This window comes from Telopea speciosissima, chromosome 7, assembly GCF_018873765.1.
Source record: "Telopea speciosissima isolate NSW1024214 ecotype Mountain lineage chromosome 7, Tspe_v1, whole genome shotgun sequence".
NCBI lineage: Eukaryota > Viridiplantae > Streptophyta > Magnoliopsida > Proteales > Proteaceae > Telopea > Telopea speciosissima.
The window spans coordinates 4,217,052-4,344,143 of record NC_057922.1 but is presented as its reverse complement, the minus strand read 5'-3'; the positions used below and the strand labels follow the sequence as shown (position 1 = coordinate 4,344,143).

The following is a 127,092-nucleotide window of genomic DNA, read 5'->3' as shown; positions in this document are numbered from 1 at the left end:
TAAAAATAGTTTCTTAAAACTTTTATGAACAAAAGCATTTTACGGAATCAAATGGATTTCAACCAGGTTAGGTCAACATTTATCAAATCGAGTCAACCGGGTTGGCCAACGGGACACCCAAAGGGGTCCCGAGTCTAGCCAGATACGGGCTGCCAATATAATAGGCCCATAAAGCCCCTTCTTTTTATTTTTTTCAAAAGCATGATCCAAGCCCATAGCAATCATAATATTAAAGTTGATGGACTAACTTTTTGGTCTATCAACATTAACAGTCTCCAGTCTCCACCATTATTAGGGTTACAACAGGGTTGGGTCGGGCTGGGCCCAGGCCTGGCCTGACCTTGACTCAGTGCCTACAAAATCTGACCTTGGCCCTGATTCGGGGTTGGGCCAGGCTGACCATGTTTGGCTTTGATTATGGAAATGGGGGAAGAGAGATGTTTGGCCCTGATTCAGGCTCTTCATATTGATATATTTTATAACAAAATGTGTGTGACATTTAAAGTTTACAGATTTTATGGTATAACTTAAAACAAGGTCGAGTTGGGCCGGCTAGGCTTAGCCCAAGGCCTCAACCTTGACTCAAGGTAAAAAATTTCCAACCCTGACCTGCCCTTAGAGCCAGGGTATCTCAGCCTAGGCCCTATTCGGGCTCAGGGCTGCCAATATAATAGGCCCATAAGGCCCCTTCTTTTTTAAAAACAAGATCCAAGCCCATAGCAATCATAATATTAAAGTTGATACACCAACTTTATGGTCTATCAACATTAACAACCTCCATCATCATTATTGCTACGACAAGGTTGGGTTGGGCTGGGATTTAAAACCTGAGTCCCCTTAGCTGGGCCCAGGCCCAGGTTGAGCTGACCCTGACTTAGGGCCTGAAAAATCCAACCTTGGCCCTGAGTTAGGGTCGGGCTGAGATGACTGTGTTTGGCCTTGCTTATGGGAATGGGGGAAGAGAGATGCATGGGCTGGGTTGGATCGAGGAGAGAATTATTAATTTTAAATAAAATAACACTGTAATAAAATATATTATATCACTTATTATTTTCATATTGATAATTGATATATTTTATAACACAATGTGTGTGCCATTTAAAGTTTATATATTCTATAGTATAACTTAAAACAAGGTTGGGCTGGGCCCACTGGGCTTAGCCCGAGGCCACAACCCTGACCCAATGTAAAAAAATTCCAACCCTGACCCGCCCTTAGAGCCAAGGTATCTTAGCCTAGGTCCTATTTGGGCTGACAAAGCCAAACTTGCACCCATAGCCTACACCCTCAACTTCATCTTCTTTTTTTTATTTTTTATTATTTTTTATGGGTTTGTAGGTCATCGAAGAAGAGGGAAGCCTCGACGGCCATTGTTGTCCTAGGCAACATGGATCTTTATCCTCTTAGGTTCCCTGCTTGGTATAGTTCGTACGGTTCCTTTCATAGGGGGTGGAAATGACCCCCTTACCCCCTACCCGAACACACTGCTTAGGTGGGATCCACCCCTTCTTATTAGAGGCACTAGGGAACTGTACCAGGCAAAGCACCTGAGGAGATAATTTTCTGCGCAACATAGGCCAACAACAAAAGAGAGGAAACCAACAAGGGGGGGGGGGTCATGGGCCTAGTAGGACATCAGGTCTGGCAGCATCTTGGCCCTTGCACCGGGCCCCTGCCATCGATTAAATTTTACTTCGTATTGGAATCGACCGTGATCAATCCCGATTTCAATCGATCTGATTGCACCGTTTCACACTCAACCTTAGAAATTTTATTGTTTTTGAATCTACGGACTGATTCTAGGGTTCTTGAAGGCCAATTCGGATCCCAATATCTCCGATTCGGTATCGGATTCTGCATTTTAAACCTTGATATTTACTCAAAAGTCTTCTAATTCTTCTATTCTTAACTCTTTTTTTTTTTCTTCTGATTCCTCAGATAATATCTTTCACTTTTCCTTTAACCCTGATATTTTAAAACCGTAAATTATCTCTGATACCTTTCCCTCTCCTCCCGTATCATCTTCCGGCCCACGTTCGCGGTCCGCCCCTGCCCATCCATTTCACGTTCCCGGTCCCTACACCCTACCGGCCCACCCTGTCCATCTCTCTCTCTCTCTCTCTCTTATAATCTAGTCTGAGAGCCGAGATTCCCGCCATTCGGGATTTGGCCTATAAAAACGTATTAGTTCAAAAAATTTGGGTTTCACTTTTCAGCAATGAACGAACGAACGAACGAACTGAAATGAAGGTCTGAGAAGGAAGGAAAGTATGAGTCTATCAGATTCGGAGGAGTCCTCTCCAGAAGGAAGAAGTGGTGGATGTAATTCTGGTTCGGATACCGGCGAGGGATCTGGCAGTGACCATTTTCGCTCTGTTTCTCACTTTGCTGGTAATTTGTGCCTGCATCCCCAACCGAAGGCTGTGTCAACAAGCTAACGGTACTGTCCCCTTGCCTGCCTTTCTTCTCGTCGCCGCCCAACAATCTCTACTCCTCATTCCCTCATCTCTGTTGTTGCGATGACTTCTCTTCCGCCTTTAACACCACCGGCGCCGTCTGTTACTGTTACCTCCTCCGCCAATCTTTGCTCCTCGGCTTCCCTCTCAATACTGCGAGGTCTCTGTTCTTCTAAGAACTCCACTACTTCAACAACAACCACGGCATCTCTGGAACATCTCTGCGAAGGTAGGATTTTCGATTCCTTTCAAGTTCCAAGTTTAAACTCGATATTTTTCTTGGTTTTCCTACCTGGATTTGCATCTAGTTTTTGGCCTTCCTTTGCTTCTTTAATTTCTCGTTTTAGTTTTCACCAATTAGATTTCTGATTTCTAATGCGTATGGTTCTTCGTCTCCCTATGTAGTCGGAGAGATCTCACTCCAATCGCATAGCTTTATGTCTCAGTGTCCCTGTGTTTTGGTAAAATGCAAAATGATTTCTTATCGAGGTTGCAATACATTCAGGATTATCCGGTAAACCCAAAGCTACTGATAACGATCTAAAACGATAAACATCTCCAGAAGATATACTAACCCTAGCTGCAACCACTGTGCGCTTCCACATCCATGGTTCAGGTAACACAAGAAAAGGAGTAAGGAACACGACCATGCTTCTCAGAGGCAGGGTAAGGGATGGTGGCGGGCGGATGTGGGCTGAGGCCTGAGGACACGGGAGGAGAGGGGAAGGTACCAGGGGTAATTTAGGGTTTATAAATTAGCAGGGGAGAAGGAGAGGTGGAAGTTGTATCCCTTTTTTTTTTTGGGGGGGGGGGGGGGGGAGAGGGGAACTTGCTCTCAAATGCAAAGTCAACTAAAAGAGCATGCAATTTCTTCGAAAAAGTCTGCCTGATTGACTTTAAAGACTTAAAAGGAAGATTCATGATAGATTCATGATAGACTAACGAGTAGACTAACGAGTCTTTTACCTGAGGTCTTCTAAAATATTTTCATGGAAAAAAATCGACATATTTGTAGATAAGAACATTTGTAAGTGCATTCGTTTAAAGAAGACTAATTGCGATTTAAGCTTTTAGCTTTCTACTTCATTTTCTTGTTGTGACCAACAAAGAATGGCTGAAAGAATTTTTCTCGCTGGTGCAATAGAAATATTGAAGAAACTGAGCTCTTTCCCTGAGGAAGAGATCATTCTAATTTGGGGTATGAAAAAAGAGTTCAACAAACTTAAGGAGACCTTTCCCATGATCCAGGCGGTGTTGAGAGATGCGGAAATGAGGCAAGTGAAAGAAGAACCTATCAGGCTCTGGTTGAAAAGGCTTAAGGATGTAGCTTATGAAGTGGATGATGTACTGGATGAGTTTTCATTTGAAGCCATGCGAGGTAAAGTAGATATTCGAAATTCAAAGATGAAAAAGGTATACCACTTCTTCTCGCACAGAAACAAAATTGTATTTCGTTCCAGGATGGCTCATAAGATTAAGGACATCAACAAAAAGCTGGATAAGATTGAAAAGGACATGAAAATGCTCAATTTTAAGGTAGGGGATGTAAATGATCGTTTTGCAAATGATATAAATCGAGAAACTGATGCTAGCCTTGATAATTCACAGACTATTGGAAGGGAAAAAGAAAAATCAATGCTGATTGATATGTTAATTGGCTCCTGTAATGAAGAACTTTCAGTAATTCCTATAGTGGGAATTGGGGGTCTTGGCAAGACAACACTCGCAAAAATTGTCTACAACAATGAGTCTGTTGTAGCACATTTTCGTAAGAGGATGTGGATTTGTGTGTCAGATGATTTTAATGTCAAAAGGTTGGTAGGAGAAATGCTTGAATCTCTTACTGGAGAAAAGCCAAATTTATCAAACCTTGAAGCTATACAATGTAAGCTTGCTGCGAATTTACGAGGAAAAAGATTTCTTCTTGTATTAGATGATGTTTGGAATGGTGTCCGTGAAAAATGGGACGACTTGAGAGCTTCATTGGTAATTGGTGCCAAAGGAAGCAAAATTGTTTTGACAACACGTAAAGAAGAAGTTGCATTAATAATGGGGACACATCCACCTCAACATTTGGTAGGGCTATCAGAAAATGAAAGTTGGTCTTTATTCAGAAGAAGAGCATTTGGGAGTGGAGGAGCAACAGAGAATTCAAATATGGTGAGAATAGGAAAGGAACTTGTGGAAAAGTGTAAAGGTGTCCCCCTAGCAATAAAATCTCTAAGTGCCTTGATGCACTCTAAAAAGAATGAACATGAGTGGTTGTCAATCCAATATAGTGAAATATGGAATATATCAGAAGATGGAAATGGAATTTTATCAGTGCTAATATTGAGTTATGACCATTTGTCCTTACCATTGAAGCGATGTTTTGCTTATTGTTCCATGTTTCCGAAGGATTATAGAATTCAGAAAAAGACTTTGATCCAATTATGGATGGCTGAAGGTCTCCTTCAATCATCCAATGGTTGTAATAAATTGATGGAGGATATTGGTGATGAATATTTCAAGTCTCTGGTGTGCAATTCCTTCTTCCAAGATGTAGAGAGAGACAAATATGGAGAGGAAGTAGCATGTAAGATGCATGATCTTGTGCATGATCTTGCACAATTTATCATTGGAAATGAATGCATGATGGTGGAGGATTTTGATAAGGTAGAACCAAAACTGGAAACTCGCTACCTATCATTGGTTGGTTGCATAGAAACTACTCCAAAAAAATTTCATATCATGGAGAGAGTCTGTGCTCATCTCTGGTTGGGTAAAAATATTCGTGGTCATCATATTTCTGCCGATATGTTCCTGAACTTCAGGAGCTTGCCTGTACTAGATTTAAATGATGCCAGGATTAAAAGCTTGCCATCCACAATCGGTGAGCTGAAGCATTTGAGGTATCTTGACCTTTTGGGAAATAAGTTTGAAACATTACCTAAATCAGTTACTAATCTCTATAATTTGCAGACTTTGAAAGTATTACGTTGGTACAATTATTTGAGGTTGCCCAAAGGAGTAACAAAGATGATTAACTTGAGGCATCTAGAATTCGATGACAGAACATTGAGATTTCCCAGAGGTATAGGGCAGTTAACTAACCTCCAAACCTTATCTTTGTTTTTAGACACACAGGATTTTGAAGCTGCTGGTATTCAGGAGCTCAAGAATCTACAGCAACTGCGCGGTTTGAATTTATACAATCTGGAGATGGAGAAGAATGCAAAAAAGAATGCTACAGTGGCAAATTTAAAAGGAAAACCAAGACTTGGAGAATTGTGCTTGGAATGGAACTACCCGGAGAGTGATAATGATGTTTGTAAAACATTATTAGAAGATCTCCAACCTCATCCAAATTTAATTTCATTGCAGATACGGGGTTTCACAGGCTTGGTACTTCCTACTTGGATGGATGGAAGCTCATATCTATCATCCCTTCAGGATCTCCAGCTAGACGAATGCACCAACATCATGTCTTTCTATTTAGTAGGCTTGAGCTCTCTCCGTAGACTACAGATTGTTTCCTGCACGAATCTAAGATCTTTAGGACTGAAGGGACTCACTTCCTTGGAGGCCATTAGATTACAGGAATGTAAGAAGCTGATTTCCATAGGAGTTCCTAATAAGGAGGACGGCATGCCAGTCCTCATCAGCCTCAGGATACTAGAGATCAATTGCTGTTATAGTCTTGCTACTCTACCGGATGGGTTTTTCATCCTTCTTAGATCTCTAGAGACATTGCAGGTAAGCAATTGTTCAATTCTGAGGGCTCTGCCAGATAGCATAGGGAACCTCTCGTCCCTTCAAATGTTGATAATCGAGGGATGCGATAATTTGACATCTTTACCAGATGGAATGCAACACCTGAGGTTATTACAGACACTGAAGATCTTTGAGTGTCCATATCTTGTAGCATTACCATACAGTTTGGGAGATCTCTCATCTCTCCGAGAGTTAGACATATGTGACTGTCCAGGTCTCATAGCATTACCAGAGAGTCTGGGAAATCTCGTAGCACTTGAAAAGTTGAGGATATTTGATTGTCCGGGTCTTGAAGCATTACCAAAGGGCTTGGGAAACCTTTCGTCACTTCAAGTGCAGGGGTTGGATACAGGAGACAGTCAGGACCTGACTGTATTACCAAAGAATTTGGGAGATCTCACATCATCACTTAAGGAGTTGGAAATTTATAGATGCCCTAATCTGGCGTCTTTACCTGAAGGGATCCGTTGCTTGATGTCATTAAAGAAATTGTCCACTGTGAGATGCCATAATTCAATGTCCTTTCCTGATTGGATACAAGACCTCGTATCTTTACATACACTGCATATTGCAGGTTTTGAAAATCTTGGGGTACTGCCAGACGGTTTGAAGAACCTCTCCATACTTCGAGAGTTGCATATTGGGGAATGCCTTAATTTGATGTTCTTACCGGATTGGATACAAGAGTTTACATTGTTAAAGAAACTCCACATAGAAATGCTCGAAAATCTTAGGGCACTGCCGGAGGGCCTGGAATACCTCTCATCACTTGAAGACTTGTTCATCTCACACTGCAAGAGTTTGATGTCTTTACCGGAAGGGATACAAAACCTCAGATCGCTAAGGCGTTTGAATATAATCTATTGTCCTCAACTGGGTGAAAAATATAAGAGGGGTGAAGATGGGAATTGGCCTAAAAAAATTGCCCACATCCCTTATATCGGAATTGTTCCACTGACAGGCTGATCGAATATCCTATTCTCCAGGTCAGTCCTCTCATACACCATCCTATTCTTTCTTTTGAATTTTAATTTCGTTTTCCCTTCCTCATTTCCCTCGCATTATTGTCTAACTTACTCTTTCTTTTGTGGTTTTTTTTTTAAACCTGCCTGTGGAAGTCTCTCTCTCTCTCTATCTCTTTTCTTGTCTGTGGGAGTTGAAATAAAAGCTCTTGCAACAAGGATATTTGCAGTTGTTCATGGGGTGTGTCCCACATGGGACCTTGGTGGATTTTCTTTCCTTACCCAAAGTGTTTTTTTTTTCTGGGACAAAACCCAAAATGGTTTTGGGAATATGAACCTTGTTATTATTGTTTTTGGCTTTATTGTTCTTTCTCCTGTGTTTCCTAGTTCCTTTATTTGAATCAGTTAGCTCAACTTGATTTATATTCGAAAGTAATTGTGCCTAACATACCAATAATGGAATGTCATAATTTGTATCTACTCATTAGATTGGGCCTGGCAGACCTCTCATCACTTGAACTCTTTTGAATTTAGAGTGCAAGAACTCGATGTCTTACCGGAAGGGATGCAAAACTCCAAATTGCATCAGAGGATTGACTATCAGAGGCTGTCCTCAATTGAAGAAATGCTATCAGTGGCGTAAAGGCCGGGGTTGGCTTCAAATAATAGCACACATTCCTCATTTCCAGATTTATTGATGGACTGATATCTGATACCCTCCAGGTCTGTATTCTCATACTTCCACCTTTCTCTTGTTGGCCCATGGTGGCTTGGTGGGTTTTCTTCCTGCACTATGTGGTTTACATGGTGTCTTTGTTTAATTCAATTACTTAAATTGTTTTAATTACTGTTCATTTTATCTTAATGATTGGAAATGGACTGAGGCAAATAGAGGGCGAACCCTTGAAAGTGCTGAACAGGGTGTGGGTAGGATATCATAGGTTTATTATCCTTCCAAAGCAGGCTGGATGGTTTCATCAAAAAAAAAAAAAAAAAGAGCAGGCTGGATGGAGCTTATCCTGTGAATGGCCTTACATTTTATGCAAGTTGTACAATTGGTTGTGAGACTCATGTATACTATAATGGAGAACCTGTGAAGAAAACAAGAAAAAAGATGGGGTTATGTGTGTCTTTCCTGGTTGCTAGTTCAACAAAAGTTTGGTTTGGACCTAGTACTATTGCTACAAAGATGGCAAAGGCTGCTGCTTAAGACTTAATTCTCTACTCCGTTCTCAAATTCATTTCATGAGATGTATTTGGTTAATCATTGAGCAATGCAGAAACCATAAAGGAATGTTATCTCTACCCTGCTTTGATGCTATCAGGAACTAATTAAGCATTCATTAGAATATATTGTGGTTTTCCCGGAAAAAAAATAAAATTGAAGCCAAGTATATTGAATGTCTGTTCCTATTCTTTTACCCTCGTTTGCTCATTGGGTGAATTAAGGGCTTATGCCTCAATTTGAAGAATCCACTGTCCAGACCTCTAATGTAAACAAAATCATGCTTTCTGGCAGAGTTAGTTGCCTAAGATTGTTGCTTCGTATTAACAATCTAAATATGGTCGAAAGAAAAAATCTCTATTTGATGGGGCTTCTTCCCATACCTATGAATTCCATTGGACCCAGAAATGAAGAAGGTTGGATCTGGGAAGGAATTCTTAAAACCAGTAGCTTAGGGAGGCGGGTCTAGTGAGCTCTCGCTCTTTCCTATTCTCGTAGATCGAGAGGCTCGATTAGAAGGAATTGCTGGATCAATTTTGTGTTATAGTATATAAAAATAAAGTTTCTGAGTAACAAAGTACTCAAAATGTATTGTTCAACTGATCAATCAGAATTTTGGGCTATGGTCTTGACAAGATGTGGTCCTGTTGACTGGACAGTCTAGGGTAATGGTAGAGGGCAGCAGATGCACCTGTTTGAAAGTTTAGGAGAGGAGTGCTGTTCACTACAATCCCATTAAGCTGACTCAAGGGCCTTGCAGTTTTGGGCTTGTAATATTATGCGTACCATCTAGGTTTTTTGGTCTCTATCAATAGATAAATGGTTATACATAAAAACAAATTACAATATGATCCTATGTACATCTTTTAAAGTTTGAGGTTGGATTAGTAGTGTTTATAGACAAGGCATGTTGTATAATAGGGGAATCTACTCAAGTGAGTTGCAGTTTGTTGGTGCGTGTGGAAACACAAATTATGGATCCTATAGCAACTTCAGCTTTGGTGTCCAAACTGAAATGAAACATCGTTTTTATCGTACCTATTATGCCTCCTCTTATAATAATAGTATGGGTAAAGGCTGGGCACGCTGGAGCTGTGCCAGCCTGAGTCTGTCGCTCTCCCATCCTTAATGATTATGACCCCCCTGCTCTCCCCATCCCATCCTCTCCATTGGGCAGAGCCGCTAGCTCCAGGAAAGCCAGCGGCGTGCCCAACCCTCTCCCTAATAGTATTAACTATTAACGGCCTGCTGGATCATATGAATGGTTAGCAACAGCGATACATGTATAAGCTAATCAAAGCATGCATCTTGTGAGAACTACTATTTCATTCATTTGCTGGTGTTATCAGCTATGACTCGGAACTGATTCGATATGCTAGACCATCCATTCTGTAGTGATGTTTTTTAATATAATCTTTTTCCTTTTTCAGGTGAATGCCATGTCACGGCTTTTCAAATTGTGCTCATATAGTGGTTTGTCATTCCTGGTATATCTTGTTTGACCTGGCAGATTCAAAGCACACTCTATCACCAAATCCACAAAATGACTGGGAATGGTCGCATATGATCAAATTGTGGACAACTCAAAGTGAGAAGCCACTATATTAAGGTAATAAACATTTATTCATTCAATCTTTTAAATATAGTAATTTATGTTGTTTCTTTTATCACACTAGATACAATGAGCTGGATGATATTCAGTGTTTTGTATAATGCAGAATCCCATTCTTCATTTCTGCAATGCTAATATAAAAACTCAATCCAAGGCACCATAAACGTTACGCGAATTAGTTATGGCATATGGACTAGTGAAGTTCATCCATACTACAAGAATTTAAGGTAAAGTTTAGCTTCTGCCCACATTAGCTGCAGGTCTTTTCAATCTTATTAATTACATAGTTCTATCCAACTGATGTACTTTCCACAATCATAAACTATTTGAAATTGGCATTCTTTTTATTTCAAAATTTTAATTGTATAGAGAAGAATTGAGAGAATGTGTTGGCTTGTCAGAGTGATAGAGGCCTTCATTTATTTATAGTGAAAATGAGGAGTACAAATAAGGTATGCTAGCTAAGACTGAGTCACAATCCTTATGTAGTCATACAGATAGAATGAACCTAGACGAGTTACATAATAATCCCTATCTTCAACACTCCCCCTCAAGTTGGTGCGTAGATGTCTCTCATGCCCAACTTGGAAACAATAGGATGAAACGATTTAGTTGTCAATCCTTTAGTGAATACATCTGCCAATTGTTTCTCAGTAGTAACAAATGGAATGCAGATCAGACCCTCTTCAAGTTTCCCTTTAATGAAGTGCCGATCAATCTCAACATGTTTGGTCCTATCATGCTGAGCTGGATTATGAGCTATACTAATTACAGCTTTGTTGTCACAATAGAGCCTCATAGGTCCATCAGGTGTCATTCTTAGATCACTAAGAAGCATCTTTAGCCTAATGAATTCACATACTCTTTGTGCCAATGCTCGGTATTCTGTCTCTGCACTAGATCTGAAAACTATGGATTGTTTCTTGCTTTTCCATGTAACCAGATTTCCTCCATTAAAGGTACAGTATCCTGAAGTGGAGGCTGGTCATCAATGGAGCCTGCCCAGTCAATGTTAGTAAAGGATTCCAACTTCAAACTTCTATTATTTGAAAACAAGGTACCTTTTCTTGGTGCCGACTTTAACTATCGTAGAATCTTGTATAATACTTCAAGGTGAATAGTCTTTGGGTTATGTAGAAAGCGGCTAACAACGCCTACAACATAGGCAATATCAGGTCTAGAATGAGAAAGATAGATTAGTCTCCCTACAAGAAACTGATATCTCTCTTTATCTACAAATTCACCTCCTGTACTGCTAAGTTGATGCTTAATTTCAATAGGGGATTTTATAGGCTTACAACCAAGCATCCCTATTTCATCAAGAAGATCTAGGACATACATTCTTTGGGAAATGAAGATAACTTTGTTGGATCGGGCTACTTCAATCCCTAGAAAGTATTTGAGTTGTCCCAAGTCCTTAGTCTCAAATTCAGCTGCCAACTTAGCCTTTAATAGAAAGATTTCTGTCTCATCAACACCGGTAATCACTATATCATCAACATAGACAGTTAGAGCTATAACCTTGCCATCCTTTAGTTTAACAAACAAGATATGGCTAGCATGGCTTTGCTTGTATCCAAACTTTTGCATAGCTTTTTGAAACCTGCCAAACCAAACACGTGGTAACTGTTTCAGGCCATAGAGTGATTTCCTGAGTTTGTACAATTTGTCAACTGTATTGATGAGTCAAAACCGGGAGGGATGTCCATGTAAACTTCTTTGAGATCACCATTAAGAAATGCATTTTTTTTTACATTCAGTTGTTGAAAATCCCATCCAAGATTTGCAACACACGATAATAGATCTCGAACAGAATTCATCTTTGCACCAGGAGCAAAATGATCCTGATACTTTTGTCCAGACAAGTAATGCCACTGCACGTCTCACATCTTTTTCTCATCCCTAGATCAATTGATTCAAGTGCATCCAATCACATGTCCGGTGTTTTAGGTGTAGTTTCCTCCTTTCACGATTCTTCTTCCAGTGTTACTTTGGCTGATGGTTCGTTAGCAAAGGTCAATGGCATTGGGACTGTTCATCCCAATTCTTCTTTGTCTTTGTCTTCCTTTCGTTACCTACCAGAATTTCCTTTTATCCTCTTGTCTGTTAGTAAATTTACTAAAGCATACAATTGTTCATTGATCTATGAAAGAATGCTACATTCCACTCTAAGACCAAACACATTGAGGTCTAGTACCGTTGGATTCGATATGTCCTTGAAAGTTGGTTGATTAAGATCAACAGATTCATATTGATTGGAATCCACTAGATCTAATGAAAAAGTTAGTGCCAAAAGAGAAGCATGAACTATGCAGAGATTTTGGCAGGCATGGCTGCCATATGAGCCTCTAGTATGGGGAGTCCTCATGGGTTTGGAGGGGGATATTGTTAGGTGTTGGGCCATGTTGGGTCCAGCCCCATGTTTGTTGGGTTAAGCTCATGTGAAGTCAAGTGAACAAAAAAGTTAGCAAACACTACCTTGGTTTAGTGGTCTTTGTAGTTATACGAAGAGTCACTTTGGGGATAAGTAGTAGTAGGTTTTCTCAAGAGAGAAAAAGAGAAGAGAAAGAGGCAAGCTTGTTTGAGAAGCTAAGAAGAAGAGTTTCTTAGAGTTCTTGGAGAAGCAGTACATATTTTCTGCAGGAGGTTTACTTTTACGGATGGGGTCATTCTTAAAGCCGTTAACGTTATATCTCATGCTCTACATCAGCCAGGTAACCGAAGTTGCAATTTTGTGCTTATCGGTTGGGTTCTCCAAGCTTTGGGAGATATCTTTGGTGGCTTTTTGTTACACCCCCATCCCTGAACCATGGGAAATGCAACCGGAGTGTACAAATACGCTCCCCAACCACCAGAATCGCTGATGCAGTATCAAAGACTAACTCATCCACAACGACAAATTAATAGATAAAAGGAAAGTATTAATATAAATGTCATCAGAGTCGGCGGAACTACATTGTATCATAATGTTAAAAGAGTTTAAAGACGCCAGCACGACCTTTCCCATCAGGACCTATGTATTTTACCAATGGTTCATACAATTCATCTCTTATAACAGGAAAGCAAAACAATACACTAAGAACCAAAAAGTAACTGTATCAAAGTGTAACAAAAGACGGCGACAAGACCATAATCACTGTTCCCTCGGGGAACACACCTCACAGTAGCACTCCGGTCCATGCTCCACGATCTCCGGAGTCCACCAATCTTCATATCCAGCAGCGGGAGCCTCGTACTCCGTGCCAACCTGCTCGAATGTACCTGCAACATCTAAAAATATGTTTCCTCGAGGAGTGAGCTCCATTGAGCCCAATGAGTGGCTAAGCCACACAAGCAAGCACAAGTAGTAATGAATGAGGTTGACCGCAAGCCGCACATGATGGATGGATATCAAGGTGTCCCATACCACTGAGGTAAACCGTACATCACATACAGTTTACAATCATGCTACATGAATGTATGATGATGTATAGTTTCATTGTTATCCACCTAACAACACAACTAAGTCAGGTATAGTACTATAGCAACACCTAGGTAGCATCCCTGACATCGGTACCATAAATGGATGGTATACCGGCGATGACAAACCCGAGTTGCTCTGGAAGCCTACCGTACCGGTCTCCTCCAAGAGATGTACGCAAACCCTCGAGTCAAACCCCGTCCTGGCATTCAGCCCGAATGACGGTCGGCGTTCGAACTTCCCGGTGAGTTGTACCTCGAATAACGGTCAAGACTCGGGATTTGACCGACACCTAAACTCCTATCGGTAAGGGTCATAGTACTGGGTGTACATTTATCCTAGCCAGCATTCATTTATTGTATGAGTAAGGTACGCAGATGCATAAGCCAGAGGCCGAGTCCATAGATACCGAAATACGGTCGGCCGGCTATCCTCTCGCCCTTCTAGCCTATACATACACAAACAAGTACAGGATGTGATTACCGAAAGCGGTCGGCCGGTCACAACCCCGCTTCCACCTAATGCAGTAGACAACTCTAATGCAATTATAAGTACGGCAATCCCAAGCCCAGCACCCACCGGCACTTGGATCCCGTTTTCAAAACCTAACTCTACATGCCATGAGTTCAATCCACTGTATGGGAGTCTCAGGTCCAGCACCAATCGGCACCTGGATCCCATACCCAAATCCAATACCATTCGCACCACAGTGTCATAAGTAATAGAAATATCGCAAGACAAGAATGTAAAGTCCTATCAATCTCTATATACATACATCATCCTATGCCTTAACGACATACATATACTATAGCAAACATACATGAATGGCATTCACAAGACATGACACACAAACAATCCATAAATTAAGACGATTGCTTAACTCACTCACCTTGGTTCTCGATCTAGCTTTCAATATTGAGTTCCTCGAATTGGCGTTCAATACTAAGTACTCCGTCCCACACGCTAGTACGCCCTCGAGTCGGGTGAGTCAACCTAAAGAGGGTGCATAATGTGTGGTGAGGTTAGTGTATTAGGGTCATAAGAGGTGGGCCCCAAAAGAGTTCGTATAGGGCTGATACAGTGCCACCGGCAGAATGCTTCTGCCTGTCACTCCTGCCTGTCCTTAATAGTAGCTGACACTCCTAACAGGCACGAAGCTTGGGTTTTCCACAAGCAGGAAGCTTCTGCCTGTTGCTCATGCCTGTCTTTGATAGTAGCTGACAGGTATGAAGCCTGGGTTTTCCACAGGCAGGAAGCTTCAGCCTGTCGCTCATGCCTGTCCTTGACAGTAGCTGACAGGCACGAAGCCTGGGTTTTCCACAGCAGGAAGCTTTTGCCTGTCGCTCATGCCTGTCCTACTGTTATCACAAATCCAAGATTGGTTTTGGGTTCCATGGGTTTGGCCAAAAATGGCGTATACCGAGGGTGCTTTAGGGGCTTCTTGGCCATGAATATTACGCTATTAAAAGGGTAGGACTCCAACCCCATTAAATCTATAATCATTATGGTCTTGTAGGGTTTCTACTCACAACATGGAAAGGGTAAGTATATGGCAGGATACATGGAGTAAGACCTATATAAGGTTGATTATGTAACCAAAACCCCATTCATTATAGGAGCATTGACAATCATTAGAGAACCCCCCAACCCATTACCCTAACCTAGGGTTTACTCGTAGGGATTGGGACTTCAAAGGGAAGGAGGGGTTTGGGGTTATAGGGTTTTATTTATTCCCATAAGTTGTCATAAACACCTTCCATTGGTGGTTCCAACCTTGGTTGGTGAAGCCATTAATGGTAGGTTCTTTATAACCACTCAACAAGAAATTAATGGGGAAAAAAAAGAGAGATGTGGGGTTAGAGAGAGAAGGCTTACCAAGGGGTTGATGATGGTAGTTTGAGCTCCACTACCTCCTCCTTCTCCTTCCTTCTTCCTCTTCTTCCTTCTCCTTCTTTCTTCTTCTTCTTTCTTCTTCTTTCTTCTCCACTCCTCTCCACAATTTAGGGCTTCAAATGTGAGGTGAATAGTAGTTTGGCCCCTATTTACCTCACCTTGGCATTAGGTCATGTTTGGTTAGGTCTTAAATCTTTAGGTCTATTTGACTAGGGCTTGTTTGGTTTAGGACTAACCTTAGGTCCTAGTTTAAGTCATTGGGCCTCTTATTCTACTAGGCCCATAACCCAGGTTCTAGTTACAATAAGACAGTTCTAAAGTCCTAAGCCCAAGCCCAACTTAGTACTTATACATTAATGATTATACATAAGCATGGGTTGTGTGAATAGTGGCTTACTCCCAGTCATCGCTAAGTGGAAATGGGTGCTTCAAGTGCAGGCCTTGTGGGTCCCCAGAGTGAGAGAATTCCAAGAATGCACCTTCGTAGACGAACTTCCCTCTATCTCTGTCTATGAACCTATCCTCAACGACTTTCCTCGTGTCACGATCGACAATCTTGTGAGATGGCTTGAGTATCGTGGCCCATAACTCACAAGCATAATACGCTCCCCCTCCTACACACGAGGTTCAAACGGACCGAGAGGTTAGACCAAGTTTTAAACCAGGTTCTTGGGCATGGGTTTAACACTTTTAGAGGTGATTCAGTAACATCTTGTTGATGTGTGAGGTAACCTTGTAAAGTCTTCAAGTGCTGCTTGTTCTTTTTCAGTCTTGTTGTAATCTCAAGTTTTGGGCATAAACTTGAGAGGTGAACCGTTGTAATCCTTATTTGATTTTAGTGGATTGCTCTCGGAGTTGTCCCGTTGTTTTTCCCTTCACATTGAATGGTTTTCCACATTAAATTTGGTGTTTGATTGGCTTATGTTTGCTTCCACTATTGCATACAATTTCATGAACTGCTGCATTTTTTGACTTACACAAGTGGGAAGGTTTTCCACACCTCTTCCCAACAAATCTATCAATAAATTGTAATCTGGTTCCTTTCTAGGAGAGTTGAGTTTAGCATTGGCTGTATCTCATAAAGTTCAGTACACATTACAAACTATTCAGATATAAGGATAGGACATAATTGGTCTCTGAAGCTACATGTTAATGTAGACAGTGAATTTAATACTCAGATGGTTGAATGATTGACATTTCTCAGCTGGAGGATTATGATCAAGTTGAGACTCTGCAAGATTGTGGAGGATCCATATAATATTTATTACATCTGGGTTAGGTTTAATAGAGCAAATAGCTATATTTCTATGAATTCTAACCGTTTTTTTGTGTAGCCTGGATTAGGATAAAAAATTTAAACCTCTTTACAACTACACCACCACTATACTTGTCATCACCAATTTTCTTTCCTTTACTCTCTTTTCACATGTAAACACAGCTTTCGTAAATTCTACTCTAATGTTATTTACGTGCAAAGCTTTCGCTTTTAACACTCGAAAATTCAAAATGCTTCAGCAATATGTATGCAACAATCTTCTCAGGCTTCTTCTACCATCTTAGGAGCACATGTTGCCACGGCGTCTTTGACTGTGACGAAGATATTCTTATTGTCGATCAAGTCTGTAAACTTGGATGCATGAAGCTTTTCCATCACCTCCGGCCCAGGATTTGCTATGACAAACTAAAGAAGACATGGGAATAACATACTTTTAGTGTTTAGGAGTATATATCTCTTAGAAATAAGTAATGACAATTATTTGGAATAATATAATGAAGGATCATGAAAAATACAGTCGAGGTATAAAATGATTGATTTTTTGTCTTTCACAAATCCATTTGGTATGTTAAGAAATACAAAATTGATGTCAATTTACTAGAAATGGTTTCATAATTGGAGTATATTTCCAGGGAATATGGGCTCTCTCCCTCTCTCTAGATATTCTATATATTTTTTGGAAAATTTTCTGTGGGTTGGGGGGGGGGGGGGCACCCCCAGACACAGAGAGGGGCGAAATGACCGCACCGCCCCCATGGAAGGTGGAAATCCCACCTACCAAGATGCCAGCGCGTGCACTCTCATTGGCTGCCGTGCACGTGTGGCCCCTGCGCTCCCGCATATTTTTTTTAATCCTTTATAGACACTAAACTTTCTGTATGAAATTTTAAGAAGAAAACTTCTTTCTTTGATAAACGGAGAAAGTTTCTGTCATTTTCCTCCTTGGGCAAAACTTTAGAAAATACTCCAACTTATAATAGTCACAGCGTAACACATGTTTGGCAGAAACCAAGCATTGCAGCCATTTCCTGCAACAGGTAGAACCTGAAAAGGGAGGGTCTTTGGTATTGCACTGCCTCTTTTAACAGGTAGAACATGTCTTTGTAGTGTTACACTGTAAACCAGTTGTTTTTTTTTTTGGTGGGGGGGGGGGGGGAGAAGGGAGTTGGTAGTGGTGGTGGTGGGATAAAACACAATAGCATTATTTGTATGCTTACTTGAACATTTCTCTTCTGGAGACTCCTGTTTAGCTCTTCCAAGGAATGGATGCCACTAGTATCAATGTCGGTTATAGCTGACATATATACACCATATTACGAACATGAGTTTCAAAAGTACGTCTTCTGAACAAGAAATCTGATTAGGGAAAAAAAAATTGTGATTGCTTACGTGACATCTCAATTATCAAGAACTGGATTCTTGGTAGGTCTTTAGCCTTCAGTTGCTCGTCCTCATCTGTTAACCATCTCAAGATCCTGCAAGAAATTTGTTTTGATGAGTTTGTTCCTGACATCTTATTGTGCTTGTAAAAGCTGTGGGAAACTGGACTGTATCAAGAGATCTAGAACTACTGGTACCTAAAGACAAGGGTGGGTTCCCTTTAAAGGGTGACCTCTTCTGTTATAGGATAAAGGTAATACTCTAAACAGGAATTATTGGATGTGTGATAACCCTACTGGATATATCACCATCTTCCTTAGAATTATACATAGTGATTTAATTTACAAATTACAAATACAAGCTGAAGAAAGATACAGTATGAATTACTATTGTAGCAGAAAGCACTTACCTTTCCCTGACATAATTGGAATTGGAAAAGTATATTGCAGAATCAACTCTCACTATAAGTACACCGGGGACCTTGGTTGCCTCCGGATATTGTTGGATGTTCCTGTAGACTGTTGTTCTAGGGATATTTCCAAGTATTGCGGTCCGTGGCCTTGTGACTTGTAGGAGTATTTTGATAAAAGATATGCAAACCTACCACAAAGAACCATGGAGACACCTTTAAGTTGATGATACTAGAATGATGATGTCAAAATATGAGAAGTTATAAATCCAATTCCTTACTGCAATCAAGAGTCCAATCTCAACAGAGTCAAAAACTGTGCCAATAAATGCTCCGAGGCAAGCAAGGAAATCAAATTTATCTGTCTTCCATATGAGTACTGCAGCTTCAATGTCGATCAGGCTAACTACGGCCGAAATAATGATAGCAGAAATAACGGCATTTGGGGTATACGCAAAGACGGGTGTGATCAGTTCTAAAACTAATAAAACGATGATTGCCATCACAATGTTGGAGGCAGCAGTTTTGCAACCTGCCATGTAGTTCACAGCTGAGCGAGAAAAAGAACCTGCGAGTAAAGAAAAGCTCATTAATTCCAGTTAGAAATGTTTGGATTTTTTTATAGGACTTTGACTACAACTTTTAGGGAGTGAGGAAGTAAAAGGGGAGGGCTGTGGGCAGGGGGGGTGAAGTAGGTGTGCCTGAAGGCACAAGGTGAAGACAGAATAGTTGAACCCATGGCCTTTAGGGAGGCTGCGCTCTACTGGCAGAGTGGCAGGTACCAACCAACCATGCCAGCAATTGTCTTCTATAAAATGCAATAATTTGACTTCATAACATATTCATATCAACAATCCCTTGTTTTTTCTTGTTCTCCTAAAGATGTGTGTTTTATTGGTGGTTAAAAGTCATATTGTCATCTGATTGGCTATGGATATTGTTATGTCTAAACTCATGCATGTGCACAATATGTACATCCTTCATGCTTTCTAGTTATTGTAGAAGCCTGTCCTTAAAGTGGAATGAGAATAATTCTTTTAATACCTGTCGTTACGTAACAAGAAGTCACTGAACCAACAACATTCATCAGTCCTAATGACATCATTTCTTTGTTTCCATCGAGTTGATAGTCGTTGACTGATGCAAATGTTCTTCCAATTGCTATTGATTCCTAATAAACCCAAAGCATGTGTAGTTAGATACAGGAAATATTTAGACATTTAAATTTCTGGTGAATTTGACAGATGGGCATCATAATTGGCTTACCGTTAATGCTATCATACCAGCCACAACGCCAATCCTAATACCTGAAACTAGGTACGTCCCAGTGAAATATAGTTCATTTGCAGATGATGGATTGATACCTTTCTGTATGTTGCTCACCTGCATACATTACAAGACTTATCAGTTTCTGATATTACTATAGCCTTTTGTGTTGAAAATAAAATAAAAAAATTTTAAAGTTTATAACTTACGGTTTGAACACCATTTTGCTGTGCATGGGTAATGTACACAAAAAAGGTGGCTAAGACTAGAGAAGTAAATGGTGCAATTGCAGACACCCAGAAAAGCTTCTTATTCTTCTTTCCCTGTTTTTCTCTCATACCATAATGCAAGGGTCAGAGGACTTTAAACATCATGAAATCCTGGGTAAATAGAGGGTACATGAATGGACACTTACAATATACTTGGTAATTAGAAGGAAAATCAAGAATGATGCTCCAATGAGTATATTCTGCCAGCTCCACTGCAAAATATAATAGATGAGTTTAGTGATCAGTTGTATTAGAAATTATGTTTTACTTGAAGAATGAGAGGACTGCGAGATTGCCTACCCCATGAGGTGCTGCGCTAAATACTGAGCGCATAACAGACACAATGTCAGCCTGTGTTGTAAAATTTACTATGCCAAGAAAACCTTTAAGCTGTTGAAGACCAATTGTAATGGCAGCTCCACCCATAAACCCAATAATAGTGGCATGGGATAGGAAGTCAATCAAGAATCCCAATCTAGAGATAGGACAACAAAAACATTTCAGTACTGTACAATATCTTCAGTTGCAAAAGGCCAAAAAAAAAAAAAAAAAAAAACAAACAAACAAAATCAAGTGGTGCTAGAGGCAATAAATAAAGTCAATAGGAAATAAAATACATGTAATAAAATTCACAAACCTAAAAAACCCAAGTGCAGCTTGAGTAATTCCAGCAAAAAAAGTAGCTGTAAATGCCAGTCGAGTATACTCAGTGGCATTAATAACGGGATCAATCACATTCCGGAGCATGGAGCCCATCAAGAGAGACACCACAGCAACTGGTCCAATGGCTATATCTCTCGAAGTCCCCAGGAAGGCATAAACCAATGGTGGGACAAAGCCAGAGTCTGTAAAAATCCTCAAATCAGCACCCAAAAAAACCAAAAGAGCTAAATGAAATAATAAACCAAATTGATAAATCCATTAAAAGTGCAACAATCTAAAGCAACTTGTTACTCAACACCGCAAAAAACTTACAAAGCCCATATTTGGGAGAAAGATTTGCAAGCTTTGCGTATCCAATCCCCTGTTGTACAAGTCAAAACAATTGTTAGAATAATTTATATGTTGAAATAATTTGGTTCTTATCTTAATATTATTTCTTTACTGTCTATTAGCTACCTGTGGTATGGAGAGGCTAGCAATGGTGAGTCCGGCGATGAGATCTCCTTTGAACTTTATTAAATTGTAGTTTCTCCCCCACTCTAAAATTGGGAAAATATATTGGAGGCCTAACATAAACTTTTTTGATCGAGGTTGACCTTTGAATTGGCGTAAAGGGTCATCTGGAAAGAACATTTCCTTGGTAGTTTCTGCTATTTTCTTGAAGAGGTTCTGTCTGGTAGGTACTCCCACCTTGGGAACACGTGGCAAGTCCTCTGGGTAAATGCATGAGGAATGCAGGCGTGCAATATCGGTCTTTGTCTCAAACTCATCAATGGAAGAATGAGCCATTGGGAGCAGATACTATTGATGTAGTTTAACACAAATGGAAATTTTACCTGTACAACAGAATAATAAACTGTCATTGACTGGAATTTCGAAATGATATGATACTACTAAATGTCTTCATTTCAATAATGTACAACACTTAAAGAGATAGGCTTCCTTTTCAACAATCACATTATAGCTCTAAAACCAATTACCTTCATAGTTGAAAAGTTAAAGAGCCCATAGAACCATTTGTGTTTATGGGTGTTGATTTAAATTGGAATACCATATAATCCAAAAACTGGAAATATCTCATACAATCTACAAAAAAAGGGGGGGGGGGGGGGGGGGAGATTACTAACTTAGCAACATCATACCTTAGTTTGGCTGATAAGAAATTGTTTGTAAGCAGCTCTCACCTTAACAAAGTGGAAGGGAGCTAACTTAGATGACTACACACTAAGCTGTGTGGAGTCTTCTATCATATAAGGTCCAACAGAAGCTCTTATTTATAAGGGTTTCAATTGAAACTCAATGTCAAACTTCTTTAATGGCCAGTAAGGATGGCCCTAGATGATCACTTACATGCTGCATATAACACTTAGATTAGAATATTAAATTACGATATATAGCTAAACACAGTTGGGTTGGTATTATTGGGAGAAATGTAGCTGGGTTGGGTTGAGGGGAACTGCATTAACATTACACTTAACGAAAACAGCTGAATTATACAAAGTCAAATAATTCATGTAGGAGACTTAAGACTTTAGAGGAGGTGTTTCTTGATTTTTCCTTTGATTTGTTTGTCATCTTACATATTTTTCCTGACCAGATCTCAAAGAAAATACTTTATGGGTTCTTCCTGCCTCTGGTGGACATTTCATAGTGAAAATAAATTAGAAGAAACACTTTTGCCACCAGTTGGAGTTTTAGTAAGGAACTTAAATCTGAGCTTAACAAAAACATTTGAATTATACAAAGCCAAATGATTCATATATGAGGCTTACTCAGGGGAGGTGTTTTGGTGTTTTTTAATTTTTCCTTTGAACTGTTTATTATTTTAGATATTTTTCCTGGATAGTCAAAAAGAAATACATAATGGATTCTTCCAGCCCTGCCACCTGTTGGTTTTTAAAAGCATATGCAAACTAAGAATTCCATGAATCCTGTAATGCTTCATGGATATGGTTAATCTCATGAATATAATAATGGGGTTATTGCATTTTAATATTCTTCAAGAACAGTATCTATCATTGTTCCTATTTTGGATTTTATTTAATTATAGGAAATTGTTGTTCAGGAGGACTGCACAGATTGTTAGTTGAATTGTTTGATCTCCTTGGAAGATACCAATTTAATGCAGAAGGGCTTGGGGAAAGAAGCATTGCAAATAAATTCTAATAAAATAATGGATTTTAAATTCCATAAAATGTAATAGAAAAAGAAACTATCCCATGCCGATTATAAGAAAATCCCTTATGTTAAGTTTTTGTTTGTTTCAATTTAAAACAGGTAATTATTAAATTTATAAAAAATAATAATAATAATAAGATCTGGGTAGGCCATTTCGGCTATTGGATAAAGAAATTGTCTAGAATAGTCTGTCACATGTCAAATTTCAAAGCCTAATTCAGTCAAATACCTTTTTATATATTGATATGCATATTTGTGTATGGCTAAACGTCCATTAGTTCTCAAACCACTATTGTGAATTTTTCCAGTCTCACTTTTAAATTTAGATTTTTTCTTGTGGAAAATTGACATGCGAACGTTTTGATCTACGTACCTATAGAATTTTAGCACCATCTGAGTCACCACACGGCAGAACAAGGAGTCAACCTCAAGATTTTTTCCAGACTCACCCAAATTTTAGACTTTGCCTTTATTGACTGAGTTTTCCTTCAGCCTTTCCATTCACCAAAGGCTTCTCAATGGCTGCGAGAGGGGGAAATGGGTATTTTGAGAACATATTAAAACTCTATAGGGATTTTATGAACCTTAGGATGGTGTCTGAACCTTCATCATGCGATGAAGGAAAATTTTATCCTTGTCTTATGAGGAGTCAAGAGGGCAAAATATAAGCATCACAAGCATACATGACTTTCCTAAAGCATTACAAAACATCAAATCTCCTTATCTAGTTGGTTTACAAGGCACATATTTAATTCAATTCGAGGGTTAAAAATGAAATTTCATCTTGAATGTTAAAAAAAAATCATTTTAAATATTCCTTCCATTTTTTTCAACCGAAACAAGATACATGGGTAATTTGGAATGAGCAGAATAGGGTACACTCCATGAAACGAAGCCACTTGACCCACTTCCTCTCACCCCCGTCCTTTCTCAGCCAAACCCTGCCTCTTTTGTTCAACTTTGGTGGGCTAACTATCACATACTAAATCTTAAAGCAATGTTGAAGAAATAAAATATTTTTCTTAAAAACTTCATTTTACTTATGGGTATTTTATCTTGAAACTAATAGAGCTTGAATTCCATGAATTTTTCTTAGGTGACATATGCCCTGTGAAGTAATGTTTGAAACCTATCTAGAATAGAATGCATGTAAACAAGATTATTGGATTATTTCAGTGTTTGTATACAATTTGGATTCTATAGTTGGATTTCAAATTCAATAAAAGTAACATGAGATATGACCACAATTAAACATATAATGAATTTGATCTAGATTCTAGACCTGAGTTCAAAAACCTGCCTTCATTTACTAAGTCTTGGCACACTTTTTTTTAGTACTAACCCCATATCGGAGGCCAGCCAAGGACCCACAAGGGGCCAGCAAGAAGACCCACTGGGCCACACTTATTATTATACTACTATATTATTTCAATTGTTTCAAAAAGATTGGGGGTAGAAGGATTGAACTCTTGACCTTTCCTTGGACTTACGCTAAACCCAACTGTCTAGACGCCTAACATACTTGATCATCCAAGATGGAAACCCTCTTCCCCCATGTGTAGCGCGTTATAGATTCTATAGTCTACTTTGAATCTTTAGATTTCAGATTTAGTAACAAGTAAGCCTTACTTAGATATGACTGCAATTAAATATGGGTAGGGGATCTACGCGCTACTCGCATGCATTGTCATTTACTATGGCAAGCCAACATCCGTCGGGTACCTTATAATTCACATACAAGGGACCCACGTATTTAGGAAGGAGACTGTGAGAGAGAAATATACACACTTTCTACATTAAAATTATAAAACATTTGGTCTAGAATCTAGATTGCCTTCATCGACTAACTAGTTAGTGCTGACATACTTGCTTACTCAAGATTGAGGTCCCCCTTCAACCCCCCTCCCCCTCCCCATCGACCCTTTTATGGTAACTATCGACATACTTGTTTATTCAAGATTGAGTCCCTCTCCCCTCCCCCACCTTTTTATGGTAATTGTCAAGACACTTGCTTATCCAAATTAGGTATCCATCGTAACCTATTTATAAAATCAAATTCATGCAAACCAAAAATTGTTGGATTCCTAATTATTAATTTAGTGTATGTGTCGCAATTTTGATTCTATAGTCTACTTTGAAACTTGGATTTCAAATTAAGTAACTAGTTACTTTACTTCGATATGATTCTATATAAGGTTTCAAAACCTGCCTTCAACTACCAACTAGTAATTGCTGACATACTTGTTTATCCAAGATGGAAACTCTCTTACCAGTCCTTCCTCCCCATCCCCACTATTTTAGTAAGTGCTGACATATTTGCTTATGGAAGATGGAGATCATTCGAAACCAGTGTCTACAATCAGAGATACAAGTAAACAAAAATGTTGAATTCCCCGAACGTAGGTAATAATGAGCATTCAATTGAACATATAATATATTTGGTCAAGAGGGAGACTGTACTATCTCTCTTTCTTTTTTGTTTTTTTGGTGAAAACTCCTAACATATCACCATTAATCAGATCCCACAAATTAAGGAGGGAATATATTTTGGGGACCACAAGGAGAAACTGCCAACTCCCTTTCAATAAACCTAAAAAATTTTAGGGAGGTACGTGTAAATTTCCCTTGAAATATTTCGATTTTTATTTGAGCTTTTGAAATGAGCCAAACGTCGTTGACTCCAAAGACTGAATAGGAGTGAGCCCCTAACTTCTTGAAGGGCAACCTACCTACATCTAAAAGTGACTAATAAAATGTTTCTTAAAAAGCAAAGATAAATTAAAAATATTGATAGATCAATTTTTTATATAAATTGAATGATATGAAGTATTTTTTTTTGTTTGGGGGGAGGGAGTTAGTATGATATGAAGGTTCATATCATACACATTCTTTAAAAATTATAACATCTTGTTCTAAATTTAACACGTATTCAATACCAATGATTACCTAACCTCCAAGGATTTCTTACTTCCCCATTTTTTTTATGGGAGGTAGTTTTTTGCATGGGAGTGTGGCATAGGCCAACACTCCCTTGTGTTTATCTCTCTCCTCCTTAAAATAAGGGGGTAAATGTGTCTTTTTACATGGGGAGGAGAGAGATAGACTCATGGGAGTGTGGCCGGGCCTAGATAGAGAACTTTTTTCTTTTTTTTATTTATAATATCTTAGATCAATGAAATTAAAAAATTAAGGGTAAAGTACACGTACCCCCTTATAATGCATCCAATATTCCTCATATCCCCTAAGTGGCTCAATATTTCACGTATCACCCTTCAATATTCCACGTACCACCCCTGTTTTACACCCCAAATGTCAGATAGGTCCAATCCATTAAATACCACTGTTAGATGCCAAAATTTTGATCATTTTACCCTTTCTTCTATGTTTATAAACTTGAAAAGACCTAATTGCCCTGACCTATTTGTTCATAATATGAAAAGACTTTTTTGCCTTAACCTAATTTGATAAAACCCTTTTACCCCCACTATTTGTTCTTAAGAACCTAACCAATTTAATTACCAAAATACCCTTATTAGGGCATAATTACCAAAATACCCTCCACTTCCCCAAAATCCATCTTCCATTTCTGAAACTTCTCTCAAACCCTGACAGATGCAAGGTTATCGATGACAGAGAAGGCATCGAAGAGTTGTCCATCGGTGATATCAGGATGAAGGTCTCCAACATAAAGTGAAGCAGGTGCAGGGACGTTCGAAGGAACAGCCATTGACGAAACAAACACAATAATCTCCCGCACACGCAGGCGGAGATAGACCCATAAAGAATTGGAAGAGAAGAAAAAAAAATAAAGGGTTTTCTTGGGTTTCTTCTGAAAACTCTTAATCTGGAGCGAATTTTTACAAAGAAGATGGATTGTTAGGGAAGCGGAGAAGGGAAACAACGTAGAAGCAGAGAAAGAGAAAACAGAAAAATGGTTTCCTAATTCGACAATGCCTCTTTTTTAGGGTTCGGTTTTGGTTGAGATAATTGGAATAGTTCATTCTTCTTCTCTTCTACTCTTTTTTTGCCCTCTTCGTTAGGGTTTCTGCTTTTCTTGATGATCTTTGAAGGAATTCGATTTCTGTAAATGCATTCGGTTGTTATTGGACTGTATCAAGTTATTTGTGTCTTGTTCTTGGTTGATTCTATCTTTTTTGTTCTCGATCGAGGGTCTTCTTTTGAAAAGCTTTGCGATTTCGGATCTTTGTACCCATGCCTGCTCTCGTCAACTATAGTGGTAAGTTTCGGTTTCCTTTCTTTGCTTTTATTTTGAATCCCCGTTCCCCCATGGATAATGATTTGTAATCTTTGTTTCAGCTGGGAATTTTGGGTAAGGGTTAGGAGATGTTTGTATGCATGCTTTAATTCATGCGGTCTGAGTTACCCTTGATTGCGATTTTGTTGGGTTTTTAGAATTTTTGTGGTCTGGTAGTTATTTCCTCAAACGAAAAGGTCTAGATTTTTAGGGTTTGTTTCTGCAGATTGGTTGGGCAGATTTTGGGGAAGATGAGATTTGGAGAAGATGAGGGTATTTTGATAATTATTCCCTAACAAGGGCATTTTGGTAATGAAATTAGGTTAGGTTCTTAAGAACAAATAGTGGGGGTAAAAAGGTCTTATCAAATTAGGTCAGGGCAAAAAGGTCTTTTCATATTATGAACAAATAGGTCAGGGCAATTAGGTCTTTTCAAATTTATAAACATAGAAGAAAGGGTAAAATGATCAAAATTTTGGCATTTAACGGTGGTATTTAACAGATTGGAGCTACGGCATTTGGGGTGTAAGCGGGAGTGATGCGTGGAATATTGAAAGGTGAGTGCGTGGAATATTGGCGAAGCGTGAAATATTGAAAGGTGTGCGTGATGGCGCAAGGAATGCGAGGAATATTGGGTGCGTTATAGGAGGTACGTGTACTTTACCCAAAATTAATTACAAAACAATTAGGTGTTAAAAAAATTTGCTTGTTTTGTAAAGCTAAGAGGTGATTGGAAACCTCTCTCTCTAATGGTTTAGATTATCCAAATCATCCCTCTACATGGCTAAAGTCAGGTTGCCTAGGTTAACTATTCCATTTTACCAACTTACATTTAGGTTGTGTTTGGTATGTATTTTCAGAACACGTTCTAGGTCTAGAATGTATTCTGGAATGACATAAACGTTGTTTGATATGCATTTCATTCTAAATTCTTAGAATAAGACCAACAACAGGCCTCATTCTGGAATGGGAAGAAACTCAGTCCAAGTTCTTGTTTTGGCTTATCACTGTTTGGATTCCCAACTTCGCATGAAAAGACGATCTGCTCGACTCTTCTCCAGCCATGGCAGGAGCTGGAGGATCCAGTCCAACAAAAATAAGGGTGTTTGGGTCATTTCATAGGCAGGCCCCTCTATGAAGTGACCAAAACCCCCTTGTTTTTGCTGGGATGGATCCTCTAGCTCCCACCCCGGCTAGAGGCGAGCCAGGTCCGCTGAAGCTGGTTATAGGAGGTGGAATTTGGCTCTTCTCCAGCCGTGACAGGAGCTGGAGGATCCAGCCCAGCCAACAGCCCAAGACAGGGATGTTTGGGTCATTTCACAGGCAGGCCCCACCCTATGAATGACCAACTCCCCCTCCGTTTTGGCTGGGCTGGATCCTTCAGCTCCCGCCATGGCTGGAGGAAAGCCAGGTCCATAGAAGCGAAGCAACTCCTCGATCTTCGTCCATCCCAGGTCAGTACGTACTTTTCTGGGAACTCAAAGCCAAGAGAGGCATATAGGATCACTGATCGGCAATTGCTCAAGGACAAGAAGTTCTGGTTGGTGTCCTTCCTCATTGCCTGGGCTGCAGCTCTTCAGGTAATATAAAATTTCTGCAATGTCAATCATGATTCAACCACTTGCCTCTGCAATTGTCTTCTGTTCATCCTTCCGTGATTAAGTTGAGACTCGGAGAGATTGTGGAGAATCCATATAATATTTATTACATTTGGGTTAGGTTTAATAGAGGAAATAGCTATATTTTTATTAAGTTAAATTCTAGCCGTTTTTTGTCTACCCTGGATCAGGATAAAAAACAATTAAACCTCTTTACATTCGCACCACCACTATACCTCTCGTCACCGATTTTCTTTCCTTCACTCTCTTTCATATGTAAACACAGCTTTCATGAATTCTACTCTAGTGTTATTTAAGTGCAAAGCTTTTTGCTTCTAACACTCGAAAATTCAAAATGCTTCAGCGACATGTATTGAAGATAAGTATGCATCAATCTTCTCAGGCTTCTTCTACCATCTTAGGAGCACATGTTGCCACGGCGTCTGTGACTGTGAGGAAGATATTCTCATTGCCGATCAAGTCTGTAAACTTGGATGCATGAAGCTTTTCCATCACCCCTGGCCCAGGATTTGCTATGAGAAACTAAGACATGGGAATAACTTTCTTTTAGTTTAAAAGTATGTATCTCTTAGAAATAACTAATGTGATAATTATTTGGAACAATATAGTGAAATAGGACATAAATTTTAGTCCACATTATGAACTATTCAGATAGTATATGCTATCATATTTTTGTTTCAGTCTCAGCTATATGTCATTAATTTTAGTCCACATTATGAACTATTCAGATAAAAGGATAGGAGATAAATAGTTTCTGAAGCTACTTGTTAATGTAAACCAAGAATTTACTACTCTTTGTGATGGTTGAATGGCTTAACATTTCTCAGCTGGAGGATTATAATAAAGTTGAAACTCTGCCAGATTGTGAAGAATCTATCTAATGTTTATTGCATCTGGATTATGTTTATTTCCAGATTGTGAAGAATCTATCTCAACTTTCAATATATAACAGATTTTGTCAATGTCTTTTGAATCTCGAGTCCAAGATTCCATAAACATTACCCAAAATGCGGCCAAAGACATGCTTAGCCAAAAGAATTTGTTTAATGTTTTTAATTGTTTCAACATATTAGAATCTATCATTTCCTTTGAATATTGGATTCACAGATCTAGAACCTATTTCACTATATATCCAAATGCAGGCCAAAAGCATGCTCAGCCATGCTATTTCCGTTGACTCCCTATTGATTCCAGTTTGCAGCTTTTTAGGTACTTAGATTTTGGACCAGGCTTGGGATCCTCCCATCGACCACTCTCCTTTCATCAGTCCACTTAATTAGGGAGTGGGATCCATTCAAAACGAAACAGAGGGGAAAAGTGCAAAACATCCTTCATCATAATTTTTTTTTAAAGAAATATTCTCTGTGAGCCTGTCCACCATATAAGTTAAAGGGTAATTATGGTCGTGAAGTACATGATTTTTGCATTACCGTTTATGCTCTTTATAGAACGGAGCAAATCGTCCTCCTATTATAGGAAGGAGGGGAAATTCAGTATGATGATAGACTTGGTGTAACCAACCATGGTTACACAGAGCACAACAAGTTTTTGACTTACTTTAAAGAAATAAAACGTTAATCCTTTAACCTCTCATCCCCTCCCACTGTTCTTTGTCCCTGGCAATGCCCAAACCGTTGAAAGGTTAAATGGTTAAATAGAAAAAGAAAAAGAAAAAACAGAGCAGAACTCAACCCAACAATCCCATACCCCTCCAATCCCCTGCACTATCATTGCCACCATCTCCTCTCTTTCTCATGCCCCCATATATTCTTGGACTGCACATCATCAAGACATAATGATGATGGTCCAGAAGATCCTGAGCCCTTGGCCGAAGGATCTAATTGTAAGATAAATCTTTCTTACATCTTTATTAAGTTAAAACAAATCAATGACAATGTAAAGACTCAAACATCTTTATTTACACATACCATACCTGTTGTCCCCAATTTTCTTTTATTTATACTCTTTTCGCATATACAAATTTCTTTCCTACTCAATTATACACGTGTTAATAATGTACATCTTTACAAATACTATACCTGTTGTCTCCAATTTTCTGTATCACATATAAGCATTTCTTTCCTCCTCATTTATGTAAGTGTTAGTAATGTGCAAAACTTCCACTTCTAATACTCGAAGTGCGAAATGCTTCAGTGATGTATTGAAGAAAGGTAGGCATCGATATTCTCAGCCTTCTTGTTATACCATCTTAGGAGCACATGTTTCCACGGCATCTCTGACTGTAAGGAAGATATTCTTGTTTCCGATCAAGTCTATAAACTTGGATGCATGAAGTTTTTCCATCACCACTGGTCCCGGATTTGCTATGACAAGCTAAGGAAGACATGGGATTAATTAGGTACTTCTGCCATAAATGATAACTACAAGGTACTAAAACAAAAATATGATGGCATATCCTAAAAAACTCCCATCATCGATGACTTTAATGTTTTGAGCATAATTTGTAAATAACATACTTTTAGGAGTATGCATCTCTCAGAAACATACTTCTATGTACAGTTACAATTTTCAAATTCAAACATATGAAACATAAACAATATGATATTGTAGTACAGGATCATGAAAAATAGAATCTTAAGGTATAAAATACATGAATTTTTGTGTATTTTTTAAGAAGCCATTTATTATGTTAAGGAATACAGGATTGATGTCAATTTACTCATAAGGGTTTGATAATTGTGTGTGATGGGGGTTGTTGGTGGTGGGATAGAACCCAATAGAGTTATTTGTCTGCTTACTTGAACATATCTCTTCTGGAGACTCCTGTTTAGCTCTTCCAAGGCATGGATGCCACTAGTATCAATGTCAGTAACCGCTGTGACATTATGCACCATATTATGAAGATGGTTTTCATAAGAATATGTGCTGAACAAGAAATCTAATAGAAAAAAGTTGCAGCAGAAAAGAACAATTTGTGATTGCTTACAAGATATATCAATTATCAAGAACTGGATTCTTGGTAGGTTTTTTGCCCTAAGTTTCTCGTTCTCATCTGTTAACCATCTCAAGATCCTGCAAGAAATTTGCTTTGATGAGTTTGTTCCTGATACCTTATGTTGTTTCTTAAAGCTGTGGGAAACAGGACTGCCTCGCGAGATATAAAACTACTGGTACACCTAGAGACGAGGGAGAATTCTCTTTAAAAGGTGACCTCTTCTGTTATAGGATAAAGGTAATACTCTAAACAGGAATTATTGGATGTGTGATTGCCCTACTGGATGTATCACCATCTTCCTTAGGATTATAGATATAGTGATTTAAGATACAAATTACAAGTACAAGCTGAAGGAAGTTACAGAGTTGATGGACGACTGTTTGCATGAAAAAATGTACCTTTCCCTGACATAATTGGAGTTGGAAAAGTATATTGCAAAATCAACTCTCACAATAAGTACACCGGGAACCTTGGTCGCCTCCGGATATTGTTGGATGTTCCTGTAGACTGTTGTTCTGGGAATATTTCCCAGTATTGCAGTACGTGGCCTTATGACTTGTAGGAGTATTTTAACAAAGGATATGAAGACCTACCACAAAGAGCAATGGAGACACATTTTAATCCATGTTATTAGACAGATGGTCTTAAAATGTTAGAATTTATAAAACCAATTCCTTACTGCAATTAAGAGTCCAATCTCAGCAGAGTAAAAAACCACACCAATAAAGGCTCCTAGGCAAGCAGTGAAGTCGAATTTATCTATCTTCCATATGAGCAGTGCAGCCTCAATGTCGATCAGGCCAGATATGCCCGAAATAATGATAGAAGAAATAACGGCAATTGGGGTATACTCAAAGACGGGGGTGATCAGTTCTAAAACTAGTAAAACGACGATAGCCATCACAATGTTGGAGACAGCAGTTTGGCAACCTGCCATGAAGTTCACAGCTGAGCGAGCCAAAGCACCTGCAAGTGAAGAAAAGCTCATTAATCACACAGACAGAAATGTTTGGTTTGAGACACACTGATGACCTAACCAAAATTTGTGTGTTCCTTGATGTATCTACTATGCAATATTTTGATCTCATAATATGTTTGTACCAGTCATCCGTTGTTCTTTCTTGACTTCCTAAAGATGTGTGATTCATTCATGGTTAAAAGTCATATAATCATCTCATTGTTGTTGTGGATCCCTATCCTTACAGGGGAAAGGTGATAATTTTTTTAATACCTGTAGTTACATAACAAGAAGTCATTGAACCAACAATATTCACCAGTCCTAAGGCCACCATTTCTTGGTTTCCATCAATTTGATAGTCTTTGACTGATGCAAATGTTCTTCCAATTGCTATTGATTCCTATAAATTCAAAGCATTCGTATTCAGATGCAGGAAATATTCAAGCATTTAAATTTCTTGAGAATTTGAGAAATGGGCATCATAATTGGTTTACCGTTAATGCTATAATACCAGCCACGACGCCAATCTTAATACCTGACACTAGGTACTTCCCAGTGAAATAAATTTCATTTGCAGATAGCGGATTTCTACCTTTATGTATATGCTTCACCTTCATACATTACTAGACTTATCAGTTACTGATATTACTATTGCCTTTTGTGTTTAAAATTCCAAAAATAAAAATGGTAAAAAAGTGTATTACTTACTGTTTGAACACCATTTTCCTGTGCATTGGTAATGTACACAGAAAAGGTAGTTATCATAAGAGAAGTAAATGGCGCAATTGCAGACACCCAGAAAAGCTTCTTATTCTTCTTTCCCTGTTTTCTCTCATACCACGCAAGGGTTAGAGGACTTTAAACACTATAAAACCCTAGGTAAATAGAGGTACATGAATGGGGACACTTACAATATATTTGGCAATTAGAAGGAAAATCAAGGATGATGCTCCAATAAGTGCATTCTGCCAGCTCCACTGCAAAATGTAGTATAAGTTTTGTGAATTGTGTTAGAAACTATGTTTCACATGAATAACAAAAGGACAGAGAGATTACCTACCCCATAAGGTGCTGCACTAAACACAGAGCACATAACAGACACAATATCACTATTCTGTGTGAAGTTTTGTATGCCAAGAAAACCTTTAAGCTGTTGAAGACCAATTGTAATGGAAGCTCCACCCATAAACCCAATTATAGTGGCATGAGATAGGAAGTCAATCAAGAATCCTAATCTAGAGATAGGACCATAAAAAATATTTCAGTATTATATGATATCTTCAGTTGTAAAAACATCAAGTAAACATACAAAATCAAGGAGAGCTTGAAACAATAAATGAAGTCAACATTACATAAAATTCACAAACCTAAAAAACCCAAGAGCAGCTTGAGTGATACCAGCAAAAAAAGTGGCTGTAAATGCCAGTCGAGTATACTCAGCCGCGTTGTTAACAGGATCAAACTCATTCTTGATCATGGAACCCATCAGGAGAGACACCACAGCAACTGGTCCAATGGCTATATCCCTCGAACTCCCCAAGAAGGCATATGTCAATGGTGGGACAAAGCTACAGTCTGTAAAATTCCTCAAAACAACAGGGGGAAAAAATTTAATAAATCCATAAAAGTTGAAATCATCCAAAAAAAGTGTTGATCAGTGATGCAAAAAACTTACAAAGCCCATATTGAGGAGCAAGACTTGCAAGCTTTGCATATCCAATATCCTGTTGTACAAGTTAAAGAAATTGTTAGAATCATTATATGTGTAGATTATTTGGTTCTTTTCTTAAGATTATTTCTTTACTGTCTCTTAACTACCTGGGGTACAGAAATGCTAGCAATGGTGAGTCCGGCAACGAGATCTCCTTTGAATTTTGTTAAATCATAATCTCTCCCCCACTCTAAAATTGGGAAAATTGATTGCAGGCCTAACATAAACTTTTTTGAAGCAGATTGGCCTTTGAATTGACGCAAAGGGTCATCTGGAAAGAATATCTCCGTGATTGTTGCAGTGATTTCCTTGAAGAGGTTGTGTCTGGTAGGCACTCCCACCCTATGAACATATGGTAAGTCCTCTGGGTAAATGCTTGATGATGAGGATGGCAGGAGGGGAAAATCCATCTCCTCTGGCTCAAGCTCTTCAATGGAAGAATGAGCCATTGGAAACTGATACTATTGATGAAGTTTAACATAAATGGGTTATTTTCACCTGTACAACAGAATAATAAACTGCCATTGATTGGAATTTTTGGGAAGAGACGTAGCTGAATTGAGTTGGGTTGAGTGGAACTGAATTAATATCATAAAAAGCCAAATGATCCATGTAGGAGGCTTGCGACTTAATGGGAGGTGTTTTTTAATTTTTCCTTTTGATCTTTTTTCATCTTAGATATCTATCCTGAACAGTTCACAAAGAAGCCCTGCCACCACGGATTTTTTGTAAGGAGCTTGGATCTGAGAAAGAAGATGCAAATTAAGAATTCCATGAATCCCGTGATGCTTTCAGACAGTGCATCATCCATGGACATTGTTAATCTCATGAATATAATAATGGGATTATTGCATTTTAATATTCGTTAAAGAACAATATCTACCATTGTTCTTATTTGGGTTTTTTTTTTTTTTTTTAATATTGCCCCTACTTTATTTTACTTTGCTTATGACCATTTTGGCTCTATTGGCCCGAGCATGCTCTAGCCCATCCTCAGCTCTGAATAGGGCATGTGTTGATACCTTGGTCTCGAGAGCGGATTAGGGTTGGGCCAAGCCAGGGTTGAGGCCTTGGGCTGAGCTAGGTCTTGTCTTCTTTTTCTTCTCCCTGGCCTGGCCCAGTCACTGCATCTCCCTTCCCCTCCCATTTTCCATGGTCAGGGCCCATTAGGGTCAGCCCGGCCTTGAGGACGGGTCAAAGTTGGATATTTCAGGTCTCGACTCAGAGTCGGACTGGGCCTGGGCCCAACTAAGGGGACTCAAGGTTGGGTTAGGGTTAAAAAACCTCAACCCAACCTGACCCTATTGCAACCCTAATTGAAACTAATGGCGTCTAAAAGCAATGAAATAAAAGAATGGAAATGAAATAAATTTTGAAAAAAACAAAAAGGAAGTTATGTAAACATCATTATGTAACCTACCTAAAACTCTTATCTCATTTAGTAATTATATTAAAAATTAAAAATAAAAAAACGAGCTACTCAGTGCACAAGACTAAAGACTCCCACTACTATAGGGTTTGAAAAGGGCAAATGTACCCAGCTTTACCCCTACAACGCATGAAAGGTTGTTTTCAAGTTTTGAACCTGCAACCAATAGGTTTTCAAGATTTGACAATTATACTATTTAAAAATAAAAATGATTACAAAAGTTTCGATTTTACTATTAATTTGATTTCATTTTCCTTTTCTTTATTTTAGTTGCAACAAGACAATGGTCTAGGTGAAAGTAGTATTCTATGCTCGAGTCTGAATAAGCCTGTAAACAAGATTATTGAATTCCTCCAGTGTTTGTGAACAATTTGAATTCCATAATCTATTTTGAATCTTGGAATTTTTTTTTTTTTTTTGGTAAAGGAATCTTGGATTTCATTCAGTAATGAGTAACCCTATATATAACCTCAACCTTTTTCTACTCGGAGATATAGTAACCTGATCGGACGAAATTGTCCTTGCTGCATTTTCCTCTTGGGTCCTATCAGTGGATCGGTATTGGATCGGCCAAGAATCGAGATTGCCCTTGGCCGATACCGATCCAAAACTGATTCCTTGAACTTGCTTATCCATGATGGAGACCCTCTTTCCCCATCTGTAACGATTAGATCCTATAGTCTACTTTGAATCATGGATTTCAGATTCAGGGAATATTTTTTTTTGGACGTACTTCGATTCTAATAGTCACTCGGAGGTGCTGCTCAGTTCCCTCTCCTCTCCCGCTCATACTTCTCTCGTATCCCTCTTTCCATAGAAGGAACACAGATTAATCAGACTTCAAAGCTTATGTTACTAATGTATGAGCTTTTCCAAAAGCCCTGGTTCTTGGTCAAGCTTTGTGACAACCCCACATCAGATTTCTTCCCCTGCAACTTTAATCTGTGGCCATGGAAACAAAGAATACAGGCTCTAGAAAGGTGGGACTCTGGTGATTTGACAATCATCAAATGATGATTTCTTTAGTTTAATTTACTCGTCGTCACTATTTTCCCCTCCATCTTCGTGTTTGTGTTTGTGTGTGTATAGGGAACCTTGATCTACTCTGTTAATATAATTTGGAAGAGGGGAAAGAAGGATTAAAACCAACGTTTTTCTTTTAATTGATTCATTTTTTTTTTCAATTCCAAGATTTATTTTCTAGGTTATGTTTCTTCCTCCCCCTATGTTCTGTTTTCTTTGAGTCTCTTAATAAACCTTGTTTATACGTCTTTTCCAGGTATCGATTGGCCGGTAGATATGAAGCCCATTTATGAGATAACAGTTGCAAGAAGGAAGGGCAGACCAGAAACGGGAAGCAAGGTTAGTAATCTAAGAAAACATAAACAACCCCTTTTAGAGTATTTCATGGAGGCGTCCTTTTTCCTCAACCTCCAATTTCTTGGACCTTTGTTCTTGGCTATAAATTCGCATATGTCGTGTTAATTGTTAGGGATGCCATTCCAATCAAATGTTGCTCTTTTGTTTATCTGGGTAAGCTTATTTCTTTATACTGATGAAAATTTTATTATTGAAGCCTATTCTTCACCAATAATACATTCATTGGCCTTTCTACTTAGCTCTCAAATATTAAAAATAGATAGGGTGCACAGACTTGCGACTATAGTTACTATTTTGTACTTGGGGTTATTGATAAGGAGCTATCATTGCTCTTTCAAGGTTATTCTGTTGTTTTCCATTAGAGAGTTATTAACACCCTTGCTGTTTACTTTGTTGCTCCTATTTTGAGTAATAATATATTCAACCTTTTGTTGTTGGTTGCCATTTAAAATCTATTTAATTAGCCATGGCTGAGACTTCAGTCACCTCTCTGAATTTTATATTGGTTTCAAGTTCGTATTTTGCAGCTCTGTGTTACTCATTTCTTACACATTGGTCTCCATGGTGCATGTCAAAAACCAAGTGACATAAACCTTCTCTGCAGTTAGAAGAGGAAGTGACTAGCTACCAAAATACTTTTCAAAATTTTTAGTAGAATGATTAAACTAACTTATCTTTCTGCGCCACTCTTTCTGTCTATTTTTGTCAGTATTTTACATTTTGAAGCTTCCACTCTTTATAATGTGGCTCAGCTTTTCTGTAGCCTAATTCATTTTACAGTTAAACCAATAATACAGTCATTGGGCTTGAATACTTCTTTGGCTCATGTGTTCCTTTTTTATTTTCTCTGTCAGCATATGCCCGACGTTTGTTGGAAGCAATCTTGGCCTGCGAGCAGAGTTAATTCATTCTATGATGGAAAAACTTGTATGACTCATCCATATGCATTTGCTTCAATATTTGTAGGTTGTATCCTTAAGAATTTAGTGGTGATGTTCTTAATGCTTGAATTACTTGGCATTGATGTTCTTACTTAATGCTTGAATAACAGTATTTGCTACAATATATTATCTTCTCAGAAGGGCTTGATTGCATAGATATTGATGCAGCTCAGAGATATCACCTTTATTTTTGTAAATCGGAACTGCAATGCTTCTCCTCCATTCATTTGGCATTTTCCTTGTACTCATAATCTTATTAAATAACTTGGTTAGCCAAGATAAACAACATATTCCTAAGCTCTTCCACACTTCTATTGGGGGTCCCATAGTTGTCAAGGTGTCGCTTAGGCGCCGCCTAGGCGTCCAGGCGAATTTACTTAAGATATTATTCATAAATAAGAAAATATCCCCCTATGTGAATCCAATAAAAATAGTTGAAAAATCAAATTCGATGGCTTGATACGACTTAATGTTGATTTTTGATGACTTGATGTGGTTTAATGTTGATTATTTTTATAGATATAAGGTATATATTGTAACATACTAAATAATGTTAGAAAAAGAGGGAAAATAAAAAAAATAACACTTGGGCGCCTAAGCGCTTAGGCACCCCTCCACCACCTTGGGCCACTTTGCCGCCTTGACAACTATGATTGGGACCTCACTTGGGCTTTGTGCCTTGCCTAGTTTCATCCTCCTTAAAGCTTTTTTATATTCATGCACTCTAATTTTTGTATATATCTACGACATGTGCTGTCTTGATGGATAGTGCAGTCTTCGGAGACACTATTACTCGAAGTGTCTTCATTTAGTAGGCTGCAGAAATAACCTTTTCATCTCCCCTTAATTTCCTCGTCCCTTATTAGTACTTTACAATCTTCACTGCTAATACATCTAACATGTTTGAGATCACTGTTCTTCCTTTCCCTCATTTTAACTATCGTATAAGTCTTACCTATTTGTGCTTATCATGGACGACCTAACCAAGAGCATCCAAGAAGAGGTCTTGTGGTGTATGCTTTTCGCCGTTGATATCGTTTTGGTAGATGAGACTAAAGCAGGGATTAATGCTAAGTTAGAGCTTTGGAGAGCTACTTTGGAAACAAGAGGCTTTAAGATTAGTAGAACAAAGACGAAGTATAGGATGTGTAATTTTAGTCATTCTATGATAGATTCTGACATGGTGCGAATTGGGGAAAGAGAGATACCGCAAAGCGACTATTTTAGATATCTGTGGTCAATTATTAATAAAAAAGTGACATAGAGGATGATGTTTCACAAAGAATTAAAGTGGGATGGATGAAGTGGAGAGGTGTGTCCGGAGTACTATGTAACTAACATATCCATTTAAAGCTTAAAGGAAAGTTCTATAGGACTGTTGTATGTCTGATTATGATGTATGGAGTAGAATGATGGGCAGTTAAGATGTGTTATATTGGGAAGTTTTTTTCAGCAAAGATGAAGATGTTAAGATGGATGTGTGGAAAAACTAGGAAGGATAAAGTAAGGAATGAGCATATTAGAGTTGACTTGGGAGTTGCCCCGATCAATGACAAGCTCCGAGAGAGTGGTTTGAGGTGGTATGACCACATCCAACGGAGGCCTAGGGACGCCCCAATAAGGAATGATATGATCCTGATTGAAGGAGCTAAAAGAGCTAGGGGCAGGCCTAAAATGACCATAGGAGAAGTTGTGAGGAAGGACATGCATTACCTAGGGCTTGTACCAAGTATGACCTTGGATAGAGCCTATTGGAAGGCAAGGGTCGTTGTAGCAGGCTCCATTTAACTGAGAATTTTCTGATTTTCTGGGCAGTCCTCTCTCCCTTTTTATTTTTAATTTTTTTTTTATACCTTTGTTTTCCCTACTTTTCTTTGTTTGGATCCATGTAGCCAACACCATTAAGTTGAGATAAGACTGAGTTTGTTGTTGTTGTATAAAATAGCTTATCCCCCTTCTTTTGTGCTCAGATTTTTATAAAGATCTTCATATTTCTTCGCCCTTGCTTTTCCCACAATCTTCGTAGTTTCGTTTCTGGCAAAGTTATGCCTTGTTTTTGCATTGGACAATAATTTTAGAAGATGGGTAAAAATGTAATTTCACATTTACTGGAATGGTACCAGCTATGCTTTGCCGCCGCCTTCCTTTCACTTCCCCTTCCCTTGCATCTCCCTCGCCCCATGAGACTCCAGGTCAGAAATTAAAAAATAATAGAAGCACGAAAACTTGCTAATCGGGATAAGTGGATTAAATTGATAATGTTTAATCTGGGCAAGCAAATCCGGATAACGAAAGCGAAGAAATAGAAAATGGAGTAAACCCATCTGCAGCTAGTTTTGGCTTATTGTTGCTAGAAACTTTAGGAGGTACAGAGGTGAGGAGAGTTGTGTGTGTGTGGTGGATACTTGCTGTCCTTTGCATTCATTTGCTGAATGTTTCAATTGTCGTAGAGAATTGAAGCTACTATGAAGGCAGAGAAGCGTAAAGCGAAGAGAGTGAAGTAGGTTCTTCTTCAGCTCCATCTCTGCATCCTAGAAGAGGCTTTGCAGAATAAACCATTGGTTCACCTTTCAACAACGATCGGTAGGAGTCGGAGGTAGGGCAGGCAGATCACTAGTCTAGGCTGTCAACTGAATCCAAATCTAGTGTTAGAAACCACATGATTTTCTGTTATTAGAGCTTGAGCAGGAAGAGATGATGAAGCCAGCTCCATCATAAGTCATAACTCACGGTAAAAATGAGAGTAAGCCGAAGGGCAGGGGAGGGGAGAGAGAAAGATGGAGCCGAGGAGGAATGGGAGAGGGATTTGGTGCATTGATTCCTTGAAAAGTGAATTTACAATAAAACTCCGCAGAAACATTTATGAGGGTGAAAATGGCATAGACTCGTAGTGAAGTGAACTGCTTCACCAGGCATAGTCACGCAAAAGATTATCCTATTCTTATCTATTTATGATTTTTTAATTATATTTTGCTGATTCAACAAGTTGAAAACCTAAGTCGAGACTACTCGACTCCATAGAACATAAGCGTTCGTTTTGAGTTCTAAAACACTAGTAGTAAAGTGCTTAGCACAAGCACAGTTGTTCTGGTAGTTGTTTATTATTCAGTAATAAGTGAATGTCAAATTAATTTTAACAATTAAAAGGAAAGTTCCGTTCAATCACTCAAGCATAAGTCTTAGATGGATCTTGTTGAATGGTTTTCACCAGATGTAATGATATTGATAAATGGAAAAAACTCACGGTCATTTTGGTAAAGATTTTTTTTTCCTGGGGCAAAATTGATTGGGAACCTTGTGCCCTCGAGAGAAGCACATATAGTGCAAAGGGGCGATCCTGAATCTATGGTGTAACTAGGATTAGACCTTACCAATTGAGCCAACTACCAACTTCAAACTTTCTCTGGTTGCATAGAAAATAAATGGAAGGGAGATGACATTGAATAAAAATTAAAATAGTACCTTTTGTAATAACTCTTAACATGATTTTGTAACTAACTCTCAGTTTATGTTACCTTATTAGTTAAGGCTTAGGTAGGCCATTCGTTTTTAGTGTTTGAGTTTGTTTTTGAGTCTTCTATTTAAGATTATAAGGGGCTACAACCTTATACACGAATTTGATTAATGAGATATTGGCTAGATTCTTTTCTTTTATTTTGTAAGACTTAGATGACTGTGAGATGTAGTGCTATATGGTGAGAAACCAAAATACAGTGAGAGACCCCGAGTCTGAGAGAGACTACCCTATCTTCTTCCCTTCATTGATTTCTTGTTTTTATTTTATTGTTCTGAAATTTCCTGCAAATCTGAGAACCAATCGAAGTATTTACTGTTGCTAGAAATGAAGTTTGTGATCCTCTTGTAGACTGGTCTACATTAGTTTAAGTGGATTTCACAATAATGATTACAAATACCCCTTTTCTTTTTTAACCAAATTCACTTCCCTTCCCTTCCTTCTACATGCAAGCAGACGGAGCCTTCATGATTATCCTTTTGCCTCTCGTCCTCTCCCACTCTTCTTTGTCACCAGCAATGCTCAACCATTGGAATGTTGAATAAATAAAAAGGAAAATAGAAAACAGAATAGAAATCAACCCGACGTTCCCATACCCCTTCAACCCCTTGCACTCTCACTGCAATTTCTCTTGCCCTGATAAATTGCTGGACTGGTTGATTTTTCTGGTTCAGAGGTTTATACTTGGACTTTCTTCCTCATTTCTTCAAAATAAATGACCTATCTCTTCATTGCGGAATGTACTTTAGTTGCCAGCAGACCAATCTGCATCTTCTGGTTTCTCAAGGGCTTAATGTTTCCACCATTGTTTACAAAGAACCTGCACTATTGAACTTGCTAAGCAGGTTTCCAGTTGGTGTTCACAGACAAAGGGGATAGAATGTTTTTCTTCTTCCCCCACACGCCCTCTTCTTTTGTTTCTTTCAATTTCATAACATTGTCAACACTTTGACAACAGCGTTCCCGGAGATAGAAGTGAAAGGAGAGTGGTCTAAAGATGATGGTTCAAAGGATCATGAGCCTTGGATGAAGGGTCTGATTGAAAGGCAAATCTTTCAGTCATCTTTGGGATTTTCTTATTTACTCCCCTCAAGGTGTCAAATAATTTGTAATTTTACTTTTTCCTTTTAGTATAACACACTTCTTTTAGTGCGGGTAAAATCCTGTCATTTCACATGTGTACTTGAAATGCATGCAAGACTATGACAACTCTTGAAAATGACGTAGAAAGTACACTTACAAGTTATTTTGAAATACCCTTTTTACCTTGACATAAAGAACTTACGGAAATAAGACAAAGGGCAATCAAAAGAAGGTTACATGTTCTAAATACGCCTGTAGTGTGTCATTTCTACAATCACTTCAACTTTATTAAGTGAAAACTAATCAATCACAATGTAAAGACTCAAACATTTTACAACCACCCCACCACTATCCCTGTTTTTGCCAGTTTTCTTTTATTTACAATCTTGTCACATGCAAACAATCCTTTCCTTCTCAATTGCTTACAAGTTATTTTGAAATACCTTTTTTACCTTGACATAAAGAACTTACGGAAATAAGACAAAGGGCAATCAAAAGAAGGTTACATGTTCTAAATATGCCTGTAATGTGTCATTTCCACAATCACTTCATTTTTATTAAGTGAAAACTAATCAATCACAATATAAAGATTCAAACATTTTACAACCACCCCACCACTATCCTTGTTTTTGCCAGTTTTATTTTATTTACAATCTTGTCACATGCAACTGAAAATGATGTAGAAAGTACATTTACAAGTTATTTTGAAATACCCTTTTTACCTTGACATAAAGAACTTACGGAAATAAGACAAAGGGCAATAGTGTGTCATTTCCACAATCACTTCAACTTTATTAAGTGAAAACTAATCAATCACAATGTAAAGACTCAAACATTTTACAACCACCGACATATCCCTGTTTTTGCCAGTTTTCTTTTGTATATAATCTTGTCACATGCAAGCAATCCTTTCCTTCTCAATTCTACTCAAGTGTTGTTTATGTGCAAAGCTTTCACTTCTAGTACTTGTAATGTGAAATGCTTCGGCTATATATTGAAGATAGGTACGCATCCATCTTCTCAGGTTTCTTCTGCCATCTTAGGAGCATATGTTGCCACAGCGTCTGCGACATTGACGAAGATATTCTCATCGCCAATCATGTCTGTAAACTTGGATGCGTGAAGTTTTTCCATCACCACCGGCCCAGGATTTGCTATGACAAGCTAAGGAAGACATGGGATTAATAAGGTACTTCTGCCATATATGATAAGCACAAGGTACTAAAAAAATATGTTAGCATATCCCTAAAAAACTCCCATCATCGATGACTTCTATGTTTTGAGTATAATTTGTAAATATAGTACAGAATATGATCAGGGACTACTTCTTGTGCTTATTAATAGTTATAATGAAATTCAACATATTTATAAAATAATAACATACTTTTAGGAGTATTTATCTCTTAGAAACATACTTTTATGTATTATTTATGTAAATTAATAATTTTCAAATGCAAACACATGGAAAATGAATAATATGACAATAATTTGGAATATTGCAGTAAAGGATCATGAAAAATATAGTGAAGGTATAGATGCATGAGTTTTTGTATTTTTTTTAGAAATTCATTTGGTATGTTAAGAAATACAGGATTGATGTCAAGTTACTAACAATGCTTTCATAATTGGGGTAGAAGTTCCTACCAGTAGGGGATTATATTTTGTGGGAATGATGCCTCTCTCTCTCTCTCTCTATATATATATATATATATACTTGCAGTAGCGGGAAGTCTCATGCACCACATAGGCACATATGCCCTTATACACACACACGCACACACATACTTTGATACTGCTCTGCCTCATTAGGTGATGCCAAAGATGAAATAGATGTCTTGTAGTGTCATATAACTGACAAACAAAGGACCCCAAATTTATTTATTTATTTTTATTGGGGGGTGGGGTTGGGGGGGGGGGGATAGAATGCAATAGAGCTATGTGTCTGCTTACTCGAACATTTTTCTTCTGGAGATTCCTGTGCAACTCTTCCAAGGCATGGATGCCACTAGTATCAATGTCGGTAACCGCTGTGACATATATATCATGAAGATGAGTTTCAAAAGAACATGTGCTGAAAAAGAAATCTGATAGAAAAAAAGTGGCATTTGAAAAAAAAAAATGTGATTACTTACGTGACATCTCAATTATCAAGAACTGGATTCTTGGTAGGTCTTTGGCCTTCAGTTGCTCTTCCTCATCTATTAACCATCTCAATATCCTGCAAGGACTTTGTTTTGATGATTCTGTTCCTGATATCCTATTGTCTTAGTCAAAAGCTGTGGGAAACTGGACTATCTCAAGAGATAGAACTACTGGTACATAGAGACAAGGGTGGAGGCCCTTTTAAAGGTGACCTCCTCTGTTAATAGGATAAAGGTAATATACAAACAGGAATTATGGGATAATATAATTGAGATCTAGACTTCTAGTCTTCCTGTCCCATAACTATGGTGTATATTGTATTCTGGAAGATTTTTTTTTCACATATTTTTGCTTGGGAGATTTCATTGAATCATGTCAATCTAGCAGATCTCCGGCCACCACACCCTTCAGAATTAGAGAAGGAAAAGCAAAATGTCTTTAATCTTAACATCCATCCTTTTAGTCTTTAAGATTGCCAGAAGAAACATATTTGTTGGCATCCATACACATGCAAACAGAGCAGTTGTTAAGGATCTTCCCATCTGAACAACCGCTATTCCATAATCTGGAAACAATGTGTCTTGACCTTGCTGCAGTGTCACAAATTGTGCAACACTGCAACCCAATTTAGGTCAGGATAGTGGTGGGTGTATGGTAACTCTGCTGGATGTATCACCATCTTCCTTAAAATTATTGACTTAGTGAATAAAGTTCCAAATTCAAATAATAGATGAAGGAAGATACAGAGTTGATGGACTACTGTTTGTATAAAAAAGCACCTTACCTCTCCCTGACATAGTTGGAGTTGGAAAAGTAAATTGCAGAATCAACTCTCACAATAAGTACACCAGGAACCTTGGTCGCCTCTGGATATTGTCCGATGTTCCTATAGACTGTTGTTCTGGAGATATTTCCAAGTATTGCAGTCCGTGGCCTTGTAACTTGTAGGAGTATTTTAGCAAAGGATATGCAAACCTACCACAACAAACAGTGGAGACATCTTAGTCGATGTTACCAGACAAATGATCTCAAAATTTGAGAAGTTATAAATCCAATTCCTTACTGCAATCAAGAGTCCAATCTCAACAGAGTAAAAAACTACACCAAGAAAGGCTCCTAGGCAAGCAATGAAATCCAATTTATCTATCTTCCATATGAGCAGTGCAGCCTCAATGTCGATCAGGCTAACTACGGCCGAAATAATGATAGCAGAAAGAACAGCGTTTGGGGTATACTCAAAGGCAGGTGTAATCAGTTCTAAAACTAGTAAAACGACGATCGACATCACAATGTTGGAGACAGCAGTTTTACAACCTGCCATGTAGTTCACAGCTGAGCGAGAGAAAGAACCTGCAAGGGAAGAAAAGATCATTAATCCCACAGACACAAACATTTGATTTGAAACACACTGATGTCTTATCCAAAATGTGTGTTCCTTGATGGATCTAACATGAAATAATTTGACCTCATAAAATGTTCGTACCAACCATCCCTTAATCTTTCTTGACCTACTAAAAATGTGTGTTTGCTATGGATATTGTAGGCCCCTTGCATTTTCACAATATGTAGATCCTTTATCTTTCTAGTAATTTATGCTCCACTAGACAGGGCTCTAATATTGTGTTACAGTTTTTTCTTTTGTTGTTGTTCTGGATGCCTGCCCTTACATAGATTAATCGTATGATAATAATTCTTTTAATACCTGTCGCAGTATAACATGAAGTCATTGAACCAACAATGTTCATCAGTCCTAATGCCACCATTTCTTTGTTTCCATCAAGTTGATAGTCTTTGACTGCTGCAAATGTTCTTCCAATTGCTATTGATTCCTAATAAATCCAAAGCATTTGTATTCAGATGCAGGAAATATTTAAGCGTTTAAATTTCTGTTGTATTTGAGAGAGAGGCATCATAATTGGCTTACCGTTAATGCTATCACACCAGCCACGATACCAACCTTAATACCTGACACTAGGTATTTCCCAGAGAAATAAATTTCATTTACAGATGACGGATTGATACCTTTTTGTATATGGTTCACCTTCATATATTACTAGACTTATCAGTTACTGAAATTACTATTGTCTTTTGTATTAAAAATTCAAAAAAAAAAAAAAGGAAAAAAAGTAAGAAGATATTACTTACAATTATAACACCATTTTGCTGTGCATGGGTAATGTACACAAAAAAAGTGGATAATATAACAGAAGTCAATGGTGCAATTGCAGACACCCAAAAAAGCTTCTTCTTCTTCTTTGCCTGTTTTCTCTCATACCATGCAAGGGGTCAGAAGACTTTCAACACCACAAAATTATGGGCAAATAGAGGTACATGAATGGGAACCCTTACAATGTACTTAGTAACCAGAAGGAAAATCAAGAACGATGCTCCAATGAGTATATTCGGCCAGCTCCACTGCAAAATGAAAGTAGAGTTTGGTGACTTGTATTACAAACTGGGTTTCATATATATGATGTCAATCCATCTCAACCATTGAAGAATGAAATGACTGTTAGATTGCCTTGCCTACCCCATGAGGTGCTGCGCTAAACACTGAGCTCATAACAGACACAATGTCGGTATTCTGTGTAAAGTTTTGTATGCCGAGAAAACCTTTAAGCTGTTGAAGACCAATTGTAATGGCAGCTCCAGCCATAAACCCAACAATAGTTGCATGGGATAGGAAGTCAACCAAGAATCCCAATCTAGAGACAGGACCATAAAATATAGATTTCAGTAATGTATGATATATATCTTCAGTTGTAAAAATATCAAATCAACATACAAAATCAAGGAGAGTTAGAAGCAATAAATAAAGAAAATATACATAAAATTCACAAACCTAAAAAACCCAAGTGCTGCTTGTGTAATTCCTGCAAAAAAAGTGGCTGTAAATGCCAGTCGAGTATACTCAGCTGCATTACTAACAGGATCAATCACACTACGGAGCATGGTGCCCATCAGGAGAGACACTACTGCAACTGGTCCAATGGCTATATCTCTCGAACTTCCCATGAAGGCATATATCAATGGTGGGACAAAGCTAGTGTCTGTGAAAATCCCCAAAACAACAGGAGAAGAAAAAAAGAAAAAAAACTAAATGAAATGATAAACATAATCGATAAAACCATTAAAAGTCAATAATCCATAGCAAGATGTTAATCAACAATGCAAAAACTTACAAAGCCCATATTGGGGAGCAAGATTTGCAAGCTTTGCATATCCAATATCCTGTTTTACAAGTTAAAGCAATTGTTAGAATCATGTATATGTTGAGATTATGTTGGTTCTTGATCTTAATATTATTTTTTTGCTGCTGTCTCTTAGCTACCTGGGGTACAGCAAGGCTAGCAATGGTGAGTCCGGAAACAATATCTCCTTTGAACTTTGTTAAATTGTAGTCTCTCCCCCACTCTAATATTGGGAAAATTGATTGGAGAACTAGCTTAAACTTTTTCGAACGAGTTTGGCCTTTGAATTCGCGTAAAGGGTCATCTGGAAAGAAAGTTTCCTTGATAGTTGCTGTGATTTCGTCGAAGAGATTTTGTCTGGCAGGCATTCCCACCTTGTGAACATATGGCAAGTCCTCTAAAAGTTCCATCTCCGTTGCCTCAAGCTCTTCAATGGAAATACGAGCCATTGGAAACAGATATTATTGATGAAGTTTAACACAAATGGGATATATTCACCTGTGCAACAGAAAAAAACAAACTGTCACTGATTGAAATTTAGAAAGGATATAATAACTTTGGTCTAAATTCTAGACCTGGTTTCAAAATCTGCCTTCATCTACTAACTACTAAGTGGTGATATACTTGCTCCTCCCTCTTCCCCCACCCTTTTTTCTTTTCAATAAGACTAAATCTTAATACGTAACAACAAATCAGATGCCCATAAATAATGAAGTTATCTGATCTTAGTCTGATACAAGGTCACAGTGAATGGGGGAACTTCCCCCCTTCCCTGTTTTTTGAATAACATTCAATGGGTAGAGAGCAGCTGGGCACTGTGGCATGCAGCTTTGGATATTCAAACCTGAATCACAAAGTCAACACGGCATGGGTATCAATCCTCTTCAAAAGGTGATCAAAGCAGTGAAGTGGGAAAATGTTTTGGGTACCACAGGGGACAAAGTTTGAACGCTCTTTTAATGGACCCACAAAATTTGATTTTGTCTCATGTAATAAAAAGTTTCTGAAAAACATAAGGCAATCCTAAATGCAGCCAAATTGGAATTAAATGCAGCCAGATTAACATAAATGTCAATCCTAAAATGACACAAAAGCCCCTACATCCCTTATTTGAAGGTGTTGATGGAAGAATCTCCCGTGTACGAACACCTTTCCCAAAACATAAAATAAGAGACGAGTGGATATATATATATATATTTAATATAGAGTATGATATGAAGGTGGAGTAGTCTTGGTGGTCATGTGTTTCCCACCCCTCCCCCCAAAATAAGAAAATAGAAATGGGCAAGAGATCTCTACTTGGTCGCATGGTCTCTACACAAGCGTTTGGGCCAATGAGGGAGCACACTTAGGTATCTACCCAGAGGGTAGAGGCATCATCTCACAATGCCCTGTGAGAGGGCGTAGGAAACGCCACCAAGTAGAGATCTTTTTCCCAATAGAAACTCTTATATTATGAAGGGAAGCAGTTTTTCTGTCCGGGAGCTTGGCCTACACCAACACTCCCATGTGTCTATATCTCTCCTCCTCAAAACAAGGGGGCACAGGCGTCTTTGCATATGGAGTGGAGAGAGATAGACTCATGGGAGTGTTGGTGTAGGCCACACTCCCGAATAGAGTTCTTTTTCCCTATTATGAATTATAAATTATAAATTTAGGAGAAAAGTTCTTTGGTTGGTAGTGCAGCTAAGGTTTTTGTGAGCAGCAACATAATGGACCATGTAATTGAAATCATAAATTCCATCCCTGTATTTATGAATATCCGAAATTCCTCAAACTTGCGACGTTGGGTCCAAAAGAACCATTCGTCAACCAGTAGTGGCGACCAATGATTCCTTGCCAATAAATTTATAGGGTCAACATCCTTGGTGGGGAGCGTGGCCCCTGTGCACACGCGTTGGCATCATGGGGAATGAGATTTCTACCTTTCATGGGGGGCAAGGGATTTGAGAACAGATACTGAAGGGATCGCTCATGCCTTTTAGCTCCCGAAAGGAGTTACAGGTTCCTTGTTATGGCAATGTTACAGGGAAAATGAGCATGCTATGCCTAACTACGATGGTGGCTTCATACTGAGGTGAAATTTAGTAATTTGATTCGCTAAAGTACAAAATGTGAAAGGGACTGCCCCCTTCTATGTTTGGACGTGGGCAGAACATTCCCTTGCAAAGAATTTTTCTCCAAATTTATAATATCTTGTTAGGAGAAAGAACGACATCCGATTGCGCTAGACATGTCGCCCATACGCCTTGACACAGGGGTGTGCAAAATGACCACCACACCTTTGATCATTTCGAAGTTCTTGGGGGTGTGCCGGTCTTTTTGTGCGCCCCATGTGCGCTGCTCAACCGGGTGACGTTCTCTTTCCATATCTTTTTTTTTTTTTTTAAATGTTCATACTATACAGTTAACATCAATATATGGGTGGTTGTTAGTGTAACATGTTCTAAATTGTCATGTGGCAATTTATGTAATGCTCCATTATGGTGCATAGTTACGCCTTGTTCTACTTTGATTGTATATAAAGACTTAGGCTGGTAAGGTTTTTGATGAGGTTGATAGAATTCTTTTGAAGATACATGACATGATGAGCTATGGGACTATATGATTTTGTTGGGATACCAAATTTGGCATGGGTCTGTCCAATGGTTCCCCCCTTAATGGTACACATTTGGGAGTGGTGAATTAAGCTAGAGTGTGCCATATGGTATCACTACAATATACTACATATGCAACCCTAGAGACTTGGAACTTAAAAGTCTATGCCAATAGGTGGAAACACTAATGCCAATGCACCCATGGTTCTAAGTGTCGGTATTGTATCGGTATCGTATCGCCCATATCGGGAGATACGTACCGGTTTTGCTAGTCATCGATACCAATATCGTGTTGATATTGTATTGGTAGCATGGTACGGACAAGGAGTAAAATGGTTCAAAAACTTTTTTTTAAAGGAAACCAAGGGGTAATTTTGTCTATTATAGTCGATCCAGGTCGATATCATATTGGTATCGTATTGGTTTTCTGTGTTGCCGATACCCATTCCGATACCATGCACTAAAACCATGAATGCACCTAAGGGCATGATTTTAGTTCATGGCATCGGATCGGGTATGCCCAGATTCCAAAACTGATAACGATACATATACGTATTATTCGTATCAGGCCGGATTGGGCAATTTTTCCCTATTTGTCCAATGTTTTAGATTGCCCAAAACTATATGTAGTATCCTTCAAACCAATATGCTTTTCGTAATAATACTTCGCTTGGTATGAAGTGACAAGATTCCCTGAACCTATAGCATTCCCTACGCCTTCTCTCAATAATATTTTTTTGACAAAAAAAATAATTTAAAAAATCATATATAGAAAGGCATAGGAAACGCCTTAGGCTATGATTAGAGATACTTTTTTCTAATGTAAAATATATTTAATTTTTGGGCAAGAGATCTCTACTTGGTCGCATAGTCTCTACATAGGTGTCTGGCCAATGGGGGAAGCATGTCTAGATATCTATCTAGTGGGCAAAGACATCATTTCACGATGCCTTGTGAGAGAGCGTAAGAAACAACACCAAGTAGAGATCTTTTTTCCTTAACTTTTATAGATCTAATTGACTTGATTTTTTAGTTCCTTTCAAGATATCATTTAGACAAAAAAAAAATATATAGTTTAATTAGATCATGTTTGCATTTTGTAAATTAGATTTTTGTTAGCAACCAAAATGCACTAATGATGATTGTGATGGCATAGTCAATCATATAAAAAGATAAATTCTATTTATTTTGTCCAACATGCGCAAAATCTGAATAAGTTATTAGGTGGCATGGAAGGTGCTATCTAAGGTAGCAAAACCGTTAAAGGGAATGCTAATTTTGGAGATGATACACAACCTCTATGTAGATTAAAAATTATTAAAATGATTTTTAAATTACTATATTAAGTAAGTATTGAATGTTTATTCATAATTGATAATTGATACACACTTGGTATATGCTTAAGATACATCATTAAATGCTTATATCATCAAAAAATGGGAAAAAGGTGGGCATATAGTTGCGGTATATGTGTCTCTCTTTTCATATGTTCTTTATTTTTATTTAATGACGTGAGTCTTCTATATATGAATTGAAACCTATCGAAATTCCTCTCCCATTTAGATATATATAATGCCAATATAGGGGACAATGTATCGACGCAATACATTTTGGGGAAGGGATTCTAATTGATAGTTAACATCAATCAAGGTCTTCCTAGCTAGCAAGCATTACCCAAATTGAGCAATAAGAGACAATGCAAATCCCTTTAATATATTTATGCGAAGTGGTTGTTGTTGGCCTACATGGCCCCTATGCTAGCACGGGTCAATGAGAGCGCATGCACGGGTATCCAAGGGGAGAGGTGAGATGGTCATTTCACTATCCCATGTGAGAGGGCATTGCTGGATAGCATTTTTTTCTTACATTTATTAAGGGAGAGGATTCCACTAAAGGCAACATGGCCGTACACTAGTGTGGGGCCAATGGGAATGTGCACAAAAGCATCAATAGTGGTGAAACTTTCGCCTTTCATGGGGTAGGGTAGTCATTTCACACCTTACGTGTCTGGGCACAGAACCACAGCCTTCCATACCTTAGTCAATTGTCGGTCATTTGGGCTAGGACTAGAGCAAGCCTAGCCTCCTAAAAACCCAGTCCAGTAGAATCCTCTTGTGCTTGGCCATCCAATTGATCTTCGCATCAGACATCAGACCCCTAAAGTCACACAGGATGTTAGCCCAGTGGGTGTCCATCCGACCTTGTTGGTGGAACGAGGATTTTAGTAATGGGAATCAGGAGTCCGAATCAGCATCAGATTTCTGATCCGATTTTGATCCGAATTGCAGTGGTTGGACGAATTGGCCATGTGATCACCATGTATGAATTGGCAGAATTGGTGATCAAAATCTTTAATGTGCAGAACTACACTTGGAATCTCTGTTCATCAATTTCTTCAATTCCATCTAATAGAGGGAGGTGGATCCCATTTGTACAGTGTATTCGAGCAGGGGATAGAATGATCATTTTCATCCCCTCTATTACATGGAATTGAGAAAATTAAGGGGCAGGCAAATTGAGGGGATAAAGATCCCCCACCTCCATCACGAGCTCCACCTCTTGTGAACTGATCTTCCTGCCGAACCCATTACACCTCTCACCATTGCTGCATACCAGTAACTTCCGGGTTATTTGGTTCGAGCAGGTGAGGGATCCGGCCAATGGGAATGGGAGTGCAGAACACGATCCACCGACAGAGTAAGGACTCCTTAGTCCTTACCAAGGAGAGGAGAGGAAAGAGAGTTTAATGAGAAAGAGAAATAAAGATGGAGAACGTTGACAGAGTGTTATGAGAAAGAGAAATAAAAGATGGAGAGAACGTTGGTGTAGCCTGGTCCCTCTGACCGTCAGAGACTTTACGAGGTGGGTAGGTTGAGGTTCTCTTCAAACTCCAGGCTTTTGATTTGAACAGTTCGATAAGAATTCCTAGGTTATTTCGGTAAATATACATGATATTATACAGATTCTAATCTGACAGTTAGAAGCCTCGAAGGCACTGATCAGACAGTTGGGTTCTGATATTTCCGCTTTTATTTCTTCCGACGGCATTTTCCGGCTTTCGAGAGAGACAGAGAGAAGAGAGGGAGGGACTAGGGAGAGTCAAACTCATCTATTGTAGCTGTAGGATGTCACTCTCTGCAGCAGCAATGGAGATTCAGCTGAGCCGGAACACCGGCTCCCCTTCCCCGTCCTCATCGGACCACCAGAACTCTAACCCTAACCAGAATGGAAACCCTAACCCTATGCAGTCATGGTGGGAAGCCATCTCCAAGGCCAGATCACGCATCCAAGCCCTCTCTTCCATTCTCCCTTCCTTCACACCCCTCTCCTCCCTTGCCGACTCAGACCGCCCTGCTCGATCTCTCCTCGAATCCCCGGAAGCCTACTTGGCCCTCGCCTCCTCTCTTTCAGACCCTTTTTCTGGTTCCGGCGACGACCCTCTGTGTCAATGGCTTTATGAGACCTTCCAGTCCTCCGATCCCGACCTTCGCCTCGTCGTCCTTTCCTTCATTCCACTCCTTGCAGGCCTCTACCTCTCTCGCGTTGTCTCTACTGCTTCCGAAAACCCAACCCCTTCCCTCGCTGGCTTCGAAGCTGTTCTCTTAGCCCTTTACGCTTCTGAAACCAAAGCCCGCGGCGGAAAACCTATGTTGATCTCAATTCCGGATCTTTCGCAGCCATCTTTGTACCACGCACCACGGAACCAGCCTGCCAACCGGGTTGCCGTCCAATCTCTGCCTTCCCTCGGGGTTCTTTGTCCACCGCTCGAGCCGCAGATGGCCGTTAAATCGACGAAACGTGCTTGTATCGTTGCTATCGCGCTTGAATGCTATTTCAAGCAAATTCCTCAGATGCCTAGCTGGTGCAAAGTCGATTTATGTCAGTTCGCCGCTGGATGGGCCGGGCAGAATTGCTCTTGCAAGACCGAACTTGACGGCAATTCCGAAGGCGATAGCATCGATGCGAATGAGAATTTTGTGGAGGTTAGGGTTGACGAGGAGGACGAGGAGGAAAATGACGAGATTCGGGATACTGTCCAAGGGATGAACAAATTGGCGATTGTAGAAGATTGTAATGAAATTGGGGTTTTCAGAGGATCAAGAATTCCACTTCCTTGGGAGCTTCTGCAGCCGGTTTTGAGGATTCTTGGGCATTGCCTCTTGGCGCCTCTGAATTTGCAAGATGTTAGGGACGCTGCCTCGGTTGCAGTGAGGTGCTTGTATGCTAGGGCATCGCATGACCTGGTCCCGCAGGCAATCTTGGCCACGCGGAGCCTCATTCAGCTCGACAATAGGGCACGCTTTGCTGCCAAGGAAGCAGCCGCTGCCAACGCTGCTTCGAATGCGAACACACCAAGCAAAGCAAAGAAACCGGAGATCCTCTTGGTTTCAAAATGAATGGTCAGTAGACAGTCCCTTGGCAACAACCGGTGCTGGTTTGACCCCTTCTGTATAGTCCATCTGCACCATCTTCTTAGAATTTCTGAGACGATCAACATGTGTCAGCATTTGTAAGATTTCTCTCTTGTAATGAAATGAGGAGAAAATGTTTGTTTTTTTTTTTCCAACTTTTTGGTTAGGTGACAGGTATACTCATTATTGAAAGTCTGTGTTTCTAGTTTTGATTGATCTTAGTAGTTTGTGTCTTCTGGTATTGTTTTCCTAATGTTGTTTTGGTTATGTTTGCCTCTTATGCATAATGAGTTTGATCATCTTACCATGCGTTGTGTGCACTTGCACTCATATAAGTTCCAGTTCATTGTTTTAGGATGATTGGTTGTTCAGTACTTATTACCTATGAGGTGTTGGGTTTCTCCATGCCTTTCCCATTTAACTCATTGAGTATAATTTTGTCTGAGAAAGAGGAAAAGAAAGATCCAGGGGACTGTATGTCCTTCTAGTCCTGAAATGATCAGCAGTAAATTGTTCTCTCATAATGATTCAAGGGTCGGTCTTAACTCCTAAGTCTTAACTCCTTAAAGGTAAAATCATTGCGTTTACTTCTATTTCAGTTCTTGTGTTTCCTGATAGGTTAGCGGGGAACCATTCTATTTCTTCAAAGGTTGGCTTCTTCTTGTGGCTTGCAATTATGGATAAATTAGCTACCTCTGATAGCCTGGAACTCTGGAATTGTATCATATTCAAGTATCTGTATATTGTAAATGCGTGATCTGGTAAATGAATTGGCTATTCAGCTGGTCATTCATTGTTCTGTAGCTCTTATTATCAGAGATAGATTGGCTGATGGCAGGGTCTGTGGAGTAATTGATCATACACTGGAGTAATTCTCCTTCACAGATCGCACTAATGGCATGGAATGCTATCCTTGTTGCTATTGGTTAGGGTATCTATAGGGAAAGGAACTGCAGGATACTTGATCAAAAGGTTTTCAAGGTCCCAGTGTCAGAGCAAAGAATATTGTGGCCATCTTGCAATTGGTCTCAATAGTGCTGGAAATTGGGGTTTTCAATTTCCTAAGATATTTGTCGATTGGGTATGGTGTAGCTTCCTATCCATATCTTGGTCTTTTTCCAAGGTGACTACTTGCTAATGGTTCAAATGTTTCAAATATTACCGAAGTTTCGAGTGTCATGGATTCTGTTTAATGTTTAATCACTTAAATTGCAACTAATTTTTCCAGGTGTTGCACCAAATTTCTATCACTTCATCAAGTTCTGAAGAATTTTTCAAATTTTCCTTTCTACTTTACTGAGAACAATAATAAAAGCAAAGTTCAGGATCTATCAGCAAGTTGTAAACTGTGTCCTTTCTAGGAGATTTGAATTTGTAGAAAGTTTTTCTTCACCACATGGTGAAGGAAAACCACACCATCCTAGGGTTCACAAACTTCTATAGGATTTTAGTATGTTTCCCAAATTACCCTCCTGTGCGCATCTAAACCCCCACGGTGAATGGATCCCGTGGCTGAAGAAAAACTGTCTTTTGAATTTAGTCTCGGATATATCTCATAAATTTTAGTGCACATTGTGAACTATTCAGATATAGGATAGGACATAATTAGTTTCTGAAGCTGCACATTTATGTAGACAATGAATTTATTGTTCTTTGTGATGGTTGAATAGCTTGACATGTCGCAGCTGGAGGATTGTGATAAAGTTGAGACACTGCTACATTGTGGAGAATATGTATAATGTTTATTATATCTAAAGGCAAGAGATCGCTGCTTGGGTGTGTAGCCCCTGTGTCAGCACGGGGTTCAAAGACAATGCATGCAGGGGCATCAACATAGATGGGTTTTTTTTTAATTTCATAGTGGGCAGGGTGGTAAATTCGTACACTTCTGTGTCTAGGTACAGGAACCACGCGACCCAGCAGCGTTCTTTTCCCTTATATCTGATACAGAAAATAGATAAATTTCTATGAAGTTAAACCTTATCATTTTTTGTTTACCCTGAATTAGAACCAAAACAATTGTTTCGGAGGTTCATGGAGCTCATTAGGCTTGACATAGTAGCTAAATGATCTGCTTTCACTTCAAATGAATCCCCAATTTCTCACTTCTATCCACCAGTTAAATTCGGGCAGTTTCCAAGTTTGGCTTTGCATTTGCAGCTTGATGTTTTGAGATTAAAATTTTGAAAATGTATTTGTATCCCCCATTCCCCCCCACACACACACCCAAAAAAAAAAAAGAAAGCTTTTTTTTATTTGTTTTCTATTTAGACTTTAACTTCTTTTTTTTCCCTGTTTAGACTTTGTCTTATGTAATGTATTAAATAAGCTTGCCTATGAACCTTAAGTCCCATGCTTTTGTCTAGTTAATTATCTTGTGCCACACCTTGACTTCCATAGACATTTAGTTTAAAGTTATCCTGGTGATTCAATCAGGTTCAACTCTACTGAATCTTTGTATAGTTTATTACTTGTTAGTTGAAGGAGATGCTACCTTTGTTCTAAGTGGGATGGTTTCAAAAGAGAGTAGTAATAGGTGATATCCTCGTATTACTTGAATGGCTGGATCTCTTGGTGCTTCTAAAAATATTTCATTGCAATGGAGGATGCATACAGCTAATGGTTTGGCTGATGAATTAAGCCAAGTCTTTGGTGGATAGATTTCATTTATACTTTGGGCCTTACCCAGTTATGCAGTCCACATTCCTTCTCTTTGGCATTTGGGTCTTTTTTGGTACCGTATCTTACTCAGCCTCTCTCTTATCAAATGTTGTCAAAATGAAAAAAGATACCGGGAATTTGTCATTTGCCCCTTTCCATATAGACTGGGTGAGCCTTACTGAAGGGTATGGAGAAGGGAAAACTCGGCATTTTCCCATGGAGTACCAATTTTGCACCTTGAAGGACAAACTCTTTTGAGAAATATCCCTCCTATACTTTGTTCTTGCTGGTGGTGCTTGGGTGAAGGAAGTTCTCTTTGAACAATGGGGTCATGCAGTTTTTGCATGGGCTACTGTGTTGTATTGATATGTCGAACCATTTGATCTCCAAATGCGTTTCTGCCTGTTCTGGGCATTCTATGAAAAATTAGGAAAAAGTTTCTCATTTGCCCTAGGGGGGGAATCCTGATATATTCTACATGAATGGGGTCTTTTTCAAGGGAAGTGGTGAGCTTTTGTGTGCTTTGCTGCAATGCTTTCAATGCAAGATGGAGGAAAATAATGGAAGCTTTCTGGTTTTCTTTTTCTTGGTTCCCATGTAAAGAAAGGAACCATGTGCACATAAAAAATTGTATAACACTATTACTAGTCTAATACAATAGAGATGATCATCATCGTTGTCAAGAATCAAAATCCTGAACAACTCTTCCACTGCCTGTGTCCCCAATTTCTTTAGTCGATCTACTCTTTATCTTTCTCGGAGCAGCAGCAGCACTAGTAATGGATTGATGGTAAAACATCTCCAAGTTATTAGGCCGCCCCACCTCTTCCTCCTCTCTCATTAGGAAGAGGTTCATCTCTGTCACAGCACAACAGATCCCACCACCATGTTCTTCACGGCCATATTCATCATCATCATCATCTTCTTGGTCTACTACCTCTAATATCTCAATGGTATCTCTGCCTTCCAACTGAAACCCGAACCAATCGAACCCTTTGAATCTGTGAACATGGTCTATAGCATAGACTGTACCATAGTCAGCTTTTAAATTCAGACTTGTATTTACTCCTACTACATCATCATCCTTCACTAATCCTCCGGCAAGTATTGGATCAAATACGCTAACTCTCATAGAAACTTGCATAATTAACCTTCTTCTACAATATCATCATCATCATCATCATCATCATCATCAGGAATCAGGTATTTACGAAAGGACCTTCATCTATGAATTGCAAACGTATCCAAATTTGTCTCCGACCTTCATTGTTGTTACCTTCATGACATGCTACCTCTACGAGGAAAGGAAAGGAAACAACCTGTAAATCATCAATTTGAGAAACTAATAGTTAGAAGGTTTTGCAGTTTTTTTACCAAACTAATAAGGACCATTTGGTAGGCATACATATAGACAGCACATAAAGGATCTCACCTGGCCATCCGTCAGCCGCGAATAATGAACACAACAGATTTGATCCTTGCCTCCCCACATTAGTTCCAGCACACTGAATTTAACTTGTCCTCACAACGCCAGGCTCCTCCTTTACCCACATACATCAATGACAGAACCTCTAAGGCCACTGGCTTGAGGGAAGAGCTCCGTTGGATCAGATGGTCCCAAGCGGTTGGACATAACCCAATAGACCCTCCATGAGTGCCTCCTCACAGCATTGTAGCCAGCTCTGTAGTACCTGTTCAGAGTTCAGACTTGCAAGCGACACACCTGGTGAGAGAGGTTCATTGTTCAGCTTTGTACCTACACATTGTAAAAGATTTATGATCGCCACTGCAATTAATTCATGAATATTAGTGGGTTCTGCTAACAAAAATCCTAAGAGAAAACAATGGAACTATTTTTTAGCAGGGTTTAAAAAAATATGGAGGGACCTGTATCAATCAGAATCGGCCTGGATCGGCCTTGGAATCAGTATTTAAATCCCATTTAGGGATTTTCTGTACAGGAATTGGACGACCCAGGTCGGTCGTAGTCCGGATTGGCCTCAGATGATACTGAAACGATGTTTTTGAGTACCTAGCAGTGAGGAAGTCTATAACTGTAACAGTTTGCGGTTTGTTTTGATCTGTCTCTCCCCAGTCCTGAAATCCATATCTTGAGGAACTGGGTTCATAACCATTTTGGGAGCCTGGTGCTGCATGTAGATCGATTATAACCTTCAATCCAGCTGCAAAATAACAATCTGAATCAACAAAGGGACTTGGTGATTAAACTCTTAAAAAAGATTAATTTGTTGGGCACTTACTCTGCCCACAGGAAGGCATTGTCCAAAGCCTGTTAGGAACCCCTACACAAGGCTTTGGTGGGTGTGGGTAGCTTGATATCCACCAACCCACTGGAATTCTCACAGCATTTAAGCCATTCTCTGATATGAACTTGAAATCTTGTTCAACTAAGAAAGTCCTCCAGTACTCCTGAGATGCAGAAAATTTTCATGCATCAAAAGCTTCGCAATCGCACACTACCTACCAATGTGAGACTAATTAAATTTCCCTTACTGTCCATGGAATTAAAGTCACTATATCAACACCCTCAACTTTGGGCCATGGGTCTCCAAATAACAGGTGCATGGACAATCCACTTTGATATCATTTTGATAACATCCATGATCCAACCCACAATCTAGAAATATAAAAATGAAGTCTTAAACAAGAAAGAAAGATATGTGTGGTGGTTACTGACCCTACATGGCCCCCGCAATCTTCATCTCAACCGATCGATTGTCGTCTCTCCATTCATCATCTCCTTCCTAGTCAGCTGTGAACAACTCCTCTGTCTTAACCTAATTGTTTTAGTTTTATAACACAAAACAAATACACTTGTTATTAGTTTTACAACCCCAACTAATTGCTTAAGTTGGGGCGGTTGTGAAAAAAAGGAAATCTGTGCATGTACTTTTCTATACTCACTCTACTGAAAGGAAGGAAAAAAAATCTAATATTCACAGTAGTACTAACTCGTTGAGCAACAGAGAAGGACCAGCCTCATCAACGTTGTCGAGAGGATGTTTATTATAGTATCATTAGTCCTCTCCTCTGCCTCTGCATCCCCTGTTTCATTAGTCCTCTCCTCTTCTTGCTCAGGCTCAGGAAGAGCAGCAGCAGCAGTAATGGATTGATTGTAAAACACCTCCAAGTTAGGCCCCTCCTCTTTCATTAGGAATAGTTTCAGCTCTGTCACAGTTAAATAGATCCCACCAAGTTCTACTACTACCTCTAATATCTTGATGGTATCTCCGCCTTCCAACTGAAACCCAAACCAATCAAACCCTTTGAATTTGTGAATATGATCTATATCTGGATTTATCAATTGGATATCCTCAATTCTCATCCTATTTTCACAATAGGTTATTTTTTGGTTTTTCCCATGGATACAAGCTTTAAAATTCAGACTTGTATTTACTCGTGCAACCTGCACTAGTAATGGATCAAATCCGTTTCCTCTCATAGAAACGTGCAAAATTAACCTGCTACAGATCTCATCATGTGGAATCAGGTATTTACGAAGCGGATCTTCATCTATCTCTTGCAATCGTTTCCAAATTTGTCTCCAACCTTTATTGTTACCATGCTGACATGCTCCCTCTAAGTGTGAAGGAAAGAAAAGGACCTGTAAATCATCAATTTTGAGAAACTAATTATTAGAAGGTGGTTTTCTAGTTTTTCATAAATTTTCATAAATTCAAAGACAAAAAATACTAATTCGTGATTTTCCATTAAGGTAGGTAGATATAACAGAAGATAAAGGACCTCACCAGGCCATGCATCAGCCGCGAATAATGAACACAGATAAATTCCAATCCAGACTGCACCAATCCATCGAAACTTGTCCTCACAATGCTTCTTGTAAACTGCTCCTCCTTTGCAGAAAATTTTTTAAGGCACAATAACTCCAACTGATTCATTTCATGCACGTCTTTTGATCTTACCAATGTATTGCAAAGACGAAGTTCAATTAAAGCACAGGGCAGCTTGGGTATGTATCGAAGCTTGGCATTTCCCCACAGGATAATGCATCGCAAAGATGACATATTTTCCAATGACTTTGGCAGATCCACTAGACTTTTGCAGTATAAAAGATCCAAGACCTCCATCTTCTTTAACAGTCCAACACTAGCAGGAAGTGCTTTCATTCTTGTACGGTCCAAGAAAAGCTCAACCAAAGATTCTTTTAGATCACCAATGGACTCGGGCAACTCTTTAAGTGAGCTGCACTTACTGAGAATAAGCTTCTGGAGAGAACTCAACCTACTTATACTGTTTGGGAGTTTCTTAAGATCAATGCAAGAGTCCAAGTTCAAGTAAACGAGCTGCTGGAGCTGCCCAATGGATTCATGAATATTAACCAAAAAAGGGCAACAATTAAGATACAACCTCTCTAACAGAGGAAATCCTGAGAAGTCAGGAGATTCAAACAGCTTCCAACAAGAACTGAGTTTAAGAATTTTCAATTGTTGAAACATCTGTCAAATCAAAGAGATAGATGAATAGAACATTTCTTAATGTCTAGCGATATTTGGTTATAAAAAGAGGGGAGAGAGAAGAAAGACAAATACTACACACCTTATTTTCAAGCCAGTTATTTGAATCAAGTTTAAAGATGCCAAAACTTAAGTCGAGCATAACTATTTTGTCGTGATAAAAATCAGCAGATAGTTTTTCCAATGGACAATAACACCAACTCAGCCATCTTAACATAGAAGGAAGATACTGAAATTTCCCCAGCAAGACTGCTCCATCAACTTCTAGTAATCTTAGATTGGACATATTCTCAAAACTTTTAATATTTAAAACAATGTGGCCAAACCAAAGGGGGAGATCTCCAACAATTTCATTCCCCTACAATTGAAAAAGAGTTCAAGTAAATACGAATTGATAGACAAAAAATATGTAGAAGCTTCGTCAATGTACTCCATACATGCTATGTTTGGTCCTATCACATGCTTACATAGAGTAAGAACAGAGGAAAAATAAAAAGAAAAAAAAATCATGTAATTAGCTCTTAGCTTGAAACAATTTCTTAACATCATGAGACCATAACCCACTATGTTTGAGCTTGTTCTCAATGATTCTATTATAACAATAAATGTTTTAAGGTTTGAACAAATATGGGATGGAGCTAAAGTGGAGACCATCAACCTTCCCTTATAGTAAATAAATAGAAATTTGACAGACATAAATATGTAGAGGCTTTGTCAATGTACTAGCTCCATAATAATTGAGTTTAGTACTAATGCAGTTTATTTCAACATCTATTTGTAGAAAAAATCTTGTGGTAATCAAGGTTGATTAAAAAAGAAGATGTAACTTCAATTCTTTTTACTCCCATTTAATATATAACACACTTCTTTCAATCAGGAAAAAATTTCTTGTTTAACATGTACAATGAGAAAGAGTGTAACGATAAAATGGTAAGTTGTTTTTAAAATTTGAAAACCTCTTTTTAATATTCGCTTAAACTTTTGGGAATAAGACAAAGGGCAATCAACAAAAAAGGTTAGAACTTCTCAATTACACTTTGGTTACAACAAGATGCATCCATATTTAGAATCACAGGCTTCTCTAATGTAAGAGCCAGAGAATTTAGAAAAAAAATGATTCATATAATTAGTTCTTACCTTACCACCATTTAATACCTTCATGATATTATCCCAAGACCATAACCTATTATGTTTACCAGGTTCCATAAGGATTTGGTCGTTGGCAATTCTCCTTCCCATGTCACGAATCTGATCGTGCATCGACAAGACTTTTGATTTACTCATATACATACTTGTATACCCTTTTGGCTCACTAATCTTTATGAGGGATTTTCTCTTGAGAACTTCTAAACGGTATCTCGGTTCAAAACCACAACCTTCCCATATGGAAATTACAGCTTCTTCTTCATATCCTATAAAACAGCATGCAGCGTCAAGAAACATGGCTTTCTCAATATCATCTTGCAGATTATCATAGCTTATTTTTAACCTTTTGTAGACATCATTATGAAGAACTTGTTTCAATATCCGATACATGCTTTTCCATACTTCTTTATCTTTTTTCATAGATAAATCAGAACCCAAAACCTCCAAGGCTAAAGGCAACCCTCCTGTCGTGTGTACTATATCAATTGAAAGCTGCATATAATCATCAGGAGGCTGGTCCGTATAGAAAGCATAAGAACTAAAGAGTTGAAGACTCTCTGTCTGTATTCAATTCTTGAGGCTCGTATACTTTTCTATTATTTTGAGGAACTCTACCTAGAATGCTCTGATCTCTAGTTGTTATAATTATCATGCTTCCAGGACCAAACCAATTGATATCACCAGCCAATGCATCTAATTGGGTATGATTATCCACATCATCCAGAATGAGAAGAACATCTGTTTTCCCAAGTCTATCTTTTATCAATCTTGATCCTTCTTTAGGACTACATATTTTTATTTCCTCCCGGAACATACTGTAAAGAAGTTTCTCTTGCAAGCAATCAACACTATTGGGTTGTGATGCTTTCTCTTTGATATCATCAAGAAAACAACTCTTGCTAAAGTTTCTAAAGATGCGGTTGTATACGGCTGTCGCAATGGTTGTCTTCCCAATACCACCCAAACCACATATCCCTAGAAACTGAACATCCTCAGAACTGGTATTTGACAGTAGAGATATTACAGATTCTACACGGTATTCTAATCCAACAGGGTGTTTAACCTCAATCAACGGGACTCTATTCAGTCGAATCCAAGCACTTTGGACAACTTTATCCACTAGCTCTGATTGATCAGCGCTGCAATTAATTCATAAAAAAAAAATAAAATTGAAAGTGAATCTCAAATGCTAAAAGAAAATATGAATTGGATAAGAGGGAAGACTAAGATACGACTTGGATCATCTATAGAGAGATCTTCACAAAAGAAGTAATTTCGAGGGACTGAGACTTACCCATCATTAAAAACCCATCCACTCTTATCACCCACCGCTCGCAAAGCTTCCTTCCATTTCAGCAGAGTTTCGGGCGCCTCCTTGCCATGTCTCTGACGTGAAATTCCAAAACTTCCAGTCTGATTCTTAACATCTGATGTCTTAACTTTGAAGAAAATGGGGAAAATGACCTGACCGTTGGTTCTATGACATTCCAGCATTTGAACTAGCTCCCAGAGACACCATTTGCTTTCGGCATATCTTTCACTGAAGACAGCGATCGAGAGCTTGGATCCTTTTATTGCTCCGAGGAGCTCCGGCCCAATATCTTCACCTTTCCACAGATCTTTGCTGTCAATGAAAACATGAATTCCACGATCCTTTAGAGCCCTATAAAGGTGACCAACGAAGGTATTGCGAGTGTCTTCTCCTCTAAAGTTGATGAACACATCATAACTTGAAGAAGAAGAAGAAGAAGATCCAACCTGTTGGGGCTCCATGAAGATTAATTGCAGTAGAAGAACACTATTCGCCTATAAATTGGCTGGGTTACGTTGATTAAAAGGATAGGTGATTAACGGAGAAATTGGCGGCTCTGTTTGCTACTTTAAACAGAGAAGGAAAAAGGTGGCGAAAAAGGGGAATACGTTTGGGATATGACCATGACCATGGGCTGCAGAAAAATCAAGCACAAATGTCGAGCTGCGTGCAGCGTAACTTCCCGGAGCCTATGATGCGTTCGGTGAAAAAGTTCAATGAACGCGGGCTAAATCACTTTCGGCTTTGTCGGTGGGAAAGTTCAGTGAAAATGGGCTCAGGAATAAAGTTGTTTCTGAAGATGTTAAAATACGGTTCTTGCTACCTTACTCATCAATTTTAATCCTCTGCTGTTCGCTGCCCAAACAACACAGTATTATCTCAAATATCAAATAGGATGTAAAATGATAACTTAACTTCTCTTGGACAATATGTTCGGGCAGGAAGATTAAATTGTCATTTTGCCCCCATGTGAGGAGACAACAAGTGCTATTCGGACAGCAAAGGATAACAATCCGAGTTTCACTCTTTAATAGCAAGATAAGGAGTAGAAACAGGCTGTTAGCGCACCTCCTATGTAGGTCTCTCCACCCTCTCATGAAATAACATATCTACCCCTATTATGGAAGAAGAGAGTTTTTTTTTTATTTTATGAGAAAGTGAAAACATATAAACATAGAAGGCGTTACCGAACGTTACACAACCGGACAAGGAACTTAATCCCCGTAAGAAATTATAAATTTTATGGCAAACAATTGCCTGTCCTCGAAACCATGGTGTGTGATGCTTTTAGAGGTATTTTGAACACAAGATCACGAGATTGAGGACGGACATTCCTAATAGGGGCAGGAGTTATGATTCCATCTAAATGGTCTTTTGTGTTGCCACTCACGAACACTTCTGCTGTAACACCAACCAACGAACTTATCTTCTAAATTTGTAAATACTAATAAGGAAGAGGTTTAGTGCAAGGCTGCGTAGCCCCTGCGCAAATGGGATCGTATGCACAGACATCCAAGGAGAGACGGGCCTTTTTTTTTTTTTTCGTTTTTCTTTTCCAGTGGGGGAAGAAACAAATGGCCACCAAGACTGCTCCACCTTCGCATCATGTACTGTATATTAAAAAGAAAAAACTGATCCACCCATGTCACTACACTGTTTCTATTTAATTCTTCAATAGAATCTCTGAAATTGTATTTGGATTTTATTTCAATCGACTGACGACAAATCCACAGAGATTAATAGTAATTTTGTGCTGTGCCACCCTCATATTTCAACTAGGACTGATAAGTTCATTCCAAAGTCTATTGAGGTTCAAAAGGTCTCAGTCATTTTTGTTATTGATAACTATACCATCAACTCATAATCCATTGGTTAGTTCACCTGTACAAACAAGCAATAGCAAGAACAAAACGAAGATAGAAGACATGAACTACAGCTTGATGTAACATCCACTCCAAACTCCAGTGGTTGTTCACATTCTTTAATGTCCAATGGGCCCATCCAAATGTTGCACGCCCATACACCTCTAATTGAGCTTTTTGCAAATCTCTGATAATCCTCTTTTGATGATCCTTTCACTTGCATCTCAGCTACCCATTCCCCTGTTTATTTCATCACCATCAATACTAACATATAGAAACTGCAATTGCTTGCTTTAGTAGAGATTTATTGTGAAATTTTGAGTTACCCACTTATATAAATACTTTCTGAGCATCATATCCTCTCTTGTAGCTAATGAGAGTAATATTTTGAGGAACCAAAATGGTTGCAGAGTTTAAATGAGTAGTATGTACTTACCAACAAATGTTAGGGGACCGTTTGGAGTGGTGATGGAGCTCAGTTGAGCTGATGCGTTGGTCCCTGGCTAGAGGGAAGAGCTCCTTTGGATGAGGTAGACCCAAGCGGTTGGCCATCACCCAATAGACCCTCCATGAGTGTCTCCTTAACGGCATTGTAACCTGGTTTGTACTACTTGTTCAGACTTGCAACTGATACACCTGGTGAGAGAGGGTCATTGTTCAGCTTTGTACCTACACATTGTAAAAGATCTATGATCGCCACTGCAATTAATTCATGAAAATATTAGTGGGTTCTGCTAACAAAAATCCTAAGAGAAAACAATTGAACTATTTTTGAGCAGGGTTTAAAAAACATATAGAGGAATCTGTATCAGTCGGAATCAGCCTGGATTGGCCTTGGAATCAGTGTTTAAATCCCCTTTAGGGATTTTCCGTACAAGAATTTGGCAACCCAGGTCGGTCGGAGTCTGATTGGCCTCAGATGATACCAATCCCAATTTTTTGAAACGCTGCTTCTGAGTACCTAGCAGTGAGGAAGTCTATTAACTGTAGCAGTTTGTTGTTTGTTTTGATCCGTCTCTCCCCAGTCCTGAAATCCATATCTTGAGGAACTGTGTTCATAACCATTTTGGGAACCTGGTGCTGCATGTAGATCGATTATAACCTTCAATCCATATTTGCTGCAAAATAACAAGTTGAATCAACAAAGGGACTTGGTGATTAAACTCTTAATAAAGATTAATTTGTTGGGCACTTAATCTGCCCACAGGAAGGCATTGTCCAAAGCCTGAAGGAACCCCCTACACAAGGCTTTGTTGGGTGTGGGTTGCTTGCTATCCACCAACCCACTGGAATTCTCACAGCATTTAAACCATTCTCTGATATGAACTTGAAATGTTGTTCAACTACGAAAGTCCTCCAGTGCTCCTGAGATGCAGACAATCCACTCTGATATCATTTTGATGACATCCAACCCACAATCTAGAAATTTAAAATGGAAGTCTTGAACAAGAAATAACGATATGGGAGGTTACTGAACTTCTTCATGACTTGCTGGGGAGGGGGAGGGGGAGGGGCTTTGTGATTTGAAACTCACCCCACATGGCTCGCTCAATCTTCGTCTCAACCGATGGATCGTCAGTCTCTCCATTCGTCATCCCCTTCCCAATCAGCTGTGAACAACTCCTCTGTCTTCATCTATTTGTTTTAGTTTTACAACAAAAAACAAATACACATGTTATTAGTTTTAAAACCCCAACAAATTGCTTAAGTTGGGGCGGTTGTGAAAAAAGGAAATCTGTGCATGAATTTTTCTATACTCACTCTACTGCAAGGAAGAAAAAAAAAAATCTAATATTCACAGTAGTACTAACTCGTTGAGCAACAGAGAAGGACCAGCCTCATCAACATTGTCGAGAGGATGTTTATTATAGTATCATTAGTCCTCTCCTCTGCCTCTGCATCCCCTGTTTCATTAGTCCTCTCTTCTTCTTGCTCAAGCTCAGGAGGAGGAGCAGCAGGCCTCGCCTCTTTCACTAGGAATAGGTTCAGCTCTGTCACAGTGAAATAGATCCCACCACGTTCTTTACGGCCATATTCATCATCATCATCACCATCAGTTGAAGGATGAAGATGATCTTCTTCTTGTTTGTCTACTACTACCTCTAATATCTCAATGGTATCTCCGCCTTCCAACTGAAACCCAAACCAATCAAACCCTTCGAATCTGTGAATGTGATCTATATCTCGATAATCATCATCTAGCAATCTTTGAACTAAGTCTCTATATGGATTTATGAGTTCGATGTCCTCAATTCTCAGACTAGTTTCACAAAAGGTTGTTATTTTTTGGTCTTTATTATTCCCATGGATACAAGCTTTAAAATTCAGCCTTGTATTTACCCGTACTACATCATCTAGTCCTCTGGCAAGTATTGGATCAAATCCGCTGACTCTCATAGAAACTAGCATAATTAACATTCTTCTACAGATCTCATCATCATCATCAGGAATCATGTATTTGCGAAAATGACCTTCATCTATGAATTGCAAAGGAAACCAAATTTGTGTCCGACCTTCACGATATGCTCCCTCTTCGAGGAAAGGAAAGGAAACAATCTGCAAATCATCAATTAATTTGAGAAACTAATAGAGTTAGAAGGTTTAATTTGTAGTTTTTCTTTTTTTAAACCAAAGGTTCCAATAAGGTAGTAGCTAGACATATATATATTGACAGATAAAAAGGACCTCACCTGGGAGCCATGCTTCTTCAGCCGCGAATGATGAACACAACATAATTGACCGAATTCCTTTCCACACATCAGTTCCACCACTTCGTATTCACCGTAACTACTTGTCCTCACAACACCTCTTATAAACTGTTCCTGTACACACAAACTTTTAAGGCACAATAACTCCAATCTTGTCCTGTTATGCATTTCTGGTAAGCATACAAATCTTTGGGAAACACGAAGTTGAATTAAATTAGAGGGCAGATTTGGTATGTGTCGAAGATTGGGACATCCACCCAGTTGAATGGAACGCAGAGACGTCATATTTTCCATCGACCTTGGCAGATCCACTAGCCCTTTGCAGTATGAAAGATCTAATATCTCCAGCTTCTTTAACAGTCCAACACCATTAGGAACTGCTTCAATTCCTCTACAGTCATCCAACCAAAGTTCATCCAAAGATTCTTTTAGATCACCAATGGAGTCGGGCAACTCTATGAGTGCGAAGCAATGACTGAGAAGAAGTTTTTGGAGAGAAGTCAACCTACATATACTGTCTGGGAGTTTCTCAAGAGAAATGCAGAAGTTCAAGTTCAAGTAAACGAGTTGCTGGAGCTGTCCAATGGATTCATGTAAATTAACCAACAAACCGCAACCTTCAAGATACAACCTCTCCAACCAAGGAAATCCTGAGAAGTCAGGAGACTCTAACAGATACGCACAACAACTGAGTTTAAGAACTTTCAACTGTTGAAACAGCTACATGTCAAAACAAAGACATGAATATTACATTTAATGTCCAGTAATAAATATTCAGTTATAAAATTAGAGAGAAGAAGAGTTCAAATACTACACACCTTATTTTCAATCCAGTTATTCCAAGCTAGTTTAAAATAGCCATAACTTAAGTCGAGCATAACTATTTCTTCATGATAAAAATTGGCAGGTAGTAGTACTTCCAATGGACAAAACCACCAATTCAGCCATCTTAACGTAGAAGGAAGACACTGAAAGTTCCCCTCCAAGGTTGCTCCATCATCAACTCGTAGTAATCTTAAATCAGAAATCTTCTCAAAACATTTAGTATTCAAACAAATGCGGTTTGAAAAGCTAGAGCTCAGAGCTCCAACCATTTCTTTCCCCTATAATAGAAAAACAGTTCAAGTAAATAGAAATTGATAGAAAATAAATATGTAGAAGCTGTCAAAATACTCCATACTTACTATGTTTGGTCCTAATTAAAGCACTTTATTTCAATATCTATTTATATATTAAGAACACATGCTTACTTATTAGAGTAAGAGCAGAGCAAAAAAAAATAAAAAGAAAAAAGATTCGTGTAATTAGCTCTTAGCTTAAAACCATTTATTAACTTCACAAGACCATAATAGACCTATTATGTTTGAGCTTGTTCCCAATGACTCTATTATAACCAAAAAAAAAAAAAAAAATTGAACAAATATGGGATGGAGCTAAAGCAGAAAGCTTCGACCATTTCATTCCCCTATAGTAGAAAAATAGTCAAAGTAAATAGAATTAATTTGATAGACATAATAATGCAGATGCTTTGTCAATATACACCATATTTATTGCCTTTGGTCCTAATCCACTTTAGTTTAGCATATATTTGTACAGAAAATCTTGTTGTAATCAAAGTTGGTGAAAAAAAAGTTGTAACCTAACTTTTTCTTTTTCCCCTGTAATATACCACACTTCTTTCAATGAAAATAAAATTTTGTCGTTTAACATATGTACTTGGAAAGCATGTAACGACAAAATGGTAAATTGTTTTTAAAATTTGAAAACCTCTTTTTTTCCATTGGACTAAATAACTTTTGGAAATAAAACAACGAATAATCAAAAGAAGGTTACAACTTCTCAATTACCCCTTTTGATTACAACAGATGCACCCCTATTTATATATTAGAAATCACATGCTCTGCTAGAGTAAGGGCAGGGGATTATTTTTTAAGAAAGGAAAAAAAAATAGATTCATGTAATTAGCTCTTACCTTACTACCATGTAATACCTTCATGATATTGTCACGAGGCCATAACCTGCTATGTTTACCAGGTTCCGTAGGGCTTTGGTTGTCAGCAATTCTCCTTCCCATGTCACGAATCTGATCGTGCATTGACAAGAATTTTGATTTTTTCATCAACAGACCTAAACCCGCATTCTTCTCACTAATCTTTAAAAGGTATTTTCTCTTGAGAACTTCTAAACGGTATCTCGGTTCAAAGCCACAAGCTTCCCACATGGAAATTACGATTTCTTACTCATTTTCTATACAACAACATGCAACATCAAGAAACATGGCTTTCTCAATATCATCTTGCAGATTATCATAGCTTATCTTTAATTTTGTATAGACATCATTATGAGGAACTTGTTTCAAAATCCGATGCATGCTTTTCCATACTTCTTCATCTTTTGTCATAGATAAATCAGAACCCAAAACCTCCAAGGGTAAAGGCAACCCTCCTGTCGTGTGTACTATATCAATTGAAAGTTGCATATAATCTTCAGGAGGTTGGTCCATATAAAAAGCATAAGAACTAAAGAGTTGAAGACTCTCTTTTGCATTCAATTCTTTAGGCTCGTAAACTTTTCTATTATTTTGAGGAACTCTACCAAGAATGCTTTGATCTCTAGTTGTTATAATTATCCTACTTCCAAGACCAAACCAATTGATATCACCAGCCAATGCATCTAATTGGGTATGATTGTCCACATCATCGAGGATGAGAAGAATATCTATTTTTTCAAGTCTTTCTCTTATCAATCTTGATCCTTCTTTAAGACTACATATTTTTATTTCCTCCCGAAAGATATTGTAAAGTTTCTCTTGCAAACATTAAATACCATTGGGTTGTGATGCTTTCTGTTTAATGTCATGAACAAAACAGCTCTTGCTAAAGTTTCTAAAGGTGCGGTTGTAGAAGGCTGTTGCAATGGTGGTCTTCCCAATACCACCCAAACCACATATCCCTAGAAACTGAACATCCTCAGAACTGGTATTTGATAGTAGAGATAACAAAGATTCTATACGGGATTCTAATCCAACAGGGTATTTAACATCAATCAAGGGGACCCTATTCAGTCGAATGGAAGCAGTTTCAACAACTTTCTCGATTAGCTCTGATTGATCAGCCCTGCAATTAGTTCATAGCAATTGGAAGACGGAAGTCACAAAAATTGGATGTGGAACTCAAATCAAAAAAGAAAATATCAATTAGATAAAGTTTCTCGAGGGAAGAGTATAAGCTACGACATGGATCATGTATAGATATCTTCATAAAAGAAGTAATTTCGAGGGACTGAGGAGATTTACCCATCATCTAAAACCCATCCACTCTTATCACCCACAGCTCGCAAAGCTTCCTTCCATTTCGCAGAGTTTCAGGCGCCCCCTTGCCATGTCTCTGACGTGAAATTCCAAAACTTCCAGTCTGATTCTTAACATCTGATGTCTTAACTTTGAAGAAAATGGGGAAAATAACTTAACCGTTGGTTCGGTGACATTCCACCATTTGAACGAGTTCCCGAAGGCACCATCTGCTTTCTGCGTATGTTTTACTTAAGACAGCAATGGAGAGCTTGGATCCTTTTATTGCTTCGAGGAGCTCCGGCTCAATATCTTCTCCTTTCCGCACATCTTTGTTGTCAATGAAAACATGGAATCCACGACCCCTGAGAGCCCTATAAAGGTGACCAACGAAGGTATTGCGAGTGTCTTCGCCTCTGAAGTTGATAAATACATCATAACTTGAAGAAGAAGAAGAAGAAGATCCAACCTGTTGGCGCTCCATGAAGATTAATTGAAGTAGAATTGAAGAACACTATTCGATCGCCTACGAATTAATTGGTTTATGCTGATTAAAAGGATAGGTGCATTAACGGAGAAATTGGTGGTTCAGTTTCCTACTTCTTTATACAAAGAGAGAGAGAGACCATTTACATGGTTGTAAAGGAGCTTATCCACCATCTGATTAGAATCCTCACAGCATTTAGAGTTTTAGACCATTTACAGGCATCAACTTGAAATCGTCTTCTACGACATAAGCACTCCACAAGTTAAAACCTCATTTTCATGGTCTTGGCCTCTCAACATGGCCCACCTTCATTGTGTTATGTGGATGAATGAATGATGTGGTTATTTGTACTACGGGGGATAGAGAGTGTATGCACTTTCCTATGTCGTTAGATTTTTGAAATTCTATTTTGCCATTTGGCAAAACCTTGTTTGGACTTGGCCAAAATTTAATATATGAGCATAAAACCTTGGGATTTTCCTGTTTAACAAATTTGAACAGCTTAGGAAACAATTTACATGCAGGGGGTTTCGAACCTTGAAGAAGGTATCGAAAGGGAGATAGAAGAAGAAGGAGAAGATCAGAGAGGGGAGAGGGGAGAGGGAGCAGAGCTCGAGAGCTTGCGAAGCCAGGTCTGCTTTCTCTGAAGAAATGAGCTTGCTTATATAGAGGGAGAGGTCGGCTACGGATTCCAAAATTTTATTTCAAATCCGGAACAGTAACTGCTGACGTAAGTGCTGACGTAGGGCGGCTGGTACTATTCAACACTGTTCATGGGTCCATGATGACGTCATGGATGACGTAGGGCGGCTGCACTGTTCAGTCATCGCTGAGGTTGAGGTCAGAAGAGTTATGATCAGGAAAAAGGGGCTCGCTGATGAGAGCATCAGCGGCGGCTTCCTGAGCAGCAAGTTCGGCGGCGTCAACGGCGGCCATAGTCTCGGCTGCTTCGGCGGCATCGGCAAGGAGAGTGCCAGGGATGTCGAGGACGGGAGAGAACGTCTGGAGCTGGTCGATCAGTTGGTAGGTGTCGGCAGCAACTTCATCAGGGATTTCATAATCCATCATGAACTGGGTGACGAAGATTCGTCGTCCGTCTGAGACAAGGTAACGGTAGCGAGGGCATCCGTTAGGGTAGGTGAGCAGTAAAGCTTCGTTGTGCAAAGCTATGAGAGACTGCTTGTACAGATGTTCGGCATGAATAAACAGGTTTGCAATATTCAGTGCTTCGGCTTCATCTGTAATGAGAGAGGGCTCCTGTAGTGTGTAACAGGCGGCAGGCTAAAGATGCCAGATCTGATAGGGCTGGAAGAAGCGTTCGCGTTCGAGCCAGCCAAGAGTGCTGTGGATGGTGAATTCAAGTCCACCAGAGAATCTCCAATTGGCGACGGCATGGGTGACCATTGTTCTGATCATCATGGGCAATTGGTCGAGGACGGCAGTATTGTCAGAGGAGAAGACAAGTTGGCCTACAAGTCCCCATTCAACAGCAGAGATACTCCAAGGTTCGGAGCTAGGGTAGAAGATGAGTCTGTACTGGTTGTGAGATACAGTTCTCAATATATTCTTTGGAAATTCCAGCATAAATTTTTTATAGCGCTGGTATTGTTCTTCATCACAATGACTTTTTATCATTGGGAATACTTCCCGGGGGAGGATATCTTTAGCTTTTAAATATAAGCAGATTTTGTATGTTTTATAGAAAAGAGCATCTTTAAGATGGGGTTCAATACAATCTGCAATCTGAAGAAAGCTGTTTACTTTCTCAGGGGAAGTAACATCGTCCCAATGAGTTTGTCTAATTGAGTCGAGTACAATGTGTTGAAGACTGAGCTGCTTAGTATAGAAATCACCAAGAGCTTTTGAGAAGGCGGAAAGAGCGTTGCGAAACGGTTTTTTCTGACTGGCAACCTGCGTTTTCCACAAGGTGTTTACCTGATGGTACCACTTGGTAGGTAAACCATCATGGTTAAAGAAATCAGTTGTGTTTGTCACAGACTGACCAAAAGAAGATGGAACAATTGCCGCTGATTGTTGTTTTACAATCTGGGAGTAGCTGGCAGGGGTCACGTTCCATAAATAGAAAGGATCCTGACTGTCCTGTTCTTGACTATTTCCGGGTAAGAAATAGGGACTAAAAGGTTGAGAATGAGAAGGAGAGAATTCCGCTGTTTTGGCAGGAACTCGGATGTAACTAGGCGACGACCCTTGGGTGGGTATCGCTGCTGTTACCTGGGGTTCTCGAATGAGAATACCGCCACGGGGGGTAGGGAGTAAGCCAAGAGAAGAGGCTTGTTTTTTGCCTTTGCGATGTGGTGTCGCTTTGGCTTTACCTTTGCCTTTGTCAGGAGGATGTCGGGGATTCATGGCCTGCTAAGATAATCAACCAAGAAATTGTCAGTACCTTTAACATGCACAATTTCATTTTGATATTGGTTAATCATATTAGCCCAATTAATCCGACGAGAATTAGTTTCTTTATTTTTGGTTTTCAAAAAATCTCGTACAGCTTGGTTATCTGTGCGAATAAGAAACTTCTCAGGTAAAAGATAAATTCTAAACCTTTAAATGGCATTTACAATGGCAAGAATCTCTTTCTCATAAATAAGATAGTTAATTTGAGCAGGGGTGAATTTGCCAGAATTATATCCGCAAATTTGCTCATCAGAGGGATTTTTTAGAGGTCGTGCTTTCAGGACACAGCCCCAATGTTCATTGCTAGCATCTGTTTCCAAAATTAGGAGATCACCAGCAAGAGGGAAATAAACCGAGGGACAAGATTTGGTTATCTCGGCCTGGATAGAGAGAACCGTCTGTGTGTCAGACTTGGTCCAAGTGAAGTCAACATCTTTTTTCAATTTTAATAAAAGACTTTGTTCTTTTTGAGAGAGGTCTTTTATGTAATTTCGTCCATAGATAAGAATACCCAGGAACTGTTGTAGATGCTGTTTGTCTCGTAAGACAGAGGGAAAATCCTTGATTTTGATCAAGATGTGATCCTGGAGTTGGAGTCCAGGACCCTTCGAGCACGAGATTCTATGGCCGCCGCCGACGCCGCCGAACTTGTTGCTCAGGAAGCCGCCGCTGATGCTCTCATCAACGAGCCCCTTTTTCCTGGTCATACCTCTTCTGACCTCAACCTCAGCGATGACTGAACAGTGCAGCCGCCCTACGTCACCCCTGACGTCACCTCAAACAGTGCAGCCGCCCTACGTTATCCATGACGTCATCATGGACCCATGAACAGTGTTGAATAGTACACCGCCCTACGTCGGCACTTACGTCGGCGATTCTTCGTTCGGATTTGAAATAAAATTTTGGAATCCGTAGTGACCTCTCCCTCTATATAAGCAAGCTCATTTCTTCAGAGAAAGCAGACCTCGCTCCGCAAGCTCTCGAGCTCCGCTCCCTCTCCCCTCTCTGATCTTCTCCTTCTTCTTCTATCTCCCTTTCGATACCTTCTTCAAGGATCGAACCCCCCTGCATGTAAATTGGTATCAGAGCTTTAGTACGCTCTTTTCTTTTGTAATTGCACCTGACCAAACAGGTATAGAATTTGCTAATGACCGCTAGATAGTATCGAGGATCTACCCAAGATCGTCAATCCTATCTTCCGATCTGCCAGAGTGAAAAGGCAGACTTATTGCCGACTTATTGTAAGCATATGAACATATATTGAAGCTTTGTTTTATGCATTTCTTTTCTGTTCTTATTTGAGACTATTGAGCACACAACCGAAGACTATCTGCGAAGTGATGGATCGATGAGGGTTACCCCCTTTTGAGTACTGCGAAGATCTTTTCATAGATCCGAGTTCCGGTTAGCACACACAGAGGTTGGTAATTTAGCTGTTAATTTCTTTGCTTTTATCTTGTGATTTCCACGGCCATATATTCTCTAGTGGCAGTTGATGTCCAGCGGAACACCAGGTTGAAAGAACCATACGTGTATTGGACCGTTGTCCTACCGATACCAGAGAACGGGTTTAGCCCCCAGGAAATTATCTTTTTAATTGCTTAGTTTATTCATGGCTTCTCTACCCCCTTGTTTCTGTGATGACCCGCTCATCCCTTATGATCACTGTACTCATGCACTACACGATCGCACAAGCAATAGTGGTGCTTTAAATTATTTAATAGATCTCACTTTAGAACATAATGAAAAAATGATAAAAAAATTAGATAACACCCTCACTCTCCTGTCAGATCTGGTTGCCCAACAACCAGAAACCCCTCTTGAGTTCGCTACCCGGGATACTTTTCTTGCCATCAGCACCCTTACCGAGGATACCCCGCTGAAAGACCCTCCTCCTCAGGATGATAACTATGTTTATCATAAGGAAATTATGGACCATTGGAAATTTCGGTATAAAGATTCTACAGATCTAAATGAACAATCCCGACTTCTCCAAATGATGCAACAATTCTATGTTGACAACCAACAGAGTTTTGTCGCACATAATTTTGTGCTCTTCTCAGAAGATGAAGATGAAGACGAAATTCAACACGGATCGTCTGACTCTGCTTCTGACTCCGACTCATCTGAGTCCTCTCCCAAGTCTAACCCTGACTCACCCCCTGTTTTCCACAGTACCCCAACTGTTGGAGAAACTTCTAAACGTAAGGTGGACCCCACAGACCATCTTGACACCGATGCGGATTTCCAACCCCAAACGGGTACCCGCACTTCTTTTGGTACAGACCAAGTCTTTACCACTTTTCCTGATGTCAATATCTATATGCGTAAGGATGACGATTCCGATTTCATCTTTATGGAAAATGAATCTACTTCCTCTGTTTCGACTCCTTCCCCGACTGAAATCCAACTGATTCCCTCACTTGAAAGTGACTCGGTTTCCCTTAACAATCTCCTTCGTGAAGATGTCTCTTTTGACCCTAACCTCTTCACCAAGCTTAAGTCTATTAAGCACGATGAGGTGTATAAGCTCTCCAAGCTTAACCTCTGGTCTAGGCGTTTCTTTGACCAAGCTTGTTGTAACACCACTGCTCAGTCTACAGATGACGCTACCCTTGAAATCTCCTTGTTCAATCCGGCTCAAATCCAACGATTGGTAGCCAAACATCCTAAATTGAGATACATTCACATTGGTCTCATTCAGATTGAACTCAAGGCGCTCTTTCACCAAGGCATCGACACTCCTGTCGTCATTGCCATCTGTGACAAAAGATTCCAATCCGACCCAATTAATGCTTTAATCGGTGGAATCGAGTCAAACCTCATTAACGGTTCAGTTTGGTTCAAACTGCGACCCAACTTCTTCATCTCTGTCCAAGATCCGAATCTTTGTGATTCTGTGGTTCTTAAAATTAAGACCCAATGGACTGGCATGAAAGCTGACAGTCACAACCTTGCTGTTAGTTGGAAATGTTTACATGAGTTAACCAATGTTACCTCTACTAAACTATTGCCTCTTCCGGATAAACGGTTCGTTGAACTTTTCGAACCTAGACCCTTCGAGCACGAGATCCAACCTCGATTACTCGATTGGCATGATATCCAACTCCCAAAGGAATGGATGCTTTCTGATATTCTTGACACCCCTCAAAATATCACTGCTCCTCTTCCTCCTACCTTTGAACTCCAATCTTCAGGCAACAATCTTTATTTCCGAAGACGTCCCTCTGGATCAAGTCCTTCATTAACCCAGACTGCCAGCACTCCTTCGATTAGAACTGCCCCCTCAGCAAGCTCTTCAGCTGCTTCTATTGGCTCTTCTTCTCGCTTTCCTTCTTATGTTCCTCGAAATATCCCTGGAACAAATCCACACTGGATACCTCCTTCCAGTCGAGCATTCAAAGCTCCCTTACCTTCTGATTACAGAGATACAGATTCCACTGCTGTAATCAACATCTTTTATTGTTATGTCACCCAAGACGACGATATTCTCTTCCAATCCAATCAAAATCCTAAAAACTACACTTATGTTAAAGGACATTTTGATTTTTCTGGATTCAAACCTTATGATCTCGATATCCTTCTGGATACCGGTGCTACCGAATGCATTTGTAAAACAACTGCAATTCCTGGTTATTTTTGGGAAAAAATGGAACAACCTCCTTTTATTAGTGGCATTTCTGGTCCAACAACGACCTTAGAGTACAAAGCTCATAACATCCCAATCTTCTTAGCTAACCGTTTATCCGGAAGAGGCAATAGTTTAGTAGAGGTAACATTGGTTAACTCATGTAAACATTTCCAACTAACAATGAGTTGTGATCGTCACTTTCATGCCACCATTGGGTCTTAATTTTAAGAACCACAGAATCACAAAAATTCGGATCTTGGACAGAGATGAAGAAGTTGGGTCGCAGTTTGAACCAAACTGAACCGTTGATGAGGTTTGACTCGATTCCACCGATTAAAGCATTAATTGGGTCGGATAGGAATCTTTTGTCAAAGATGGCAATGACGACAAGAGTGTCGATGCTTTGGCGAAAGAGCGCCGTGAGTTCAATCTGAATGAGACCAATGTGAATGTATCTCAATTTAGGATGTTTGGCTACCAATCGTTGGATTTGAGCCGGATTGAGCAGAGAGATTTCAAGGGTAGCGTCATCTGTAGACTGAGCAGTGGTGTTACCACAAGCTTGGTCAAAGAAACGCCTAGACCAGAGGTTAAGCTTGGAGAGCTTATACACCTCGTCGTGCTTAATAGACTTGAGCTTGGTGAAGAGGTTAGGGTCAAAAGAGACATCTTCACAAAGGAGATTGTTAAGGGAAACCGAGTCACTTTCGAGTGAGGGAATCGGTTGGATTTGAATCGGGGAAGGAGTCGAATCAGAGGAAGTAGATTCGTTTTCCATAAAGATGAAATCGGAGTCATCATCCTTACGCGTATAGATATTGACATCAGGAAAAGTGGTAAAGACTTAGTCTGTACCAAAAGAAGTGCGGGTACCCGTTTGGGGTTGGAAATCCGCATCGGTGTCAAGATGGTCTGTGGGGTCCACCTTACGTTTAGAAGTTTCTCCAACAGTTGGGGTACTGTGGAAAACAGGGGGTGAGTCAGGGTTAGACTCGGGAGAGGACTCAGATGAGTCGGAGTCAGAAGCAGAGTTAGACGATCCGTGTTGAATTTCGTCTTCATCTTCTGAGAAGAGCACAAAATTATGTGCGACAAAACTCTGTTGGTTTTCAACATAGAATTGTTGCATCATCTGGAGAAGTCGGGATTGTTCATTTAGATCTGTAAAATCTTTATACCGATCTTTCCAATGGTCCATAATTTCCTTATGATAAACATAGTTATCATCCTGAGGAGGAGGGTCTTTCGACGGGGTATCCTCGGTAAGGGTGCTGATGGCAAGAAAAGTATCCCGGGTAGGGAACTCAGGAGGGGTTTCTGGTTGTTGGGCAACCAGATCTGACAGGAGAGTGAGGGTATCATCTAATTTTTTTATCATTTTTTCATTATGTTCTAACGTGAGATCTATTAAATAATTTAAAGCACCACTATTGCTTGTGCGATCGTGTAGTGCATGAGTATAGTGATCATAAGGGATGAGCGGGTCATCACAGAAACAAGGGGGTAGAGAAGCCATGAATAAACTAAGCAATTAAAAAGATAATTTCCTGGGGCCTAAACCCGTTCTCTGGTATTGGTAGGACAACGGTCCAAAACACGTACGGTTCTTTCAACCTGGTGTTCCGCTGGACATCAACTACCACTAGAGAATATATGGCCGTGGAAATCACAAGATAAAAGCAAAGAAATTAACAGCTAAAGTACCAACCTGTGTGTGTGCTAACCGGAACTCGGATCTATGAAAAGATCTTCGCAGTACTCAAAAGGGGGTAACCCTCATCGATCTATCACTTCGCAGATAGTCTTCGGTTGTGTGCTCAATAGTCTCAAATAAGAACAGAAAAGAAATACATAAAACAAAGCTTCAATATATGTTCATATGCTTACAATAAGTCGGCAATAAGTCTGCCTCTTTCACTCTGCTGCAGATCGAAAGATAGGATTGACGATCTTGGGTAGATCCTCGATACTATCTAGCGGTCATTAGCAAATTCTATACCTGTTTGGTCAGATGCAATTACAAAAGAAAAGAGCATACTAAAGCTCTGATACCAATTTACATGCAGGGGGTTCGAACCTTGAAGAAGGTATCGAAAGGGAGATAGAAGGAGAAGGAGAAGACTAGAGAGGGGAGAGGGAGCGGAGCTCGAGAGCTTCATGGAGCGAGGTCTCGCTTTCTCTCGAAGAAATGAGCTTGCTTATATAGAGGAGAGGTCGGCTACGGATTCCAAAATTTTATTTCAAATCCGGAATGCTCGCCGATGTAAGTGCCGACGTAGGGCGGCCGGTACTATTCAACACTGCTATGGGTCCATGATGACGCCATGGATAACGTAGGGCGGCGCACTGTTTTTGAGGTGACGCCGGGGTGCGTAGGGGCGGCCGGACTGTTCGATCCATCGCCGAGGTTGAGGTCGAAGAGGTATGACCAGGAAAAAGGGGCTCGTTGATGAGAGCATCAGCGGCGGCTTCCTGAGCAGCAAGTTCGGCGGCGTCGGCGGCGGCCATAGTCTCGGCTGCTTCGACGGCATCGACAAGGAGAGTGCCAGGGATGTCGAGGACGGGAGAGAACGTCTGGAGCTGGTCGATCAGTTGGTAGGTGTCGGCAGCAACTTCATCAGGAATTTCATAATCCATCGTGAATCGGTGACGAAGATTCGTTGTCCGGAGACAAGGTAACGGGAATGAGCGAGCATCCGTTAGGTAGGTGAGCAGTAGAGCTTCATTGTGCAAAGCTATGAGAGACTGCTTGTACAGATGTTCGGCATGAATAAACAGGTTTGCAATATTCAGTGCTTCGGCTTCATTTGTAATGAGAGAGGGCTCCTGTAGTGTGTAACAGGCGGCAGGCTGAAGATGCCAGATCTGATAGGGCTGGAAGAAGCGTTCGCGTCAGCCAAGAGTGCTGTGGATGGTGAATTCAAGTCCACCAGAGAATCTCCAATTGACGACGGCATGGGTGACCATTGTTCTGATCATTATGGGCAATTGGTCGAGGACGGCAGTATTGTCAGAGGAGAAGACAAGTTGGCCTACAAGTCCCCATTCAACAGCAGAGATACTCCAAGGTTCGGAGCCAGGGTAGAAGATGAGTCTGTACTGGTTGTGAGACGATGAAACTCCTATACACCTGATCCGTAACTATACTCATATGAATTTAGGGATTCTTCCATGCATAACAAGGCCCTTCTTGGGAAATTAACTTAGAGACTCTGGAAATATCCTTTCACGTTTTGGGCCTCTTGTATGAAACAGATCTATTTTCCTCTCTCAGATTTCCTTCATGCTTCGACAGGGTCAAGACCCTCTTGTGGTTGGAGAAATGTGTTGAAGGGAAGGAAGGTTCTTCTTGGAGGCTTACTTTGGATCGTGGGAGATGGCTCAAATATAAATATTTGGACGGACAACTGAATCCCTTCTTCTCCAAATTTTAGAATCCAATTTTCAAGTTGGAATGATCAAAGAGTGTCTCTAGTCTAGGAGTTGATTGATGAACCTAATAGAACCTGGAAGATGGACTTGATCAACCAAAAAGCTATGAGAGAAATTTCCAAGTTGGAAGGAATAATCTCACCTTCAATGGAAAGATATGGTCTCCCCTTAGAAATCTTCCAAAAAGCTTAGAGAAATTTCCATGAATTTGTTGATGCTAGCTCTGCTACTTATCCACCTCAAAGGTTTTCCCCACCGCCCTCATCGCAATCAGCCTGAATTCCCCCTCTTCCACAGGTGTTTAAGATGAATGTGGACGCAGCTCTGCAGATAGATAAGGGTGGTGGTATTGGTCTGATCCTCAGAGACTCAAATAGGACCCCCTCGTTGGCCGTTTCACAACCTTTGAGCTTTCTTACTCCCCTACAAGGAGAGGCACTGGCGGTTAGAGCAGGGCTCTTGGAAACCATCTCGGAGGGCATCGATAATATTGTGCTGGAGTCAAATTGCAAAGAGTTAATCTCTTTGATCTCCCTGAATTAATCTTCAGCCCATCTAGAAATCTTTAGTGCCCTTCAAGATATCAGGGACTTATCGACTTACTTTAGGGACTATTCCTTCCACCACGTTACGAGGGAGAATAACAAGGTGGCTAACTCCCTAGCCCAGAGGGTGATATCCTTAGCGTGTAAGACATCTTGGCCCATTTCCACTTCTTGGCTGTCTGAAGTTTGTAGCTCTGACACCTTGCGTTCACATGTTAATGATAAGCTTGCTTTCTACCCCAAAAAACAAAAAAAAACTATACAAAAGAAATATTTAACATAGTCATCTCAACTAATAACAAAATCCTGCTCAATTTTGTTCTTAGAAGCATCTCTATTCTTTCAATGTAGTTTTTGTTTTGGGTGAAGGTTCTTTGAGTCGGTGGTGGAGGTCCTACTAGTACTCTTTCTCTCTCTCTCTCTCTATCTCTATCTCTCTCTCTATCTCTTTCCTCCTCACATGAAATGACCTCTCTTTCTCCATATATACAAAACTATTTGATCATTCTTCATTGGTGCACTTGCTCAGATAACCATCTCTCTTTATATTTTTTTTAATTTTTTATAAAAAAAATACTCTTTCCATGTGGTTGTTGATCTCACATAATTATATTTATATTGATGATTTCTCAAGATGAGCATCATTAGAAAGGGTCATATAGGTAGCTGCCCTTGAGTACCACTAGGGTGATATAAACACATTTTTTATTTTAAGGGAAAATCTTCTTCTAATCAAAGTGGTGAACTAAGAAATTGTAACTTTATTTTTTTTCCCCTTTTTAAGATAAAACATTTTTTTTTCAATAGGATAAGTCATTTCACATAATTATTATATTAAATAACTTTGAATTTTTTTAACCAGTTCTGTCCCTGTTTCTATGTTTTAAAACCCTGATTGAGATTCAAAAAGTTTCAGCCATTTGTTCTTGATATCTATACCAGCAATCCATTGGCCACCAATTGGATAGACTGCAACTCATAATCCGGCCACTGGTTAGCTCACTTATGATTTATACAAACAAGCAATAGCAAGAAGAAAATGTAGACAGAAGAAATGAACTAAAGCTTAATGATGTAACCATTCTGGATCATCCAGTCCAAAACCCCAATGGTTGTTCACGTTCTTTAATGTCCAATAGGCCCATTCATTTACAAAACAAAAAAAAAAATAGGCCCATCCGAATGTTGCACGGCCATACACCTCTAATTGAGCTTTTGCAAACCTCTGATAGTCCTCTTTTGATGCTCCTTTCACTTGCAACTCAGCTACCCATCCTCTCAATTCCCTGCCTGGTACACTCCAGTTCCTCTTATAGGGGGTAAAAATGATGACCTTACCCTCTGCCTGAACACACTGCCCAAGTGGGGTCCATCCCTCTTTTATTAGAGGCACTAGAGAATTATACCGGACAGAGAACCTGAGAAGATACTTTTCCTCCCCATAAATACTAACATATAGACTGCAATTACTTGGGTTTGTAGGGATATGTATTGTGAAAATATTGAGTGACCCATTTATCTTAAATTTTTTCTTGCATCATATCCTTTCTTGTAGCCAATGGGATTTATGGGAGTAATATTTTGTGGAAACAAGTTGATTGCAATGTAAGGTTGTCAACTGGTCAGTTTGATTCGATTTTGGTTGGGCTGAATCAATTTTGGTTTGAAAATAAGTCAACCCAAAATCAAACTGTCAAGGAAGTTTCGGTTTCCATCGTTTCATAATCGGTCTATTATTTGGCTTAGTCCGGTCCAATTTTTATTAGGGTTACAACCCAACCGATCCTTCATTAAAGATTTCGATTTGTAAGTAGGTCAATCCAAAATCAAACTATCAAGGAAGTTTCGGTTTCCATCGGTTTACTATTGGGTTTAGTCCGGTCCTTCATAATCTGTCACCTATTTTATTAATGTATACATTTTACGAAATTTACCCAAGGAAGGACTTCTACTCATTCCAGATTGGAATCAGAAGATTTTGGGTAAATTATCACAAATTACATACAGGGGGTTCGATCCTTGGAGAAGGTATCGAAAGGGAGATAGAAGAAGAAGGAGAAGATCAGAGAGGGGGGAGAGAAGCTATGTTGCGGGGCTGTCTGTCGGAGCTCTATTTTTCTTGAACAAATGAGCTCATTATATAGAGAGAGGTCGAGGTCGGATTCTAAAATTTTTATTTCAAATCCGAATAGTGACTGCTGACGTCAGTGCTGACGTAGGGCGGCTGGTACTATTCAACACTGTTCAGGGGTCCATGGTGTCGTAGGTACACGTAGGGCGGCACGTACTGTAGCATGCGTCATGGATGATGTCATGGATGATGTCAGTCATCGCTGAGGCTGATGTCAGAGCCGTGATCGGGAAAAGAGGGACCACCAATAAGGGCATCGGCGGTGGCTTCCTGAGCAGCAAGATCGGCGGCTTCGGCTGCGGCCATGGTTTCAACTGCTTCGGCAACATCGGCAAGGAGAGTGCCAGGGATGTCGAGGACGGGAGAGAAAGTCTGGAGCTGGTCGATCAGTTGGAAGGTGTCGGCAGCAACTTCATCAGGGATCGCATAATCCATCATGAACTGGGTGACGAAGAGACGTCGTCCGTCGGAGACAATGTAACGGTAACGAGGACAACCGTTAGGGTGAGTGAGGCGCAGAGCTTCGTTGTGCAAAGCTATGAGAGATTGCTTGTACAGATCTTCAGCATGAATATGCAGGTTAGCAATGTTCAGTGCTTCGGCTTCATCTGTAATGAGAGAAGGTTCCTGTATGGTGTAACAGGCGGCAGGCTAAAGATGCCAGATTTGATAGGGCTGGAAGAAGCGTTCGCGTTCACGCCAGCCAAGGATGCTGTGGATGGTGAATTCAAGTCCACCAGAGAATCTCCAATTGGCAATTGCATGGGCGATCATAGTTCTGATCATCATGGGCAATTGGTCGAGGACGGCAGTATTGTCACTTGAGAAGACAAGTTGGCCTACAAGTCCCCATTCAACAAAGAGATACTCCAAGGTTCAAGCCTGGTAGAAGATGAGTCTCAGATCTTGGTTGTGAGATATAGTTCTAATAATATTTTTAGGGAATTCCAACAAGAAACTTTTATAGCGCTGGTATTGTTCTTCATCACAATGACGTTGTATCATTGGGAATATTTCTCGGGGGAGGATATCTTTAGCTTTTAAATATAAGCAGATTTTGTATGTTTTATGGAAGAGAGCATCTTTTAAATGATCTTCAATACAATCTGCAATCTGAAGAAAGCTTTGCACTTTCTCAGGGGAAGTAACATCGTCCCAATCAGTTTGTCTAATTGAATCGAGTACAATAGACTGAAGGCTAAGCTGCTTGGAATAGAAGGTGCCAAGAGCTTTTCAGAAGGCGGTAAGAGCAGTACGAAACAGTTTTTTCTGACCGGCAACCTGCGTCTTCCACAAGGTGTTTATCTGATGGTACCATTTGGTAGGTATTCCATCATGATGAAAGAAATCAGTTGTGTTTGTCACAGGCTGACCAAAAGAAGATGGAGCAATTGCCGCTGGTAGTTGTTGTACTACCTGGGAGTAGTCTGGCAGGGGTCATGTTCCATAAATAGAAAGGATCCTGACTGTCCTGTTCTTGACTATTTCCGGGGAAGAAATAGGGACTAAAAGGTTGAGAATGAGAGGGATAGAATTCCGCTGTTGTGGCAGGAACTTGAGAGTAACGAGGAGTCGACCCTTGGGTAGGTATCGCTGCTGTTACCTGGGGTTCTCGAATGAGAATACCGCCATGGGGGGTAGGGAGTAAGCCAAGAGAAGAGGCTTTTTTGCCTTTGCGATGTGGTGTCGCTTTGGCTTTACCTTTGCCTTTGTCGGGAGGATGCCGAGGATTCATGGTCTGCTAAGATAATCAGCCAAGAAATTGTCAGTACCTTTTACATGCACAATTTCATATTGATATTGATTAATTAAATTAGCCCAATTAATCCGTCGAGAATTAGTTTCTTTATTTTTGGTTTTTAAAAAATCTCGTACAGCTTGGTTATCAGTACGAATCAGAAACTTCTCAAGTAGAAGATAAATTCTAAACCGTTGAATGGCATTTACAATGGCAAGAATCTCTTTCTCATAAATAAGATAATTAATTTGAGCAGGGTTGAATTTGCCAGAATTATATCCGCAAATTTGCTCGTCAGAGGGGTTTTTTAGGGGTCGTGCTTTCAAAACACATCCCCAATGTTCATTGCTAGCATCTGTTTCCAGAATGAGGAGATCGCCAGCAAGAGGGAAATAAACCGAGGGACAAGAGTTAGTAATCTCGGCTTGTATAGAGAGAACCGTCTGTGTGTCAAACTTGGTCCAGGTGAAGTCAACATCTTTTTTTAATTTTAATAAAAGAGTTTGTTCCTTTTGAGAAAGGTCTTTTATATAATTGCGTCCATAGTTAAGAATACCAAGGAACTGTTGTAGATGCTGTTTATCACGTAAGACAGAAGGAAAATCCTTAATTTTAATAAGGATATGATCTTGGAGTTGGAGTCCATGATCAGTTAAGATGAGGCCTAAAAATTCGATTCGAGTTTGTTCGAGTTCGATTTTCTTAGGGGAAAGAATTATTCCATGTTTGAGGAATAAGTTACCGATGATACGAAGGTGTTTTGTATGTTCAGCAGGAGAAGTAGAGAAGACAAGAATGTCATCAATATACGCCACACAAAAAGAAAGGTCACCAAAGATGGAATCAATCCAACGTTGGAAAATTTGAGGGGCAGTACATAATCCAAAGGGCATAACCGTCCATTGGTAATGACGATTAAAAGGAGTGGAGAAAGCTGTGAGAGGTTTGGATTCCTCAGTAAGCTTGATTTGCCAGAAGCCATATTTTAAGTCAAATTTACTGTAAATCGAGGCCTGTTTGGCACGGTGGATAAGAATATCCTTTCGAGGGATGAAGTATCCGTCAAAAAGAATGTTTTGGTTTAAACGTTTGTAGTTTATAACCATTCGGGCTTTGTCACGTTTTATTTCCGCATGATTGCGAACCATAAAAGCAAGGCAGGAGTGAGGACTTGTTGAGGGTTCAATAAGTCGGAGGGCCAATAATTCGGGAATTTGTTTGTCAAATTCTTCTATATCGACTTTGAGGTAGAGGATTGGTTTGACTCGGATGATTTTATGGGGAGCATCGAGTCGGATAGAGCACCATCGAGGGCTTTTATCCCACCAAAGAAGAGGTTTATCACTGAAATTAGGAGCCAGAAGGTCAAGGAGCCAATGGGTAATGGCGAGTTTGACTGTGTTTGGTCAGATTTCGGTTGGAGCAAGCCGTTCAGGGGTGAAAGCTGAATCACAAAGGGATTTGTGTGAAGTTAGGAGAGGAAGAGTAACATCACCAGTAGGATGGCGAAGTTGAATAGAGGAAGAATGCAAGATGAAGGGCAAATACTTGTGAAGAAAGTTTGTGCCAATGATGAAGTCACCATGCATATTAGGAAAACAAGTGATTTTTGGGATTAAAAATTCCTTCTTGTTGAAGAAGATTGGGATGTTTAGAGCTTTGTACTCTAAGGTCGTAGTTGGACCTGAAACGCCACTGATAAAGGTTGGCTGTTCCATTTTCTCCCAAAAGTAACCAGGAATTGCAGTTGTCTTACAAATGCAACCGGTAGCATCGGTATCCATAAGGATATCGAGGTCATAAGGTTTGAATCCAGGAGAATCAAAATGTCCTTTAACATAGGTGTAGTTTTTAGGATTTTGATTGGATTGGAAAAGAATATCATCGTCAGTAGTGACATAACGATGAAAGATGTTTATGACAGCAGTAGAGTCTGTGTCACGAGAAAAATCAGATGGTAAGGGACTTTTGAAAAGTCTACCAGAAGGAGGTATCCAATTAGGGTTTGTTCCAGGGAGATTTCGTGGAACATAAGAATTGGAAAAGCGAGACGAAGAGCCAATAGAAGCGGCAGATGAGCTTGAGGTGGCTGTTCGAAGCGAAGGGGTGCTGACAGTCTGAGACAAAGAAGGACTAGGACCAGAGGGTCGTCTTCTGAAATATAGGTTGTTACCTGAAGATTGTATTTCAAAAGTAGGAGGTGGAGGAGCAGTATTGATATTTTGAGGGGTATCTAAAATATCAGAAAGCATCCATTCACGGGGAAGTTGGATATCGTGCCAATTGAGCAAACGAGGCTGAATCTCGTGTTCAAAAGGTCGAGGTTCGAAAAGTTCGACGAACCATTTATCCGGAAGAGGCAAAAGTTTAGTAGAGGTAACATTCGTTAACTCATGTAAACATTTCCAACTAACAGCAAGGTTATGGCTGTCAGCCTTCATGCCAGTCCATTGGGTCTTAATTTTAAGAACTACAGAATCACAAAGATTCGGATCTTGGACAGAGAGAAAGAAGTTGGGTCGAAGTTTGAACCAAACTGAACCATGGATGAGGTTTGACTCGATTCCACCGATTAAAGCATTTATCGGTTCGGTTAAGAATCTTTTGTCAAAGATGGCAATGATTACAGGAGTGTCAATGCCTTGGCGAAAGAGCGTCGTGAGTTCAATCTGTATGAGACCAATGTGAATGTATCTCAAACGAGGATGTTTGGCTGTTAATCGTTGGATTTGAGCCGGAATGAACAAGGAGATTTCAAGGGTAGCGTCGTCGGTAGACTGAGCAGTGGTGTTGCCACAAGCTTGGTCAAAGAAACGCCTGGTCCAGAGATTAAGCTTGGATAGCTTATAAACCTCATCGTGCTTAATAGACTTAAGCTTGGTGAAGAGATTAGGGTCAAAAGAGATATCTTCGCGAAGAAGATTGTTAAGGGAAACCGAGTCACTTTCGGGTGAGGGAATCGGTTGGATTTCAATCGGAGGAGTCGAATTGGATTTGTCTTCCATAAAGATGAAATCGGAGTCGTCTTCAGAATCGGAATAGTCCGATGCCGAGAAGAGTTCATAGAGAAGTTCAATGGGGTCTGAGACTTCCGAAAAGAAAAGAATCTCGTAGTTGTATTCGTCGAGGTAACGAATCATCTTACGGGCATTCTTGGATTTGTTTGGGCATTCGTTTGCAAAATGGCCCTTTTCATTACAAAGGTAGCAGGTACATTGAGATTTGTCCTTTTTACCAGTGTAAGGAGTACGTTTGCGAACAAAACGTTTGTTGGTAAACCGTTTGTTCTTTGAAGAAGAAAAGTCCTTAGAAGGGAAGTCTTTGGGATGGAATTTTTTCCAATGATACCGTTTTTTCTTCTGAGAAAAAGGAAATGTATGTGAAGACTTGGACTTGGGTTTAGAGAACTGAGATGGTTTAGAACCAAACTCAAATTCATTGTTAAGAAGATCTTTGCATAAGCCAGGGGAGACTTTATGCTTTAGCTGTTTAGCCACGCGTGCTTTTAAACAGTGATCAAGGATGTGACGAAACACGAAATTAATTCGGTTTCCAAGAGTATCAACGCTTTTGGATTCGTTGATGAATTGGGGATGTCGTGTGACATAATTCATCCCAAGGAGGAGGTAACTTCGGGAAGAATTGTTCTTTCCAATAATCAGATTTGGAACTATCTAAAAATTGGAAGAGAGACATATATTTTTTAGAAAAAGCTTCAAATTCGGTTAAATTATTAAGCTTAATCTTGGTGAGGTTGAAACTGACATCTTCTGCAAGCTTGTCAAGATGATGATAACCATAAAATTCGGATTTTATGATTTTAGTAAATTCAACCAAAATTTTCTCAAAGTTAGAGACATATGTGAGGAGGGTAGTTTTGGTAACTTCACCTTCTTCGGTTTGGTCAAATTTTTTGATGAATTGCGAGACATCACCTTGCAGGGATCCACAAAGATATTCCAGAAATTGTTCTACTTTCCATGTGGCTTTGCTGTTGGTAATCAACAGGGAAAAGGTTTGTGCACATTCCGTAATGGCTTTGTCATAGTCTTTAATGGCAATATTGGTGAGGTCCAAATAAGTGCCATAGGAGGCTAAACCATATTTGTGAAGGTCGTCTTTTCGAGCATAGAAACCTTCGGAAGGGTTTGCTGTAAGGACAGCGTCACAAAAAGAAAGTCGAGAACTGGTTTGAGGGTGGAAATCCTCATCGGTTTCAAGATGGTCTTGGAGGTCCACCTTACGTTTAGAAGATTCGCCAACAGTTGGGGTACTGTGGAGAATATGAGGCGAGTATGAGAGGGACTCGGGAGAAGACTCGGAGTCAGAAGCAGATTCAGACGATTCGTTTTGAATTTCGTCGTCGTCTGAGAAAAGCACAAAATTATGTGCGACAAAACACCTTCCCGACAATTGGGCTAATTTAATTAATCAATATCAATATTAAATTGTGCATGTAAAAGGTACTGACAATTTCTTGGCTGATTATCTTAACAGACCATGAATCCTCGGCATCCTCCCGACAAAGGCAAAGGTAAAGCCAAAGCGACACCACATCGCAAAGGCAAAAAAACCTCTTCTCTTGGCTTACTCCCTACCCCCCATGGCGGTATTCTCATTCGAGAACCCCAGGTAACAGCAGCGATACCTACCCAAGGGTCGACTCCTCATTACACTCGAGTTCCTGCCACAACAGCGGAATTCTATCCCTCTCATTCTCAACCTTTTAGTCCCTATTTCTTCCCCGGAAATAATCAAGAACAGGACAGTCAGGATCCTTTCTATTTATGGAACATGACCCCCCGCTACTCCCGGGTAGTACAACAACTACCAGGCAATTGCTCCATCTTCTTTTGGTCATCGGACAAACACAATCGATTTCTTTCATCATGATGGAATACCTACCAAATGGTACCATCGATAAACACCTTGTGGAAGACGCAGTTGCAGGTCGAAAAAACTGTTTATCGCTCTTACGCTTTCGAAAAGCTCTTGCACCTTCTATTCCAAGCGGCTTAGCCTTCGATCTATTGTACTCGATTCAATTAGACAAACTGATTGGGACGATGTTACTTCCCCGAGAAAGTACAAAGCTTTCTTGATTGCGATTGTATTGAAGATCATTTAAAAGATGCTTTCTTCCATAAAACATACAAAATCTGCTTATATTTAAAAGCTAAAGATATCCTCCCCCGAGAAATATTCCCAATGATACGTCATTGTGATGAAGAACAATACCAGCGCTATAAAAATTTCTTGCTGGAATTCCCTAAAAATATTATGAGAACTGTATCTCACAACCAAGATGACTCATCTTCTACCCAGGCTCGAACCTCGGAGTATCTCTGCTGTTGAATGGGGACTTGTAGGCCAACTTGTCTTCTCAGTGACAATCTGCCGTCCTCGACCAATTGCCCATGATGACCAGAACTATGATCGCCCATGCGATGCGCTAATTGGAGATTCTCCGTGGACTTGAATTCACCATCCACAAGCACTTGGCCAGCGTGAACGCCAACGCTTCTTCCAGCCCTATCAAATCCGGCATCTTGACTGCCTCCTGTTACACCATACAGAACCTTCTCTCATTACAGATGAAGCCAAGCACGAACATTGCTAACTCGCATATTCATGCAAGATCTCGTACAAGCAATCTCTCATAGCTTTGCACAACGAAGCTGCGCTCACTCACCCTAACGGTTGTCCTCGTTACCGTTACATTGTCTCCGACGGACGACGTCTCTTAATGCACCCGATTCACGATGGATTATGCGATCCCTGATGAAGTTGCTGCCGACACCTTCCAACTGATCGACCAGCTCCAGACTTTCTCTCCCGTCCTCGACATCCCTGGCACTCTCCTTGCCGATGTTGCCGAAGCAGTTGAAACCATGGCCGCCGCCGAAGCCTCCGAACTCGCTGCTCAGGAAGCCGCCGTCGATGCCCTTATTGGTGGTCCCTCTTTTCCCGATCAAGGCTCTGACATCAGCCTCAGCGATGACTGACATCATCCATGACGCATGCTACAGTACGCGCCGCCCTACGTCAGCACTGACGTCAGCAGTCACTATTCGGATTTGAAATAAAAATTTTAGAATCCGACCTCGACCTCTCTCTATATAATGAGCTCATTTGTTCAAGAAAAAGAGAGCTTCGACAGACAGCCCCGCAACACAGCTTCTCTCCCCCCTCTCTGATCTTCTCCTTCTTCTTCTATCTCCCTTTCGATACCTTCTCCAAGGATCGAACCCCCTGTATGTAAGTGAAATTAACAATGTTTTAACTAGAGAATTTTAGGGTTTCCTCAATAGAAAGAAACCCTTCAAAAATTGGCGTATGCCACTTTAATGTGGCGAGCACACAGTATTCTTTAGTAAAAGGCGAAAGAATAGTTCGCTTTGTGCTCACCACGAGGTTGCATGATTTCTACTTTAGGTGGGACTCAGTTTATATAGGAACTTCTACCTTTGTAATATCCGGTCAAACTCGATATGAGATTAAACCGAAAAAAAACAAACTATGTAACCTCACCACGACACCGCATCAATTTCAGTTCATGTCTTCAGCTACAAAGTCTACTACCACCACCACTGATTTAGGCAGAGCAGCTAACCCAGATAAAGTCTTAAAGAGGAAAATCCAAATCTTCTTAATAATTTTGTTTTTTTTTTTATGAGAAATAGAACGCTACCCGCCGTGCGCCTTATGTGGCTCCCACACCAACAGTAATTTTGTGCTGTGCCACCCTCATATTTCAACTAGGACTGATAAGTTCATTCCAAAGTCTATTGAGGTTCAAAAGGTTTCAGTCATTTTTGTTATTGATATCTATACCATCAATCCATTGGGCACCAGTTAGATGGACTGCAACTCATAATCCATTGGTTAGCTCACCTGTACAAACAAGCAATAGCAAGAACAAAATGAAGATAGAAGACATGAACTAAAGCTTGATGTAACATCCACTCCAAACTCCAGTGGTTGTTCACATTCTCTAATGTCCTATGGGCCCATACACCTCTAATTGAGCTTTTGCAAATCTCTGATAATCCTCTTTTGATGTTCCTTCCACTTGCATCTCAGCAACCCATTCCCCTGTTTATTTCATCACCATCAATACTAACATATAGAAACTGCAATTGCTTGCGTTACCCACTTATAATAAATACTTTCTGAGCATCATATCCTCTCTTGTAGCTAACGAGAGTAATATTTTGAGGAACCAAAATGGTTGGAGAGTTTAAATGAGTAGTATGTACTTACCAACAAATGTTAGGTGACCATTTGGAGTGGCGATGGAGCTCAGTTGAGCTGATGCGTTGGTATAGACCAGGTCAATATTTTGTTGCACACTCATGTTATTGAATATATCAGAGAAGAGGTTGTAACAATGGAGGTCAATGACAGAACCTCTGAGGTCACTGACTAGAGGGAGGAGCTCCTTTGGATAAGGTGGACCCAAGCGGTTGGACATCACCCAATAGACCCTCCATGAGTGCCTCCTTATGGCATTGTGTAACCAGCTTTGTACCACTTGTTCAGACTTGCTACTGATACACCTGGTGAGAGAGGGTCATTGTTCAGCTTTGTACCTACACATTGTAAAAGATCTATGATCACCACTGCAATTAATTCATGAAAATATTAGTGGGTTCTGCTAACAAAAATACTAAAAGAAAACAATTGAACTACTTTGAACAGGGTTAAAAAAAATATGGAGGGATATGTATCAGTCGGAATCAGCCTGGATCGGCCTTGGAATCAGTGTTTAAATCTCCTTTAGGGCTTTTCTATACAAGAATTGAACGACCCAGGTGGAAATGCTGCTTTTGAATACCTAGCAGTGAGGAAGTCTATAACAGTAACAGTTTGTTGTTTGTTTTGATCTGTCTCTCCCCAGTCCTGAAATCCATGTCTTGAGGATCTGTGTCCATAACCATTTTGGGAGCCTGGTGCTGAATGTAGATTGATTATAACCTTCAAACCATATTTACTGCAAATAACAATCTGAATCAATGAAGGGTCTTGGTGATTAAACTCTAAGAAAGATTAATTTGTTGGGCACTTACAGGAAGGCATTGTCTAAAGCCTGCAAGGAACCCCCCTACGTAAGGCTTTGGTGGGTGTGGGTCGCTTGCTATCCACCAACCCACTAGAATTGTCACAGCCTTTAAGCCATTCTCTGATATGAACTTGAAATCTTGTTCAACTATGAAAGTCCTCCAGTGCTCTACAGATGCAGAAAAATTCCATGGGTCAAAAGCTTAGCAATCACGCACTACCTACCTGTTAAGAATGAAGAAATTGAGTTTGTGTGAATCTCGCTTGCCCTTCAAGATGGGTTTGCGTTAGTTCTTATAGACTTGTATTTGAATTTTGGATATGTGTTTGTTACAATTGGATAACCACAGTTGGTTATAGATAAGCTTACAACAGCTAGATAGGGTAGTGACCTGGTCAATCGGACTTTTGAATTTGAAATACAAATCATATATCCGTTTCCTTAACACTACCAATGTGAGACTAATAAAATTCCCCTTCCTAGCCATTGAATTACAGTCACTACATCAACTCTCTAAACTTTGGGCCATGGGTCGCCATATAACCAGTGCATGGACAATCCACTCTGATATCATTTTGATGACATCCAACCCACACTAGAGAATTAAAAATGGAAGTCTTAAACAAGAAATATTGATACGTGAGGTGAATAACCCTCATAACTATTGGGGGGCTTTGTGATTTGAAACTCACCCCACATGGCCCCCGCAATCTTCGTGTCAACCAATGGATCGCCGTTTCTCCATTTGTCATCCCCTTCCCAGTCAGCTGTGAACAACTCCTCTGTCTTCACCTGTTTGTTTTAGTTTTACAAACACAAAACAAATACACTTGTTATGGTGAGGATATTCAGGGCCAAATAATACACTGCTACAACTAATTGCTTAAGTTCTGGCGTTGTAAAAAAAGAAAATCTGTGCTAGTACTTTTCTCTACACACTCAATTGGAAGGAAGAAAAAAAATCTAATGTTCACAGTACTAACTCGTTGAGCAACAGAGCAGGACCAGCCTCATCAACGTTGTCGAGAGGATGTTTGTTAGAGTATCACTAGTCCTCTCCTCTGCCTCTGCATCCCCTGTTTCAGTAATCCTCTCCTCTTCTTGCTCAGGCTCAGGAAGCCCCTCCTCTTTCATTAGGAATAAGTTCAGCTCTGTCACAGCGCAATAGATCCCACCACGTTTTTTACGGCCATATTCATCATCGACATCATCAGTTGCAAGATGAACTTCTTCTTCTTCTTGGTCTACTACCTCTAATATCTCAATGGTATCTCCAACTCCCAACTGAAACCCAAACCAATCAAACCCTTTGAATCTGTGAACATGGTCTATATCTCGATAATCAACCCCTTTCAAATTGTGAATGTTGTCTATATATGGATTTATCAATTCGATGTCCATAATTCTCAGACTAGTTTCACAATAGGTTGTTATTTTTTGGTCTTTGCTATGAATACAAGCTTTAAAATTCAGAGTTGTATTTACTCATAGTACATCCTCCATTATTCCGGCAAGTAATGGATCAAATCCGCTGACTCTCATAGAAACATGCATAATTAACCTTCTTCTTCTTCTTCGACAGATCTCATCATTGTCATCATCAGGAATCAGGTATTTGCGAAACGGACCTTCATCTATGAATTGCAGACGTATCCAAATTTGTCTCCGACCTCTATTGTTGTTATCTTCCTTACATGCTCCCTCCGCGAGAAAAGGAAAGGAAACAACCTGTAAATCATCAATCAATTTGAGAAACTAAGATAGTTAGAAGGTTTTGAAAGTAGTTCTTTTTACAAAATTAATTAGAGTTCCAATAACGTAGTGGACAGGCACATTTTGACAGGGAGATAAAAGGACTTCACCTGGCCATGCGTCAGCCGCGAATAATGAACACAAATATGATGCACTTCACACATCAGTTCCAGCATGCTGAATTCACCATAACTTGTCTTCACAATGCCTCTTAGAAACTGCCCCTTTCCACAAAAAATTTTAAGGCACAATAACTCCAATCTTTTCATGTTATGCATTTCTGTTAAGCATACAAATGATTCGCAAAGACGAAGTTCAATTAAACTAGAGGGCAGCTTGGGTATGTATCGAAGATTGGCACATCCACTCAAGAGATTGTAGCGCAGAGACGTCATATTTTCCAATGACCTTGGCAGATCCACTAGCACAAAGCCGTGTGAAAGATCCAATACCACCAGCTTCTTTAACAGTCCAACACTATCAGGCAGTGCTTTAATCCCTGTAGTAGCCAAGTACAGCTCAACCAAAGATTCTTCTAGAGCATCAATGGACTTGGGCAACTCTTCGAGTGAGTAGCATCGAGAGAGAATAAGCTTCTGTAGAGAACTTGTTTGAGTTAAAATAATACCGCAAGCGTACGGGTCAATCGTAGCTACGGGTCGAACACGAGGAGATATACGCCACTCTATTTAACTAACTTAAAAGTAATGCAAAGTGAACCAAATTAAAGTGTTAAATTAAACTAATTAAATTGATAAAAATTAATGCATCCTAACTCATAAACATCTAACAAAATTAAGGGATTAAATTGGCGTCCAACACACATGAGCATCTAACCTATCAAACTAACGTAAATTAAAAAGAATAACAAAAATGCAACCACACTTCATAATCACATAAAAATAAATAAGGGAATAAAAGTGCATCCACATACCACAACCATATAAAAAAAAATAAAAGAAATAGAGGGAGAAGAAGAAGAAGAGAGAGAGATAGAGGAGAGGGAGAATGAGATTGAGAGTTTAGATAAGTAAAACCTGGATGTCTTGCATGAATGTAATTGAAAAGCTTGAATACTTGCATAAACTTACCATGCCTCCTCTTCTAAATCTTCAGTCTTGTCATCAACTTAAGAACTTAGACTAGAAGGCTTAAAACCTAAACTAGAATTAAGAAATTACAACCCAATTGAAGACTTACATTGAAATTAAAGCATAAACTAAACCTATTACAACCATTAAACTAGACTTATGAAATCAAAACTAAGAACTTGAAATCAAAAATAAGAACTTAAGCCAAAAATAGGAAAAGAAGAGAAAATTTCACTAAGTGAGTGAAGTAAAAATTACACTAAAAAAACTGAATTAAAATTGAACTAGAAACTAACTAAAAAACTCATTTCTTACAACCCAAAGGGCAAGGGGTATTTATAGGGGGGAGAGAAGAGAAGGGAGAAGAGGGAAGTGTAGGAGAAATATTCCCTAAGAAAGAGAATATTCTCTTCTCCTTCCTCTTTACAATGCCTTGAATCCCAAGAAAAAGAAAAAAAATAGAAAGAAGAAGAAGAAAGATTGTTTACATGTAGGCTTCTATTTCTGGAAAGTAAACTTCCAATTCTAACAAGTGTTTCCTTTCTTGTAGATATCTTCTCCAAGCAATAAAATCAAAGCATCTTTGATTTTTCAACTTTCCATAGGTAAGAGAATATTTTTCAGAATAAGTCTATCTCAAGTAGAATTCCAGAAGTGCCCTTGAGAAGTTGGAGGAGAGAGAGAGTAAGGGTGATGACTAGGATTTCTTCAAGAATAAATAAAATACCCATTCTGTCCTTCAAGAAATGTGGAGCATGGGGTACTTATATAGGCCTCACCATTGTGTTCCTTGCGAAAAATCACCCAAAATAGACCCAAATTTCGTCCAATTTGGAGTTCGGGAGCCCAAGATATCTCAAGTTGAAGTTGGACTGTCCAGAGCCCTCCAAATGGAATCTTTCGGGTACAAGAAATGTAACTTCTAATAATTCTGTTAAGGTCCCTGTAATCTGAAATTTCGCTTCACTTTGTCCCCAGCCGACTGTCAATAATTACAAATAAACCCCTATAGACCATTTTCGTGTTTCGTTACCGAAACGGCCATAACTTCTTCGTTTCAACTCGGAATCATGTGCCGTTTAAACCGTTGCGAAGCTGACTCGATGGGCTACGCATCCAAGCCATTAACACCTTTAAACACCTTAAAAACATTTCCTTAGCATCATCTCCTCCATTTTCACAAGAATTCACCTAAAACCTGAAACGCACAAGAAAGCACCGAGTAACTCTGTCCAATATGGTAAAATGTATGTTTTATGCCCTAAGATTTCACACATAAATGTGCTCATCAAATTCCCCCACACTTGAACGTTACTTGTCCTCAAGTAAAGCAAAAGAAAAACTAATCTAGAATGCGAAAAATCCAAACTCACTTTCGTAGGAATCACGGTTGCACTTAGCATGTACAACAAGCCTTTGAACCCCTAGGTTACCCCTAGTGGACGAGTTGTGTCTCGTGGGTGTTTGCGGTGAATATACACCCAAAATTCAATTGTAAATGAATGCTGCAAATTTTAATCATAGCATAAGTAGGACAACAGTACATAATCCCAAAAAGTGTTCAACTAAAGATCAAGGAGCCAAAGGTTTCCCACACTTGAATTTTATCACCCCACATCAATTCAAGTAACAAGTATGCATCAAGTTCAAGGGATCTCCTTATATTTTCCGAACACTACTCACCTTCAAGTAAACCCCCATAGCATCGATGGAACCAAAGACTTAGGCATTGAGTATTGTTGACCATACTTTTTTTTTTTTTTTTTTAGGCATTAAGGCAAAAGTTTTTTCTTTCTCAACCACAAACTCTATTTCTACTCCACTCTGTTCTCTCGAATGACATGGTGGAGCATACACCGACACCCAAATACTTGGTAGCTTCGATTTTTGCATATATCCATAAGACATTGAGACATTGATGCAAGAGTTTTTTTTTTGAGTTTCCTTCCAAGGAATTTCGATCAAGTCACCCTGCTTCATGAGGCACAATGCCCTGTCTAGTCCCAAGGAATTCCACTTTCTTTTCTGTCCCTTGTTTTTTTTCTTTTTTTTTTTTTCATTCACTTCCACTTTCATGCCTTGCCTTGCCACAAATAAATTGGTCTCAACTACTAGCCAAAAGATCAAAGGGTCCATAAAACACAGAGAGGAATCTAGCCATCAAATGAAATAACGCTTATATTTTCCAATTCAATCCCTCTCACCGGATACAAATCAATTACCGTCCTTGAAAAGGGATTTTTTATTATTTCGCATGCTAGGACACCTAATTCCCTCTTTCTCTCGTTTTGCAATCAAAGAGACATATGCACAAAATCAAACTATTGTCACAATCAAAATTCACCAATTAAGCCCAACATCCCCCCCACACTTAATTCATGCAGTGTCCTCAATGCATGCATAAAAGAAAGAATAAGGACAAGGGAGGAGATGAAGGGGCTTACCGGATATAATCAACAAAGAGGATCATGAAGAGTCATGAGCTCTACAAAAAATGCTAAGAGTAGCAACAGAAATCTCAATCCATGGCCAATAAATGGAGAAATAGCTTCAGACCCAGAAAACACTCGACCATGAATTTTAGTAAAGCGAGAAATAATATGAAAGTTAAGCACAATCGAGAAATATCCAATAGAAAAAGCTGTCCTCATGGGACAAGGAAAATGAAGGCACTAAAACTCGTGCCATAAATCCTTCCCTTTTCTTCCATTTGCAATGTAGAATACCTGTCATTCTTTGAAAAATCAACCAAGAACGGATCACAATAAGCATAAAAAGGATTATGAATAACCTCATCTAAATAATCATCAAAAATTGGAGGTTTACTCAAATCAATCCTAGCAATACAACTATCGGCTATTTGCGTAACTTGGTTTGCTAAATAAGGATCATGGAAATATGCATGAAAAGCATCATGACTAACATTGTCCTCCTCAATAAAATCGTCAAATCTAGGAGGTTTGGACAAATCAACATGTGAGACAATGGAATCCTCAAAATGACAATTATCTAAGTTTTCCAAAGAGAGAGGGGGAGATCGAATTTCCTTGGTTTCTATGTTATCATGAAAATCGATTCTAAATCAATAAAAACACTAGGCTCACTAAAATCGTAAATTTCAGGAAAAGTTGGACTTCCCAGGTAGCTCATCAAATCTCGCTTCACTAATATCCTGAGGAGACTCAATCTCAACAAATAAATCATCATGAAAAGCAGCTTGTTGGGAATGACTCTCATTAACCTCAAATTGGGGTGGTGGACTTTCAATATCATTAAATTGGGGATGGTCAGGCTGACTAGGTAATGTACCCGTTTCCTCCTCTTGCACCATGGTTATCAATTGAGAGAGTTGCTTCTCCATGGTATTTTGGCTTATTGTGAGAAGGTCTATGTATTTCTCAAGCTCATTCAGTCTAGCCTCCTCACCCATGTTTTGAAACTCAAGGGGTTGGTGATATGGTTCAAGGAGAGGTGGCCCATTGAGATTTAATGGAGGGTTGGGCATTGGAGGACCAAACTGACCAGGATATTGGAAATTGGGTGGTCCAGCTTGGTTATTCCATTGATCCCACAAGAAATCGGGATAATCATTCCACCCCTGATTGTAAGTGCCAAAAGAATTATATTGAAATTGAGGACTCACATTCTCATCACCATAGCTACCCTCATAAAGATTAGGGCATCCTTCCATAACATGGATTGTCTGGGGATGTGACCAATCAAAATTTTTCGAAAGCCCATAGTTGGGTTGGGGAGCAAAATTGTACTGGGGTGGTGCAAAATTGTTCTCTATCTCATTACTTTTGGCTTTCCTAATCTGTTTAAACATTTCCTCCAAAATCATGATTGCCTTAGCATAGGTCCATCTTTGCCCCAAAGTCTTATATGGAAGTGTATCTCCCATAATTCTAAACTAACCACCTATCCCAAATTGAGGTCTCCCTTAGAAAAATAAATAAATAAATAAATACAAGACTAGAAAAAAAAATTCACTAAAAAAAAAAAAAAAAAAAAAAACATGAGGGAGCCCAAGGTAGATAGTGCATCTATCCCTCAAAAATCGTAACAGTGGTTCCAAAGCTGTAAGGTTGCCATATAGGTTGACAAAGAAGGAAACCCGTATAGTCTTCACGAGCCACCTACGGGCGACTCCTAGTGGATTCTGATGTAGAGTGGAGGACTACTATACGTTTCTATTTTCAAACTCTCTCACTATGTCGCTTTCCTGTTATCAAGAGTGGTCACCTCCAAAGATAAGTCACATGCCAATCCAAACCACCCAACGAATCAAGGGGCACCAAGATTGGCTGGGTTTGGGCATATGAAGGACTTTAGATTGGGCGCACACTATTTCAAACAGAAGAGAAACAAAAAGAGGTTTTCAAAAACTGATTTTTTTTTTTCAGAAAAAGAAGAGAAAATAATAAACTAAAACACTTCGAACTACTTAAAAATCAGAAAAATAAAATGGACTATAATCTCCCAAGCAACGGCGCCAAAAACTTGTTTGAGTTAAAATAATACCGCAAGCGTACGGGTCAATCGTAGCTACGGGTCGAACACGAGGAGATATACGCCACTCTATTTAACTAACTTAAAAGTAATGCAAAGTGAACCAAATTAAAGTGTTAAATTAAACTAATTAAATTGATAAAAATTAATGCATCCTAACTCATAAACATCTAACAAAATTAAGGGATTAAATTGGCGTCCTAACACATGAGCATCTAACCTATCAAACTAACGTAAATTAAAAAGAATAACAAAAATGCAACCACACTTCATAATCACATAAAAATAAATAAGGGAATAAAAGTGCATCCACATACCACAACCATATAAAAAAAAATAAAAGAAATAGAGGGAGAAGAAGAAGAAGATAGAGAGAGATAGAGGAGAGGAGAATGAGATTGAGAGTTTAGATAGTAAAAACCTAGATGTCTTTGCATGAATGTAATTGAAAAGTTCAATACTTGCATAAACTTACCAGGCCTCCTCTTCTAAATCTTGAAGTCTTGTCATCAACTTAAGAACTTAGTTAGAGGCTTAAAACCTAAACTAGAATTAAGAAATTACAACCCAATTGAAGACTTACATTGAAATTAAAGCGTAAACTAAACCTATTACAACCATTAAACTAGACTTATGAAATCAAAACTAAGAACTTGAAATCAAAAATAAGAACTTAAGCCAAAAATAGGAAAAGAAGAGAAAATTTCACTAAGTGAGTGAAGTAAAAATTACACTAAAAAAACTGAATTAAAATTGAACTAGAAACTAACTAAAAACTCATTTCTTACAACCCAAAGGCAAGGGGTATTTATAGGGGGAGAGAAGAGAAGGAGAAGAGGAAGTGTAGGAGAAATATTCCTAAGAAAAGAGAATATTCTCTTCTCCTTCCTCTTTACAACGCTTGAATCCTAAGAAAAAGAAAAAAATAGAAAGAAGAAGAAGAGAAGATTGTTTACATGTATCCTTCTATTTCTGGAAAGTAAACTTCCAATTCTAACAAGTGTTTCCTTTTCTTTGTAGATATCTTCTCCAAGCAATAAAATCAAAGCATCTTTGATTTTTCAACTTTCCATAGGTAAGAGAATATTTTTCAGAATAAGTCTATCTCAAGTAGAATTCCAAAAGTGCCCTTGAGAAGTTGGAGGAGAGAGAGAGTAAGGGTGATGACTAGGATTTCTTTAAGAATAAATAAAATACCCATTCTGTCCTTCAAGAAATGTGGAGCATGGGGTACTTATATAGGCCTCACCATTGTGTTCCTTGCGAAAAATCACCCAAAATAGACCCAAATTTCGTCCAATTTGGAGTTCGGGAGCCCAAGATATCTCAAGTTGAAGTTGGACTGTCCAGAGCCCTCCAAATGGAATCTTTCGGGTACAAGAAATGCAACTTCTAATAATTCTGTTAAGGTCCCTGTAATCTGAAATTTCGCTTCACTTTGTCCCCAGCCGACTGTCAATAATTACAAATAAACCCCTATAGACCATTTTCGTGTTTGTTCATCAAACGGCCATAACTTCTTCGTTTCAACTCGGAATCATGTGCCGTTTAAACCGTTGCGAAGCTGACTCGATGGGCTACGCATCCAAGCCATTAACACCTTTAAACACCTTAAAAACATTTCCTTAGCATCATCTCCTCCATTTTCACAAGAATTCACCTAAAACCTGAAACGCACAAGAAAGCACCGAGTAACTCTGTCCAATATGGTAAAATGTATGTTTTATGCCCTAAGATTTCACACATAAATGTGCTCATCAGAACTCAACCGGCATATACTGTCTGGAAGTTTCTTAAGTTTTTTGCAATATATCAAGTTCAAGTAAACGAGCTGTTGGAGCTGCCCAATGGATTCATGTAAATTAACCAAAGATATGCATCCATCAAGATACAACCTCTCCAACCGAGGAAATCCTGAGAAGTCGGGAGACTCGGACAGATTCTCACAATTACTTAGTTGAAGAACTTTCAATTGTAGAAACAGCTACATGTCAAAACAAAGACATGAATAATAACATTTAATTAATGTCCAGTAATATTTAGTTATAAATTTAGTGAGAAGAAAAAAGACAAATACTACACACCTTATTTTCAACCCAGTTATTCCAAGCTAGTTTAAAATAGCCATCACTTAAGTCGAGCATAACTGTTTCTTCATGATAAAAATAGGCTGGTAGTTCTTCCAACGGACAATAACACCAATTCAGCCATCTTAACGTAGAAGGAAGACACTGAAAGTTCCCCTCCAAGGATGCTCTATCAACTCGTAGTAATCTTAGATCGGACATCTTCTCAAAACATTTAGTATTTAAAAGACTAAAGCTGGGAGCTCCAACCATTTCTTTCCCCTACAGTAGAAAAACAATTCAAGTAAATAGAAATTGATCAACAAAAAAATATGTAGAAGCTTTGTCAATATACTCCATACGTACTATGTTTGATCCTAACACACTTTATTTCAATATCTATTTATAAATTAAGATCACATGCTTGCTTAGAGTAAGAGCAGAGAAAAAATAAAAGAAAAAAATATTACTTCATTAATTAGCTCTTAGCTTAAAACCATTTCTTACCTTCACAAGACCATAATAGACCTATTATGTTTGAACTTGTTCTCAATGACTCTATTATAACAAAAAATTTGAGCAAATATGGGATGCAATCATCTTCAACCATTTCATTCCCCTATAGTAGAAAAATAGTATTAGTAAATAGAATTGAATTAATTTGATAGATATAATAATGTCAACGCTTTGTCAATGCAAACCATACTTATTGCATTTGGATGTAATCCACTTTATTTCGACATCTATTTGTAGAGAAAATCTTGGCGAAAAAGAAGTTGTAATATTACTTCCCCCCCCCCCCCTTTTAGTACACCATACTTCTTTCAATGAAGATAAAGTTTCAACGTTTAACATATGAACTTGGAAAGCTGGTAATGAAAAAATGGTAAATTGTTTTTAAATTTTGAAAACCTCTTTTTTACCGTTGGATTAAATAACTTTTGAGAATAAAACAATGAGCAATCAAACGAAGGTTCTAACTTCTCAATTACCACTTTGATTACAACAGATGCCCCCTATTAATATATTAGAATCACACACTCAGCTAGAGTAAGAGCAAAGGATTTTCTATAAAAAATAAAAAAATAAAAAATAGATTCATGTAATTAGCTCTTACCTTACCACGATTTAATACCTCCATGATATTGTCACAAGACCATAACCTGCCATGTTTACCAGGTTCAATAAGGCTTTGATTGTTGGCAATTCTCCTTCCCATGTCACGAATCTGATCGTGCATCAAGAAGACTTTTGATTTTCGCCTAACATTCTTCCCAGCAACCTTTAAGAAGGATTTTTTCTTGAGAACTTCTAAACGGTATCTCGCTTCAAAGCCACAACCTACCCATATGGAAATTACGGTTTCTTCCTCATATCCTATAAAACAACATGCAACATCAAGAAACATGGCTTTCTCAATATCATCTTGCATATTATCATAGCTGATCTTTAACTTTCTATAGACATCATTATGAGGAACTTGTTTCAATATCCGATAAATGCTTTTCCACACTTCTTTATCTTTTTTCACAGATAAATCGGAACCCAAAACCTCCAAGGCTAAGGACAATCCTCCAGTCGTGTGTACTATATCAATTGAAAGCTGTAAATAATCATCAGGAGGTTGGTCCGTATAAAAAGCATGAGAACTAAAGAGTTGAAGACTCTCTTCCGTATTCAATTCTTGAGGCTCGTATACCTTTCTATTATTTTGAGGAACTCTACCTAGAATGTTCTCATCTCTAGTTGTTATAATTATCCTACTTCCAGGACCAAACCAATTGATATCACCAGCCAGTGCATCTAATTGGGTATGATTGTCAACATCATCCAGAATGAGAAGAATGTCTATTTTTCCAAGTCTTTCTTTTATCAATCTCGATCCTTCTTGAGGATTGCATATTTTTATTTCCTCCCGAAAGATACTGTAAAGAAGTTTCTCTAGAAAGCAATCAATACCATGTGATGCTTTCTCTTTAATGTCATGAAGAAAACAACTCTTGCTAAAGTTTCTAAAGGTGCGGTTGTAGAAGGCTGTTGCAATGGTGGTCTTCCCAATGCCACCTAAACCACATATCCCAAGAAACAGAACATCCTCAGAACCACTGGTATTTGATAGTAGAGATAACACAGATTCTACACGGGATTCTAATCCAACAGGGTATTTAACATCAATCAAGGGGACCCTATTCAGTCGAATGGAAGCAGTTTCAATAACTTTCTCGATTAGCTCTGATTGATCAACCCTGCAATTAGTTCATAAAAAAAGGAGGATAGAAGTCACAAAAATTTGGATGCGAAACTCAAATCATAAAAGAAAATATCAATTAGATAAAATTTTCTCGAGGGAAAACTATAAAATACGACATGGATCAAATATAGAAACTTGAAAAGATAAGAAAGACTATATGATACGACATGGATCATATATATAGAGAGAGATATCTTCACAAAAGAAGTCATTTCGAGGGACCGAGGAGACTTACCCATCATCTAAAACCCATCCACTCTTATCACCCACAGCTCGCAAAGCTTCCTTCCATTTCCGCAGAGTTTCAGGCGCCTCCTTGCCATGTCTCTGACGTGAAATTCCAAAACTTCCAGTCTGATTCTTAACATCTGATGTCTTAACTTTGAAGAAAATGGGGAAAATAACTTGACCGTTGGTTCGGTGACATTCCACCATTTGAACGAGTTCCCGAAGGCACCATCTGCTTTCTGCGTATCTTTTACTTAAGACAGCAATGGAGAGCTTGGATCCTTTTATTGCTTCGAGGAGCTCCGGCTCAATATCTTCTCCTTTCCGCACATCTTTGTTGTCAATGAAAACATGGAATCCACGACCCCTGAGAGCCCTATAAAGGTGACCAACGAAGGTATTGCGAGTGTCTTCGCCTCTGAAGTTGATAAACACATCATAACTTGAAGAAGAAGAAGAAGATCCAACCTGTTGGCGCTCCATGAAGATTAATTGCAGTAGAATTGAAGAACACTATTCGATCGCCTACGAATTAATTGGTTTATGCTGATTAAAAGGATAGGTGCATTAACGGAGAAATTGGCGGTTCTGTTTCCTAAAACAGAGAGAGAGAGAGAGAGAGAGGGAGGTGGCGAACAGGTTTTTGGTATTGCGAGTTCGACTCCCACCAGTTGTAAAAATTTATTTAACAACAGCTGCCTAAAACAGTTGGTGATCGAGCTGTAGTGCACTTCATGTCCAAAAAGAAAAGAAAGAGAGAAAGAGTAGATTGGAATCCTAACAAAATCACTTTCGTCTTTATCGGTGGGAAAATTCAGTGACGATGGACTCAAGAACAAAGTAGATTACGACATATCAACAAATTATAAAAAGAAAGATTCGGGCAATGGGAATCCTTGATCTGAAGATGCTAAAATACAATTATTGCTACTTTACCTTTTTTTTTTTTTGTTTTTTTGTGGAGAATTATTGCTATTTTTTACTGTGCCCATCTGAAAGCTTTTTCCAAAGATTGTGAAGGATCTTATATTTCTCGTTACCGAAAAAAAAGGAGTTTCTATATATATTTATTTTTTTTTAAAAAAGGGTTATTTGTAAATGCCCCCTTAAAAATGATCAAACTTACAGTTGTCTCTTTGAATTTTCATTAATTTCATGTGCACCCCTGCTTTCCAAACTAAGTACCACTATAGTCTCTGCCGTTAGACAGAGACGTTATAACATAATGGATCTCAATTTTTGAACTTTGATGGACCATTCTGCCATTGAATAGGGTAAAATGACCAAAATGACCTTATCTGGAAAAAAACAAAAAAAAAAAACCTACAACTCATCTTCCCCAAATCGTTTAGGGTTTGGGGAAGATGAGTTTTTGAGTTTTCTCTTTCTCCTTCTCTGTCCTCATTTGAGGAGGAGGAGGAGGAACACATCAACAGTGACTATCCGCCTGCACTGGCGGAGCCACCGGAGAAGATACAAAATCCAAACAGACGAACATATCACAGCATCTCAAAATAACCTTAAAAATGTTAGGGAAAGAGCGAAGAGTAAAGGAAAAATCAAGATAAACTTTTTTTCCCCCTTAAAAGAAATTAAAAGAGGCACAAACCTGATGAAATCCAAGCTCCGTGGTTAGGGGAACACCGAGCTCGGCCATGAGAGCTTGCATCCGATCATCAGAACCATACAATCCTGGGTATCTTTGAATACATCTGTCTTGCATTCCCTCCAGAGCCTTCGCTAATGGGTAACTAATGGCAAACCCTCCATCGCCGTAAGCCATGCCATATGAGAAGTAGATGTTTTGCAGATGGCTCTCTGACAAACTCCCAATATAATAGAATTGATTATGGTCGTATTTCGATAAAACCCTAACCAAATTCTCGACGATAAAAATCGTATCATCATCTCCCATCACGAACCACTTCACGTCCTCCCTTCCCAATCTCACCGTCTCTGACACGATCCGCGAGATCCTAATCGTCGAGCGGTGACCATGCCGATTTTTATAAGTGAACCGTGACATATCGCCTGAGATCTTCAGAGGCGGGAGCGCTTCGTCCTACTGCGTCTTTACAGGCTTATCCAACCACACAATCCCCCTCATTTCGTTTGGTTTCCACCAGAGCTTGATGTAGTTCTTCCTCTGTTCGCACAGCCTCGCCGAAGCTGCAATGCCTAAGACGATGTCCTGTAGTTCTTCCTCCGACGAGGATCCTGGCCCAGGCTTCGAGTGCAGACAAATTGTTTGATAGTATTCCTCTCCATTCGTTCCTTCATGCATCCCCAAACAAATTGCTCCACCGATGGACACAAACACACACACACCCCACCCTCTTACTTACTAGAGCTCTATTAATTGAACCTTTTTGCCTGATGTGGTTGGCAACTTTCTTCTTGTTCTGCATTCAAGGTTGTTGTTTTCTTCTTTACTTAGAAAGGTTAACGATGGTTGGATATATTTCAATAAAAATGTTCGTGTCCGGTAACACTCTTGGGAAATTGAATTTCTTCTTGATTTCTGAATCAAAAACTCATCTTCCCCAAACCCTAAACGATTTGGGGAAGATGAGTTGGAGGTTTTTTTTTTCCAGGTAAGGTCATTTTGGTCATTTTATCTTATCCAATGGCAGAATGGTCCATTGAAGTTCAAAAACTGGGATCCGTTAGGTTAGACAGAGACTATAGTTGTACTTAGTTGGAAAAGTAAGGGTGCATATGGAATTAGTGAAAATTTAGGGGGACAATTGTAAGTTTGGCCATTTTCAAGGGGACATTTGGAAATAACCCAAAAAAAAAGAAGGAGCTTATCCACCATCTGATTGGAATCCTCACAGCATTTAGAGTTTTAGACCATTTACAGCCATCAACTTGAAATCGTCTTCCACAACATAAGTGCTCCACAAGTAATTTGGGGAAAAAGGTCTCGGCCTCTCAACCTGGCCCACCTTTATTGTGTCATATGGATGAATAGATAGACAAGTAACCGTAGAAAATCTCGATTAGAAAAAAAAGTGTCGGTGGGAAAGTTCAGTGAAGATAGGCTCAGGAATAAAATAGATTCCGACCTATCAAAAAATTCGGACAATGGGAATCCTTGATCTGAAGATGAAGATGCTACAATACAATTACTTATTTTATTTTGGGGGGAGAATTTATTGCTACTTTTTACTGTGCTCATCTGAAAGCGTTTTCCAAAGATTGTAAAGGAGCTTATCCACCATCTGATTAGAATCCTTACAGCATTTAGAGTTTTAGACCATTTACAGGCATCAACTTGAAATCGTCTTCTACGACATAAGCACTCCACAAGTTAAAACCTCATTTTCATGGTCTTGGCCTCTCAACATGGCCCACCTTCATTGTGTTATGTGGATGAATGAATGATGTGGTTATTTGTACTACGGGGGATAGAGAGTGTATGCACTTTCTTATGTTGTTAGATTTTTTAAATTCTATTTTGCCACTTGGCAAAACCTTGTATGGACTTAGTCAAAATTTAATATATGAGTATAGAACCTTGGGATTTTACTGTTTAACAAATTTGAACAGCTTAGGAAACGATGAAACTCCTATACACCTGATCCGTAACCATACTCATGAATTTAAGGATCCTTCCATGCATAACAAGGCCCTTCTTGGGAAATTAGCTTAGAGACTCTGGAAATATCCTTTCACGTTTTGGGCTTCTTGTATGAAACAGATCTATTTTCCTCTCTCAGATTTCCTTCATGCTTCGACAGGGTCAACACCCTCTTGTGGTTGGAGAAATGTGTTGGGAGGGAAGGAAGGTTCTTCCTGGCGGCTTACTTTGGATCGTGGGAGATGGCTCAAATATAAATATTTGGATGGACAACTGGATCCCTTCTTCTCCAAATTTTAGAATCCAATTTCCAAGTTGGAATGATCAAAGAGTGTCTCTAGTCTAGGAGTTGATTGATGAACCTAATAGAACCTGGAAGATGGACTTGATCAACCAAAAAGCTATGAGAGAAATTTCCAAGTTGGAAGGAATAATCTCACCTTCAATGGAAAGATATGGTCACCCCTTGAAGTCATCCAAAAAGCTGAGAGAAATTTCCAGGAATTTGTTGATGCTAGCTCTGCTACTAATCCACCTCAAAGGTTTTCCCCACCGCCCTCGTCGCAATCAGCCTGAATTCCCCCTCCTCCACAGGTGTTTAAGATGAATGTGGACGCAGCTCTGCAGAAAGATAAGGGTGGTGGTATTGGTCTGATCCTCAGAGACTCAAATAGGACCCCCTCGGCCGCCGTTTCACAACCTTTGAGCTTTCTTACTCCCCTACAAGGAGAGGCGTTGGCGGTTAGAGCAGGGCTCTTGGAAGCCATCTCGAAGGGCATCGATAATATAGTGCTGGAGTTAGATTGCAAAGAGTTAATCTCTTTGATCTCCCTGAATTAATCTTCAGCCCATCTAGAAATCTTTAGTGCCCTTCAAGATATCAAGGACTTGTCGACTTACTTTAGGGACTGTTCCTTCTACCATGTTACTAGGGAGAATAACAGCGTGGCTGACGATATTCTTAGCGTGTAGGACATCTTGGTCCATTTCCACTTCTTGGCTATCTGAACTTTGTTGCTCTGACACCTTGCATTCACACGTTAATGAATAAGCTTGCTTTCTACACAAAAAAAACAAAACTATACAAAAGAAATATTTAACATTGTCATCTGAACTAATAACAAAATCCTGCTCAATTTTGTTCATAGAAGCTTCTCTACTCTTTCAGTGTAGTTTTTGTTTTAGGTAAAGGTTCTTTGAGCCGGTGGTGGTGGTCATACTAGTACTCTCTCTCTCTCTCTTTCCTGCTCACATGAAATGACCTCTCTGTCTTCATATATACAAAACCGTTTAGTCGCTCCTCATTGGTGCACTTGCTTAGATAACCATCTCTCTTTATATTTTTTCAATTTTTTTATGAAAAATACTCTTTCCATGTGGTTGTTGATCTCACATAATTATATTTATATTGATGATTTCTCAAGATGAGCATCATTAGAAAGGATCATATAGGTAGCTGCCCTTGAGCACCACTAGGGTGATGTAAACATTTTTTTATTTTAAGGGAAAATCTCCTTGTAATCAAAGTGGTGAACTAGGAAATTGTAACTTTTTTTTTTTGTCTCCTTTTTAAGATAAAACATTTTTTTCAATAAGGATAAATCAATTCACATAAATATTGTATTAAATAACTTTCAATTTTTTAACCGGTTCCGTCCCTAATTCTATGTTTTAAAACCCTGACTGAGGTTCAAAAGGTTTCAGCCATTTGTTTTTTATATCTATACCAGCAATCCATTGGCCATTGGCCACCAATTGGATAGACTGCAACTCATAATCCACTGGTTAGCTCACTTATGATTTATACAAACAAGCAATAGCAAGAAGAAAATGTAGATAGAAGACATGAACTAAAGCTTAATGATGTAACCATTCTGGATCATACACTCCAAAACTCCAATGGTTGTTCACGTTCTTTGATGTACAATAAGCCCATCCGAATGTTGCACGGCCATACACCTCTAATTGAGCTTTTGCAAACCTCTGAGAGTCCTCTTTTGATGCTCCTTTCACTTGCATCTCAGCTACCCATCAATACTAACATATAGACTGCAATTACTTATTGTGAAAATAATGAGTGAACCATTTATCATAAATTCTTTCTGAGCATCATATATCCTCTCTTGTAGCTAATGGTAGTAATATTTTGTGGAAACAAGTTAGTTGCAATACGGTTGTCAGCTGGTCAGTTTGGTTCAATTTTGGTTGGGCTGAATCGGTTTTGGTCTGTAAATAGGTCAATTCAAAACCAAACTGTTAAGGAAGTTTTAGTTTCCGTCGGTTTCAGTTTTGGTCTGGTTTCATATCGATTTTTTGTATCAGGCTACTATTGGGTTTGGTCTGGTCCGATTTTGATTTTATATGTATACATAAGGAACTCAATGGGAAAATTCGGATTTTTGGTTTCTTATTGGGTTATTATCGGTACAGCCTTGGTTTTTTATTGGGTTCAATCCACTTTTCAGTTTTGGAATGTGAGCGGACCAAGTTGAATCATAATGTGTTAAATTTAGAGTTTCAAGAATCGGAATTAGATTGTAATATGTTACATTCAGAGTTTCGGGAATCGGAATTGGATCATAATGTGTTACATTCCGAGTTTTAAGAATCGAAATTGGATCCTGAATAAGAATTGGTTGACCCAACCCGATTCCGAAGCGGCCACTCCATGTTGGGTTTTCTAGAATTCCAGTTCCTCACTCTGACTCGCCAATCCATTTGAGCTTCGGATTCCAATCTGGAATGAGTTAGGTGACCTCCCTCCCCTAGATAAATTTACTGACCTTTTAAATTATGAATAAATGTATTTTGCACAAATTTAACACTTCAATGAAGGATGAAGAGAGGAGGAGATTAAAAAAGACTAACTAGAATTTTATAGGGTTCGCTCAATAGAGAGAGACCCTTAAAAAATTGGCGTATGCCACTTTAATGTGGCGAGCACACGGTATTCTTTAGTAAAAGGCGAAAAAATCGTTCGCCTTGTGCTCACCACGAGGTGACGAGGCTGCGTGATTTCTACACTAAGGTAGGACTCAGTTTATATAGAAACTTCTGCCTTTGTAATATCCGGTCACACTCGATGTGGGATTATACTGAAAAACCCAAACTATGCATCCTCACCGCACCAACTTCAGTTCTTGTCTTTAAAGAGAGGAACCCCATTCATAATCCAATTACTCCAAATTTCACAAGTTCAGCCAAGAGATTGGGAGTGGAAAATCCGAATATTCTTAATAATTTTGATGGGAAATCGAACGCTACAGGCCGTTTGCCTTATGTGGCTCTCATACCTAGACATACAAAGATGCTTTGTGCGTCTAGGCGTGGGAACCATGCAAGGCGCACGACCGGGTAGCGTTTTTTCTCCCAATTTTGATTTTGCCAGTATCAGATGCCTTATACATGAGACGTGTGTCATGCTAGCATTTGGGGGTGTCGAAAACAATATTAAATCGGCTAAACTGACCAAACAAATGTGAACTGATTCTTTCTAGAAATGGCTTTGGTTTGAGGTATTATGAAATATATCGATTGAAACTCGAACTGCATTGGATCAATCGAATTAAGCGAGTGAAACTAAAAACCGAATTAAAACCAATAGAAAACTAATGCAAACCCGAAAACTAGAAAAACCCATCTTTTTTCCGTAATTGTTCATATAAACACATGGAAAACCGAAACTCAAGTGAACCAAATCGAAATCGATACAAAACTGATATAAATCCAAAACTAGAAAACCATGTTTTTTCATATAAACAATCCCATATATACATGACAAACCGAAACCAGACCCAATATCAAACCGATAAAAGCCCAGTTAAAACAAAATAATAATAATAATAATAAAACCTTAACTTCTTTTATCGGGCTGGCTTTAGTTTAGCTCAATCCAACCTGAAGACCGGTTTAACCCGATCAAAATCAGACCAGACTGATTGTTTGACACCTCTACTACCATCCAAGGAAGAGAGCGATGTCAATGAGTAAAATCTCTCGTTAGTGTTTATAAGAATAATTTTTCCCTCTTTTGTTTTTTAATTTTCAATTGGTTGATATTGAAAGGTGATTAATTGATTAGGACTTGGGAGCTGATTCAATGTTCTTATTCGTTTTTTATTTTTATTTACTACTCTATGGGGGAGTGTGGGGGGCAAAGCGCATGCATGGGCATTTGGGGCGTGATTTCCACCTTTCATGGGGTAGGGCGGTCATTTTACCCCGCAGCTAATCTGGGTTTGGCCTATACCCTTAAAGAACATTTTTCCTTTTATGTTTTTATGAGGCAATGCACAGGGGCAGGCTGCTAGACACATGGGGCAGGGCAGGGCAGTCATTTCGATCATTCACGAGTGGGGCCTTTTTTTTTTATTTTTTTGTGGTAAAAATACTTTATTATCTGAAGAACAAAGTTCCCAAAGAGTCAACTAACAAAGGTAAAGAAATACAATTAGGAGGGAAATCATTCCAAATGCAAGACAACTGGGAGGCAGCGCCCAACGAAGCAAGATGATCAGCCACTCCGTTCGCCTCTCTGAGGGTATGTTTGAATATAATAGAAGTGAAGTAAGGAAGTAGTGACCAGCAATCATTGATTAATGCCGAGATCCGCCACGAAATGGAATTGATTTTGTGGGAGATCATTGATAGATCCGCCACGAGAGATCATTGATTAATGCCGAGATCCGCCACGAAATGGAATTGATTTTGCGAGAGAGGATATCTATAACGAGCAGGTTATCACTCTCTAAAATCAGGTAAGAGAAACCCTTAAGGCAATAATTAGGGCGTATCTGACAGCCAAAGCCTCTGCAACCAGTGCATAGTTCCATCCAATTTCCAATGAAAAACAGCAAATAAAAGACGAGTTGGACGATCTACAGATACCTCCAATGCCAGCCACTCCTGGGTTTCCTTTGCTCGCATCATCCACATTGAACTTGACAAAAGGGAGAGCAAGAGGTATCCATCTGACTAGCCTCTGTCTTGTGCAATCTTTGCATCGATCTCCTTGAATCAGGTCTGAAGCATTTGCCATGGCTCTAAGAATAATGGCTCTAATGTTGAATGTACCATTTCTGAAAGTGAAATCCCAATAGCTATTCCAAATGTGCCACAAGATATTGCAGAAGAGAGAAACCTTAAGCTTGTGATCTCTATTGTGGTAAGCGCCCTTTCCAATAACATGGGAGCTGAGATACCTTCAATGATGTTTCGGCTTTGTAAGAGATCAACGAAACACACTTAGCGCCAAAGATCCTGGATTAGTGGGCATTGCAGTAATAGATGACTGACGGTTGGCGGTTATTTTTCGCCCACCCCTTGTGTAGTGTTTGGATCTGGCTCCTGTCTTGCAGTGGCGAGAACTAGAGTGTCTAGCCCATGAAAATCACCCAAAAACAAGGGGTGGGGTGGTCATTTCACATGTGGGACCCAGATGAGACCCACCAGTGAAATGATCACCCAACCCCTATTTTTGCTATCGTTTAACTGGGTTGAATGCTCCAGCTCCCGCCACTGCAGGACAGGAGCCAAATCAATGGTGTTCCCATTGTGCACAAGTTGGTTTCGCTTGCTATAATGCATTAGATTCTAATCCTCTCAAGTGCGGCCCATGCTTAAGAATTCAATCCTAAAGATATGGGTAATGGCATTTTTTTATCTCTCAAACATTGGGTGGACGGTTGGATACTTGAATTCTCAAATGCGGTGCACTATTTGTGAAGATAAATTTCCAATGTTCCCTTATAGAGAATTAGAGATCGAAAGTAAATAGACGGGATCCATAGACTCAACTAACTTGTCAAAAAAAAAAAAAAAAACTCAGTTAACGTTAATGGCGATAAAGTTTAGAGAGACAGGAGGTACAAAGACAGTAAAGTTCGATTTGACGTTATGGGGAAGCGGGGTTTTGGGTATCAGAGGATGGTCAGGCAAAAGAATAGCTTTGGGTCACATCAATCGGCTACTGAGATCAGCGAAGCCGAAGCAGGAAACAACAGCAGCAGTTTCTCTCTGCCATTGATGCCCCCCTTAAGCTTTCAACTTCACGGGTCAACGTTGCCTTCTTCTCATGTCCTCTCTCCTTCCACCCCTCCCCGAGGAAATTGCGAAGCCTCCGTATCGCTGCAACCTGCACGTAGTCAGGTTAGGTACTATAATTAACTAAAGATTAACTCGCTCCCGATCACCCAAAAACTCCAAAATTGTTCTTCCTGTAACAATCACTAATCTTGTGGTTTCAAATATGAATCGTTATCCTCAACCCAAGCTGGTTGTGGACCAGAGAGAAGACGAAGAAGAAGAACCTCGAGTGATGAGCTATTCTTGGATTGTAGTAGTAGCTCTTCTTCTGCTGCTGTGTTTCCATCCATTCATTCATTCCCCTTTTAATTGTGATAACAGGGGAAGACCCCACTTGTGCTACATGGAGGTGCGTCTCATTCCATGAATGCGATAGGAAGGAAGAGTAATAGAAGACAATTGGGATCTGGGACGGCAATGGCGACAAGTGAAAGGTACTAAATTAAATTAATGGTATATAGCAGAAGCTGTTAGATTTACCAGTCTAAGTGTGGCCTCTTCTACACAACCTCGATCGATCACCACTGTTCCAACCTTCAGACCACCTCACTCTTTTGTCTCTTTGAAGACAACTGCGCCAGTTGGCAGAAGGTCCACGGGTTTCATACTTTCATGGGACCGACTCTACTCTTTCACTAGAAGATGATGTTAAGGGGTTGGATAGAGTATTAATCAAAACAACATTTTAATGAAGGAGGGTAGTGAGGTCTTTTCATTTGAGTAGAACAGACATAGATTCAAAGGTGCCAACGGATGTATTTTTATCTGTTCCATTTCCTGGCCGTTTCATTTTCCCAAGTTCTTCTAATAGAGGGGGGTGGATCCCAACTGGACAGTGTGTTTGGGTAGGGGTAGGGTGATCATTTTCACCTCCTTTATTAGAAGAATTTGGAGAAATAGACCTGCCCAATAAATGGAGCAGATAAATGTCTGCCAACAGACTTTGTCTGATGCTTAGAGAATGGATTTTCATCCTCCCAAGTGTAGTGCACCGCCCATAGCACTTTTCAAGTGCATTGAACGGTGGCAACTGCAAACATGAGGTGCACTTTAAAGGTATATTGGATAGTGCATCGCACTTGAGAGGATAACACCTGTTTGGGAACCTTTTCTCTTATTTATTATTGGATAAAGTTTTCCTCCACCTCGGGTGAATGAAACACCCATGATGAGATAGTCATAAAAACTCTAAAGTATCACTCCCCTCATAATGATGCCTATCACGCGATGATAAGGTTGCTCCTTTGAGATACGAACATCCCAAAATTCGATAAATTTAAAGGGAGGCAATTCTCCTTCAATAAGGTGAACCTTAGCATAACGATAAGGTTGTTCATTTGAAATACCTAGTGGTCATAAGTTTGAGTTTAGTAATAGCCTCTTCAATCTCCACACAGTAGGCGTGGCGATAGTCTCTGCCATTAAAGGAGAATCCCTTGATCGAAGGGTTCAGATGATATCCAAAGGGTATCAAAGAATAATCACAAGGTATTATCGTCTTCATACTATAATAGATAGAACAATTACAACCCAAAATGAAGAAAACTTTTTCCAATTCCAAATTTCATCTTTTGTTGAAAGAAAAATATGGTTGTGTTTTATAAACAGCCACATTTAATATTACTTTGAATAAATCGATAAATTTAATTTTTTTGTTGAATTAATATGTACACTAGCATTAGATGTACAAGATTTAGGTCCTCTGTAGCGCGATATGGTGTGTAGCGTTCTTGTGTATTGGATTGCGTGCTCAAATACTATAGGCTGTCGGATGGTGTGCTACACACTATATCACGCTACAGTGGATCCCAACACCAGATGTACATGTTTTATCCTTAGACTAATCCTTTTATAATTCCAATGGGTCTAAAGACTCCAAACATAAAACCTTTGTAGGCTTGCTTTCTTTATAAATAAATACATAAAAGTAGGTTTTGTCATCGTGGGGATATAATTAACTTTCTTACTTCATAACCTTTTGAACTTAGTGCATAATAATAATAATACAGCTAAGATTCATGATTTCTTAATGCAATCGAATGATACAAATAATCATGGTGAAGAAATTCCTTCTTCACCCCCGGCCCTTGATTTAATTTGGGTCGAATTATCTCTAAAGTCCAAATTATAATTTTCTTAATTATTTGCAAATTTGTCAGCCACAATTCCACCAGATAAAAACCACCAAGAAAAAGTTTCAAAGCAGAACACCGAACTAACCACTTGCGCTTTAATTAAATTCTCAAGACCATCATAACCCCACTGTGGTACGTCCAAGGCTTTAGGTTGGGTAATGACATCAATCAAGTTCCTCTAATCATTCATGTTTTTTTTAAAGGAAATGGTCATCCAGCCTCCACCCACAAGCCATAAATCCAGAAAAAACCCCCCTCCCTCCCCCCCAAAAAAAAATCAGCTTCCCTCCATAATATATTTCTGAGTCGGAGTTCCAAAGTTGTTTTGTAATCGGAATCGGATCTAATGCATAATTTTCGTTTTGACCAAAAAATAAAAATTCGAATCAGTCGAATTCGTCAATTCGGATTGACAGCAATGATGGATCCCCATTATGAATGTTATAGAGTAGTTAATTAAGGTTTATAGAATCAGATTACTAGATTTTCAGATCTGATGGAGAGATTATAGGGTTTTGGGGATTGAACCCGACCGATTATAATCCCCCCCCCCCCCACAACACACACACAATTCCAAATTTAAAATCTTTTAGGTTCTATAATTTTTCATAATTTCAATCTCTTTCTTCCTCTTCCAAGCTTGGCTTCAAGCAATGGATCCATGCCCATGATCAATACTTTTTGGGAATCGTTTATATTAGGATAATTTTGTATTTTAAGGACTAAGGTATCTTTATATGGACTTGGGTCCTTTGTAGTGTATCAGGACTTGTAGTGGTACATTCGATGGCCCGTAGTGCTTGGGCACACAATCCAATACATGAGCCATCGTATGTGCTTGCAAACCCAGTCACATTACTGATAAGAGGATTGTATAATTTCTTAATCAGAATAGTAGAAACTGTTGACCCAAGTTCAATTAACTCCAAACAAATTTCGATTGAATCAGAATTAAAATGGACTACTGACCTGATGCAGACCCCGATTCCGAGTTTAATACCTTTTTACTTCCAAGTAAAAAATTATTCCATATGCCGACCGTTGAGGGGTCTCTTTCTGAGTTTTTTTTTTATCAGTTATCATCCTCCGCCTTAAGCTAACGTGCGCCATTGGCTAGACTAAACCTCAGCCGTATCTATTGGCAATTCTGGTGGTGGGGTGTAAGTAGCTAGGCTTTTCAGAGTCTCAGACTACAGAGACTTCCATTACTCAGAGACTCCATAGCTAAATTCCACTGTGAAGTTAACGTCGTAATGACACTTATAAAGGCCATGACCCATCTCCATGCAGAGCTGGCAAAAGCTCCGCGTAGGGAGGTACTTCACTTCTGAATTTCGATTTCCTCCCTTTTTTCGGGATCCGAGGAAACAGATCTCTCTCTCTCACTTCTGCTAACAATTTTTGGGTTTCACGAGAAGCCCAAGTTCTACCCTTTTAGTACTTTTTAAGAGGGTGGGTGACACCGTGAGAGGGGAATCAAGGGAGCTGTGGTTTTAGTTATCAAGCAAGCAGAGAAGAAGGAGATGGATGTGCGAGCAAGGAAAAGCAGGGAGACAAGCCCAAGTAGTGTTCGAAAATATGTGCAGCCTAAGTTAAAGGCTTTTAAGAAAGTTCAGATCTTGTATTATCTCTCCAGAAATGGCCAACTCGAACATCCCCATTTCATGGAGGTTTCTCATTTGGCTAACCAACAGCTTCGTTTAAAGGGTACTGCAACTAACAAAAAATGCCTTTTTTTTAATTTTTGGTTAAAATTTTGTCTTTACTTTCTAACCTCTCTCTCTGTTTCTAAATCTTTTGGGTTTTTTTTTTTCTGGTTTCTAATGTAAAAGATGTAATGGACCGGCTTACGGCTCTCAGAGGCAAAGGCTTGCCTTCCCTCTTCTCTTGGTCCTGCAAAAGGTAGATTTCTTGATCTAAATTCACTCAGATATTGTTCTCTATCAGGGTCTGCTTCATTTTGGATGATTTTGCTTCTGTGGTAAGTAATGGGTTTTCTGAGTTTTTGCATTTAGGAACTATAAGAATGGGTATGTCTGGAATGATTTAGCAGAGAACGATCTTATATATCCTTCTGAAGGGGGAGACGAGTATGTTCTCAAAGGGTCTGAGCTCATTGAAGGCTGTGCTGGTCTGTTCTACTCCCCTGTTCCTATCTGTGTCTCTTTAATTGTTATATACTAATCTCATTCTCAGAAAATGAAATTGCAGAGAGATTTCAACAGCTTCAAGTAAGCAACAAACAACGAAACCCAGAACCCAATTTCCATCCTAAACGAAAGCCAGTCGTTATGCCTCATCACAGAGAAAAAGAACAAGATTTAGTACTGGATTACACGAGAGAAGATGAAGTAGACGACGAAGAAGAAGACGATGAACCTTACTCTCGATGCTCAAGAGGGGTTTCCACTGATGAAATCATTGAAGAACACAAGACGCAACCCAAGACTCATAACATTGACAACAACCCCACAGAGCTCTCGTTAGACGATGCTTCCCCTCCCTCAACTTCTTCAACCCTTTCAGAGAAAGCCCATGACAGCAATAACAACAACAACAACGACAATGGCGATCCTGAAAGGCTTCGAGAAGATTATTCTCCTGCCACTGAACCAACAGTGGGAGGTAGGAACAAAGTTTTGCTTCAACTCATCGCCTGTGGCAGCTCTGTTGCCACCAAAGGATTAAAGAACACTCCTTGTTTGAAGCATCAGTCGAGCACTAATGTGAGGAAGAGTAGTAATCTTCACAAAGGGGTCCTCTGTAAATCTGCGACAAAGATCATGGAAGAGGAAGAAACGGAGATCAAATTCATGTCGGAGAACCCAAGATTCGGAAACCCACAATCTGAAGAGAAGCAGTACTTCAGTGGTAGCATTGTTGAATCTATGACAGAAGATCGAGTTCTTCCCGTGGAGTCTGCGCTGAAGAAGTCATCCTCGTATAACCAAGAAAGGTTTGTCAATCTCTCTCTCTCTCTCACACTCACGCACACACACACACAGCGACCTACACAAGCCCTCTTGCTTTAGAGTGACAAAAGTCAAAAAAACAGAGCAATTAAAAGGTCTTGTCTGTCCTTTTGATGATAAAAGTCTGACAAAGTCATTAAATTGATGGTCCTTGTTAAAAAAAAAGTTGGTCTGATTGGATGATCATAACCGTCCAAATGGTATATTTACTTTCTTTGATTTAATATTAGATTATAAAGTGTCTGACATTGATTTGGTTATTTGTGTTTTGTTGGGGGGAGTGGGGGAGCAGGAGTTTGAAGGCTGGATTGGGAGAAGCAAAAATGGAAATGGAGAAGGAAGAGACGATGGAGAAAGGACTGAAAGGGAAATGCATTCCTCGGAAGAAATCATCTTCAAAGCCTACCAAGAAATGAATGAAGTGAACTAAGTGGTTGGTTGTTGGGTCTCTAATTAATGGATTAGTTTGACTTAGGGATGGGTGTAGACTGTAGACATCTCTTTCTGATTCAAAATAGTATTAATCCCTTAATAGTATTACAACTCTTTGTAGGCTTTCATGTAAAGAGTAAAGAGGACAGTGGTTGGTGAAGAGTCAACTCTCTTAATTGTGTATTAGTGATGATATGATGATGGGTTCATGGGTCCATATCTCCAACTTTGGATGATATAATGATGGTGGGATCATTAATGATTCCACATAGGCATATAGGGCAGGCCCAAGCTCAGACATGGCTTCTTAATCTGAAGCCCAGCCTTAACCAAATGTGGGTTTGTTAATGTTGATCATGGTTTTAGTGCGCGGTATGGGAACGGGGTATCAGTACTTTGCAAAAACGATATGATTTTGATACGGTATCGGCCTGGATTGGATGTATTGGACAAAATTACTCATGAATTTCTTTAAAAAATGACTCTTTTTTTTTTTTACCATTTTACCCCTTTTATGTACCGTGCTATCGATACATTATTGGCATAGTATCAGTATCGATGACTAGCAAAACCAATTAGTATCGCCTAAGGGCGATACGATATCGAATTGGGAGCGGATATATCGAATCGGCCAATTTCAGTCCTGATTCTTATCGATTTGAAATGATTGATCATTTACTTATATTAGACGATTTTGGCCAATTTCCAGTTGGATTGGAATCAAACGCCAATTTTGCTTACTTGAACCATGCTTAGCTAGGAGTGTCAAATAGTCAGTTTGGTCCGGTTTCGACCCGGCTGAACTATTTAGGGCTAATAATGGGTGAACAAAGCCGGCTAATGGGGGAAGGTTCGATTTGGTTTGGTTTCATTTTATTTCAACTTCATCTAATCGAGCTGTTATTGGTTTGATAGTAGACTCGGTATGGTCCAATTTTGGTTTACTATGCATTTATTGGAAGATTTATGGAAATGTTTGGTTTTTTTTCTGGTTTTTGAATTTTTATAATTTTTTATCAAGTGCAATCCGGTTTTTAACAGGTTTCATAATATCCAAACCAAAGCCAGTCTGATTCGATTCGGTTTGAGATTGATCAGTCAATTTGACCGGTTCAATTTAGGGTTTGACATCCCTATGCTTAGCCGTGCACACTAGATCTATTGTAACCCAGCTTCTGATAGGATACAACCAGGTTATGGACCCGAACTACAAGCCACCACTTTAATTATTAAAAAAGGGGTCATATAGTCTGTTCTAGTGTTTGCATTGAAAAAGATATTCCTTCGTGTAGGGATCATCAAATCAGTACTTTTTACATCCACTGTCAGTGTGTGCAATCATACCATAGAGTTTAACGAGGCCGGCTTAGGTTCACATACGAGAACATTCTTGTACGTTGGCAAGCCATCCAGATGGAATCCATCACTTCGTGGATTCCATCTAAATGGTTTGTAGGCGAACGAAAATGTCCTTGTATGTGAAACTGAGTTGAGTGCTAGTTTAATACCCCTTATTTTTTTGATGAAAATAAAGAAATTTATAAACTATTAGAAGGGCACTTTTGTACAATAGTCGAGACTACAAGGGGTATAAGGGGCATTTGCAACAAAACATCTAAACCAGTTAAGCAGAGAAGGGTTGGTGAAATGTTTGAAAGAGACATCAGACTACAAGGGGTATAAGGGGCATTTGCAACAAAACATCTAAACCAATTAAGTAGAGAAGGATTGGTGAAATGTTTGAAAGAGACATCAGTGGTTCGATTCAGAATCTTCAAAACATAAGTTAGGACTTCAAAAAACCATGGAGATAGGAATGGAGTTGGAAGAAGTCCAAGTAGCATCTCATTAGAGCACCAAACTTCTTTCAGTTCAAACCTCTCCAGGCAACAAAATCCAACTCGTTCAGGATTCCAGTCAACCCTGATTCCAAAATATGATTGTTTTTACTTCGATCGACTATCAAGAAAAGGAGTTTACCATCTTTCAAAAAACCAAAGGCCCATCCAGATTAATACCCCTTATTGGTTTTTACTGGGATCAACTCTATAATGAACCATGGAGGAAATATTTCGTTCAATTGTTTCTTTATATGCCTTATGGTAGTTAATTTTGTTGGAAAATTCATAAAATACTACTTCTAAGTTCTAACCCATTGAGCCATTCAAGTAGCAACCGAAGTAGTAATATTATTTTTACACATAAAAGACACATCCAAAAAATTAATCAACATCTTATTATGCAATAGGTTATTAAACAGTTCAAGACTTGCTTGATCCTTTGGCGTCAACTGGCCTTTCAGCCAAACCTCTACTTTCTTATACCCTTGTTCCAAAATACACTGTAAACCTAGACTTTTGGTTTTTAACATAAGATGATCCAAAGCTGGTAAAACTTGATAGTTGGTGAAAGAAAACCCAGAATTGACATGAGAGCCATCCATATATCAAGGTGACAAAATGCCAAGATCATTTACTAATGAAGGCAATTAATTGAACAATTGTAATAAGAGAACGAACAACATGTTGGAAAAAATAAACTCCAAGGGGGTAACTCAGTTGGTAAAGACCAAAACTCTTCATAATTAAGAGATCATGAATTCAAACCTCCTTAGGGTTTACCTGTAAAAAAAATGTTGAAAAATAAGTTTATCAACGTATAATTCAAATAAAATATAAAATAATGACTAAAATAAACATGACACACATTTATCAGTAGTGAAAAAGAGAGAAGAAACAAAGATACAAGGATAAAACCCTGCATGTAGTTAATTGGTGCTCAAATTTAATGCAAATATTGTTCTTCCTTTTCAATTTCTACTCAGTTTTATATATACTTCGTCATTCATCGAAGTAAAGCTTTTGAAATTTGCAGAAAAGTCAAGTTTTTGAGAGGAAATTTTGACCAGTAAATTATAAGATATTCGAAACAACCATGGAAATGAAAAATTGTAGATGCAGCCATGCAAATGATATCTTATATAAGAGTGTCGTCTTTATATAAATTCCTTATATTTTTCTCACATTAAAAAAAATAATGGGGTCCATACTAACTCTCTTTCTCTTATTTTGACCATGTGAGCGCCATGTCAACTTCACATGGATGACATTATTTTTCAATCCCTCATTTCCAAAATAGGAGAAAATTTTCCATGATGTCAGTGTATCATGGTTCCCTCACATGAGATTTTCGTTTTTGTACTATTCTCTTTGTTCCACAGTCCCACCCTGATCATGTATAACCCCACATAGATGATACCATTCACCAAATTACCATTGGTGTGGCGTGAGAGACCTCCCCCCCCCCCCCCCCCCCCCCCCCCCCAACACACTAACATTATGGGAACCCCCTCCACCTAATATTTACAAAATAAAATTGAATACAAACAAATCAGTCTTCTATGAGCAAGCAATAGTCAAACATTGACCCGCCCACGTCCCACGAAACCACGAGTAGAAGGCAAGAAAAAACAGAGTAGAACTTCAACATGGGCTGTTGGGCAGGGCCGGAGGATACGGTAATCCCTAATTCCTTCTTTCTGTCCTAAATCTGTAACTGTGTGATGCATGTTCGAGCTTTACGGATCTCTACATTAGAAAAAAAACTGAATATTATTCGTCAATTAAAAATCAATCTAAATCCATGATTTAGTTAATGGTACTTGTATTAGTCATCGCTGATACGGATATGGGATCAAAACATCATTCTTGTTTTCAATGCATGTCATATGTATGTATCGGTGGATTTGTATCGATAAGGTATTGATACTGGTTACGTATCAATCATTGATGCCTAAAACGTGAATGGATCATCTACACGTACGTGTAGGTATTCTTACATATGCGAGATAACCACTTGTCCTTTTTGTTTCCATTAATATTTCTTCTCTTTTTGTAAATGCCAAAAATAGGACAAGGGTTACCTCTCACATGTATGTGCGGAGGAACCGAACTCCCACTTAAAGGGTGTCAATTTATAATTGAAACCCAAAAAATTGATTTGGTTTTAGAAAATAAAATTCAAGTTGGTTTGATTTTGGTTTTAAAGTAAAAAAAATTGATTCAAAAAGAATTGAAACGAATAAAAATGACTTGAACCAAATAAAATTGAAACTGAACTGAATTGAAAAAACATATGGAAGTGAATAAAAACCAAATATTGAACCGAAATTTCAAACTTATATAGGAACCAAATTAACTTGAATGCATGAAAACTAATAGAACTGAATCAGTTTGGTTTTGGTTTTAGTATTTTAGATATATTTAGTTTTAGTTTGTACATAGTGTATCTTGAATTAATCAAAATCGAAATACAACCGATTGAAACCTTTACCTTCATTGCGTCATGCATACTAACAATGTCAAAGTTTATTATAAATAAATCCAAAATGATTTGAATTGAATCCTTATTAGTTTGATTTTGGATTAAGGTTTTATGGAACCTATATAAACCAAAATTGAAATCGAAAATCCGACTAAATCCTATAAAAAGAATCGAGACCTGGACGAACAAAATGATAGTCCAATTGTATACGTAGGGCTGTCAATACCCAACCCGAACCGATGAAATCGGCTCGAACCAGCCCGAACGAGCCCGGACCACACCGGACTGAACTCTTAATGGTTCGGGTTCGGTTTGTGGATCCAGAGAGGCAAACGGTTTGGTTTGGTTTGGGCTAGCCCGACGGTGCACCGGTAGCCCGAACCCAAACCGAACCGACCTAACCCGATAAATGAGTAAATTAGTAGATGCCTAATGCCCCATTGCCCCCTAAATGTGTTGTGATAATTTCTCACTTTATCTCATATCCTTTGTTAGTGATTACCCAACCAATTGTATCCATAGGACATAGGACATAGGATACAAAGACGCATTGTATTTGAAATATTTTATGTACTTATAAGAGAAAGAGAAGAAAAATTAGCACTAACCGGACCTTACTAGTTATATAAAACCGGTAGCAAACCGATATCAACCCGTTATCATAAACCGAAACCGACACAAAACCAAATCACACCGAAAACCGAACATTTCTTAATGGTTTGGTTTCGATTTCTATAAAAGTCACACTGAAACCGAAA

The 127,092-nt window shown here is 39.2% G+C and overlaps 12 protein-coding genes, 2 non-coding genes and 1 pseudogene across 17 annotated transcripts; 3 read left to right on the top strand and 12 right to left on the bottom strand.

Annotated features, from left to right (window-relative positions):
• Window positions 1–3,566: 3,566 nt before the first annotated feature.
• LOC122667381 (disease resistance protein RGA2-like) lies at window positions 3,567–7,175 on the top strand. Its single transcript, XM_043863645.1, has one exon. The coding sequence runs from the start codon at window positions 3,567–3,569 to the stop codon at window positions 7,173–7,175; it is 3,609 nt and encodes a 1,202-aa protein (XP_043719580.1).
• A 9,600-nt stretch (window positions 7,176–16,775) lies between these two features.
• On the bottom strand, window positions 16,776–21,413 carry LOC122669624 (sulfate transporter 1.2-like). The gene is made up of 13 exons (XM_043866424.1): window positions 21,081–21,413; window positions 20,937–20,985; window positions 20,599–20,806; window positions 20,262–20,436; window positions 20,108–20,173; window positions 19,902–20,015; window positions 19,693–19,809; window positions 19,471–19,597; window positions 18,708–18,994; window positions 18,427–18,617; window positions 18,027–18,112; window positions 17,855–17,931; window positions 16,776–17,042 (listed from the first exon to the last, which is right to left on the bottom strand). The coding sequence occupies exons 1-13, from the start codon at window positions 21,411–21,413 to the stop codon at window positions 16,899–16,901; spliced, it is 1,974 nt and encodes a 657-aa protein (XP_043722359.1). The 3' UTR covers window positions 16,776–16,898.
• A 4,987-nt stretch (window positions 21,414–26,400) lies between these two features.
• LOC122667380 (sulfate transporter 1.2-like) lies at window positions 26,401–33,355 on the bottom strand. The gene is made up of 8 exons (XM_043863644.1): window positions 33,299–33,355; window positions 33,085–33,201; window positions 32,864–32,990; window positions 32,312–32,598; window positions 32,031–32,221; window positions 31,436–31,562; window positions 30,882–31,010; window positions 26,401–26,646 (listed from the first exon to the last, which is right to left on the bottom strand). The coding sequence occupies exons 1-8, from the start codon at window positions 33,353–33,355 to the stop codon at window positions 26,401–26,403; spliced, it is 1,281 nt and encodes a 426-aa protein (XP_043719579.1).
• Window positions 33,356–33,359: 4 nt separating this feature from the next.
• On the bottom strand, window positions 33,360–34,750 carry LOC122667379 (sulfate transporter 1.3-like). The gene is made up of 5 exons (XM_043863642.1): window positions 34,409–34,750; window positions 34,266–34,314; window positions 33,958–34,165; window positions 33,651–33,825; window positions 33,360–33,567 (listed from the first exon to the last, which is right to left on the bottom strand). The coding sequence occupies exons 1-5, from the start codon at window positions 34,748–34,750 to the stop codon at window positions 33,466–33,468; spliced, it is 876 nt and encodes a 291-aa protein (XP_043719577.1). The 3' UTR covers window positions 33,360–33,465.
• An 8,918-nt stretch (window positions 34,751–43,668) lies between these two features.
• Window positions 43,669–48,430, bottom strand: LOC122667378 (sulfate transporter 1.2-like). The gene is made up of 13 exons (XM_043863641.1): window positions 48,122–48,430; window positions 47,973–48,021; window positions 47,715–47,840; window positions 47,321–47,544; window positions 47,140–47,205; window positions 46,936–47,049; window positions 46,715–46,831; window positions 46,493–46,619; window positions 45,854–46,140; window positions 45,575–45,765; window positions 44,781–44,866; window positions 44,599–44,675; window positions 43,669–43,812 (listed from the first exon to the last, which is right to left on the bottom strand). The coding sequence occupies exons 1-13, from the start codon at window positions 48,428–48,430 to the stop codon at window positions 43,669–43,671; spliced, it is 1,917 nt and encodes a 638-aa protein (XP_043719576.1).
• Window positions 48,431–53,675: 5,245 nt separating this feature from the next.
• LOC122669625 lies at window positions 53,676–55,294 on the top strand. Its single transcript, XM_043866425.1, has one exon. It carries the CDS (start codon window positions 53,704–53,706, stop codon window positions 54,973–54,975), a length of 1,272 nt encoding a protein of 423 aa, XP_043722360.1. The 5' UTR covers window positions 53,676–53,703; the 3' UTR covers window positions 54,976–55,294.
• Window positions 55,295–61,382: 6,088 nt separating this feature from the next.
• Window positions 61,383–71,396, bottom strand: LOC122667377 (disease resistance protein RUN1-like). The gene is made up of 3 exons (XM_043863640.1): window positions 71,148–71,396; window positions 62,230–62,505; window positions 61,383–62,129 (listed from the first exon to the last, which is right to left on the bottom strand). The coding sequence occupies exons 1-3, from the start codon at window positions 71,394–71,396 to the stop codon at window positions 61,383–61,385; spliced, it is 1,272 nt and encodes a 423-aa protein (XP_043719575.1).
• On the bottom strand, window positions 63,482–65,123 carry LOC122669697 (disease resistance protein Roq1-like). Its single transcript, XM_043866528.1, has 2 exons — window positions 64,588–65,123; window positions 63,482–64,432 (listed from the first exon to the last, which is right to left on the bottom strand). Exons 1-2 carry the CDS (start codon window positions 65,064–65,066, stop codon window positions 63,832–63,834), a joined length of 1,080 nt encoding a protein of 359 aa, XP_043722463.1. The 5' UTR covers window positions 65,067–65,123; the 3' UTR covers window positions 63,482–63,831.
• Window positions 66,466–94,425, bottom strand: LOC122669701. Of its 4 annotated transcripts, none has more exons than XR_006334069.1 (3): window positions 94,107–94,127; window positions 84,176–84,251; window positions 66,466–66,629 (listed from the first exon to the last, which is right to left on the bottom strand). XR_006334069.1 is itself a non-coding variant. In XM_043866536.1 (3 exons), the coding sequence occupies exons 1-3, from the start codon at window positions 94,315–94,317 to the stop codon at window positions 93,729–93,731; spliced, it is 297 nt and encodes a 98-aa protein (XP_043722471.1). In that variant the 5' UTR covers window positions 94,318–94,425; the 3' UTR covers window positions 93,682–93,728. The 4 variants fall into 4 exon arrangements, 2 of the variants coding, with proteins under 2 accessions (XP_043722471.1, XP_043722470.1); XM_043866536.1 differs by lacking the exons at window positions 66,466–66,629; window positions 84,176–84,251 and adding exons at window positions 93,682–93,737; window positions 93,862–93,938 and having other exon boundaries at window positions 94,107–94,425; XR_006334070.1 differs by lacking the exon at window positions 66,466–66,629 and having other exon boundaries at window positions 84,142–84,251; window positions 94,107–94,425.
• On the bottom strand, window positions 71,412–72,948 carry LOC122667375 (disease resistance protein Roq1-like). The gene is made up of 3 exons (XM_043863638.1): window positions 72,692–72,948; window positions 72,002–72,291; window positions 71,412–71,893 (listed from the first exon to the last, which is right to left on the bottom strand). Exons 1-3 carry the CDS (start codon window positions 72,946–72,948, stop codon window positions 71,412–71,414), a joined length of 1,029 nt encoding a protein of 342 aa, XP_043719573.1.
• Window positions 93,142–93,260, bottom strand: LOC122670172. The gene has a single exon (XR_006334149.1). It is a non-coding gene; the product is annotated as a U5 spliceosomal RNA (small nuclear RNA).
• A 1,965-nt stretch (window positions 94,426–96,390) lies between the features above and the next one.
• Window positions 96,391–107,303, bottom strand: LOC122667372 (disease resistance protein RUN1-like). The gene is made up of 6 exons (XM_043863632.1): window positions 106,813–107,303; window positions 105,444–106,572; window positions 104,345–104,608; window positions 104,005–104,244; window positions 96,768–97,253; window positions 96,391–96,633 (listed from the first exon to the last, which is right to left on the bottom strand). The coding sequence occupies exons 1-6, from the start codon at window positions 107,286–107,288 to the stop codon at window positions 96,391–96,393; spliced, it is 2,838 nt and encodes a 945-aa protein (XP_043719567.1). The 5' UTR covers window positions 107,289–107,303.
• Window positions 107,304–108,234: 931 nt separating this feature from the next.
• LOC122667371 lies at window positions 108,235–109,089 on the bottom strand (annotated as a pseudogene).
• Window positions 109,090–113,271: 4,182 nt separating this feature from the next.
• On the bottom strand, window positions 113,272–113,389 carry LOC122670173. The gene has a single exon (XR_006334150.1). It is a non-coding gene; the product is annotated as a U5 spliceosomal RNA (small nuclear RNA).
• A 6,628-nt stretch (window positions 113,390–120,017) lies between these two features.
• LOC122669696 (protein SOSEKI 2) lies at window positions 120,018–122,075 on the top strand. Its single transcript, XM_043866527.1, has 5 exons — window positions 120,018–120,314; window positions 120,440–120,509; window positions 120,623–120,738; window positions 120,819–121,563; window positions 121,872–122,075. Exons 1-5 carry the CDS (start codon window positions 120,131–120,133, stop codon window positions 121,993–121,995), a joined length of 1,239 nt encoding a protein of 412 aa, XP_043722462.1. The 5' UTR covers window positions 120,018–120,130; the 3' UTR covers window positions 121,996–122,075.
• The last annotated feature ends 5,017 nt before the right edge of the window (window positions 122,076–127,092 follow it).

Coding starts and splice junctions, on each gene's coding strand:
- LOC122667381 (XM_043863645.1), top strand. CDS start 3,567: ATGGCTGAAAGAATTTTTCTCGCTGGTGCAATAGAAATATTGAAGAAA.
- LOC122669624 (XM_043866424.1), bottom strand. CDS start 21,413: ATGGCTCATTCTTCCATTGATGAGTTTGAGACAAAGACCGATATTGCA. Junction 20,016..20,107: donor TTCTAATTACCAAGTATATT/GTAAGTGTCCAT, acceptor AGAGAAAAACAG/GGAAAGAAGAATAAGAAGCT. Junction 19,598..19,692: donor CTGGTATGATAGCATTAACG/GTAAGCCAATTA, acceptor TGGGTTTATTAG/GAATCAATAGCAATTGGAAG.
- LOC122667380 (XM_043863644.1), bottom strand. CDS start 33,355: ATGATAACTACCTTTTCTGTGTACATTACCAATGCACAGGAAAATGGT. Junction 32,222..32,311: donor AGATTGGACTCTTAATTGCA/GTAAGGAATTGG, acceptor TCTTTGTGGTAG/GTCTTCATATCCTTTGTTAA. Junction 31,563..32,030: donor TCCAATTATGTCAGGGAAAG/GTACATTTTTTC, acceptor TTTCTTGTTCAG/CACATATTCTTATGAAAACC.
- LOC122667379 (XM_043863642.1), bottom strand. CDS start 34,750: ATGGCTCATTCTTCCATTGAAGAGCTTGAGCCAGAGGAGATGGATTTT. Junction 34,315..34,408: donor CTAGCATTTCTGTACCCCAG/GTAGTTAAGAGA, acceptor CTTGTACAACAG/GATATTGGATATGCAAAGCT. Junction 33,568..33,650: donor TTAGTGCAGCACCTTATGGG/GTAGGTAATCTC, acceptor TACATTTTGCAG/TGGAGCTGGCAGAATGCACT.
- LOC122667378 (XM_043863641.1), bottom strand. CDS start 48,430: ATGGCTCGTATTTCCATTGAAGAGCTTGAGGCAACGGAGATGGAACTT. Junction 47,050..47,139: donor TTCTGGTTACTAAGTACATT/GTAAGGGTTCCC, acceptor GAGAGAAAACAG/GCAAAGAAGAAGAAGAAGCT. Junction 43,813..44,598: donor TCCAGAAGAAAAATGTTCGA/GTAAGCAGACAC, acceptor TGTCTTCCTTAG/CTTGTCATAGCAAATCCTGG.
- LOC122669625 (XM_043866425.1), top strand. CDS start 53,704: ATGTCACTCTCTGCAGCAGCAATGGAGATTCAGCTGAGCCGGAACACC.
- LOC122669697 (XM_043866528.1), bottom strand. CDS start 65,066: ATGGAGCCCCAACAGGTTGGATCTTCTTCTTCTTCTTCTTCAAGTTAT. Junction 64,433..64,587: donor GGATGGGTTTTTAATGATGG/GTAAGTCTCAGT, acceptor AATTAATTGCAG/CGCTGATCAATCAGAGCTAG.
- LOC122667377 (XM_043863640.1), bottom strand. CDS start 71,396: ATGTGGGAAGCTTGTGGCTTTGAACCGAGATACCGTTTAGAAGTTCTC. Junction 62,506..71,147: donor AGGTATTACATGGTAGTAAG/GTAAGAGCTAAT, acceptor TTTCAATTGTAG/GGGAATGAAATTGTTGGAGA. Junction 62,130..62,229: donor ATAACTGGCTTGAAAATAAG/GTGTGTAGTATT, acceptor TTGATTTGACAG/ATGTTTCAACAATTGAAAAT.
- LOC122667375 (XM_043863638.1), bottom strand. CDS start 72,948: ATGGAGCGCCAACAGGTTGGATCTTCTTCTTCTTCTTCTTCAAGTTAT. Junction 72,292..72,691: donor ACATACGCAGAAAGCAGATG/GTGCCTTCGGGA, acceptor AACTAATTGCAG/GGCTGATCAATCAGAGCTAA. Junction 71,894..72,001: donor GAAAGCATCACAACCCAATG/GTATTTAATGTT, acceptor TTGAAAAAATAG/ATATTCTTCTCATCCTCGAT.
- LOC122669701 (XM_043866535.1), bottom strand. CDS start 94,317: ATGTCCAACCGCTTGGGTCCACCTTATCCAAAGGAGCTCCTCCCTCTA. Junction 93,939..94,106: donor TGGTCACCTAACATTTGTTG/GTAAGTACATAC, acceptor TGAAATAAACAG/GGGAATGGGTTGCTGAGATG.
- LOC122667372 (XM_043863632.1), bottom strand. CDS start 107,288: ATGGAGCGCCAACAGGTTGGATCTTCTTCTTCTTCTTCAAGTTATGAT. Junction 104,245..104,344: donor ATAACTGGGTTGAAAATAAG/GTGTGTAGTATT, acceptor TTTGACATGTAG/CTGTTTCTACAATTGAAAGT. Junction 97,254..104,004: donor GTTCTGATGAGCACATTTAT/GTGTGAAATCTT, acceptor AGTTCTCTACAG/AAGCTTATTCTCTCTCGATG.
- LOC122669696 (XM_043866527.1), top strand. CDS start 120,131: ATGGATGTGCGAGCAAGGAAAAGCAGGGAGACAAGCCCAAGTAGTGTT. Junction 120,510..120,622: donor TTCTCTTGGTCCTGCAAAAG/GTAGATTTCTTG, acceptor TTTTGCATTTAG/GAACTATAAGAATGGGTATG. Junction 120,739..120,818: donor GCTCATTGAAGGCTGTGCTG/GTCTGTTCTACT, acceptor ATGAAATTGCAG/AGAGATTTCAACAGCTTCAA.